We start from the raw sequence: 107,296 nt of genomic DNA on the forward strand, positions 1-107,296 counted from the left end.
TTAACAGACCTGAAAAAAGCTAATACATTAGAGAAACAAAAGATAAAGGATCTCATGAAGAACTGGAAGGATTTCCTCCCTTTTATATTCTGCAGTTCACTCACTTTGTTGCTATTGCAGATCAAGTGCAATGCATCAAAGATGAGCTTCTTGGAGGCCCTGTCTTTGTCATCTTCTTTCTCCTTTCTCACATAGGGGTACTAGTAAATCACAGTCCTAAGAGCAAAATAAGTTGCAGCTTTCCATATAGCACAGGCCCTTGCATGAAGAAAGCCATCCCATGGGCAGGTGAACATCTGCAGAACCCAGTTTGGTTATGTAGTACAATGTCAACATACAGCTCTAAGAGATGTCTGTAAGAGATGTTACACATCTCTGGGCTGCTGTCTGACAGCTGGTACCTAGGACGTCAGGCACTTGAGTGTTAAGGGATTCTCTTGCAGGATAGACTTCTGAAAGATAAAAAATGTCCCCTTATTCATGGCATCTATTTGTACAGGTGGAAGGGTAAGGAGTTATACAATATTCAGCAAAAATCAGTCCTTCGTTAGAGCCGGTGGATACTAGCAGTCTAGATAGTTTAGAACAACAGAAATAATGCAGCTGATGAAGGGTGTCAGTGCTGAACTTCGTTATGGAAGTGCTCCATCATAGTTAGCAGGGGACGGAACCCTGGCACCAGGCTCCCCATAGCCGGTAGGACGGCTCCCTCTGCTGCAGCCATGGCTGCTTCGCTTCTGTTACTGCCCTGTTCAGAAGGTAAAACAGGTGCTCCCAGGGAAGGAGAGCAGGCTCACCAGGGATGGTGAGCAGGTTCAGGGGAGGACATTTTGTCTTCCCTCTTACCCCACATCCCAGCTGTTGGCAGGGTCAAGCCAATGTGCAGTAATTACTCATACACAAGAGAATCTCAGTGACTCAGTGCACCAATCACAGTAGTTACTAAAAGACAGATAAATGTTTTCAGATACATACTGCCCAGATTTCTCAATTTCACTTTTTAAAATGGGTAAAATATGTGACATAAAGAAGTTTGGGATCTGAAACCTGTTCAAAAGAGAACAGAAGGAATTATGAGTGGAGTCTGGCCTTGGATTCCAGAGAAAGGAATCAAATTTCTGACCATAAGTGGATTGCTTCACATCTTCAGGATGGGTTAAGTATTCCCTTGGCAAATAGTATGAGGATAAATCCTCATGACTGTGAACTGTTCAGAAACACTGGTGAATGTGGTTTTGAGAAAAAGCCAGCCCACAGCAGCCCAATCTGGTGCCTCAGTAGTAAAACATTGATTTAAGTATTGACTTAGTCCATTAAAGAACCCAATACTAACCCCACTGTAGTTTTAACATGATCAGAGTTTGTGAGTATGTACTGAAAAATGTGCATGCAGAATTGCACAATTTACCTAATAAGCATCCTCATTAATTTTCACATTGGTTTTAGCCTATAATGTGAATACTCTTGGTCGGATGTATAGAAGGATTTAAAAACATAAGGCAGAGGAAATGTGTTCTGTCTGATTATTCCATTCTTTTAGTCATAGTGCCTTGTTATAACAAGCTGAAAAGGTTAACACTTAGTTTCACTGCAAAGTAAATGAACAGCTGAAAAAACCCACACTGATAATGATATTTCTGAAAAAAAGTTATATTTAGAAACATCACTGTTTCAATCAAAACATTTCAGCATCCAGAAAAGAAAACATTTCGTGTTTTTCTCTGCCTGGTCTTATCTGAAACACTTGGTTGAAAATAAAAAGAAAATGGAAACTGGAGTACAAAGATTCATATAATCATATGGTGGTAGATAAATGCTTTGGAATGTTTTAAGGCACTTCAAAAAGAAAAAAAGAAAAAAAACAGAGTCTGTACTTGCTGCAGCACAAATTCAAAAAACTTATTTTAGTTTTCCTGGCAAAGATGATCACTCTTCTTAAAATGTCTGAAGTTCTCTTTTAGAATAGTCCTTATCTAATGCTTCCTGGGTGTACCTCAGGCTCCAGAGAAGCCAGATCATCCTTGCCCTGCCACCCTACAGCACTGAGCTCACTTTTGATGCTGGGCCTGCAATAGGCCAGTAGTTATGAAGACTGGCGGCTGACCCAGGGGAGCCTCAGTCTGTGGGTCTGCTGGACAGTGTTGAGAGAGCAGAGCTTTTGAAAATAAGAGATGGAAAGACTTAGATGAAATTCTTTGACTTCAATTGTTTGTGGAGTGGGAGAGGTTTATGACAGAGACTGATAAAAGAGAAATAAACAAAAGCCATGTGGCTGCCTTGCTACATCTCTCTGCATCAGCAGAGGTTCTGTGGGGACTGAGAACTAAGCATGATGCCAGGTCCTTGTGCCAGTTCTGGAAGGAGCCAAAGACAGGCACACATGTAGAAGTGTACCTCATCTTTTAGTCCATGCAGATGAAAAGTATAGCATTTATCTCTTGCCTTTGCCAGAAGCATTTGCAAATAGTTCCAAATCAGTTTTGTAGGAAATGGCCTCTGAAATGCAGAGCTTAGAAGGAGGGAGTGTGAGGAGGGCAGCTGGTTCATCCCCTGGCATGAAAACACTTTGTTAGAGACCCCTACCTATACTTAACTTCCAAGAAAATGCTGCAGCAGTCCATCTCTCAAGCAGGTTCACAGGGCCCAGGGCAGAATATGCTGAGAGTGATGGGAAAAACACAGAGATCTCACCAGAGATTCTGTAATGTTATGGGAGTTTGTGAGAAGACAAAGATGGAAAAGATGGTTGCAATCCAGCTAATGAGGCCTTGGAAGGAACAGATTTGTTCTGTCAGGGCAAAGCTAGAGTAGGAAGAGGAGCAAAAGTCTGTTCCTTAAGTTTAGGAAAGACAGATAATGGGAAGGAGGGGAACATCTATACACGAGGGGAAGATAAAAGAGATAAGGAATAAGGACTCTGATTAGGAAGAAAGGGAATGAAGGATTCTGAGACTTTAAAGAGAGAGAAAAGAAAAGGTGGGATTCCTTGGGGGAAAAGGCTATGTAAAAGCCTCTAGGGAGAGGAATTGTGTGCACTGACAATTTACTCCAGTGTGATGATGTTGGAGCTGTGGGCTCCTTAAGTAGTAAGGAAAACGTTTAAGGGAGCAAATGGAATGGTAGAGAGCAGGTTAGAATAAAGATATGCTTTTGTAGACCTTACAACAAAGAAATGCGTAAGACTTGCACTAATTTTGCTAGCAGCTTTGACATGAATAGTGGTTAATGAAACCTTATTTTCTGCTTGAATGCAAGGAACAGGCTTGCTGTTGGGCTTGCAGAAGTTCACTTAGTGATGGTGGTGATTCATGGTAGCAGGACAGCGGTCTCTTGAGAGCAGTCATGAAATCTGAATTTGCTAACTGGAAATAATGATATTGTGGTGGAAGGCTCTCATCTTTTGCCAGAGGCTCTTAGCAGAAACTTATTCCAAACCATGTTTACCACAGATGTCTCCTCTCCTTTCTCTCACCAAGATCCTTTCCTGGCACATAACGATGAGAAGGATCATGTAGTCTGCCACTTCTCTTGTCCAAACAACAAAAATTCTGGAAATTCTGACTTTACCCAGAAGAGATTTGTAGGGGAAACATATGAACTGTGTTCACCTCAGTAGTGATTAAATGTCAATACTAGTTTATTTATGTGAAATCAGACTTACTGACAGCTAGACCCGTATTTGACCCTTTCCGGCCTCTGCTGGAGTCCATGAGAGTTGGACCTGAGCTTCTTGTTCCTGCAGAGTCTAGGGGGCTATGGAGACATTGTGACAGACTTTGGGGACAGATCTCAATTAGAGATTTGGAGGGCAGTACAGAAGGAATGTGAAATGGAATGACAGGCTTCTCTTCTCTACAACTTTTACAAGATGTTCTAGTGTTTTACTAGATTTACTTAGGCAGAGTCAAATCGATGCTGCTTTGAAATGGAAACTACTCGCACAATGTCGCACTTAGCCTGTTTTGATCAGCATTGAGACCTAGCAAGAGATTGCTGCCTCTGAAGTTCAAAGTGATTCAGAAAAGAACCTGAGAAATACTCCAAATGTTAAAAGTACCTCCTTTTGTGTCTCTGGCACTTATTAATGCCTGCCATGGAAAAGCCTGCAAGCCTTGTTCTGGCACTGCATGTCAGCAGTATCTTTAGAACAGTCCAGTTCTTAAAAAAAATCACATACTACTCTTATCTCCTTAGAAGTTATCCACATTGACTTAAAGTGGTTTGTTTCTATTGCATTGTTTTCTCCCACATCAAATGAGAAAAGAGATTGGACAAGAGTTTATACATAGGTTGCTCAGAAAATAATGCCTCTTATTTATTTCCATGGAAACTGCAGCAGATGCAAAGAGCCACCCACTGCCTCTCAGTGCTTGCATTCACTGTTTGGTCTCCATAAACATTCAGCAAGCATTGATGAATTTCAATAGGTGAAATTTTTTTGTCATGGAGGAATTTAGTGACACACCTTTGCTGCACAAACACTCCCATGTCACAAGCCATTGCATCAGACTCCCTCTGCTGCCATCTGTCACATGTCAACGAAATATAACAGAATGGTGGCACAAAGGTTTAACCTCTACTGCCATCCCACCAACATCCACCTGATGTTTGGATCAGTATAGTAAAACAGGAGGTATTATTTTCAGAGCAGCCCTCATATTTTATAGTCAAAAGAAGGAAATCGGCTTTGTTTAGTACTGAATTGCTTATGTTACCAGACACAGGTCTACCAGATCCTTCTTCTTGTGGAGTCCTGACTCTTATGTTGAGGCTATAGATTATTTTTGCTTAGTTTTGCTTCACTTCTCTTGCATGGAATTTCCTTACTGCTTGCAGAGCCCTCACACCACAGTATATTAGTAGCTTAGCTGATCCTTGAACATCCACTGTATTGTCATAGGTTAGTTTGATATAGCAAAGAAAACCAAAATTCCTGTTGATTTCCTTGATGTACCAAGCTGTCATTTGTAGAGATGCTGATTTCTACCAGCTCAGCTGTCTGCAGTGTATATGTCTAAGAAGTAGGTTGGACAACTCTAGCTTTTATTTTTAATGTCAGTATGTTTGTGAATCAAGGCTGTTAGCAAAGATGCTGCTGTATTTCTAGGACTGATTAAAACTGTATTTGTCTGAGAAATATTTTTTGACTCAGCTCTTTCAAAAAGATGCTGACTTCAGACAAGAATTCCACTCAAGTCCAGGAGCAACAGTGTCTCCACAGAAGTAGAGCATGTTCCAGTTGTTCTTCACTCTCCCTGTACAACAATCTGATCTGCTGGTACCCAACAGACTGCAGCCTTGACCCTCTCTCTTGTGTGTCAGTAGCTGTATTTGTCTTCTCACAAGTGCAGAAATAACAGAAAGATTTGTTTTTCTATCCTGCAATAAAACTGTTAATTCCCTGTTCTTTTCCTGTCTTATTGGAATGAAAAAGTGAAATCTAGAAAATTGCTATTGGAAATGGAAAAAAATAGTGATTAGGCTTCTAGAAATATTGTTTCAGCAATTGAACAACATTGCTTCACTTTGATCTTTTAAAATGCCTGGATTCTGTGCATAGAAAATACATTTCACATTAAACAATATTTCACATTAATAAAAAAAATTTGAAAAAAAGCCACAATTGCACAACCTTCCACCACACACACAAACACACTCATCCGTAGCATTCTTGTTTTCTAGTGAAGTTTGTTCAGAAACAAGCTTTAGAACATCATAGATACTTTGTCCTTAGGATTGGAAGAGAATACCAAGACTGATCAGAGTATATTTTCCTCCTCCTTTGTAAATTAGTCTCTTCTCTTCAGCTGTGCCTCTGGAGAATCACGCTGAAGGCTTTGCAAAGCATCCAGCAGAAAGCTGGGTGCTGGAGAGGGTGTGGTACCCTGCGGGGCTCAGAAAATAATCAGCTCATGTCCTGAAGCATGAAATTTGATTATCCTCTCTTTTTCAGACCACAGCACTGGGGTTACATCCAGCCATTTAAAAAACCTCTCTCAGTGCTTTGCCCTGTGGCCCCTGCAGCACTGAACACTGCTATCAGACCAGGCATTGCATACAGTAATCTCTCTTTACATTTATGTCAGAAGCCATTGAAATTCACTGACAGCCCTGGTTCATATCCCATGAAAAATAGTGAAAGGATTGCAGGATGAAAGGTTGTTTCTTCTTCTCTGTAACTCTGTACTATTATTATTATTATTATTATTATTATTATTATTATTATTATTATTATTATTATTATTATTATTATTATTATTATTATTTAGCTTGATGCTTTCTCCAGAACAAACAAACAAAGCCATGCTTTTCTAGTTTTTATCCTGTATGTGGACTGGATCTACCACATAGCAGTTTATGGGAACAAGTAAAATGGCATCTAATGCTTGGGAAAACAGCTATCAATTTCCTCTGAGTACAGATCAGTTCAATGATGTCCGTGCAGCTGTATAGCATTTGCCAACAGAGGACCTACCCAGGCCTTTGTACAAGGCAACATGAGATGATGATAACCATGCTGCTTTGGAAAAAATCCAAGAGAACTTCATGTAGGAGTAAATGAGCATCTGAGTGACATTAGCAGACATGTCCAATTCCCAGCTGGAGAAAAACATGTGTTAACCATAGCCTATAAAGAAATTCCAGATGCAAGTGCAACAGATCAGCACTTGCAAAACGAAGTGCGGAGGAAGGAGCACCTGAGTGGATGACTGTCTTCAATTTCATAAACCATTTGACAAGAATGGAAAGTGCTTTTGAACAGCAAAACAGCAACCACAAAGATTTCCACACAGATGTTAGTGAACTTTGCACTGTAAGAAGTGAATGGAAGCACTTGGAGATGTGGAGAAATGAAAAGCACAGGCTCTGTAAAAAGAAATATTTCTCCTTTTACTTTACCAGTGTGTACCTTACACATTGCTAAATCAGCAGCCGTTCTTCAGTATGATTGTCATCTATTGAAGGCATTAATGCAGCTCCATTCCTTTTCAGCATCTCACTATTAATGCTTTTGTTCTTTCATGTGATGTTAGATAATACTACTCTACAAATACCCATTGTACAAATAGAGAACCAAAACACTTGCAGACTGTGGTTAAATTTCCAAGCAGAATGCAGCTAAGACTCAGTGTTACAATGTGCAACTTTGACATCAAGTCATAACATGCAGTTGCAGCCTTGAATTAAGTGACTGAACTCCCTACACAATGCAAATCAAACTAGGTGTCTAAAAAATGCGTTCTCATGTCTTCTGCCAGATACTCACCACAGTAAAACAGACAGAAGTAAGGCTGAAACCCAGCTATGCAAAGGAAAGGAACAAGGCAGCACTGGCACAGTGGGCAGACAGCACCCACTGCTTCCTTGCTGTGATGTGCTGGGAGATTCCACCACGTGGGTTGGAGGATGCTGACAAGAACCCTGAGCACTCTGCTGCTGTTCAGGCCCTGTGCTGCACTGGGGTATCATTTTTAATCTCAGATTGTTTGTCTGTCTTAGAAAATGGGTCAGCCACAGAGACACTCCGGAATTTCTTCCTAATTTGCACTCTCATAGTTCACAGCCTATTGTTTCTGAATGTCTTTCTTGTCTTCCTCTGGTTTGGCTTTGTATTTTCATAATCCACCAGCGTGATATGAAAAATCATGCCTTTCATCTTTGGTATGTGCCATTAAAAAAAGTCAATATTACCTTGTCATTGTTCAGATAGTTTTTAACAAAGGGGATAAAAGCCCTGCTTATTGTGTCTCTGTCTTCTGCCCAGTGATCTAAAGCTATTATCATTTGTGTTCTCACTTAAAACTTCTTTGTACTTTTTCTTTATATGTTTCTGAGATAATTCTGAGATAGTGATTCTCTCTTCAGAAAAATCACATGAAGTTTCTTCTTTACAGTTTCATTGTGGGATCTGCAATCTTTATAGATTTTACAGGTTGTGTTTGTTTGAAGGTATGGATTATCTGCATAAAATTCCAATCTCTCTGCTTTGTTTTTCAACATATTTTGTTTGGCCTACTATGACCAAAGATGGGTTAAATGTCTCCTTGTGTTTAAAAAACAAAATTATTTTCAGTTTGTCCACTTGGTTGTTTGTTGCTTGCTTGTTTTTTACTTTTTTTTTTCCTATGTGTAGATTTCCAAAAACACCTTTCAGTACCAAGGAAGAGAAAGAAAAAATATTTTAAAATATATCAGCCCTTCATTTGTAAGCAGACTTGTGAAATCACTGTGCTGTTAAACCATTATAGATGTTGATCTCGGTATAATGCTCACGTTTGTATAGACAAAAGTATGGAACAACTTAATAAATACTGAGGAGATGTAGAACTGTTTTTAAATGTATCTGGATAGCAACAGCAGTGGAGTCGTGTTTCTCCCACCCACGATATCAAAGGGGCTGCTTTTGCCTCTGAAATAAAAGGAAATGATGCCAGAACAAAAGGACCTGAAAGAGAAGTCAGGTTCAGTTGGAAGTTTACAGTTGTTCTTATCAAATTACAAGTGAAGCAAGAAGCTAAGGAGGATGTAAGTCGAATTATATTCACAGTGTGTGCTGTAATGAGGCAGCTGGTATTGGCACACTGTTCTCTCATCCTTCACTCTCTTATGAGACACTAATTGTATTGCATGAAACACCATTGCCTGAAAAAAAGTCAGCCTCACAGTTCTGTTTCTGCAACACGGGATTCTGGAAGTGGCAGTGTGTTGAAGGAGTAAAAGCAGGCATCAGCAGCAGCATGTGTGGATCTCATGACAAAGAACAAGCTTGAATGTGATGTTGTTCAAGAATGTGATGTTCTTTCAGCAACAAATTTGCTGTAAAGAAAGTGCTTACCAGAATCTAAGCAGCACTCTGTAAATATCAGTGAAATCACTGGCCACCAGCTTGACTTTTTTGAGGTTTTATGGGGTTAGGTTACAAGCATGGAAAAATTCATTTGTTGAGTATGCAATAGATCTTTCTTGTTGTTCCTGGAACACAGCAGAAAAACATGCTGAGAACTGGAAGAACAGCTTAGCAATAAAAAGGTGAATACAACAGATAGTTCCCAGGCTATGAGCTCTCAGCCAATTAAATTCCTGCCTCATCCCATCTGGTCTGCAAGTAATTGGTGAATGTCTAGTTTGATTAAGAATTCAAAAACTGGAATCCACTTGCAGTCCAGATCATACAACTTGTATGACTCTGTGATTTATCTCCAGAAGACCTATTGTCACAAAATTGAAGCAGCAAACTCTCATTAGTATTTTGTATTAGTTTTGCTCCTGAAATTAAAGAGACAAGAATTTCCAGAGAAATGTTATCAGTATTAGAAATTATTATTTCCTCTAGCATGCTAAACAAGGCCATGCTGAGGTTTGCTCATGAGGTCCATTTAGATTTCATTCCCGTGGGGCACGCTGTCTTTAATCGATAACACATACTGACTTGATCCTGGACTTGAATGCATCAGTGGCAGAAGCCATTTGCTATGTGTAAGACAGAAGGGCTGAGCAAAGAAGCCTGGCATAGACATGTGAAAAATCAGTATTACTGACTAGAATTATGTTTATGAGTTAGTGGGCTGGAAAAGACTGATATTTCTCTGGGCACATCTCACAGGTATGTTTGCTGCAGATAACCCAGACTGCCACTGGCATGGCCAGTAAAAAAAAAAAAACCATCCTAACTCACTTCCTGAGCTTTTTCCCCAAAGTATTTGAATGTGCTTTCCATCAGTATATGTTGACATGACTTCTCTTTCCATCTGCTTTCAGGGGAAGACAGTGGAGTTCATGTGTTGGGTTTTTTCTTTTTTTTTTCTATATATAAACTTTCCAGTTCAAAACATTAGAAATTGTAACAACAGCATTCAGAATTATCATGTACTACGATTTATGCCTCTAGATTCCAGTGTTGTGGAGTAATATTTGCTATATGAACAGTACATGTTTCTGTAAATGAAAGCTTATTGTGTGTATCTAATGGTGAAGTATATTGTCCCTGATGCAAGATCCGTTAGTTCAAGAAACAAGGTGGGATAGAAGGGGTTGCTCTTAGGTCATTGAAAATTACAGGGTATAGAACCTAAGAGAAGCAGATTCCCTTGGCAGTCCTTGTAGGTCATCACAGATATCTGCTTATTTCTTGTGCAACCATTTTTTCATATAAAAACCACTGCTTTGGCAAGTGTATGAAATGAGATGTTTGGTGACACAATGACAATTGCAGTTGTGGGCGCTATCATCTGCCACCTACTAAACAGTAATTAATAAGATCTGCCCTGAACAATACCACTGGCTTGTCAAATGCTGGCATGTGCAACAAATTTTAAAGAGAAGAGACACTCCATCTGGGTCCCACCCATCCACACTCCCTCCTCCTCATATCCTCAGCCTACTTAGAAGCATTCTTTTTTCCATTTCTTTTCTTTTCTCCTTTTCTTCATAGCAAAGGTTCCTGTATATAAGAAGTGACCGTGAAGTATTTTCAGTCTGTGTTTTCAATAATACCATGGATTTCATTGGTGTGGTATAATTAAAATTCCAAATTTACAAAGAGTGGGGTTAATTTGTTTCTGTAGATGCTTTTCAGCTATGAGATTTCCCTGTGCTGCTGAAAGTCAGTGGTTGCTTCAGTTTATAAGTGTGGCTTTTACTGCTCAGCAATCACTTCTCTGTGTTTTGTCACATAATTTTGAACATTCATTTTACTGCAGTTCTTCAAGATATCTCCAACCAGAAATAGAGGGAAATGTTTGTTCTTTTTAATCTGAAAGAATCGTACTGAGAGTTGGTGCAAAATGTTCAGTGCAATGCACTATTTTTAAGTGGAAAGGTCTATTAAATAGCAGTCTCAATTTTGAGGTAACTGTTTTCCATCACTGCCCCAACAAGCACTCAGCCTTGCTGAAGTTCATACAACTGACATCTACCCATTGATTCATCCTATCCAGATCCCTCTTTAGAGAGGGTAAAATTTGTTCTCTTTTACTCCAGTGGCCAGGTTGAGCTTAAGCTGGGCTTTTGCCTTTCTAATTTTCTCTCCACATACCCTAGCATAACTTGCTCATCCCTTCTTCCCCTTTCACAGGGGGGTTGACATTCCTTTTCTCCTGGAGTCTCAGGTACTACCACGAGCCAGAGCACATAGTATGTAGAACCTGAGCTGCCTGCCTGTGCCATTCCCCTGGGGGAGCACACAGTGATGCTTTCCTGGGCAGAACGTAATAACTAACGTATGTCCTTAATGCTTGAGCCCATACTGAGAGTTAATGTAGCTCTAGGTTTGTTCCAAATCAAAATGTAGCCTTACTGTGTAGATATGCCCAAACACTTTGGAGAAGAAATGAATGTAGGCCATGTATCCATCTGCAAAGACAAAAGTGAGTCTGGCTGAAATTAAGTCTACATCTGCTCTTAATCATGCTGATATGTTTGTCTTTATTAATTTTATCAGCTATAATTTTATCAGATGAATCCCATGAAGTCGTAGGCGATATTTATAATGCCATGGTTGCTTTGTGGGATTTGGAAGCAGTTGGTGGTATGGATTTGGTGCCACTGACCCACTCCCGTGGAATAGAAGGCTGTAGAAGTGAATGAAGAGACTTTGTCTCTCCTCTTCCTGAAAAATAGGTTTAGATAGTAATTAACCATCCTGAATCTCGCCATTTTCAATTGAAGTAAAAAAGTGCAGAGCATGTATTATATACGTTCACACACATATATATGTATGAGTGCACATTTTCTGTTTGGGTAGAAGTAAATCATGACAAAATTATGGAAACTTGGCATCTTTCCTTATCCCAAGTCTGGCATCGTGCCCACTCTGTATATAGAAGGAGTAAAAAGCTTTTCAGTTTCTCCAATCCAATTCATTATGCAGTGGTTCACAAGTTGCCACATGTGTGCTCTTAAGAAGTCTCAGCACAGATGGAAATAGATCTTGTCACAAAATACAGGTATTTATCATTGGTGATGCTGAGCTTCCCACTTGGAGAGTGATCAGCTGTCTCAAAGGTAATTTACAAACTGATCAAAGCTGTGAAATGAGGCTGACTGGCTAATGCCTGCTTGTTCCTGCATGCCATTTGAAACAAACTGGAGCAAGACCATAGGAAGAATTTAGAATACTACAGGTAAGAAAGGCCTCCTATGCTGAGATCTGTGAATTCTCTTTTCACTAAAATGAGACTTTTTTACAATGATGCTTTGGATGTATATGGTGTATATAAATCCAGTATAGTAGGAGTGAAAAGGCCAGAACTTGACCTGCAGTTTAGTAATATAAAGAAAACTCTGACTCCTATATTTAAAAACATATGACCAGATGCTAATCAGAGTAGCCAATGACTGTATAAAATGTGGGAAATCCTTAGGAATGATTGTTTCTCATGATACGTAAAATTGTACTAATGGTACAAATGGGTGGAGTGACTTTTAGTTTTGCTTTTTGATCTGAACAGTGCTAAGGACTTGCAACTTTCTTGACTTCTCTAAGGTGCTAATGGAATACAGCAACATTGAAATACATTGCTTGAAATTCCGGGATAAGAGGTTTACAATATTTAACTCTGAAGACTTTTCTGTCAGGAAGAATAAGGAGTGGAGAGATTTAAGCCCTCACACAGAAGGACTGCACTGTCATTTAGTGTATTGACTGATATCAACACTGTTAGGAGGGGTATGCCAAATCACCTATGACCTAAGCCGTCTCCTCAAATGTGAGCTAAATGATAGCGGTTCTGTTGTTGTTGTTTTTGACTGATTGTTTTCCTGGTGGTTCTTAGAATTCAGGAGAAAGGGCAGTAGTTTTACTATAAGATTAAAAGATGATTAGGACCAGGGGTTTTTGTAATTGGATATGTCCTGTGAAAACATTTATTGAGTTAGATCCTTTACACTTTCATATCTTTATCTTAATTTTAGAAGGCAGGGTCTACATAGCACCCAAAAAAATGAAATGTCAGTCCAGATGGAACCAATTTTCTTTCCATTCGATAGTGCCATCACACAGCAATATACCTGCCAGTGTTTCACCCAAATGGATACAAATTCTGGGCTCTCCAGTTTACAAATGGATTCTGTGGCTCACCTTGGCCACTTGGAAAAACAGGGTTCAGATAGTCCTTTTTTTTTTTTAATAGCGCTTCTCTTTTGTGGCTGTCTCTATTGCCCTTCGTTCCAGCTGGAATCTGAAATGGAAGCACTGTGCTAATGCTCCCCAGGACAGGCTGGAGTTTTCCAGGCCAACCAGACGCTGGAAGTCCTAGAAATATTGCAAAGGAGACTATGAATCTGCCAGCTCTTTTTCATCTTGGTTGTCTGCAGCTGCAGAGGATGGACTCAGGTGGATTGGGCAATCCCAGCAGTCTCATCTTCACCCATCTTATCTGAACCTGTGAAGTCTGACCTAGACAGATACTTTCCCAATTTTTACCCTATCCTCTCCTCATAAGAGTAGACTGACATGCTGCAGCACACTTTAAGAGGCAAAGGCTAGGAGAAGATTGTCTCGCTGGAAGCAGATTATCACTTGAAGGGGAAGCAGTGGGCTGTGCATTCGTCTCTTGTATACTAAAAGTTTATTACACATTACCAACCTTTTTTTTTTTTTTAATGAATATCTTGTTTCTTTCTTGTGCCAGACTATACTGAGACTATACTGGGTAGACAGAACTCTTCCACTCATGGCCTTGCATACTTGTACAGAGGGGGCTAATGATAACTCTGCTATGGGAATTCAGGGCACATAAAGAGCTTTATTTTGCCCTTCTGTTCTAAGCAACTGGGTTGATCGGTATGCTGACTTCTGATATAAGCTTCATGCATAAAATCCTACTTGATTATTTCCTCCAGCATACTCTTGGATCTTATATTCAGCAGTGTGTCAGGTGTCCTGCACCTTTAAGCATGAAGCACAAGTCCTAGTAAAACATCTCCTTAAGAACACTTTGTACTGTACTCGCAAGCTTTCATTATTTACTCAAACTTCCATCCCATTGCGGTGGAATTTGTAGATGGTACTGCAAACCAGATTCCAATCTGACATCCCATGGGACAATCTAGAGTAAGTCCAGAGTCCTGGATTTATTCAAGTAAAATCAAGAGGGGAATCCATTGTGCTGTTCTGGGCTTTTGTAACCTTCTCTGGCAGCTGCTGCTGCCTCTGAGAAGAACAGAGTGCAACTGCTGATTTGCCAAAGAATCACAAGTGTAGGAGTGAGTGTCAGCAAACAGCCATGGATATCAGTAGCACTAAATTCTGTTATATATGTTAAGTGTACAACTTTGATTAGAAGGGAAAAAAGGAAAGCAAATGTCTCTTCATAACCCAGTTCTATCTGGGAACTGGAAAAAATTCTTTGCCAGCTCTCCTCCTCACTTTCCTCCCACTATTTATCCAAATATAATCCAAACTTACCAAGTGCCTCAGCTACTGAAATATGATGTTTCTTTTCTGGTTTCCATCTGGATCTGGAGGCAGAATTGCAATAATATCACAAAACAAGTCTCCTGCATCCTGCTTCTGATCACAGAGAGGAATCAAACCTGTCCCCTAGAAGGCCCTAGGTGTTCTCAAGATGAGCAAGCATCCTCCAGAGCTCTGGGAAGTACCATCATGCCAAGCCATCAGCTCCTTAGGATGCATGTTCTTTGTTACAGGCCTCATGCTAGCTTTTCCAACCAAATCCACGCAGAATGTGAAGGTTTACCAAACAGAATTGTGCCAGCTCATGTCAGCTTCTGTGAGAAGATACTGAAACATGTTGCCCAAAATGCTCGACTAAGGTGTGGAGGTGTTAACTATTCTCAGCTGTCTTTAAATTTACAGCTACCCCTGTATGTTGCTGTTAAAGTCACAGACAAAATATATTCATATATGAAGAAGAACACTTTTATGAAAACAGAAATGGTATTTCTGAAAACATCTGGAAATCAGTGTAAGTGTCATGGACTATGAAGATAAGAAGTATGAATATGTAATGACATTGGTTACATATGTTAGTTTAAGAGCATTCTTTGGGATTCTGAATACAGCAGCAAAATCCCTCCATCTATCTTCCCTTTCCCTGAAAAAGTGCCCTTATTAAGGGATTAAAGATGTTATTGTAGTACTATTCTTAATGTATACACTTTGCAGCCTCTCACATCTGTTTTTTGCACTATTAATATAATCATCGAGACCCTTATTCACATTTGTCTTGTAGATAATAGGACAGGATACCAAAATGTTCTTGGTCTGAAAGGAAATGACAGAGGGTTGGTCTAATTAAAGATTTCAAAGTCAGAGAAGAAAAATCCAGAATTCTGTGGTGTGGAAGATAAGCAGCGCTTCACCATTTTTACTGATACAGTTGCTAAGAAAGCCATGTGAACCTTACATCCCAAGGAATATGCCTCTGCTAGATCACCTCACTTCTGATGAATGGTGCTCAGCCACACTTCAAGAGAGAGAAAACTCTTTATTTCATCCATAGGCTTGTTCTTAGAGCAGAAGTCTTGTTCTTTCTTAGGCAATTACAGACTACATGAGAGTGAGTCAGATTTCTTGCTGACCTATCAGTTGTTCACCTTCCTTGTGTCAAAGAGATCAGATGACAGAGTAAAATGCAATATGAATACTCACTCTGTATTCTTTTGAGTGTGCATTTTCAGATATGCCTTCCCATAACATTTGTACTGCTAGTATTTAGAAGAACGAGGTTTGTAATAGTGACAGTCTTAGTGATCTGGATTGCTAGGTGGTACTTTGGTAACATTTCAAGAATTGGCATAGAAAGAGTATTATAGAAAATGTCACTTCAGAGACTTATATTGTTATAAATATTATATATTTATGAGACAACATATTTAAACTATTTCATATATCCGTTCAACCAAATACATGTACATGCTGCATTAGGCGAATGAATGCTAATTATTGAGTGAATAATTACTTATCAGATTGCAATAAAACTCTTTCACTGGAAATTCTGCAAGTAGTTTAATATGACATCTGTATGGCAGTTGTAAAACAACAGCTAAGTGAACAACGTGGAAAGATGTACAAGGTGAGAGTGGAACAATCAGGATCTGTGTGATAAACAGTAGTTTGAGAACGATGGCTGGTTTTGTGAGCAGTGTGAAAAGGCAATTTGATCACCAAAAATAAAATCTGAGCTGCTAGATTTAATGAGTGAGACTCACAGTCTGAAGAGGTGGCTGTAACAAACTTCGTGAACTGACACAGTAGGGTATTTAAAAACATCTGTAAGGACTTGTTAACTTTCTAACCATTGCCCAATGCTTTGTAGATATTTTCATGGAAGAGAGTTTAAAAGAGGCATTTGAAGAATTTGAAGGTCCCTACTTCTTCATGTGACTAATGTCACTAGCAAATAAGTTCTAAACAAAGGGCTGTCAAGGTGTGTGTTTAAATAAGAGTGAAGATGTGCCAAAATTAAAGATATGCAGAGTGCAGAATGTGATGGAGCTCCAGTCTGAAAGAGTCACTTATCTAGCCTGCTGGCCACTACTTCTCTCTTTCTTGGGCGTCTCTCAGCTTTAGAGGCTGAATTATTTTAGCAGGCAAGTGCTTTCTTCTATTGCAGACCCAAAAATTATCTTACAGACAGGCATGTGATGTGTCTACTAGAAGGTTCCATCCCACAGCAGTGTAAGTACTCTGACAAGATTGTACAATTTTGCATGACCAGAAGTCTCATATGCTGTGCAATGTTACTGACTGTGCTCATTTGGATGATGATGTCCTCTTCTCATCCCATGGACACAGTTACGTTCATTGGCCCTTCAAACCTTGTCTTCTAGTGCCTCCATGACTGGCTATAAACCATGTCTGCTTGGATGATTCCCATCTTTGCTTTGGAGCAGTTAGAACATAAATCTGGTTATGGCTTTTGCAAGTCTCTGGTACTGTATCAGTAGCTCAGTTTGGTTCCGGTCTTAGGGAGAGCTGGCAGTGTTATCCTAGAGAACTCTGACTTAGAAGTACAGAGGAAAGAACAGGAGCTGGCTACATCTGAAATTGTCAGTGGAATATCCCTTTTGAATTTATTCTGAATTTTTGCCTTCTTTAAACTTTTTCCACTGGCAGTGAACAGGATCAACTCACCCAGTTTGAATTCTGCTGAAATAGCAGAAGTTTGATAGTACAAATTGTCATCTGAAATCTGGGAAGAAAACTCTCTAACTTCGATGTGATGTTAGAAAGCAGCACTCCTTTATGCCTCACGATATGCACAGGGCAACGTGACAAGCAGCCGTGCCCTCTTAGAGTTCAGTTTCTACATCTGAGCAGTTAAGAGATGCATATGCAGTACACTGGTATACATATTCATTCTCTTTTAAGGATTCATAAATACATGCTACTGTTCCTTTTGGGGATGCTCAGTGGTATCTAGGGTGGTCGAGTGCCCACCCACTTCTTCCCCATTTTTCACCATCAGATTAATCAGTGAAGCTTTTGATCTACTTTCATCCACTTTTCCCAGTTTGGAAGATTTCCATTGCTTATTGGGCCATAGTGAGCCATCTTCTAAAAACAATTTATGTGGAACGCGAGGAAAATGTCCTTGCACATTTTGAGGCAAAAGATAAAAGTATTCTATTGTGACTCCAGTGCTTCTTGCAAGGCAAAATCACTGAGACAAAAAATAAAAGTATTCTATTATGTTCACAATGCAGAATTATTGAGGAGAGAAGACTATTTGCCCACTAAAGCTGAAATGAAAAGTTTTAGAATATCACTTATAGATTCCTTTTGCTAAACTAATATATTGGTTCTTAACTAATGTTAAATGCTAAACAAACCAACCTATATCAAAATGAAAGCAGATCTAGGGCACAGATATGTGATTTTCTGACACTGTGTTGCCTCTGAAAGTGAAATGGCATAGTGGCATGCTGTAAATTACCTTAAGGGCAGGATACTGAATGAGCCTATTTCAGGCAGAACTAGTTGTTGTCTCAAACTAGAACCTCTGCATTGCAGGGGCCTAGATGGAAGGGATCTAGAGTTGAAATCCCAGGACTGGATAAACAGTCCCCCTGTATGAGGTTCTGCAGCTATTATTCTACTTCTGTATGCTTCCTGTTATCCATTTGAAAGGCCTCTGGAGATGGTATGCCTATTGTAGAACATTATGTGACATTATGATTGTCATGAAAGTACAGTGGGTTTTTTATAGTTTTCACTGTGCCAAATGGTAGATTCAAAAGACCTGAATTCTGTATCTGACCTTTTTCCTGGCTTCCCAAGTGATTCTGATCAATTCTGGTCACTTTACTTTTCTCTTCTGCTTCCCCACCACTGAAGTAATGGAAGAAAATATGGAGTGTTATATTACTAGTAAAGAAGGTGATTTTTGTGTAGTCTTCTGTATCTAGACCGAAGATTAAGGTCCAGTCAGAGATGTGATTAGTCAGGTTTCACTACTTGGCTAAGTCTGTCCGTCATGCCCTCACAGACCTGAGACATCATTAAGGGGCAGGAGGCAGCTCCCTGACATTCTGTTACTATCTCATCATTTGAGAGACAGTAGCCTGCATGAATGGCCGTGATGAGCAGCACACCCCTGCTGCCTGTCACAGTCACATGTTAATCAAGGTACCGTAATTTATGAGAGCATTAATAAATACAAATCACTCTCCAGGGAGCTGCAATACATTATTTTATCTCTCGACAATAACAGGCTTTATTATCTTGCAGGGAGATGCTCCTGTCAGGGCAATCAAGGATGGCCATTTCTAATGAAGACAAATGATCTCCTTCAAAGGAGCGGCGAGCCTTGATTCTGCTTAATGGCTCACTAGTACGAAGCATGGATTTAATCACAGCTCCAGTTTCTGTCACACATGGGCCTTGAAGCCAGGTAATTGGAGGCAGGTGCTAAGTACAATTTAAATGAAATGTCTAGTTAATAAGGATAGTTTGAAACTAGTAACTTCTCCCCCTTTCCCATCCCTAGCCCTTTCAGGGACATGGGTGGAGCTAGCTGTGCTTAGGCTTAATTTCTCAGCACTGCCTTTCTCATTTCCAGTACTGTGCAGCTAATTTGAGTTCATTAGATGTCCCAGTTGGAGTGATCCTCTTTCAGATAAGACGGCCAATAGAGAGACTGTCGGTGTTCAGAATGCTTTATTTTGTGCTGGAAGAGGCAGCAGAGCTAAAATCTGGACAGAGAACATAGAATCATAGAGTGGTTTGGGTTGGAAGGGACCTTAAAGATCATCCAGTTCCAAACCCCATACTGTGGGCTGCCCGGGGCCCCATCCAATGTGGCCTTGAATGCCTCCAGGGATAGAGCATCCACAGCTTCTCTGGGCAACCTGTTCCAGTGCCTCACTATCCTCAAAAAATTTGATTTCACATCTTGTCTAAACCTCTCCTCTTTTGGTTTAAAACCATTTCCCCTTGTCCTATCACTGTCTGACCATGTAAAATATCACTCTCACTCCATTTTGAAATCTCCCATTGTTGTAAGAGCAGGCAACAAGCAGGACTGCCTCTTGACAGCAGGACCAGACTTACTAAACCTGAGTCATGATAGGTGCACCTAATTCTGAGAGCATGACGTAGCAGTGATATGTGAAATAGACTTCTTTCCATTAATATTCACTGTGGCAGAAACTTTCAAGTTTAGTTGCCCTCTAAGGAATCTTTTTTTAGAGAAGGATTAAAGTCATCCCTAGCTCAAATTGCTTATTGAACTACTAGAAAACAAGAATTCTTCCTGGGGGCCTCTGCTGCTTTGTCTTGATTTTGGGAATCCAAAGAGGTTTTGGCTTTTCAGATACATTTTGAAATTCATTGTTGATTTCTTTTTAAATTCTTTTCCCGTCCTCTATTTTTAATTGAAAAAAAAAATCAAAAGGCCAGCTGTGATTAACAAATGAGAAATAGGACAGTCTTGAGCAGACAATTGTATCAACAAAATGCTCAGAAGTAAAATACTTTTAGATTAGATGTTAGTGTTCAGTGGATCAGAGTCCTGCTACCCTTCTTCTGCTTTGTGGTTTGAATTCCTTTCAAAGGTAAGGCAAATTGCTCCAACAATGGAGAATTTCCCAGTAGTGACAAAACAACAGCCAGAATGTTCAGATGACCCTTCAAATTCACATCAACATCATGGTCATGGACCTGATTGCAATGCAAGTAGGTACAAAATTACTAAATCTACATTACTAAATCAAGCTAATTTAAATACTGCAAGCAGTGGAGACTCAGCAGCATGGGCTGTATCACAAACTTATCAAGACTGGCTGGTGAGTGAGCAAATTGAGTGTGTCAGCTGTGATCATGTCTGCAGAGGAGAGCAGCAGTGTTCTGTAAGTGGCAGAGGTTTATGCTTCCAAGGTAGCAATTCCCATAGTCACTTCCTATTCATGTGTGTATGTAGGGTTTGGCACGGACAGACATGACAAAAAGTGCCAGTGGGAAGGAGAGAAGGGAGATTTTATTCTGTACCAGGAGAGGGGTTACAGTGTCTATTTGGCCTTCTAAATGTTGGCAATTTCTGTGTACCTGTGTCAAAGCGAGATGTTTATGGCAGATAGAGAAATGTTTATTCTGTCAGAGATGAAGCATTGGAAATGCTCTGGTGCTGTCATTGATCAGCTGCAGTCAAACAGACATTTCCTGAAGAAGAGAGGAGTTTGTGATAACAGTAAAAATCATGTTTGGTGATGGAGGAAAAATAAAAGAGAAACCCCAGGCTGGGACCATGGTTTCTCTGTGCTCCTTGCAAAGCAGAACTAGGACAATTATAACTGGAGCTACTATTCATGGAGACATGATTGGTTTATGTGTGTTCAGTGTGCAGTTATCACCTATTTTAAACAGATACCCACAACTTATTGAAAACTCACACCTTAGCAGTGAGGAGATTCTGACTGTAGATTGGATGCTGGAGTTGGTAGGCCAGGAGGCAAATGTAATGCTGACTATTACAGTAGACAGGAGGCAAGACCAGGATGACCTGATGAGTCCCAGGGCTGGCAATTAAGTCCTACGTTCTGTCTGAATCACCCTGTGGTTGGTGTCAGCTTGCCTAGGCACCAAGGAGCAAGACCATTCTTCTGTGCACCTCTGGCTGATGTGAATGCTGCATGGAGCAATGTGCACATTGTTCCTGGTTGCTCTGGACAAACAGGCTTTGCTAATTTTATGGACAAGGAGCTCTTCGTTACAATATTATTTGGGAGCACTGATGCAATAGAAACTAGCAACTTTGCTTCCCCAGGAGCAACATTACAGAAATGAGGCTCTAGGCTGGACATTCACCTACACTGACCAGGATTCACTTTCCCAGCTCTCTGAGTTGTTCACCATGAGGCAAACTCATTTTGTCTCAGAGTGTATTTCAGTGTCTGTGAAAGGACAGGGATAATGCTACCAGCCTCTCAGGAGAGAAGTGATTTGAGGCACTCCATGAAATGTACTATATAGGCCCAAGCTGCCATCGTCAAGCCAGTCTCAACAATACCTCATGGAGTGCGTGCCTTTTGTGTCTGTTCTGAGGCTCTGGGGAACAATGCCTTTTCAGGACAATAGATGTCTGCAATTCATGGTGAATTTCCCTCTCTTCTCTCATTAAAATGCATTCATTTCCAGTACAGCCTCTTCATTCACAAACATACATCTTGGATATTTGTCAACTTCTATTCATCCTATTTAGTCTGCGCATCTAATCTCTTTGAGACTGAACATTTCCTCTGATGGCAGTCTTCAGAGTGCTATTCTGCCAACTGGGATGCATTGAGGAGAGCCTCTTGGCAAGCTGGCTCACTCTTGGGAGCACACTTATTTGAGTAGTGAGACCTCAGGCATTTGTGCTGTGCAAGAAACCACAGTACTCAGCGCTCAGTAAAACTTGGAAGTGAAGCACACAGTGACACAAACTTCCTTGTTGTGCATGTTATTACACTCCTGCCTGTTCTGCCAGCTATTTCAGGTAGAGGACAGAGAGAAAGTGGTGGTAGCATTCCCCAGTAGGAGGAGTAAAGATTGAATCCATTTGGATCAAATTACCCAACAGCAGTGAGAACATCTCAGCTTTGGCTCAGTATCAGTTCAGCAGTGCTTCAGCCACTGACACAAGTAAGGGTTCTGTCCTAAACTGCTTAGGTTAGTTGTTTTGCTCTGCTGTCTTTTACAGAGAAAAGCACTGTTTATAACTGGCAATTGGGCAGGAGGCTTCTGCTGCTCGAGCTCCAGAGATCTTTGAGAGCTTGGTGACATCTGGTGGGAACTGGAAGCATCACAAGCCTTACACTTCCATCTGTGTCAGTTCTCTCTGTAGTGTAAGCTCTGCAAGACAAGAATTCTCTCAGGCCTAGAACTATGAAAAAAACAACGAAATATAAGCCAAAGGAGATTTGGATTTGCAGTTTTACAGTGAAAATTCAATGGTAGACATTTTCAGGAGCTTTTGATGAAAAATTCTTTTTCTAGCAGAAAAAGTTAATTAATAACAAAAATGGGTTTTTCAAAATAAATATACAGTTTCCCTCAGATTCAGGTAATGTATCAATCAGTTCTAAAAATATTTCCACAAGAAACAGGTAAACCTCAGCCATGATAAATTTCTGTTGATTTGATTCGCAAGATCGGAAGAGTACAAAATCAAGTAACATAATGCTGTAATGAAGACAGAGAACACTGTATGGTTTAGATATCCAAGGGCTTGAAATCCTTGAAGAGAGTGATGGTAGAAATAGTGAAATTAATGTCAAATTCAAGCTAATTCTGGTAAGGAAAGTGGATATGTGTCTGTAGTTAGAATTAACTATCCTATTGGCTCTGCATACAGACGTACATGTGTTGGCTTTCTCATTTTTTTTCCCATAACTTTTTATTTCTGGAAAGATAAACACTATTACCTTTGCTCTCTCATTTTTCAAGTGCACCTTTTGGGTCTAGGTGTGCACAACATACTTGCAGCTTCACAAGGTGGACCAAGTGCTAACGAACAAAGATAAAATTTTCTTCCAGTATCTTTTACATGTTTGATAAAAGGAAAAGAGACTGAAATGTTACCAATCAATATCTTCTTTTCTCCATCCCTTTTTAGGACTTTCTAATGGGAAAGAATGGATGTAGAAGGAGGAAATCAGTAAAATGATGGTCAAAGTTTCTGGAAGTGGCCACGAAGGCTATGCTACTGTTCCAGCCACTACCATCCAGCATGTGGATGCAAAGGAGTTCCTAAAATTCAAAACTTCTGGAAAAATCCTGAACTGGGACCTTAAAGTCACTGGTAAGTTCGAAGAATTATGTACCATTGGTTGAGTCTATTTGCCATTTTATACTGCAGTGATAAGGAGTTAGTCTAGTGGACAAAGCAGCTTTTTCAGGGTGGAATCTGTCAAGTCCAAAGCAGATTTCCTCCTACCTATGTGGGGGAAAGCCTCACTCTAAGGCTTCAAGTTGTCTGCTTTCAGCTCAAATCTCTGCCTCCCTTTCCATTCCAGCTCATCTCTGTAGAGATGCTGTGACGTGTAATATCACTGCTGGTAACCTTATTAGCAAAGCCAATGGTCTGAAGACATTCATATGGGAGGCTGCTTGCCATTCACTGTATGAGCTATGGCTGTATTGTTTGTGACAGCACTAGGTGACCTAATTCACTCCAGTGGGCCCATCATGCACATCCTCACAGGGTGATTTTCCCCTCTGACAGGTCATTGTCAGCATCCTTCCCCCTAATGCTCTGTTAGTCCTAGCCTCACGTTCAAACAAACACACAACTGCACACAGGCAGGGCCTTTCCTGAGAGCTGGTCTGGTTAATGGGTATTTACATGGGCACAGTGAGCACACAGCATGAGCCTAAAGCTACTTGGATGGGCTTTAGGCCTTTAACATAACGAAGTGTTAACGGTATAGCACTGGCTAAGGAGTTTTGCTGATATCGAGGTGTTCATGGCACAGTTATGATTACTGTGATGAGCCTAAGGACCCTATCTTTGTAATGATTTTGAGACAACTTGAATAGAAGTGGTAGGGAACAGTAGCTTTTCCTTCCTGCCCAAGGCTGTAATATCTCTAGTTGGGCTAACAGGCTTTTGACTAATGCAGTCTCGGCCACGTGGAGATTGTGCAGCTGTGCCCTGGATTTTTCAAGGACTTTACAACAAACTAGAATTCACACTACACGATCAGAAATGGCAATGGGATGATGGCAGCAGGTGTGTGAATGTGTTGCTCTGTTAATCAAACAACTAAGACAAGAAAACTGTTGACAAAAGGGAAAGGTGGAAAGTTTTGTTCATGTTTGTGGGTAATGTGTTTACTTCCTGCTGGTGATACAGGCTTATTCTGTGTTCTTCTCAATACTTAAAGGAGATAATTGAGTTTCACCAGATACTTCTATTGAGCTCAAACCAGTATTATGTAAGTACCCAGGAGGGGTCCTTCACTAATTTAACCTGGCCTTTTAAGCTACTGACAAAGTCTGGCAGGAGAACATAACCCAGCAGCCGCCCACACTCAGCTAGGGATTTAAGTGAATGTTGATGAGATGGGGAGTAGGTGGTGAAGTCTTCATGAGATTGAAAATCTCAGCAGGAGCTGGCATGGACTGCTCTGGAAAGAGCTGTTGTTGCCCAAAGCAATGTTGCTCTGAACGAGTAAAGCATTTGTACTGAGCTGAGAGGTGTGGTCATCCCACTGCTGCTTGCAACCCAAGCTTTGTCTGAATTCTGACTACAGGCACAATTCTAGCTCTTTTGATCTAAAATTGCTGTCAAGTGAAAGGCATGATGCTCAGTCTGTGCTAAATGGTTCAAGTTAGGAGGTATTAATGGAATTTCTAGCTGTGAAATAACCATGTTGTTCCTACTTGTTGAAATGATACATTAGCAGAATCATACTCTTTCCAGGAGACACAGACATGTAATGGAAATTACTCAGTTGTATCAAATACCTGCTCCGTGTAATGAAGCATCACAAATTTCCTAATAACTGAGACAGATGTTTGCTATGTATGCTCTGACTCGCATACAGTAATGAAGGGAAATACACAGCTACTGAAGAATGCAAACATGAAGAATATTTTGTGCTGTGTATCAGCTTTTCCCTGAGTAATTCCTTGACATTGCAAGCATTACCCATGGCTCATATATGTCCTCTAAGATGGCAAAACAGTAGACAATGGAAACAAGGCATTATATTATTAAGGAACTTGACTTAAAACTAATTATAAATACAGTGAAAAGAGAAACCCTGGAGTTCTGAAAGAGTGTGTCTAGTGATATTCCAAGTAAAATAAAAAAGCTTTTTATTTCTCTTTTATCTCCTGAAAGTCAAAATTCCTCAAGAGTCATTCAATTATTTTAACTTAGGATTTGAACAAAAGTCAGAAAGCACTGGTTGTTTTTATGTTGAGTACACAAGTAAAAATTTTGCCCAGTTTCAGTGGAGAAAATAATTAGGATGGGAACAGAACTTCTCAGTGACAGACTGATGTTTTGTTCTTTCTTCTGAAGCTCTGGCTGTCTCCTTAACTGCTGTGACAGCATTATCAATACTCCTTTGATGTCTTTGTACTAAACTTGCAGTAAAATCTGGAGCCGACTGAGTGAAATTTGGGATTTCCTTGCAAATAATCAACAATTTTGGATTTGTTGTTTCACCTGACATTTCCAAGAGTGTGGGATCTAAGTTTCTGTCCGCTATTGGTATGCTTTCATGTGTAATGTTAGCTGTGGCAAGACTGCAGGCCAGGCATGCTTGTAGTCTTAAGTTCCTGCTTTATCAGCACTTCTGTGTGGACAGTAACAGTAGTTTCCATGCACTCATGGTGGGGATTTGCTTTGTGACTGCAACTGTTGCTATAGCTACATTTCCCCGATGTTCATTATTTCCAGTGTGTGTCCTTGTCACACATCCAAGGATGCTGGCATTAAACAAGCTCACAGCATGTCTTTTCTGCCCTGGAAACTATTGCTAGGTGCGCTGATTGACCAAGAGGTACTGCAGCGGGTGCTTTGCCAAGGCTAAATCTACTTCAGCCATGAAGGGAGTGATGAGAGAAGTAGTTAAGAGATCTTTTACAGCATTGTAGAGGGAAAGGAAAGCCTACAATCACAAGGGGCCCTTTCCAACTGAGCTGAACAGGAAGGAGGAGAAAGAATTGTCGTCTCTCAAGAGCAAGTGCAGGGAGGGGAGGGAGCATAGGCAACTTGCATTAGTTGCTAGATTGTGTAATGAGCTGGGTGCTGTACAGCTACTGTATAGTGCCCATTGTGTCACCGCCTGATTGGGGGTGTGCTGCTCCAGGGCAGTTTGGCTGGCTTCTGGGTTTTGTTTTTGAAGCTAAATAGCTGTAAAAATTAGAGCAGAATCTCAAAAAGCCCACTGTCCCTCAGGCATACATGTATATCTGGTACTGTGAAGAAAGGGGAATGAGTTTTGAGCAGCCACCTACTTCCTGCAGGAAGGAGCTACCTACAGAACTCTTGCGCAAGAAAAGACACCAAGCACTCAAGACTAGCTATGAAGTAGAGCTAATTGCTGACATACCATGAAGACTTATAGCTAAGAGGTACTCCAGCCTCTGCATATTCTATTAAACTCTGTTAAAACAGCAACTGTCTTACAGGAGGTGCCAAAACACTGCATCTCTTAATTTCAAAAGACATTTAACTGTTGGGTGGGATCTCATCCTCTCTTAGTCTGTACTGGCATATTAATACCACCAAGATGATTAAGAAATTGCAATGCCTGTCCTCAAGGCAGAAGCTGAGAGATCAGTGTTTGACTTTAGCCCAGAGATGGGCCAGGGAAACTTATCAATATGTAAAAATTCGCTCATGGAAGGGAGTAAAAAGATGAAACTAGACTCTTCTTAGTGGTATCTAGTGTCAGGACAAGATACAGTGGGCACAAGTATGGGAAATTCCATTTAAACATGAGGAAAACCCTTTTTCTGCTAACAATGATCAAATTCCAGAGCAGGTTATCCAGACAGGTCACAGAGTCTCCATCTTAAGAGATATTCAAACCTCATCTGGATACTTTCCTGAGCTGTAGATAGCACTGCTCTGAGCTGGGAGGTTCAGACTTGATGCTCTCCTGCGGTCCTCCTACCTTCAAATATTATGTAGTTTCGTGGTTCTTTGAATCTTGGTATTTGTTCCATGCTTTTGGGCCTGAAAAAGCCCAAATAAATTAGGGAGTTCTGTTATTCCCAGTGTTCAGTAAGTAATTGATTAAACCAAGAAAAATATTGTTTTCTTTCCTTTTTTGTTTTCTTTTCTTTTTTGTTATTCTTTCCAAAAAGAAAAAGATTCATGCAAAATTCTCACTGCACTTTCAGGTAAAGGCAAGGACATGCAAGTGGCATTATCACCGGTACCAACTGGGAGCTACCTAGTGGCTCCCTGTTACAATTGTTTGGCTAAATTTGTCATGTATCCAAGGAATATTCACAACACAACGCAGGCCTTGGGCTAAGCCATATGTGCAGCACAGCATAGTTTAAGTGGTTTGTAAATCATATGTGTCACTGTACAGTGATCAAGACCATTGCACTGGGGTTACTGTCTCTACCTCCAATCCTCATTCTGCAGATGAATTTGCAACATATTTAATAAAAGAAACAAGCTGACAGGCGTTATCTCACAGTAATTATACCCCAGCTCATTTAGATTCAGCTACTCATAATGTTTTGTAAAACCAGCTCCTGTAAAACTGCAGTAATACTTCCCATTACTCAAAATTTTCAGTAAATAAAAGTGCCTAATACCAAGAGCGCCCCTACTTTGAAGTCAAGAGCAGATTTACACCTTCCCTTCCCAGAGACTAATTCACTGTCACTATTTTAGGATCTATAAGACTTGCAGCAGAGTATGTACTATCCAGTATAGCTGTCAGTAGCATGCAGAACTTGCCTGGCCGGGCAGGAGGGAAAGCACTGTCTCCTGCACAGCCCCTCTTGGTGAAACCTGAATGGGTCTCAGTGAGAGCTGTCGGAGCGGCTCTGCTTCGGCGACATGGGGAACTGATGGCAATTAGCATTGTCGCAGTAGTGATTTACCCGTAGGTGGCAGTATTTCCTAGCTCTCCTTGTGCAATACTGGTGGTATTTGAGTTTTCTGTATTTTTGCTGTAACAGAAGATTTTGTTGTTGATTAAGGCCTTGAAGTCCAATCCTAAAGATAGTTAGAGAATAGTTGTTTGTTAGGATGTGTTTAAACTCCATATCAGTTCCTATGTTAAATGATATCACGTCAATGGGCTACAGAAGTATGATTCTGTTTTCTGATCTGGAGGAATGAGCTATCTCTCGTTACATATGAATATGTATCATTGAGTCTTGAACCACGTGAGAGTTTTTGCACGAGTAAAGAATGAAGTAATGGGAATCATCTCTGCTTATTATGGGGAAAATGGTGTAGGAATTGGTGGCTGCAGCCACAGTGATTTAGGGTAATCCTGGACAAATTGGTCAATCGCAGCTTTTTAGTGAAGGTTGCTCTCTCTGTTGCAAGGATACCTGAAGTGAATTTCTGCCTATTTTTCAGTCTTTGCTGTTCACAGTACAGGAAGGTGACTTTAATTGTTTTTACCAACCATAAATCAAAGCCCCATGTAGTTATTTGCTACCATTGCTACACTTGACTATAATAGTTGCTCCTAGTTTCTGAATGTTAAGATGTATGCAGCAATTTATAGCTATAGTTGGAAAAAGGCATTTATACATGCAGCAGTGCTATGGATTTAGATGACAGCAAACCCACAAAACTGAGTTATAGGCAGTGTGATATTCGCAGATGGAGGTGTGTTGTAAATCACAGCTGTACATCAAAAAGCCTTCCAGGGAATTATTAGGCAGAAACAACTCTCTTGTTTCTTATTTAGAAGAAATACGGATTATTGAATTAAAAGGGGATGGAAGTATGATATACTTTATTTCTTCTTGATAAATGCAGCTAATCATTAAAATCATCATTTCTTTGCTTTGCACTGTTAATCAGCATTTTTAAAAGCAGAAATAATGCTGAGGCTGTTTAATAGATTCTTTGCTGAGTCTGACTACAAATTTGCACTTAGTTTTACATACACTGAAGATTCTGTTCTTCCCCATGCTTGTAAGCATATATCTCAGAGAGGTGCAAGCTGGATCTGTGAGTGTATTGTGAGTTCAGCTGGCAATACGTGAGTACCTCTGTAGCACCATGAGTGATATTCAAGCACTGCTGCCATCAGATACCTATTTAATAACTCAAATATTTATCCTCCTTCAAAAACACATTTTTCATATGTCTGTTTATCTGAAATAACTTCATTTCAAATCCATTCTTTACACCCAACCTTAACTGGACAGCAGTTACCAAAGGCATCTTAAGGAAGAAAGACAAAGTTTTCTTAAGTTTCTCCATTATCCCCTGTGAGCTGCAATCTTAGAATTGTGTGTCATACACTGAATGGATGAATAAGAGTAAATAAGGGTGGTGAGGCTCTGGGGCAGCCTGATCTACGGGAGGTGTCCCTGCCCACGGTAGGAGATTGGATCTGGATGCTCTTTAAGGTCCTTTCTAACCCAAACCCTTCTATGACTCTATAGTAGATGCCAGTGTGTGTAAATAAAGACTTTCTCTAGGTACAAAAGCCTCTAGATAGAAATACTTTTTTGAAAGAAAAAGTATGCTCTCCCAGATTTCTCTAAGTAGAAAACAAATTTCAGTCTGAGTAAGGGTGCCATTACTGGAACTGTAACCATGATGGTTATGATGGTTAAAAGCACTGAAGGATAAGATAGGATATGGCCAAATGTCTCAGATGCCATGTTTTGATTTAACCCAGCTGGTAGCTAAGCATCACAGTCATTCACTCCCTCCCTCCCTCCTAGTGGGATTGTCACAGTTTTGTGTGTTTTGCTGTTTTGTTGATATTCCACATCATGGCATCATGTGGTGTGTTGGGAGTAGAGTTAATGCTCCAGCTGCGTGCTGGGTATACCTGACCAGGAATCGAACCCGGGCAGCGGCAGTGACAGCACCGACTCCCAAACCGCCACATGATGTCATGATGTGGAATATCAACAACACAACAAAAACCACAAAACCATGACGGGGATGGGGGAAGAGAATTAAAAAATATATATATAGAACTCAGCAGTTGAGATGGAACTATTTACCAAACAGAAAAGGAAGAGAAACATAAAGATAACAGTAATGATGATCATAGATATAAATACAAAAAAAGTGATGCACAAGCATTTACTAACCACTCACCAACCAATGCCCAGCTCGTCTCCACCAGTGGCTGTCTGTCCAGCCAGGTCCCCACCATTTTTCATGGATTTTTTTCGCATGATGTCAGATGTATGGAGTATACCTTTGATCAGTTTGAGTTAACTGTCCTGCTTCTGTCCTCTCCCAACTCCTTTTGCCACCTCAGCCCCCCCTCACTGGCAGTACAGGACAAGGAGCTGAGTAGCTGAAATGCCCTTTGCTCTGTATAGTGCTGCTCAGCAACAACTAAAATGTTGGTGTTTATCAACATTTTTTTCCTCCTAAAGACAAAATATAACATCATGCCAGACACTATGAAAGAAAAATCAACTCTGTCTCAGCTGAAAACAGTACAGGTCTGTATTCTCTGATTTAGGGGAAACTACAAAAGGGACTGTCGTGAGAAAATCTGCCTTTACAGGAAGTTTACACATAAACCCACATTAACAAGCTATTATTATTCCCATGGGCTCTTTCTGGTGCGTGGTTAATATTAAAATAGCTTTTTCATTAAGAAAAAATGAAACGCAATTCAGTGTTTTCAGAAATCTTTTAATCTCCCTGTAAAACAGGAAACACTTCTGATAAACAACTGCAAAGACGATGCACAAATTAGGAGGAACAAATTGTTCCACAAAGATGGTCTTCAAAATCCAGAACCTTTGTTCTAAACCACAGAAAATACACCCTTGCAAAAAGTATAGGAATATTTTTACTGAGAAGTTATTAAAATTGCTGTGGTACAGAAGTGAATTGTGCATTTATGTGCAGTGTTATCTTGCATAGAAGTAAAATCAAAATTAAAGGCCAAATAGCAAATGGAGGTAATGACGTTACGTAAAAATTTGGCTGATGATGCTTGACAAAATTGTGCAAATAGTCCTCTATATGCAACGTAATGAAAGTAAGTTCAGAATGTATGGAGCTTAGAAGGCTCAAATTCAAGTAATTCAAGACAAAATGTAAAATTCCGTTTATACTTATACCAATATAGGTCCAGTTTTAAATGCACTGACTTAAAGCTGCTCTGGATCTGTGTCAGTACATTTGAAATTAGCATCTGGTTCATGTCATAAATCCTATTTTTATCTTCTTCTGACTTCCAGCAGACCATCTGAGGGCAGAAAGCAAAAAATGGCCCTGGGCCTTAATTATAATTGTATAACAGTGGCTTTTTCTAAAAGTTATGCTTTTAATTTGTATTTAATGCCTCATTCTTTCCAAGCCATAAACTTCTCTTTCATAAGGAAAATAAACAGCTATTTTATTGTCTTATTTCTACTGCGGTTTTATATTCAAATGCATCTTAATGTTTTCTGAAATCAAGGAAGATTTGAAAATATGTACAATTCAGCTAAATAAAAGCTGTTATCATTTCCTACGTTTTGAAGTTACTCTCCCAATGCATATCTAATAACACCACTTTGATATGTTCCACCATCTAGATAACTGAATTAGAATTACTGCTGTAGTGACAGCTACAATCTGACAAAACTCAATATTATGATTTTGCTCAAATCCAGACTCACAATAACAAAAGTACTTTTTACAAGAGAAATGAACTGTACAGAAAATTATTTACTCTAATTCAGTGATTTGATTCAGCTCTTACAGGAACCAATGGATCTTCCCATACTTGGATTCAGATCCTAGTTAAGAATGACAAGATAATTCAGTGGAGTGAAATAACAATAGAAAGCATCAGTGGATGATGAAATGCATATGTGTGCCACAACACGCACACAGTCTGATTTAATATTGGATTCATTTTTATGTGGATGCAGAATGGAAGAATTCTGATTCTATCTACAGCTGTTCATATGGTTAGAAAATAAGAATATGCCATCCAATAATTAGAACTCTCTTGCTTTTAAGATAAATAGCTAAGGTTTAAAGGCTTCCTATGTTTCTGCCTATCTCTTGATTTAAGATGTGTAGAGATGGTGGTATGAATTCCTGTGCTGGAGTAATGACTGGAAATGGTTCTACATTGTTTAAGCAATCGAAGGTGAACAAGTTGAATCCTTCCACACAAAGCATATCTACTATACAAATACTGATTTGCAGTCCAGAAGCCAAGAATGCTGTACATAGGAGAAAACAAATATTCCACCAACTGCAGCAGAGTCTTAAATCTTTTTAGTTGCCCTGTGGACAGCTAACTCTAAAGTCTGCTTCCCCCTTGTCACAGTTCAAAAATATTTTCTGAACAGTTAATATGATATTACACAGAGCACACAAGTTGTCCATGACAACAGCAGTGATGCAGTTCTGGCTGGCTCCTTCTCCAAACCATGAACTGAGATTTAAATGACGTACCCAGGGCAAGTTAAGCGAGGTTCTTAAACGTCTTAGAAATCAGAGTAATCTATTAGAGCATGTAATATAACACTTGACATCCCTTTAGAGCAATAGCTGAATGGTCCCTGGTGTCCAAGTTACAGAGAAGAGTCACATTGCAGTCAGTAGGAATCCGCTGCTTGAAGGTTCTGAAGGACTTGCAGAACAAATTCATAACAGAATAAATACTGATCCTGCACACAGAGACATCAGTGTGAAACATCCAAATACATTCAACTATATACATACATACATACATACATATATATATAAAGTAGTATAGACTGGCTGTAGTGTTGTTTGTAACAGCAGCAACTTCGTAATGCAGATATATATATATACTTAAGATTATCCTCAGTCTTTTTTTTTCCATCACTCATAGAAGTTCAGGAACTCTTTTTTATTCAGTGCAGTAAGCATAAGGTTAAGTCTCACTGAGGTCAATGGAGGTTATCTACTGAGTTAATTTTAATCACGTGCTCAATCTAACGTATCTTGGAGCATGTGCTGAAATATTTGCCTCTAAGAAGAACTTATCCTAGTCTTGTCTTGTTTTTCATCCCACTTCTTGTTTGCTCTAAGTTAACTTCATTTTGTCTTTTCCTCTGTGAACTCTCTCTGGGGGTGTATATAGCTCAGCAGTAGAAAAGGCAATGATAGCTCAATTGCAATAATTCAACTAAAGACTGTGATTTTTCAGGGTAGAGTCTCACCTGTTTTGTTGGTGATTCCTCCTTTTATTTTTGCCAAAAGGAGAAAAAGAGTTCTGTCTGTGTACTATATTGATGATCTGTGAAATTCAAGTGCCTCAAACCGACACTAGAGGTTGCTTTTATGTTGTCTTTATTTTCCTTTCTTTCTTAATTTCAGTTTGTAAAGGATAGATCTTCCATGTTTAAATAAAGACACAGTTGCCTGGAAAGCCATTATTTTCTTCACAAGAGGGCTAAGGTTATGCTTTAAACTCCAGACTCATCCAAGCATAAGGATATGTACCACACACTGAAGCTTTTTGAAGTTGTATTCTAGTTCGAATACTGAGAACTTACCTTATTTTGGATCATACCAAACCGCTGCTCTCTCAAATCTCTCACTATGTGCTTGATGTCAAACTGTAAGAAGAAAACAGTTCTTATTATGTTAATGTTCAAACTATTAAAAAAAAAAGTAACATTCTATTATGAGAAATCTGGGGCTCAGTTCTCTTACAAATGATGTAATTTTGGTTATTATCTCTGTTTTTTTAAATAATAACATTGGGTTTATTCCATTTTGTGAGGATTAATTTCTACCTGGAATTAACTGTGTCCTAAGATACTTACACATCTTGTTGACATCCAGATCAGTAATATTTATATTTATTGTAATACTTAACAATAGTTATTTGGTACTTACACAGAGATCTTTTTCTATAAAGCTCAGAAGAATTTCAACACAAAGCAAAACTCCACTTCTTCCTATCCCAGAGCTGCAGTGAGCAACAACAGGTCCTCTCCTATGAGCTTTTCTCATATAACAAATAAATTTTACAAGCTGCTCAGACAGTTTGGTGGTACTGTGGTCTGGCCAAGTAGTAAACTGTAAATGACTTATAATTCTCCTCTCATCTGTCTAGAAAAAAAGGAGAACAAAAATGTGTATTAACTAAAAGATGAGTAATATAGCTATTTAAAAAACAGTAAAAAACAAACAAAGACACAAACATATATATATATATACATTTGGTCAAACATATATATATATGAAAATAATAATATTTTCTTTTTCCTTTTTTTTTTATGTCAAAAATACTAAATGAAAAAAATTATTTTTTTTCCATGCTAGTAAAAACATCTAACATCTATCGTAAAGACCCAAGTCCAACTAATAACTGTTCTTCAAAAATGATTAGTTATGCAACTGATGATAATAAAAATAAAAGAATCCAAACTTAAAGGACTGAAGCCTTCCATGGTCCCAGTTAGCATGACAATGGAGTTACACTGGCTGTAAGCTGAATGTAAAACCCTATCTAGAATTTTGCCAATAGAATAATTTGAATTAATGTCTGGATTTCTGGTGAAGTAAAGTGCTGATTTACTGCAATAATATGCAGTAATACAGTAAAAAAAATAATAAATGTAGCAAAAAATAAAAAATAGATTAAAACCAGGTAAGAGCTCAATTACGTAGAATGACCAATATTCCCATCATTTTTTGGACAGACCTTTAGCAGACGCTTTGCTATGTTTCACACAGTAACATAAGGTGAGGTTTTTCATCATATAAATACTTTTATTGACAAAAACAGATACCAAGTTAGTCTGGCACAATTATTTTTTTTAATTATTCCATCAATCTATTTGTCCTGGAGAATTTCAGTGAAGTTTTATATAATATGAAGGCAAGACTGATAGACTTGTCCCAGTTTCAGTGTTAGTACAAAAAGGTTTTACATTTGTTGTATCTTCAAAAATTTGCTGTTAGATTTGCAGTTTTCATGTCTTTTCATGAAAAAGATTATCATTCTTCCTAAATTTTATGATGAAAGCCAACTTCTTTCCATCCTTCTTTCTACCCACTGTTACAGAACATGAATGGCAGTCCTTATGATCCGATTTGATAAGAACAATAAACAATTCTGCAAAAAACACAACAACTCTGTGAGTATTAAAGGACTAATTGTTGGACACTCTTGTCCAAATGTTTATAATATTGGATCCACTCCTTGTGCAATAAGCAGTGAGGCAGTATTTCATTTACATTAATTTCCTGTTTTTCAGATATTCCTTAGAACATAGTGAACAGATGTTAGGGAAGAAACAAATAATGCCAGTATTTATTAATGTAAGATTTCTAAAAAATTTCTTCACATATGAAAATACTAATTATACTCAACTTACCTGCTTGTTGATCATTTCTATTATCCTAATTGTGAAGTATTCCAGAATCTGGTAACTGTCTAGCCTGAGATGGAAATTAGCCAGATCTATGGAGTCTTGTGGAGGTTCGGGCCAGTATCGATGACTTTTCACATTTCCTAGCTCCACTTCTTTTGTCATCATGGCAATCAGGTCTGATTCACTCTCCCAAACCATCTGCCAGAAATCAGCCATAGTAGAAGGCAGGGGCCCTTGAGTTATAATATAGAAGTGTTCCTCTTCTCCAACTTTCATTCTAATGTAACTTGCATTAATGTAGCCGTCGCTTTCTCCCAGAGGAACTCGTGTCTTGTCATCTGGACAGAAACAGAAATTTGCTATTGAGGCTGTAGATCTGAAATGGATCACATCTAGCATCTAGGAGAAGCTCAGCCTCCAGCAGTAAAGTATGCCTTTATTTTTTTGAACACATTTGGCTAGCTGCACTAACATTAATTGCTGCTATTCAGAATTCTGATTCAGATCAGAGCTGAGCAGCTGCAATATCTGGTTGGCTATTATGTTTTCAAGTATTTCTGAAATGAACTTGTATCTTTTCAAGAACTACATATCTCTGTGATTTTCACTGTGCTTTTCAGAATGTCACTGTGTCAAAAGCTGTAGATTTAAAATACTGCTAGTATAGTACAAATTACAGTTGTCCACAGAAATGTACTAGATCAGTATATGATAGAACAAAGGAAACACCTACCAGGCCAAGTCCTGCCTTGTGGAGTATGATAGTTAGAAAATTACTTCCTGTGCAATGTAGATAACCTTATGTGAATTTTACATGCTAGGAAAAATCTCTACAAATTTCATTATTACTAGAGTTTTCTGTGACAAAAGAATGTGGTAGGCTTTACCTCCTAATCTCAGTGTTACAGCTTTATCTTCTTATTGGTGTGCATACTTACATGGAAGAATATCTTGATATCTGTTTTTATCACTGTTTTCTGGTGCTTTGCCAGTTCTGCAGTCATCTATTGGTTTCAAATGTTCCAAAGCCTATGTCAAAGAGAAACAGTCACACCATGTTCATATCCTTTGTGAAGAACTTCTACTGATTTGTGACCCAAGACTGGTAGACAGACTTCAACACATTTTTCCTAAAACTTCCATGCACATTTCAAATTGCTTTGTAGTTTTTTCAGTATACAGAAATTTTCTGGAGATTTTAAATGAGATTTCCAATCCATATCCACAGCCCCTTTAATTATAGATCCCTTTTGTATACTGTTCTAAAATAGATGTTTAGAATATCCAATAAAGAATAAACTTTAGCACTCTTAGCAGATAATGAATCATAGAATCATAGAATCATAGGGGTTGGAAGGGACCTCAAGAGATCATCGAGTCCAACCCCCCTGCCAAAGCAAGTTCCCTCCACCAGGTGAATGTCAGTGAATAATTTTCAGTTCCACAGAAAATGATGGATACAGCAGACAACATCAATGATATTAAGTGGAAATCATAATCCTAAGAACTTCTTAGAAGATTTGGGGTTACACATTGTAGTGTAGCCAGGAAGCAAAAAGATGCAAATTAATTTCATTTACAGTTTTGAATTATTTTCACTTTTCTTTATTCTTCTACCTCTTTAGTAGGCCATTATATAGTGTAATATGCACTGAAATACATTCAATAGTTTTTTATGATCTTCATCAGTTACTACTGCTTTTTCTCAGATAAAAGATCCATCGACTTTGGTAACCAGTGTTTTTCCTGTTAGATCTTTCTGCTTTACAAGCAGATGCGTGACTTGGCTTATATCATGCTATGCCTACATCAGTAAAGGAACAGAATGAGTGGAAATTATACGTTTCCATGAGCTTTTGTTGCAAGTCAACAAATCCTATACACACGAGTCTATGTGATTTTTTTATACAGAAAGTAAGATATAAAAGCAAGTTGAAGAAACTGATAGCATTGTCATTACTATGGAAAACAGGTAGTAATCTATTTCACTGATGATGAGTATGTTCTTTAATGAAAATTCCAGTACTGCACTGAAGAACTATAAAATAATCTTTAAGAATTTGCTAATAACCTCCTATACTAAATACTCCATATACTGAAACAAGATACTTTATTTGCTTCCATAATTTTATATTTCTTCATAATTTATGTCACAGATGTAATTGTATGTTTTCATTATCTATTTATATTATTTTTATTTTATTTTCACTAACCCTGACCTCAAAAGCATTTTGTAACAGTGATTTCCACAAATCACTGAAGCACTGTGGAAAACATTTTCCTGTGTTTGGATTCCTTGCTTTAATCTGGAGCCTAAGAGTGTTCTTAGGCACCCATTTAGCAGAACTGACGGAGCAATAGGAAGAAGTAAATCTAAATTAAACTGATTTGTATTGTACTTCTATGTATTAATTATTTTTAATTCCACATGGACAAGGCCTTTGGACAGAAATAGTGTAATCAAGCCTGGCCTGTGTGGAAGGAGGGAGATGCAGATACAGCAACATCAGTCTAAAAGTGGAACAGAAGCCCTATCCTAGCTGGAACAATCCTCTGAGTAACTGGAGTCAATGAAGATATACAACTGAATCTCCCAAACATATTTTGAAGGCTTCTAAAAGTCACTTTCTTAGTTCTGCCAAAGATCTTAACAATTAATTACACTTTACCATAAATTCTTTCAAGACCTCTTGATTCTCAATCCGTGACTTAAGACCTTGAATAAAATGTCTGATGCCAGTCCTTGGACGTACTCCAGTTGGTGAGGATTTAAAGTTAATTAAATGAGTCAGTTCATCTTCAGAAACAAAGGTTCTGCCTACACATAATGAAAAACAAAAGATGTTTTTTAATGGTTATTGATCATAGCATAAAGTTTTGGATTTAAAAACTAGGAGACTGCAGAATTTGAATACACTTCAATGTTTATATTGTGGAAGTAAAATGTAAAATGGTATTTTTGGCTTACTTTACGGCAGAAAGAAGACTAAGTCAGTATCATGGATACAACCAGCACCATATTTCATGGAGTTTGGAAGCGTATACAACTATTTGAAGTTCCTTCTTTCTACAGTTTCTAAATACAATCTGTTATAAATAAATAATTCTTGCAGAATTATAAACTTTAACAGTAGTTTATATTGGCATAGGAAACTTTGGCCACATCTTCACAGGAAATCACGTTTCCAGGAGTTTCCTGAAAATTTGTTTTGCCACACCCCACTGGTACAATTCATTTTTCCTTCCTGAAATAAGAAAATCTCATCTTACTTCACACTCCAATAACAAGATGTGAAGTATCTGTGATGCACCAAAACCAAGAATCAGTTTTACTAACTAGCTCATCCTGAAGTATACACTCTGATACAAAACTTAGATTAAGGAGATAGATAAACATTAAATCTCCAGAAATATCACTATTCTACTATAGCAATTGAAAAAAGAGGCATATCAATAACTTCTGTTACTTCCACAGAATAAAAGCAGTAGTTACTCCAGTTAAAATAATAATAATAAAAAAATAGTTCAAAGTAGAGAAACTACAGAATTTGTCCTTACAAACAGAGGCTACTGTTGGTAATGAATAGCATGCCAGATGTTTTGATCTAACTTGATCTGTTCCTAAGCTTTGTTGTAGGCTTAAGACTGGAAGCAGCGTTCTCTTTTTTGTTGTTGTTGTAAGATGTCTTTACTAGCTTTAACAAATCCCTATTGAAAAATTGCTCTGTGTGCTCAGCTTTTGTCTTGTTTTACAACTGGCACCTTCCTTACCTGAGCTTCTAAGATACTTTCTGCTCTCTAACCCTCATAGATGCAAAGGTGATTCTGTTAACTTGTTCAGAGCACCTGTGAACATAAATCCCCCACTCTGGAGAGATTTATTTCTCATACAGCTCTCCTTATTTTGCCATTTATTCATCAGAGTTTGAATTTTGGGTCATTGCAGACTAGCAGTAGGAAATTACCTGCTTTTATTCACCCATAATTTGGCAGTTTGAGTCCAAGACTGACTCCCTATAGATTCTCACACTTACCTTTCCATCGCTATTGCACATATAACTAGGCTTCTATTGAAAACCCTTTTTGATCCCACTGTATATTTTCACTCCTGAATAAGGTGCCTCATTAAAGATCTTTAATAAGACTGTAAGTTGATTACTCACATGAGACCAAAGCATTTTAAAAAAAGCATATGTTAATGTAAAAATGTTGATTGCTGTGCTGTTTTTAAGTAATGAACATTTATTGTAATTAAGAGAAGTCCTAATGTTGACCATCTTCATATGGACATGGTGAAGATGTTATGCCTTTTTATGTATAAAAGGCAAAAATTGTGACCTAAGTCATCTGGCTTTCTAGAGAGAAAAAGGAAATTCTTAGCTTGTGTACATGGAAGTAGTGTTGATCTCACTGTAGTTTATGTGGAGTAGCTGGCTTATTACAGTAAAAAAAAAAAAAAAAAAGAAGAGCATTTCTGGTTACTTCTAAGTAGAATAGAAGTCCTATGGGACATACCACCATCTTCATTGTTCCAGTTGTCTGACTCAGACTGCTGACTCTCTCTTCTGCAGCCTTCATATCCTGTGTATTTCTGTGATCTGTGAAACAGCATTAGTTGGGTGGTTTCATGGAAATGGCTGAAGTTATGTTCACCTGGATCATGCAAATTTTTGTTTCTAATCTATTTTCAGTTTCTTTAATTTTCTTGAGCAACTATTTTCAAGAATTACAATGACTTCTGAAGAACATGATATTATTTTGTCTAGAGGAACAGATGATTTGTATAAAAAGCTGCCAGAAATCCTTTGAAAGCAAAGTTTGTTGCAGACATTTTTTCATTTGTGACCCATTACTTGAATTGTTAGGCAACCACAGATAAATAGACTTACCTCAAGGTTTCTAAAACATTTCTTAAAATACCCAGAGAATTTTAGAGCACTTAAATGTGTTGAGATGTCTACAGTCCAGAATACAGCAATAATATGCACAGAATGGGTTAAATATTCATGTAATGGCCAGCTCCAATCCCCTGTAAACTTGCCATTTAACTACTTGAGTAGGCTTAAGAATACCATAGCCTTCCATTGGATGGGGTAATGTATGATCGTAAAACAGTATATAATAAATAGGAAAAGGTACTGTTAAGAGGGAGAATACAATACTAATTTTAGTAGCAGCTTTGCAAGGATAGTAACCTTTTCAAGTAAGTGCTTGTTCAAGTTCGACAAAACTTCCACAAGCATAAAACAGGACTACCAGAAAATACTGGAAGTAGATTTAGATTAAAGGACAAGAGCCAGAAAGCTAGTCTGTTTGCAAAACAACCAGAAAACAGACAAATGTTACCCTTCTATGTGATGACTTTGTATTAGCTATAGATGCATTTGCACATCATGGACTTAGAGAAAGATAGTTTAATAATAATCAAACCTGATTACCTGGTATACCAAAAGATAATATTATACTAGCGATGAGATAATAGCAAGCAGCTCTGAGCCTGTATTTCCATGGACATTCTCACTTGCAGGTACTCTCAAAGATTCTTTCAAGAATTCTGTCCTTTAAAGATTGGCCAGCTAGTCTTCATACAAAACTTGAGGTTTTAGATGTAAATGCTTATTCATTTTTATATTTATGTGGGTTATAAATGATAATTTTTTTTTCATATATTCTGTATCTTTGTCATAAACAAAACTGCCCATATCTTGCCAAAGGTACATTATTCTTTGATTTCCCATTGGTTTGTACATTTGAGATAAAATTCTTCTCTTCCTGTACTGCATACCCACATATTTTCTTAGGAGTTACATCCTCAAATTCTCTTGATTCTAAAATGTCTGGAAGAAACCATCTGTATCAGTACAGCCTTAGGCTTATCTGCTTGAGCTGCAGTTACACCTAGAAACTTCTGCTGCATTTGTTCTAGTAGCTGTGTGAAAGCTGCTACGTGACTCTTACTGCAGATGGAGCTGCATTTCAATAGAACTGTGTTCAAATAATTTGGGACACAAGTAGATTTGTATGTCATATTTGGACAGCTCTGGAAACATACAAATAAATTATTAATGCTGTTTATTTTAGTAATTTTATTGCATTTTAGAGACTTACTCATCTGAAATGTTACTGATGATAGCCTGATAATCTTGTCCAGCCAATTGAACTCGCATAGGTGAACAGTGTGTACTTTCTGGACCCTGTAGTTATAAAATAAGAAATAGATGTGAAAAATCAGTACAAAAAAACATCAGTAAGTAAAAAAAAAAATCAAGAATATGTTTATGTAATATTTTTCTCATAACTGATAAATAGGTGTTCTTTACTGAAGAAGGAAATTGAAAATAGTTTCCAGTTTCAGGGAAAAAGTATATGTAACTTTGACTTACCATTGCAGTATCCATTCAAATTAATAAGCTACATCAGTTGTATTTGTGAGCTTCATAACATAGTGTTCAGAAGTCTCTACAATGCAGCCTGAGTAGCTAAACTTTGAAAATATGAAATTTCTGATTTCTGAAAGCTCAGTCAGAAGAGTTGTGAGTCACACTCTGCTCTTCACCTCCCAACTCTTGGCAGCAGGAAGCAGCACTGTTTCAGATGGAATTTCTGCTGGAATTTCTGGTATTAATTTCTTTTTTTTTTTAATCTGACACAACGAGGCCAGCTGTTAGAAGAAGCAGAGTGCATCTGCTCTACTGAGGAACCTCTCAACTAACAGAGATGGCAGACCCTTGATCAGCCTCCAGATGGAGTAGAAGCAATAGCAATTGTGGCTGTTTTTCAGGACTAGAGGATGATAACTAGGTCCTGCATTTAGACAATGATACAGGACATCTTTTTTCAGTATTTGGAAGTGGATCCTTCTGAGTTGCAGCACATGACAGCTAATTATTTAAATTTTAATTCGGAGTGGCATTTCTTCATCTTCTGTTCCTGTTTAACATTCTATTCAGAAACCACCCTGGCATTAAATGTAGTGTAAACTACTGAATGCCCTGCAGAATCTTAATAGAAGCTGCCACTTTTACCTTTTATTTATTTTTATGTTTTTACATTTATGCTTGTATTTCCCTATAAGAATTGGGGAATTCATGGCCTCATACTTAACTATGAATCAATTTACCCAGTTTTTTTCAACTACTGGAAATACTGATTAGAGAATGCTATATGGGTTTTTGTCTTTTTTTTTTTTTTTTCCCAAGGAAAAATATTTGTTGTTGTTTTGTTTTGTAGTTTGTCATTTTCAAAGCCTAGAACTTTGGAGTAGGTGACAGCTGTGTTCTGTATAGTTTCTATTCATGGGAAACCATTAAAGGCAAGCTGGAATGGGTTAAGAAGAGAGCTAGTGGAATGAACTCAGCAGAAAAGTTTAGCATACACTTATAGTTTGGCATTTGCAGACTAGAATTAACTACAAGCTTAAAACCAAAACTGTGCACTAATACATTGCTAACTGTCCAATAAGGCACCTGTAACCTTAGTAGTATCTCATACCTCTGTTTAGTATTATTTCTCTGGCATATTTCTTCATTATATCATACACTTGACCTTGTTTTCATAATACATTTCACCAATCTTTAACAATTTATTTCCAGCATCCATTCCAGCACTGTATTCAAAGCTTTCTCAAATTCCATTCAAGATTTTCTTAGCTTATTCAGTTCAAGGATTTTTCCCCATTTTTCTTTTTATACTTCAGTTAAATTGGTTGAGGCAAGATTTGGAAGGTTTTATTTCTCTGGAGGATTAAAAAAATGTCTATCACATTTTCTGGAGAGAGGTTTTATAGTTGTAAAACTCAAAAATGACAGATGCTGTAAAATTTGATGCAGATTGTCTTTGCAGGACTTATTAGGATTCAAAGCCAAAACCACATCTGAAGAAATTTGGCAGCCTTGGAGTTAATAGATATTGATGAATAACAAACTTTCAAAGTATATTTTTAAAATACTGGAAGAATGGAAAAATTAAATTATTTATTCCAATATTATAAAGTTCCAGAACTAGACTTGCTTATGCAACCTTCCTTCTCCACCTCTCATTTTACCATACATAGTATGCTTTTATCATATGCCTTTAGCTCACTGGAATCCTATGGTTTATTCCAGTATTAGAGGTGCTGGTGACTGCAGCACACTTGGTTCATATTAATCTTTTTCATTACCAAGGAGAGATTCTTGCCAGCACTGCATCAACCCATTTTGTTAACAAATGAGTACATTGCGTGAAAACTTCTACAAGCCCGATTCAAACTTCACCTTGCTGCACATCCAGTTGGATTCTTCTTTCAAAGTGAAAACAGATTGAGCTCCTAGGCTTCTCTCAACACTGTGGTCATCTGAATACCAGAAAAAGAAATTTAAATGCCTATAGTGTGAAAACACAGTTCCACTTCATCAGTACCACCCACACCAGAAGACTTTGGTTTTGGAAGAGGCGTTTGAGATATACTGCCCCAAACTAGCACAGAATATCCTTTTACTAGATGCTCTCATAGGGGTAAAAACTGCATAAATGCCATATACAACCTCTGAAGAAGACAGAATAACTCAGGTGGACAGAAGATACTGAAGTATATCCACTATCAGTAGGAGTTGTAAAGAAACTCAGTAGGAGTTGTAAAAAACATGCAACACAATTTATAACCCTCCCTAAATCAGCCCATTCCTTTACAGCACTAATAGACAGATGCCATATATCTACTATGATTATAATTCTTTCGTAACACTACTGTGTTTCACTGGTCCAGAGATAAGAGTTTAAACTTCACAGGAACAGTCTAATTCACAAATGTCATGTGAGACCTGAAGGCACATCCCCACAGCCAGTTCCTTGATTTTGAAGAACTGGAGAAAAGCCTGTTGCTACTGAAGAGAATGTGAATATTTCTGCAGCCATTAATGTGACTAAATCTTTAATCAGCCTTTTGACATCTGGATGACCTTCCCATTTTGGCATCATTTACCCTCAAAATCAAACTAGAACAGATATGGAACAGTAAACATCCTCCTTTCATGTCTGAGTTGAGCACAGTTCTGTCATCCTCGCATAAAGTCTTTGAGACACCAGTAGTACAATACTAGTAGGCTATTCAGTTCCAAAGTGCTGGGAAAGAAACAGGAAATTTTAAATAATACCCTCCCTTTATTTACTTCAGGTTCATCAATGTCACTGTGAATAACTATACCTTTTCCACTATCTTCTGACAGTCCCTGTCTGACTGTCCCATAGACCTTAGCTGCTCAGGACTCAAAGCACCTTCTCTCCAGCTACAATTCAACCACAGATTTGCATAAAACTGGCTAAAATCAGAACACACCAGAAACCATTATAAACATAAGCTAAGTCTGAACATGTCTGGGGGTCTTGGGCACCACTCCCTATGGTCCTTTATCTTTGAAAGCTTATCCAGAGCTCCAAGAACTTGTTTGTGTCTATGGCTATGGATCATGAGTAACAATAAAGTTTTTCAACTGTTTTGCCAATAGAAAAATTGAATTCAGACATCACATAATCCCACTTTTAATACATACCTAGTGGATTTAGCTGCTTACCAGTCTCTGTGTTTGTGTTTGGAGGGGAAGGTATATTGTTTCTCTGGTCGCTTGAGCAAGCCCAGTGTGAAGCTATGCTTCGGCAGACAGTGAGCTGAACAGTGCCTTGAGCCTTGCGCAGCAAATCTATAACTGTTTGGCGTGGTAGACCAGACACTACAGTCTCATTTACCTGAAAAATACCATGATAAGTAATTCTGGATTCCATTAACAAAAAGCTTTATTTAACACATATCCCAGCACTGAGCACATTTTATGTTTCTTCCCTGTAACTCATGAATCCTCTCACCGTACTGTATTAGTAACTTCCTTGATCTTCCTCTCTTTGAATCTTGATACCATGAGAGTGTACCACCAAAATGATGAAGAGCAAACCTTACCTTAAGTAAGATGTCGCCAACTTGAAGCCTCCCATCTATATCTGCAATGCTGTCTGGGCTGATGGCTTTTATTAGGATAGCCCTGCCATTTCTGCCACCAACCAGTGCAAATCCTAGGCTTCCATTTTCTGCTTTTTCCAATTCTATCTTAATAATGAAGTCCTGCAATACAAAATGACACAGTCTAAGGTGAAGTTTATACAGGGCTCTTTTTTCATATGCATTTTTAGTATGAAGGAATTCCACTGTTCTTTACAGTCCTTCCTGGCTGATGTAAATTGTGGGTTCTTGTCTTAGATGGGTACGTAGAGCTTCCACTGATTTATAGCACCTACATATATGTATTGAAATGAAAGCAGTGCACCCTTATTTCCACAAGCTCTTTTAATAATAGCTGGAGAGTAAAATGATCTCATAAAAGTAAGGAAACATGTACTTATGTAATCCTTTTATACATCAAATACATCACCTTCATTGACAAGCCAGTCACTTTTATCTCAAGTGTGACACCAACTCAGTATGTACTCCATTCTTTTATTGTTCTGTAATGAAAGTCTTAACCTTGCAGCCCCAGCATACCTCTCTGTTTGGCTTTAGCACTTCATTCACTTTTATAATCAGTGGCTTTTTTTAGGGTCAAGCATTATGTCAGAAAGAGCAGTAACCTAGAAATATTTATGATTTGCAGCATGACTGGTTCCAGTGGCGCATATATTGTCCTCAGAAATAATTTTAGTGAGTTGAACAGACAAGCTATCATGGATTAAATGGTGTGGAAGAAGCAGTAATGGAGATGACTTAATCAAAAGTTGGAAAATTGTTCCAATTTTTCTGCCAGGTTGGAGAACTAATTTTAACAAGAGACAGCCATTTCTTGTAAACTACAGCCAAGGGAAAATGAATTGATCTATTTTCATGAAATATCAGATCTAAAGTGGGCAATTCCAAGTAATATTACTTTCCACATATTTACACAAACAAAAGCAGTGTTTGCACTTTTAAGACTTTCAAAGCATTGTATGCTGAGCATGGAAATTGATTTTCCCCCCAAATAACATACCTATGTATTTTGGGGATTTATTATTTCAAAAATATCATTACTCTTACTAGGTATTGTAAATTCAAACCACTCCAATTTATGTCAACACTGCATAATATTCCAATGGTTTGGAGTAATTTTATCCAGTTTTCAATTTCAGAATTTCATACTGAAACATGAATCTCAGCTTTCAAAGAACGTTTTGACTTTGTTGTGGGAAATATTTCCTTATTACATTCACACTTATTTTTCCCAGAACCTTAACATTGTGACATTCTGTCTCTCTTTCCTTCACTATTTTCTTTCCAAGCTAGGGATTAATCTTGGAAGCTATTAAGAGTATCATGAAGACCTAATGGAGGGGCTACATCATGTGGATCTTGGTTTTATTACCAAGTTGTTAAGGCAGTGGTACTATACAGAAAACTATCAAGAGAAGGACCCAACCCCAGGAGGTGCTGTGCACACACAGGACAGTGCACACTGAGTCAGTCCAACACTTCACAGTATAATACTATGCTTTTCAGATTAATTCTGTTCACATTTTCAGAGAAACTGGGGATGAAGTAAATACATTAAATGCCACGACTGAAAAAAATAATCTCAGTCACTATAGTTCACTTTACTTGATGGAAAACCTCATGCTTGATAAAATTGTCCTTTACCTTACATTCTGGAGAACTGGGAATTGTTTGCTGAGCACCATTATTTGTTTCCTTCAAATGTTTCTCTGTGAAAAAGCAGAAGAGTTTTCAATGCTGAAATATAATCCTACAGTATAACACTCAATACGATAATAGATGGAGACATCATAGAACATTTCATTTTTGATGTTTAAAATTTCCTCTGGGCTTATGTACGTTGCTAGTTCTGTAATGCTCCTGAACTAAGCATTCTGCATATGATCCCTGTGAACCTTTTGCCTCCCAGAGAGCAGTTTCCAAAACAAGCTTTAGGCACTGCCTGTTACAGGGTCAGAGACACCAGCTGGAAAACAGATGATTTATGCACATTCTCTGAGACTCTGAGGGATACAGATTTGTTTACTGAGAATTAATCTTTCCCCAGCACTTTCAGTACCTCGTACTGGTATCTTTTAAAGAGAGGACTCAATGTTTCATAAACTCTATGAGAAAAGTCAAGTTCCTTACCGTGTTGACTTAGTAGATGCTGATCTTGGGAATTCAGGTTCTCGTTTGAGAGACAAGTATCGTCTTTCTCTGTCTCAGCAGGCAGCCCTAAAAGCATACATGGAGGTTTGTTCTGACAGACCTCCCACTCGGCTTCATGTATGCAACAGGATGTAAACTCTGTTCTTAGATCATGAAACAAAGCATCAGTATCCAAACCTGATGCTGTATGAGGCACCATGGGACAGTTATTCCTGCACGATTAAGTTTACTGAGTTGCACAGTGGTACAAATAATTGTTTCCTGAACTGCAGAGGCATTACATCTCATTCATTGCTATTTTTAAAATGATAACAAGAACTGGAGATCAGAGTGAGTCATTCCAGACATGTGGCAGTGCTCAGGCAGAGGATGAAGCAGGTTCTATCACTGTCTGCAGAGCTGTCTTTGCAAGAAGACAATGATTTGGCTTTGATTTCCACCTCTACTTTTGAGTTTTGTTTTATCATATATTGGTAAGCTTATTTGTCTTCCAGAAGTACTCTTAAGGTATGAATTAGAGAACACAATGTGTTTTGCCGTTTGTTTGCCTTTTTATGTTCTGTGTTGCATTTGCCATTTCAGTATGCATTTTTACAACTAAGAAAATATATCAAATGAAGGCTTCTCACAGAGATAGTAACAAACAGAATATCAAACAACAAATTACTGTATATTTTTGAAGTGCTTTACAAAAGTTAAGAATCCTTTTTTCAAAGAGACAGAGAACTGACCCAGTGTACAGCTAATAAATCTGTATCAGAGCTGGATTATAGCTGGAGTATTTCGAGAGATCTCCTGTAATCTACAGATCTTAGTAGAGAAATAAAGTAGAGTAATAACATAGTTTCCTGACAGGAATGCTCCTTCATTAATTAAAAAGACTGTGGTTCTGCCCATTTTTGTTATTGATATCAGTTTAAAAAGTTAGTCTAACATGGTTAAGATGCAGCATCATATTAAAGAGTAGCTCAATTACAGTAGAAAACGACAGCAGAATAGTTCTAAACAAACCAGAAGTTGAAATATAACCACATAACATTCCCATTAAATATCAGAAAATGAGTAAAAACGAACTGACTGAACAACATGCAAATATAGATGAAATTAAATAATTTTTTTAAAGAAAACTACACATTTTGTTTAGCTCTGTGAAGAGCTGTACATTTTTCTTCAGATCATTAACAGAAATATTGAATGCCAAGTTACAATCTATTAATAAATGTTTAATGCAATGAATCAATAAAAATTAATGACAAAATCAGAAGCAAATCTTGAGCTCAAATCTAAAAAACAGTAGTCATACTTACTATTTTCTTGCTCTATAGGAACCACTGGATTGCCGTTTCTGAAGGCAGAAAAGTGCAGTATGTGAGCTATTAAGAGCTGCATGTTTTTAGAGCACATATGAAAGCTATTTCTGAAAAATGCAGTTTTTAAATTACAGTTGTATTTCTAAGATTTTAATATTCGTATTGGTGCTTTTCTAAAAAGCATTTATATCAGTATAAATATGCACCATCTTTAACAGTAGTTAAACATTTTAATTAAATTGATCTAAGAAAGAAAGAATGTGTTATACTCTCTGTCCCAGTAAAAAAGCTGCTTCGGGGCTGGAGTTCACCTGCTAGCACAATGCAAGTGAATAAAACAATGATAAATGTTCGTTGTACGTCAAGATTGCTGTGACAGACAAACTATCACTAAATCCAATTATTTAACTTAGTAATGTACATATACATATTTTGGAGTTACTGTTTGACTGTTACTGTAAGAGCTTAAGAGGCTGTTTCGATATCAGTCCAGAGCTCTGTCAGACAGCAGAATTAAATAAACCTGAAGCCTGAAGAGGGGGAATTCTTAACTGCAGGTTCCTGAGCAGCCCTGGGAGGAACATTTTGTCATGTGCTGCAGAATAACTGCTAGATTTTCAGCATCTTTCTTAAATGTTTCACTACTGGAAGTAACTTAGAATTTCCCACCAGAGGCAGTTAGAGGATTCACATTTGTGTTTCAGCAATGAAGTTTGAAGAGCTGTGATGCATGTCATGTGAGTTTACCTACATTCACATCTTCCTGTGTTATCTATAACTATAAGGAGTTAAGATGTGGGTGCTGTGTACCAGATTACACCTTTGGACCTGTGAGGTACAGCATATTTCTTGTTTGTTCTTATTGTTTGACTTGCTGATAAAAAAAATAAAAGAAAAGAAAAACTTGCTTTAACATTAGGACTGAAATTGAGTATGCTCAGATTCCATCTGTCTGCTCAGATTTACCTTGTTGCTTTGATTTGGACATTCTGGGTGGCAGCTTCGCACACTCTCACTGCATCGTCCAGGCTGATGCCCTCAGTCCACAGCCCACAGATGTACAGAATCTGATCTCGTGGCTGCAGACTGCCTTCCACACTGGCAGGAGAGCCAGGCACTATCTCTAGCACATAAATACCTTGTAGCTTGCTTCCAGCTCCTCCTGTCAGCTTCAAGCCTAGAATAATGCAAATAATAAGAATTCTTTTGTGGCAGCTGTTGTCACCATTCTGTAAGGTCGGACTGTCAAGGCTAGCGATTTCCCCTGCTAGGGCCATTGCCATCACAGACTCCAATATGGTTATGTAGAAAATGGCAAAAATGGTGTTAAATAAGGCACTACAGTTCTTTATATACATACATCTATCATCGTCTACGCCCCTTAAAGCATGCATCATACATCACTCACAGAGCAGGGGAGGGCCTACCGCATCACATCCTGGTGTCCCAGCCACGCCTACTACAACAGGCAGCATTGAACTTCATTGTCAGTGAAGTGCAGCCTGATGGAATAGATGTGGGTCATTGAAAGATAGGCTGAACAAAGCACTAATATGCTATGAACAGCAATTTTGTCCCAATAAGACAGCAAGAGTGAAATGCACTTAGATGATTACAAAATATTAAAAAATTTAAAAGGTGTTGTCCATCTACATGCTTCAGCTATTCCCTGCTGCTTTGATTCGCCTATTTTCAAATATGAGTTGAATAAGACTCCCTCATTACCAGAGTACTTCAGTGCTTTGCAATGTCTTCTGTAATGTGTGCTATCATTCCCATTTTTTCAGCAGGGAATGAAAGCGTAGGACAGATAAGGAGATACCTAGCCAGTACAAAGCAGTATTGTGCAATGGTATTCCAGTAGTTTCCAAAGAAACCAGTTTCTGAGCTGGAAACAGGATGCTGTATCAGAGTAAAGATAACTATTTCCTGGGTCCACACTTTTATTTGTGTACAGTATGCTCAGCATTCTCCAGTAATAACAAGATATTCACACTGTGGGGATTTCTTTTATCACTTTCATTGCACAGTGTAGATAAAACTTCATGTCTTTGATGAATCAAGCATTTAAGCAGAGTTTTTTTTTGAATGCCAAACTGATGCCCTAACCATCCTTCTCAAGCTTATTTTTTTTTCAAATAGAACTTTAGGCTTATCAGTAGGTAGTAGACATTCATCATCTAACAACAGATTCTAGAAACTCTCTATGTTCCAATTACATAAAAATATGAGACTGAAGATCTGCCAGAAACTTGAGCTGATAGTGTGATCATACAGATATAGTTCCTCCAGCAGCTTAATTGGTCTAATAACAATTACTTGTTTCCCTTTTATGCTCCTATTGAGAAGTAAGTTCTCCAGCCCATGGCCATGTTGATGAAGGAGAGCATTACGGTGTCAAGGTCACTCAATATCATATTGCTCTAAGACCACAATTGCCTATGATTATCATACCACCACTATAACCGTTGTCTAAAATAATATGCATAGTATTTACTACACACCTAGCTGTCCATTGGCTCCTTTTGTGAGAGTGATTTCAGGAATGTCATCTGGCCTAACAGAGGGACATGGATCACTGCCAGCACGACCAACCACAAGGCGCAGATCAGGAGGGGAGCTCTGCAGTAAACTCAGGGCTTCATTGCATTGTAAAGATGTGACATCAATTCCATTAACCTAAACGACAAACCATTGAAGTAATAGTACAGATCTCATTGACCATCATCACACTTCTCTCTCCACCCCAAATATTGCATATGAACTTTAATTTTTCATTCTCGTATCACTGCTTTGCTGTGGCAAAATGCCTGTGAATGCAACAGTTGTAAAGTTACAATTGCAATAAGATTTGTTTTTGAACTTTTGTTTCCCTCAATGTACTGTTTCCATAACGTTTTTGTTTTTTTTTTTTGCCTTGAAACTTGAGGTCTTGTAGCAAAAAGCAAGGAAGGCAAATCTAATGAAATGAATTAGAGATGGACCTTAAAACAGGTTTTGTTCATACATTAGACAGGACGTAAATCCTGCATTTTTTGCATGTCCCCTTCTTAACAGATTAGTGCAGTTTGTATCACTTAATTAGGGAGACATTTAGCATCTCAGCTGTGCTGCACTGCTGCTAGATGATTCTTGGGTTTTGCCTGGTCATACAGTCTAGTCAGTCTGAAGTTTATTCTGCTAAAGTCAGCAGAATTACATTTATTATATGATTCATTTGCACTTGCATGCATAAATGTGATAAACTAGACCCTATAAAAGAAAAATTACTAAAGCTAAATGACATTGATGTGCAAATACTTCCTCCTCTGTTTAAATTCAAAGGATTACTGTACCATAATGATTCTGTCTCCCCTTCTCAGCCTTCCATCTGACAGGGCAGGCTCATGCAAGATTTCATCGACATAAAGACAGTTGTCCACTTTGTTAAGAACCACTGAGAATCCATAACCATTGTTTTCTGACCTTGTCAAAGTCACAAAGATCTCCATTTCCTATTAAAGCAAACACAAGACATGTTTGATGTAGGCTTTTCTGATGCTTCATTAATATCTTCCATTATGTTTTATACACAGACAGGAATCGGATGCTCAGATGGTATAAATAAGCAGCATACGTAAGGATTTCTCTGATCTGTCACTGCTATTGTTCCAGAATTAATTTTATTTCTTTATACCTTGTGGAGCTTCATGGTGATTGATTGACAAGGCCTAATAAGGCACAGAATGCCATCAGAAAATGAAATTTTGGCATTTTAAGTGTATAAAAAATGGCATGGAGTACTCAGAGCTGACAGGCGTTACAACAGAGTTCAGAGATTTCAGTTTCTGTTGCTATTGCTTTCCCACTAAAGGAAATGGCTAGACCTAAAGTGTTCTCAAATCAGTAGGAATTCAAAGGTCATTAGTTTCAGCTGGAATGCAAGATGTTCACCTTTTGGCAGGACTGATCCCCGTATTTTGAATAGTGATTAGTAAAGGAGTTGTAGTTTCTTACTGGGACATTACAGTGGTAGTGCTGTAACAAAGTGATTTTGCACATGAGTTTAAAACATGACGAGAATTACTGAATTGTTGATTCCATTAATTTAAGGATAGGTCTTAGGCCTCTATACACTGGGAATAATACTGCAGAATGGTGGTAAGTCAAAGAAATAATAAGAACAAGGAAGCCTTAATGGAAATGGTAAAGCGTTCTGGTGAGCTGGGATACAGGAGGGTCTGCTTTACTTGAAGATTTTGGACATCTCTGAGAAGTGAGAAAAGCCATACAGAAATAGCATAGGTAATGGGTTAAAACTACTGTTTTTAAGAATGCTATATTCTTAAAGCTGTCTCTTTCCCAATGTCATTGTCTACCTGTTAATAATCTGGTGCCAATTACATACCCTAGTGCAATCCTCTATTTCCTCCTTATCTTCTTCTAGCTCCTCCATGTCTTCCCATTCATTGTCACTGTTCTGTGTGTCTCTAGCAGGCAGGGATGATGAGAAAGGGCCACAGACACGTGGCTGTGGGGTCACCAAGGTTGTGGAGAGAGTCTCTGAACTTCCTCCTCGTGAAAGTGAGGTCACAGACGTTGAGCTGATGGTGAGATACTCTTCATCAATAGGGGTTAGAGAGAGAATTTCAGACATACAGTTTCTATTTGATAGGTCACCATCACTCTTAATAAACACAGGGCTGGAAAATAAAAAGATCATAGTGCTGGGATTTTCTTCCATATCCTTTATTAGCTGGCCTCTGAAAAATTTACTGGTTATACACAACCTGATTTTAACTAGCATACTAGTTATGGTATTAAATGGCTGTCTGGGTCTTTCAAGTATTACTATAAAATAAATAGGAAGTAATCAATTTTTAGCAAAACTAGTAGAAACATTTAAAAGCTTTCAGCCTGCAAAATCTTACTTTCTTTTTTAAGGCATTAGTTAGCACTTCATTTGTTTCTTTAAAAGAATAATTGGGAAATTCCTAGACCATTAATTCTTTCATCTGCCATAAACAATTACCTTATCTGATAAGTGGCATGCACACTCCAGCACTATTACAGATTTTATACGTGCATTTTTTGTCTCAAGGAATAGCTTTCAGCCACATTCTTAGCTGTTTTTATTCTTCAACTGCATGTCTGGTATGAAATCACAGAAGATACTCTGTGTTAAGTTTTTGTTTCAAAAGTTATCTGTAGTCAGAAGGAAAGTATAAAAAAGTAGAAAAACATGCTTTTTGGATGCATATAGCTAGTAACCTCTAGTGACACTTTTAAAACATTGTCTGAGACAAGAAAAACTGGCAGGTTCATGCAGTATGCTGTCTAGTCTGTTAGCTTGTACTCATGCAGGGAAGAAATGAGGTGCTCATCTTCAGTGGCACAGCAAAGCTGGCAGAAAACTGGCAGCTTATGAACTTCAATAGCTGAAGATGCTTACAATACTGGGAAATGAAACAGGTATAATTAAAATAAATGTTTGAGGATAACAGCAAATATAGTCAGCTCCTTTTTTCTGGTGACAGGAAATAAAGGATTAAGTTCAATGAACCTTGGTCAAGGAGAACGTCACAAAAACTGTCACATATCAGTGAAGTGCTAAGTGACCTTCAGAATATGAAAGGTGTTTGGCAGAGCTACACAAACTCAGGGCAATGAGCCAGCAGTGGCCTAATCACAGCACAGCTTCTAGCCCATCTCTGTGTCAGGGACAAATGCACACATCTTGGTCCTGCAGGCCCACATACAATGTGCACTGACATGCTAGACTCGGCCTTTGGAGTTTGGGTGACCCCAACTTGGACTTCCATGATAAAACCATGGAGTGAATTTCTTCAAAGTAGTTTTTTTTTGAAGGTTCTTTTTGTTGGCAATAGGAAGAGTGAAAGAAATATTCCATGTGATACCATGTGATAGAGTAGTAAACTTTTTAAAATTTCTATCAGAAGACTTCTATGTTTGCATGAAAAGTTTGAGCAGTCTGAAGAAAAGAAAGGGGAAATCCTTCATTAATGCCTGTTTCATTATATTAGCATATGCTTATGGAAGGATCACTTAAACTGAGATTATGTTTAAAATATTATTTGAGATACACATCTTAAACTGCTCTGTCTGCTTTTTGAAAATGCAAAAGCTGAAACTAAATGATGCTGAGAATATGCCAAACAAAAGCATTTATTTCAGAACTTCTTTCTTGGGAAGAATCCAAGGTATTTCTTTCAATTGATATTTTCCCACAAGAAACTCAGTTTTGATGAAACAGTATCTCTTGGCAGGTGTGTTTGCTACAGACATATTTTGGCTGGTTTTAATCTCGGCAGTAGAAAACCATTCAAGCAGATGCTTTGCTAATGAGTGTGAGTGAAATTTCTTCTCTCATTAGGGAAGAGCAAGAAGCACAAATAGGAGTTATGGTTACACAAGACTTGCAGTCACTTGGTACTGCAGCTTTGCATTGATGGGAATCTGTGATTCACTAGTTCTGAGCTTGCTAGATGTCAGAAGTTAAAAAAAAAAAACACAAAAGATTCAAATGAGTATTTGAAAAACAGAAATGAGTTTCTAGAGAAAATCATAAAAGCTAAAAGGTAGATGTTTATGCTAGGAATTTAACTTTTATTTCCACCAATCCAGTTTGTCCTGATAATTTATATTTTGCACTGAGAAAAATGGTTAAAGTGGAATGGATCATCTTCTGTATGCCAGTGTCTGGTATATCCAAAATAAGAGGAGGCTGAGGTCATTTGCACTGCATTTTATTGCTTAACTCCTCTGGCTCAGGGCTTCTATTTGCTTCTAAAGACAGGAAAATAACTTTTTTTTCTCCGTGATCACAGTCTGTCTTCAGAGTGCTTTAATTTTCTCTGGAAAAATTTGAAATTAAGAGATTACACAATAAGAAGTGTTTGGTGTCTACTTAAAGGAACTTTGAGAAAATTCAAAGATCATAGAGTGGTTTCTTTTTAAGTCGACAAGAGTGTTTCCACCGATTTCAAAATGCACCCAGCTTCAGCTGAACAGCATAAATGATTACACTAGTGCAGCTTTCAACTGTTTTGCAATGTGGATTTCTGCAGAATTCCAATGAGATGAAAGTAAACAGACAGAGCAGATTAGGATAGTCAGAACAAGATGGCAAAGCAAATTTTCAGTGAGCAGCAGTAACTAGAAGCAGCGAGTCCATTACTTAACTCTAAGCAATTCACTTCCAAACTTGTAAGAACCAAAGGAAAGGCTGTAGGGCAGATCTCAGCATTGCTTACTTTTCAGCACATCCGAGTTCACATGGTGAGTAGCAGTTCTGCTTCACCTCTTCCTCTAGGGAGTGGAACTCTTCAGAACTGGCAGCTTCTTGATGAAACTTCCAAAGATCCTTATAGGAACTTTCTCTTGGAGGCATAAGTCTCTGGATGGGATTCTCTTGAGACTCTGCTTCCTGTTCTTCGTAAGTTGAGCTCTCCTCTTCAGGAGGCTCACTGAAATCTGCTGCCAATGGAGAATCCAAACAGTCTTCAAGGTCTTGAGAGGTGCTACCTTCATCACTGGTAGATGGGTCCAAACTATTTCCTGCCTCTGGGCTTCCTAACATCTCTGCCATAAACGCCTTAACTGGAGATGGTGCTGGAGTCTATAAAAAAAAAAAACAAAAAAAAAAAAACAGAGAAAGTTTAGTATAATTTTTTTTTCTCTCTCTCATTTTGTCTCCTTTAAGAACCAAAGAAGTTGCAGAGGAATTATTAGAAAATGTCTTAGTATGAAAATACCAAATATTAGCTGGAATGAACAACAGAGGAAGGAACTCGTTCTCTATATAACTGTTTTGCCTTTTTGTTCACTTTCCATATTATTCAGGAGTACATAGGAAAGTACTACACAAGTCCCCTTTTCTCAATGAATTCTTTGCTAGGGGAGGACTCTTTTTATTTCATTTTTTACTGTGCTTGACTTTATGTCTATACTCACTTTAGTGTGCAGAAATGGATTCCTGATTGATTGCTGTACAGTGAATTAACGTAACTGGCCAAACCAACTAAATAGTATTCAAGGACGTTGCAAGAGAGCAAGAGGAACTAGTTTGTTTTCTGGGAATGATTTTGACAGTCATTTCTGTCTGTCCATGGACAACACTTAGAAGTCCTGCTGGGACAGTAACCAGAAATGGGCCATTCTGCATGGAGAAAGAATAGTGCAAATGCATATTCATGATAGGAGAGTACTTGTGCATGTGTCCATGAATAGTAGGAATAATAAAACTATCTTTATTCTATACTGCAGTTTCTCATGTTTTTTGTTTTTATGTTTGTTTTTGTTTTTATTTTTTTCCTGCTGATTCTGCTAGATATCAGCAAGAAGACAAATATAACCAGTAGAAAACGTAATTTCCTTTATTTTAGTTTGTTAAGAGGAAAAGCTCTGTTTTCCTCCCACTTTGCTGAGTAATTGTGCTATCTCAAAACAACAGATTACAACAGCTGCAGTTGAGAGTATCTGCAGCTTCTGGCTGGGGATCTAGTAGAACATTTTTAGAAAAAACATTTTTAGAAGATGTGATTGGGTATGTGCTTTGTCACTTCATTGATAGTACTGAAACTCCAAAGTTGTTGCACTGGGATAAACATATTTCAGATCTGTCAGATTTCTCTTTTGGTTGCAGTTGAACTCTACAGGTAGAGTTGCAGATGGGAAAACAAAGGAATGGACTGGGATATTGTGGAGGAAAGGCAAAGTTGCATTATTCAATTCTGGATAGAAAAGTAGGAGTGTTTTTCCAAGATTACAAAAGCAAGTTCACTGACAGAGTTTTGTCTTACCGGGGCACTCTGCTCAATTTCTGGAAGAACACCTTTTGGTGGTCTGCAGAGAAGTAGTGTGACTTCTGAAGGAGCTCCTCTCAACAAGTGCAGGACATCCTAATCAGGAAGAAGGAACATTAGATTTCTTATGGAATACAGTTTTTCCCAGTGCATAGTACGTCTTTTTACCAACAAATCAATTCACGTATAATCTTTTTTTTTTTTTTACCATTTAATTTCTTCATGTGAGTATAGAATTGCTCATTCCAGGCAAAAAAAAAAAAAAAAAATCCCTAGACTTATCTCACCTGGTAGAGATTAGAATCTAAGGCATGATATTTAGGATGATGTTATAAAACAAATGACAATAGGGAATAACATTTCTGTTATGCATAAGGATAGCAAAGATTCCAATTAACAACCAGTGTGTGTCTAAAACAGATATAGTGCATCAGTGGTGGAAAGCTAGAATTAAAATAACAAAAAATATTCTCTGTAACAACTGTGTTGCAAAGGGAATTCTCTATGAGAATTCTAGAGAAGGCTCCTGCATAGAAATCAGAATCATGATATGCAACTGTCGCCCTCTGGTGAGAGTTAAATTTAAAAGCAGTTTCATCTCATTGTCTTTATTAGCACGTTACCCACCAGGAGGCCCCGTGACATTAGTGCTTTATACCTGATACAAGAGTCCTTGAAGAGGTTCGCCATTCACAGCCAAAATGATGTCTCCAACTTCAATTTCTCCATTCTCTTCAGCTGGCTGCCCTGGAAACAGCCTCTTGATCCTGACAATAGCTCCCCCAAGATGTTCGTAGCCATCTTCTTCCATCTGAAGAACACTAAAGCCAAGTCCTCCAGAATTCTTTGTCAATTTAACTTCAAATGTATTATCTGTTCAAAGGACAGATAGGAAAAAGAGTGGGCTCAGTAGCATAGGTTCTTGTTAAGGAAACAGTATATATGATATTCTCCATAGTCCTTTTTCCTGTGTGCTGCGGAGGTATATCTTCTGATACTAATAACAAAGGTGGTCTTATTCTTACTTTAACTTGCATAAACCCTAGAATTCAGATGGGCAGACTGGCAAGAACTGGTTTCTGTTCCACCATGTGGTCACAGACTTTGTACCATCTGATATAAGCCCTCAAAAGAAGAAGCAGTTTATACCAAAAAAGTTCAAACCCTATCCTTTTCTGACATTCTGCAGATTTTGAGTAGGACTTAATATTCTGTAGCTGCCTGTTGTTAATTCAGGAGTTGCACAAACGTGCATAAGCTAAAAACAGAGCTGCTGTTCTTTCCAGGCAAGATTGAGAGACCAGCCATTTCCCAAAATTCATATCTCCATTTGAACTCCATTCTTCTGGGGACGATGTGGAGAATCAGCTGCCCCATGGTAAAGTATGGTGCAGATGTGGTGATTAAGGAACAACTTTACAATGAGAGAGGGCATTTATTTGTTGGATAAAGTCAATGAAAATGACCTCTGAATCTTTCTTCAAGAGCTGAAGTGATGGCAGTTCCCAGCCCTGGCTGTGGGGCAGTAGTTCACCCTAGCTTCACTGCTGACACAGAATCAGCAGGTGTGCTAACCATGCTGCCTTTGGGTAACAGCTGAGCAATGTCAGCACAGCTGCTTCCTGCTTGAGAGTGCTGTGAGTGTGTAGAAAGGAATGTTCCCTGACAGCCTCATCTCAGGAAGGCTGAGAGATACAGTACTTATGTCTATGATAAATTCAACTGCATGCATCAACTGTAAAACTGAGAACTTTCTTTTTTTTTTCAGAATTAATTTTGATAATGCTTCTAGTACTACACTTTGTTGTTTTGTTTGGTGTACAGTTTTCCTTCCAACTTATAGGAATATCCTAGAACAATTTTCATTCATTCCTTTCTTGCCCATCATAAATAGCCAGAGAAAGTCACCCTGAATTCCTTTTTTCCTCTCTCACCATCTGTCAAAAAGCTGTAGTCCTTGCTGCCATCTGTCAAGGATGTTGCCACAGAAACAACTGCACCTTGGTCCTCTTTTCTGTCATTAGTACTCAGGCGTGGTTCTGCTGCTTGATGGTGTCCCCTTTCTAGAACCAGCTTGGCAATCTGAAAAAGTAAAGAACAGTTTCCGTTTACATAGCACACTATAAGCCAAAGTTTCAGGGAGGTTTAAGAGTTTCACACTGGCCCAGCTTTGCTACTGTGCTTCATAGTAAGTACAGTTTATTTGACTGAAGAAATGCTTTCCTGTTACACAAACCTGGCCAGATTTCTTAAGGTTTTCCACAGCCTGCTTGTGTGTGAGGCCACAGAGGCTGATTCCATCCACTTCCAGCAGACGATCACCTGGGGGAAATAAGATAAACAGTGATGGCTACACTGATGATTCAGATTAGATGGAAATCTTAGGGCTACACATACTGCATGCTTACATGCTTCAAATAATATTATTTGCTTGAAAGCAATACTGCTTGTTGTATAGTATTCTGTAAGTAACACTGCAAACATACCAGGGTATTCTGTAAACTGATGCAGTAATAGTATCTGCTTATCACAACAGCAGTAAATGTTTGAGTCACTACCCTGAACTGGAGTGACAGGGAAGCAGTGCAACGTTGATATGAGACTCCAGGTTCCTCAGTGGAATATCCACATAAACTGCAGTGGTACACTGGGGAATGACGGACTGCATAAAATGTTTTGCAGTTGTGTGACCTTCAATGCTGAACATAGTTCATCATCCTGAAGCACGTATTACACACAAACACCTAATTTTGCAGCCCTGAGTTTCATTGGCAGACTTTTTACCTATCTTTATTTGTCCATCCTTATCTGCTGGTCCCCTGGGAATAATTGACTTCACATATATCCCACCATGAGGCACGCTAGTGTTAATTCCTCCCTGCAAAACATATGTCCACATGTTAGTGTGGAGTCTCCACATATTCTTTCCCTGATAAAAATTAAAAACAAAAACAAAAATAGACAAATAAACAACAAAAAAAAACCTTATATATACATGCAAAGCAACTTCTCCTGTGCTATTGTAAAGATCTGGTTGCATCTTTCAGTCAGCCTTTATGCTAGTTTCTAAACCATGCAATATGTATTCAGCAACTATTGGCCTTTCAGACAGTGTATAAAGCTTGGACTTGACCTTGTGCAGACACTCAAGAACATGCAGTACAGAGGAATTCCAAATTAACCTCAAAATCCTCTTCTGTCCTTCTACATCCACTTGTCAATTTCAGATGAAAAACGAGCCCTCCATTTCTAAGTTAGCAATGAATCTGTTGCTTCTAACTCCATCTCAATAAGGATTGTAGGCACCTCAGCCTGGAGGAGTAAGTTCAGTCTTGATAGCCAGAACAAGGAATTATTTTTTGCACACGGTACATACAGCTTTCACTGCTTCTTTTTTATGGTTCTCTAAATATATGGAGAACTTTATGTTTTTGTGCATTTGGAAATAAAATTGGTCAGGAATTTGTATTAAAAAAAACCCCATGGCTTATCTTAAGCCTGTACAACTCAGTGTTCATCACCCCAGCATGGAATGATTGTTCTTGGCCAGTCCTAACCCCTGCACGTGCCAAAGCCATACTGGGAGTGTGTCAAAAATTCAGTAGTGACTGTGGGTACCACTTGATCCTGCCCCTTGTCCTGAGTGATCTGCTTGTATGGACACAGCCTTTGAATCCCAGGAACCCCAGAGGAGAACCAGTCGAGACCTGGGGAATGCTCTGTGTCACCGCATTTTCAAGAGATTCTGGCTATATCCTTCCCTGACAAAACTCCACTTTCACTGGCATGTCTTGTTTTCAAATCAAGTAAGGCGGGAAAGGGCTTGTACCTCCATATGTTTTATGCTGGCACACACACAGATTCTGTGGGCAAGAACTGGGGAATGAGTTGAGCTGGTATTATATCCACTGTCAGTCAGACACTTTGGCTTGAAATGTGCCATGCTAGCAGTTCCTGTTACTGGCCTATATTCTACCTCGCTCGTAAATACACCTCGCTACATGTATCTTGTTCATGTTACAGCTTGAAGGACACATTTGAAAGAATAACAGTAACACTTGCAGTCACACTGATTCCGAAAGTCCCGTCTTCTTTAGCAAGCTCCACAGTGTAGGTTTCACTTGAGTCCCTTTCAGCTGGAGGTTGTAAGTGTGGAGAATCAGCCTCCTGTCTCAAAAATATAAACGCTAATGAGACTACTGTCTTACAAAAATAGATAGACAGACAGACAGACAGATAGGCAGATAGATAAAAAAAAATAAAGAAAAAATGAAGAAAGCTAAAGGGTTTCCAGAAGATACAAAGAGTTTGATCCTGCTGTCACTGTAAGCCTGGAGTGGTTGCATTTCTATCCCTGATATTATTTCAGGATTACACTATTGTTACTCAAAGTAAAATCTAAGTGTGCATAAAATGAGTATAGATAGGGAGGCTGTTTAAAAGAAGAAAATTAGACATACATTATTACTGTTTAGTGGCTGGAAGAGGGAGGACAATTTTAAGTAACATTTTATGGAGCAGTTTCTTTATTTTTTCATTCATCCTAAACATACCTATAATTTCAGCAATTCCAATGTAATTTAACAAGCAACATATTCCAATGTTTCCTCTTCAGTTTTTAATTTCTCAGTTACTTTCCATTCTTAATATGGCTGGCAAGCTGTTAAGACACACTCCATAACATTATTAAATAACATCACAATCTCAGTTACCTCCGCATCCAGGTTATCTGCTGAAAGAACTGGAATCTTGGGGCCCAATTTTGGTGCTAAACTCCAAGAAAGAGTCTTCTCAAGTTCATCCGTATTTACGGCTTGTTCTGTGGGGAGAGCTGCACGGCAGGCTTGAATCTTTTTTCTTCCACTGTCTACACAAGAGATCTCAGAGCCACTAGTGCTGTTTCCCCTTGAAATACTCTTTTCTTCATTTAATACTTCTTCATATATGTCTACAAAACCATACCAAAAAAAAAAAAAAAAAAAAAAAAAGACATCAGTGAATGTAAACAGTAAGTAAATGTGAAGATAAGTATTGTATTTCCACATAGGATGGTGAAATAACTTCCCAAATCAACTAGTTGGGAGATCAAATCCATAAAATGAGTCAGCCACTGTGAAATGGAGCACTACTGTTTTATGTGCAGAGAAATGTATTTGCTTCATCACTGCAGAGTACTATGACAATTATTCTGATTCAGAGATGGGCTGTAGAACAAATGCTGTCGTAGAAAGAAATGCCAGAATTCACTTGATATTTAGCAGTACAGAATACAGCCCACAATAGATCAGATTTTTTCATGCTGACTACATAACAGAGGTCTCATAATTCCCACTAAAATGATTTTCGCTGGTAACCTATAGCAATGAACTTGCACTGAGTGGCAAGAAACTGCTATTACACTCTAGTGCCTAATAAATACCAGTGTCTTGAGTCAATTGCTAGCATTCTAGAGCCAGCAAAGATGTTTGCCTTTATACCTTTGGGTTGAGAGATGATCAGCTCAACTTCATCAGGAGAATTTTGTATAATTTTAACTGCAGTATTGAATGAAACACCCTCAAGACTAATATTATTCACAGAGATGAGTCGTCCTCCTTAAAAAGAATAAAAACAAGACAGCGCACATCAGAAAAGAAAAAGAAGCCCAGAATAGTTAACTTCAAACCATGAAAGCATTTTAATTCTAATTAAAAACTAAGGACAATGACCTGGTTTGATATTTCCAGCTCTGTCTGCAGGTCCACCAGGGATAATTGAAGCGATAAATATACCGAGGTCTAATTTTCCTACATTTTCTCCTCCAATAATTACAAAACCTGCAAAATGAGATAGCATACCAATGTAGAGACATTAGCAGTATTAGAAAAGAGGAAACTTAGGAGCATAAAGAGGTCTTATTGCAATGGCATAAAGGGTTTTTTTTCTTTTTTTTTAGTAAATTTTGGAGTATGTCTTACCAAGGTCCTGATTTCAGAGAGCATTGAACTCATACTATAATTTAAGCATGCTATTGACTTCTGTAGCTGCTACTTAAGTATAATATCTCAGTTAGAATACATTCCTGGCTTGGGACTTCAAAGAATTCCAACTTTTTTCTTACAGGACTTACAAGCTATGTATATTACACCCACATAAGGAATATGGTATAAAAATAAACTAGAACATTGTTATCCACTGTGGTGTACAACCTCCTGATGTGGGTTGTGTAAATTTCTTATGAACATATAAGAGGCATCTAAGAAAATAAACTGATTTTCAAGTTGCTTAATTTCACTATTCTGGCTTAAAATATTCTGTCTATTGCAGAAAATACTCTTCTAACAGCTAGAATAATTGGATTGGAAATCATGGCATGCCACATGAACCCACACCATTTGGAAATCTGATGTTTAATTGTATTAATGGTCAGCTGTGAAGCCTATATGTTCTCTGAATTCATCACTTGGGAAAGGATACAGTTCGATAATGTGTTATTTAACAAAAATTTTATCCAAATAAGAATCCATAAGTCAAGAAATATCAGTGTGAAGTTTGCATATGAATTTTGGATGCGCACAGGCAATATGTGAAGGGTTCATAGAACAGCAGCTCCCTTGTTTCTCTCATTGTACTTTTAACATTTATTAATTAATCCTCTGGGAGAAGAAAGAAAGAAAGAAAGAAAGAAAGAAAGAAAGAAAGAAAGAAAGAAAGAAAGAAAGAAAGAAAGAAAGAAAGAAAGAAAGAAAGAAAGAAAGAAAGAAAGAAAGAAAGAAAGAAAGAAAGAAAGAAAGAAAGAAAGAAAGAAAGAAAGAAAGAAAGAAAGAAAGAAAGAAAGAAAGAAAGAAAGAAAGAAAGAAAAAGAAAAAGAAAAAGAAAGAAAAAGAAAAAGAAAAAGAAAAAGAAAAAGAAAAAGAAAAAGAAAAAGAAAAAGAAAAAGAAAGAAAAAGAAAAAGAAAAAGAAAAAGAAAAAGAAAAAGAAAAAGAAAAAGAAAAAGAAAAAGAAAAAGAAAAAGAAAAAGAAAAAGAAAAAGAAAAAGAAAAAGAAAAAGAAAAAGAAAAAGAAAAAGAAAAAAAAAAGAAAAAGAAAAAGAAAAAGAAAAAGAAAAAGAAAAAGAAAAAGAAAAAGAAAAAGAAAAAGAAAAAGAAAAAGAAAAAGAAAAAGAAAAAGAAAAAGAAAAAGAAAAAGAAGAAAAAGAAAAAGAAAAAAAGAGAAAGAAATGGTTGCCTTGATTTATGCACTTAGTTTTTTCAAGTCTCTGAAATGTTAAGTCCAAAAACTAGTAGTCCTATTCTATAATGAGAATAAATGAGGTGAAGATGATTACAACTTTGCTCAGGAGTTAGCAAGCATCGGAGTTGGCACCGGGACCTGACAGTCCAATTAGCAACTATAAAATTCATGCTCCTTACTTACCAAAACCATTTTTAGGGTCACGTTTTAGGCTGACACAAATGATTTCTCTTTCTAGACCACTTAGCAAAACTTCTTTTTGGATGGCTGGTGATCCAGGTGCTGCAGAAATAAAACAGCTAGAATAAATGCAGATGAGTGCAAGGAGACAGGAGATTCATGAAGCATGCAAAACTGGGACATCAAAAATTAAATACATTTTTGTTCTTGCTTTCAACATTACCATTACTTCTGAATCAATAGAATACAGGAAGAAAGTTCAAATTAGTTCAGAATTTGCATTCTTTAGAGAGAAAAAAAGTGTGTAGAACAAGGAAAGAGCAGCAGCTAAGTAAGATCTTCCTATAATATTCCATTTTGGAGAGTACATCTTTATCTGCAGCATTTTTGTTAAGATTAGGCTGCCAGAACCTCCAGGCATGTAGCACTCATTGAACACAAGGGATGTGTGGACAGAATATCTACTATGGACTCCTTTGGGAACTCTATCCTTAGGCCCCACGGAGTCTTTTTGGCAGTACAGTCAGCACTGAATGTGATGATGATTTCTGTAATCTTAAATGTAGTTAACAATGTGCAATTGTCACAGTGTGTTTAAAGTACAGTTCTAACTTTAAAATGGTCTGGACAAATAATCAGAGCTTTGTATTCCATACACCTGCTCTCTTGGTATATGTGTTATGGACAGCTGGCTTCTGTAAGAAAACTAGGTGCTCTGGATTTCTTATTACAGTTAGTTTTATCACACAGACAAAAGGGGAAGTCTTTTGTCTCATGCAATATTTGCTGAGTTGTGTATCTCAACTGCAAACTGAATGATGGCCTTCAAGAGTAGGGACATTGCCTCATGTGAAAGTGCTGAGTGCACTGAACTATTCCCTGAGGAGCCTTGGGCACTACTGATGGAATAATTTCATTATCAAAATCTTAACACTCATCCTGATGAAAGGAGGAGTGAAAAGAAAGAAAATAGCTTGTATTGCCAAGCCAATATTTACAGGGCAAGAAGTGCAAAAGGTTAATCTTTGATACATAAATAGAATCCAATTTTGTCTTCTACTATTGAAACCATGGATATGGAGAAGTACTGTCTCTATGATTATTATACTCACCACTGATTGTGTTCTGAGTTGAATGAATGGAGAGGTAGTCATAACTCCTTTGCTTTCCATTCAAATTGATGTGCATTTCTGACTGGGATAGCCCTGATGTGGATCTGCATTGCAGAAAATGAAGACTGTGTTATAATAACAAATCATCTGTGGTATTTACCACTGGTCATTGACAACAGCCTGTCAGAACCAAGTTAGGAATACATTTCTATAGCCTTTCAACCAGTATTCTGATTGCTTGGCCACATTTTGTTGTACAAAAGAGGTTGCTTATCCTTGCCATCGTTTACTTCCAAATAACAGCTGCCGTTAGACCACTCACATCATGACTGATATCCTCATGTTTTTCTCTGAGCTGAGTGTAGGCAGCAGGAAAACACAGCATAGCCTCAGTGTGATTCATTGGTCCTGCTGTCCATTCAGACAAAATTGTGTCTGAAAATTTTCCTGGTAGTTCATGTTCTTCTTGGCTCTGTTCTAATTCTCAGTATTCCAGAAGGCACTGGTATTCATCAAAGGCCTTGAAATTGTGTGCAGCTGTAGGAACCACCACCTACATTTGTGAGTGTACCACTGTAAATGAAAGGAGAGTTCTTATGCTGCTCTTTGTGATTTGTTCCTTTAGACATGGAGGAATTGGTTAAGTAAGGCATGTCCCATAACAGCTCCCACTGTGCGTTCAGTTCACCTACTGCAACTTCCAGAGAAGATACATTTATTAAAGATTTTGCTTTAATTACCATTCACAGAATCACAGTATTGTAGGGGCTGGAAGGGACCTCTAGAGATCTTTGAGTCCAATCCCCCTGCAAAGCAGGCTCCCTACAGCGGGCTGCAGTTAGGCATCCAGGTGGGTCTTGAGTATCTCCAGAGAAGAAGAATTCACACTCTCCCCGAGCAGCCTGTTTCAGTGCTCTGTCACCCTCATTTTAAAGAAGTTCCTTTGCATATTGGTGTGAAACTTAACTATGCTCAAGTTTATGGACATTTCCCCTTGTCCTGTTCCCACAAACTGCTGAGAAGAGGTTAGCCATGTCCCTTTGACTCCCACACATAAGGTATTTACAAACATTAATAAGATCACTTCTGAATCTTTTTTTCTCAAGGCTGAACAGGCCCAGGTCACCCAGCCTTTCCTCACAGGGAAGATTCTCCAGGCCCTTTATCATCTCTGTGGCACCCCACTGGATTCTCTCCAAAAGATCCCTGTCTTCTTTGTACCAGGGAGCCCAGAACTGGATACAGACACTTTCATCCATCTTCATATGCTAGTAAGTGCTCAACTTCTGAGTCTAGTACAAATTTAAATGCCAATCTTTCTCAAGGTCTTATCTGTTAGATAAGCATATCTCGGTGCCTGCATATACTTTTGTTGGCACAAAGGAGTCCCAGTCCTGATTTGGACTTTTGAATAAACACTGCAGAATAAAAGTCTTCACTGCATCTAATCACAGAGGTTTTCTGTGACATTGTACGTAACCGAGTATTCTTCCAAAATTTCAGTGGAAAGAGTAAACCTACCTGCCCAGATTGCTTTTGTCTCTTGTCCTGTTGTTAGTTTCCACACTGAGGTTATCACAGGACTTGCTCATCATCCCAGCAGTAAGATTTTCCAGGTTTGCCCCATACAGCACATTTTCTGAACGAGATAGTCTCTGAATCAGGGAAAGGTGTTCATGCTGAGCTGCATATGCAGAATTTGATTTGTCTATTTCCATAAATTTACATTCCTCTGAATCAGAAGGGAGATAGGGAAAGGAGGGAAAGATAAGTCCACTGACATTATGCTATCTTTTAAAGCTAAATGTTGCTTCCTTACTAACCTTTTGAACATGCCAGCAAAAAGATTGACATCACAGATATATTTGTTCTAGTATACTTGAGAATATCTAGGCCTTGGAGTGAGCGAATAAGAGTTTCCAATTCATTAATTTAATAGAAAGTATGCACTGTATGTAGATTTCATTTCTATGAATTATACTGTGTATAGACTTTGGCAGATAAAATGCACAGTCTTGCATAATTTAAATCTGAATATCTCTATAAATTGCATGCTGTTAAAGTTCTATGTATGGAGAATTTTCTATCAGCCAGAGATTGAATCAGCCAGTCTGATAGTTCCTCATCTTTCACAGGCCCACTGTGCCAAGTATGTATATCTGAAAAACAGGAGCACTATTAACACGTGTTCTCAGAAGATGAAAAAGGAGCCAAGGAGCTGGCTCTTCACTCTGAGAGATTTGCACAGGTGAAGTTCAATGAGAACCTGTCTTCATGGTAATGTTTGGTATCCCATTTTCCACCTGTGTATGACATCTGCTGCTTAATTTGGGATTTGCAGTTTACATGACTATCATCTCAAAAGATTTTATTTTTCTAAAACAAGGTAGCACTGGAGAAGGTACTCATTACTTAGAAGGAGAGAAGGACAGAAGGCAATTAGAGGCATGTCTGAAGGTAAAACAAGAACCAAGCTTGGTGTAGGCTCACACAAACAGAATCTTTCATTCTGTTTGTATGTGTCAGCTGACCCTCCACACCTTGTCCTAACAAACATTACCCTGAATGCAGCTTTCTAGAGTGCTGCTCTGCAGCACTAAAGCTGGGCTCCCTCATCCTCAGCAGCTTTGATCAGGCACATTCATGAAGGCAGCAGCAGGCCTTGCTGCCCATGGTATTAGTGCAGCCTGAGCGTTGCTATGGTGATTTCAAAGCAGGGGACAGTGAGCAAGTTTTGAAGAGATTGTGGCTTATGCATATGATCAGTGCAGGAAAAGGAAGAATTTCCCTTGTGTAGAAACAGACTACTAATCTCCTGCAGACTCCCCGCGGCAAAGGCAGCACTTGGAGCTGCTGTCTCTCACTGCCTTCATGGAGCCTTTTTTTCTGGGGCAGCAAGTGCACTGAGCCTCAGAAACAGTCACACAGTTGTGGAGTTTGGCTGGCTTCAGTGACTTGAGGAGCTTATAACCAGAACCTGAGTTACAGTTTTCTAAGCACTCATTTTGTTTTACTAGGAATGTAGTAATTTTCATTAAGAAATATTACTGCAAGCAAATGTGACTCACCAAATCTTAAGATATGCTAATTTACTTGCTACAAATCACAGTCCCACTGAATTACCTACAAAGATACAGGAGCCCAAGCAAAAAGAATGTGTCTTGGACCTAAATGTCATCCTTGCATCTTTTTTCATGATAACACATTTGTGCAGGTGGAATTTTGCTTTTTATGAAATAATTTTAATGGAAAAGAAGTAAGATATTAATCATCCTGCTATATCCTGTGGTACAAATTCATTGCCATCTTCTCTTGCCATGACTCATTGGGTCAAATCTTCAGTGTCTGTAAATGATCACGATTCTATTCAAGGTAGTGGATGAGTCCTCAGCTAGTGAAAACCCATTTAGATTCACTGAAGCTAAGAGTGATGCCTGTACGTCAGCCTAGGCTGTTATTTCTCATGTTATGTTCTCATTTTCCCATAACACTCCTTGTCCATCTCTGTAAAGCATGCTGAGGACTGCATGCAAAAAGTGTTGCATAACTGCCCTGAGTTGAGAAGAACTTTGTATTGAAAACGGAAAATCTGAAATCTAAGAAGGTAGTAGTCATATCTTCTACTGACATGGCAAAACCTAGTGGAAGAAAAGAGCAGCTAGCAACTGCAATCTAGTGGCTGTGATTATTGTACCATAGATTCAGTGGTTTTGTCCTGGAACTGACTATAGGTTTTATTCCCTGTTTTAAGCAGGATGTCCAGCTAACTAACTTCTTAAGCCTACTACAACAACCTCCAGCATATCTGGATGCCACTATTGCAATCCTTTATGGAACATTTTTTGGGTTACAATTAGGACAAGACTAATATGCATCCTCAAAATTCTAAGCAGGTTTCATGAAGGGTAATGTAATCATGCCTTTTGTAAAACTGAGGTTAGATACATAATTATCAGCAGAGTACCTCTCTCCACTCACATGCACAAACTAGATTTGACTTTCGGTGAAATAGAAGACATTATCTTGTATACAGCAAAGGGGAAACTGGAGAAAAATGAAGCTGATGTGGAGGTTCTGATTCTCAGATTAACTAAGTGTCTGTCTTTTCTTTGGAGTTCTTTTTTCCTGTGTAACTCTTAACATTGTTCTTTGGACTGTACAGTGAAAGTACACTTACTGCTCACCTGATGAAGTTTGCCGAAGTTGCCTGGAATTCATCTGCGCATTGAATTTGTGTTGGGCTGAGCACAGGTCCAGTAGATACTTACATGTCTTTGCTGTATCAGTAATGAATGTGTGTTTCTTGCCACTGAAGCTACTTTCAATCATGAATTTCTTTCTCTAAAGGAAAAAAAAGAACAAAGCTTGCTTCATCTAATGTATCAGTTATTATATTGAGGCACTGAAGGTTCATCTGCATAGTCTTGTTTGTTTGACTACATGCATTTCTGCCTTACTGCATCTCTTGTGGTTGCAGAAAATGCCCATTGTAAATTCAACTGTTGTGACTTCATAATTGCCCTATGTTGAAAGTCAAAAGCCTCTGGGACACTGGCTGCACCAGGAGCAGGTTGATAGGCTTGGCAAATTTGTCCCTAGAGATCTCAAACTGTTTAAACCAATTAAATATATTGGGAGATTTTTGATGAAGATTAGCACTGTGTGATGGTATATTGGCAGACCTCAGATAGAAGGTAGGAGTTATAATCTTGTCACCAGTACTGGTTTAACAGACATTGAATATAATAAGAGATAAGGATTGGTAAAAAGTGGCAGTCATGATCCAGTGACATAGACCTAGAAAGGAAACTGAAAGAAAAGAGAGAGAAGTAAAGATGAGAGAGGAGTGAATAAAGAATATGCTACAAGAGATTAGGCATCATTTCTGTAGTACTCAGCTTAATCAATTTTGTAGTAATTGGCTTTAGCTGTACCAAAAACAAACAAACAAAAAATGGCAACGATAACAAAAGCATAAACAAAACAAAGCCTCTCTAAGAAGTGGATATCCAGAGATCCACATCCAGGTCATGCCTTGATTTTAGATTGATTTCAAAAAGACTTGTATGTACAAAATTAGTCTAATTCTAGCACCAACTGGAAGAAAGTTGTCAAAGTGACAGACAGAAGTGGTGTAAAGTAGTAGAGCAGAGAATTTCACTTGGTTGCAACTCACATGAGCTGAAATTCTCTCTGTTTCACGCCACTGGAATCTTAAACTGGCAATTCTTGTTTGATTTTTGACCTCATATACAATGATGCCTTTGGCACAAATTCCCAAGATGATATCTCCTCCTGTTCCTTTCTTCTCTTGGGACACACGATAGAATAGCACTCCATATTCAGGAAGCTGCTGAGTTACCTAATAAAGAAAAAGTGCACTTAAGGCATGTTATTCAAAAAGAGGCATGAGGAAAAATGGTAGGAAGATGGGAAGGGAAATGGTTTTGAGTGCCTTTAGAGTATGGTCTTTGGCTCAGACAAGAAAGGCCTGGAAACCCTTCCAAAATTTTAATACCTACTTCCTCAAAGAATCATCACCTGACTTCGTTATGTCACAGAGCTACCACACGCATTCATTTTCCATGATAAAATTGAAATAACAGTTTCCCACATACCTCATTTTAAGAAGTAAGAGGATTATGTAACTTCCCGCAGAATAATCTAAACTTTACAATGGCATTGAGGTGCTCAGTATTACTGCTACTTAACATTTACATGTTATTTTTTAATAGATTAATACTGTTCAACTGCGGTGAAACTTTGTTTTCTATGTCTTCGTTTCCCAAGAAAACCAGAAACCATAAAGGACAGCGGATACGCTGATCTTAGTAAAACTACTGATACTTTAGTGCCAAGGCTATTCTGGCATTGTTACTGATAACAAATTCACCCAAGAACATACATACGTTTGTTCTTCATTGTTGTCATGTTTTAAAATCAGACATTAGATATTTCTTTTGCAATGAACTTAAAGCTACGAGGTTTGCTAAATTGTGTCTCAGAGTTACTCATATAAATACGGTTGTGACTTTTGAGGGAATTTTACTTCCCTAGAATCTCCTTCAATGCCAGACTTTTAACAGACCTTCAGTGGGCTTCTTTCTTGCACAACACTCATTGCTGGGAAAAATAAATGGGATTATTGTTCAGGGGACTGTGGAGCTAGCTGCTGCCCCTGCAGAAGCCTTCTAACAGCATGAAGATAATATTCCAAGGAACCACACCCAGCAATTCTAGATGTTTGCCTTTCTACCTCCTACATTTGGCTACAGAATGTTAAAACATGACAGACCCTTTCCAGAACTACAGAACATGAAGATGATTTTCTGGCCTCTTTTGCAATATGCAGATCAATATTAATTTATACTAATACCCCTTTTTTTCTGGAAGCACATGAAGAATTTCCAAATGTCTTTTCAACCACAAATAGAGATTTTCAGTGTCCAAAATAAAACGCTTTAAAAAGATCTATTTTCAGGAAGAATCCAGAGCACAATATTAAGGGCCTGAAAACTAGGACATCCATAATCACTATCCAAATCTTGGGTTTAATTTTTAATCCCTTTTATAGTTTGAATTTGTTGTTTCTTGCCATGGGCCCTGTCTTTCTCACTGTGTATGATGTGTTGGCTCCTTCTGCAGACTTATTCATTGAAACAAATACTAACAAAGCTGCTTTCCTTCATTGGATTTGCCATGCATGATGGGACTGTCATTAAGGCTTCAATCTATTTCTTCAATTCCACTGACAGTGTTAGATGATAAAAGAACATAATTAAACAGGAACTGAACTAAAATGATGCTATAAATAAAAGCATGTGGCACTGCAGCAAAATGGTTTCTGTTATTTATTCATTTTCTATTTCTTGATGTTTTCCATTTTATGGAAATCTGGGAAGTTTGGAGAAAAGAAGACATTAAGAAAAAAAATTAAATCCTGCATCATCCTAACACTCTTGATAAATAATTGTATGAGATAATACTTCAGCTAACTCCTTCCTCACTTCTGTGATTCACATATGCTTTTAAACAACCAGTCACTGCTTGTTTAGAAAATGTCTGAACATTTGCTATAGTTTCAGAAGTCAAGAGAGTGCTTATTCCCTTGCTTTGTAGTTATCTCTCTCTAATACGTTCAATAGTTGCATTCACAATCATCCAGAACCTAGACAATGTGTTCTTGCTGAAAACTTGCATCAACTCTTAAGGTGTTGAAAATATCCTGAAATGTGCATTAATTGTTTATAAACTATCAGTAAAAAGATGCCCAATACTTTAATGAAGCAGAAGTTGAGAATGCTGACAGTGTCTACAGCAGAATGAAATTTTGAGGTTTGTGCTGAATGTTCAAATTTGTTCACCGTATCTAAAGTCCATTGAATTAGACAACAGGAAAATAATAGACAACGGCAAATAAAGACTACAAACTAAATAGATAAATACTCTTTGGTTTGTGGCAAATTACCTTTAAAAATTCCAGTTCAGCTTCATCCTCAAATAGGGAGCGATTCATGCGATGCAATTTAGCAAGCTCTCGCTGTACGTATGCCAGGGTCATTTTCTCTATTCGACTTGCTGGAATGTAGTCTTCAACACGAAAATAACTCTTTCCATGCACCTTTAGGGGGAAAAAAATGAAAAGACAAAAGAGACGGGAGCCTGTCTTGACTTTTCTTATTTGATGCATTTCCATTTCCAGTGTGACCCATATGCTGAAGTCATCCTGCTGCCATTTCCTAAAAGAAGATAGGGAACAGCAGATAGTGTGTCCTGACAGGCAGTGTGTGTCCTGCACCTGTGCTCATCCAGATGCTCAAGGCATACACTATGCTGTGCAGAGGAGAGAAAAGGGGTGTGCATACAAGTAAGCCAGCTGTCTTACACTTACAGCTGACAGCTGTAGCTGTAAGGCCCAATGCCAGGCTGGATTGGACTGGATGGATCGGATAATTGAGAGCTACACTGATTTACATAACTGAAGATACCACAAAGAACAGAAATGATATTTTTCTGGAAACTTTGAAACTACGGACAAGTTCAGATTCTCTGAGCAACTTTCCTGTCTTTGCAGCTTGTGGATCTGAGCCTACGCACAAAATCTCTGTGAATTCTGGAGTGTTTATTTTTCTTTTCCATCTTTCTAATCCCTTTAAACCCCTCTGCAAATCCAAGCTGTGCCTATACTGCAATTTTTCTTCAGATTTTCTGGAGTTCCTTATTTACACTGCCAATTATGAAGGACCAAGAATCCTTCATCATTCTGCGATATTTACTGCCAAATTCACCTGGCTTACTACTACTTTGTAATCAGACAAGTTTTGTAATTCCTTAAGCTAGATCTGAAATGTGATTACTGAAGGACTTAGGTGAAATTATGCACTATTCACAATTCTTTTTTTTTACTCTACAACAAGAAGAAACTGCAAAGGCTGTTGACAGAGACCTCTGAGAAATATTTTATTATTTATCCACACCTCAGAAGCATAATTGCCAAGCTCTGCCTGCAAAGCCAAAGCACCAAGCTTCAGGGCAGTCTCATCATTGCAATATAACCGCTCCTCCAAAATATCTTTACGAAGCTGCAGGTAAAACTGGTGTCTTGTCAAGCTGTGCCTGGAACACAGAAGGGATTAAGAACACAAGATGAGCTTTGATCACTCAGACTCCCTGCCTCTGTTTTGCCAGCAGTCAGCAGAAACATGCACTTACTGGATAACATTAAAGTGGTTGACAAAGAATTTTATCCTTAGAAAGAGTGTGAAGTTGATGATGGAGGTTTTCTTCTTTGGTTGATCATTCCAGCCATCTGGGGCCACTTTGTAGAGCTTGGTCTCATCATCCAAAAAGAAAAACTCTTTACCTGAAATGAGAATTTGTAGTTCTGTGGTAAATCTGGAGACCAAAACAGCTTCAGTAGCTCAGAATTCTGCTGCCAGTGTTCAGAAAATCACTAGCAATAAAAAAATGGATCGTGGATATCAGTTGAGGTCTACTTCCCAGTGTCATGAGGTAGTCTATTGCTGCTTTGGCAGAGAATTTAGGATGACATTTAGCATGTAATTTAGGATTACAACTGTTGGATATGGATTGATATGGTATTTATGCAATCATTCAAGAATTTCCGAGGCTTGAATTCTGCTAACTATTCAGGTTCTTTACTCCAAATTACATCTGGGAGAATTGACAGTATGCCTTGCACAGTACAGAGCTTCCTGAAATTCTGATGGGGCACCATGGCTCAGCATTATTCTGGTGCATGGCTTGGACAAAGCCTTTTCTGCATGTGATTATCAGCTAGTGTCAGTATGGCTGTACTCATGCACAGTATAAAAGTAGACATGCTTTGCATCAGTGCTGTACGGTCTAAATTAACATACTTTACTTCTGCTTAAGCTTTATATCTGCTTTCATCTGAGGATCTTAAAGGATCTTACTAGAATTCATTAATAAGCAGACTACAAAGGCTCTGTCAGGAGAGACCTGGTATTGTAGTTAGCCATCTCAATACCTTTCAGGTAAGCCAAGCCAAAGTAGGAATGTTCCACCAAGCTTGCATATGCCACCACAGTGTTGAAAACGTCTCTTGCCTTGGACTTGATGTCACATTGCACCTCAAGGCACTGACCATTGAGTAGAATCACATTGAGATCCCTTTGGGACAAATAGGATTTTCCTTTCTTAGTCTAAGAATATATAACAAAGAGCAAAGAATAAGTACCAATTACAAGCAATGCAAACTCCACAGCACTGTATTTTTAAGAACCTAGTGTCCAGTTCCTATACAACTTGATGGGATTGGTCACGATTCAATTCTCTTCCCTGCCTCCACTATTCATAAAACAATATCCCAAACATATCCAATTAAAAACAAACCAGATAACAATGATAAACAAAGTAAAAATTAAAACAAACAAAGAAACAAAAAAGAATAACCAGGGAATCTTGACAAAACATCTTCTGCAATCATAAGGACTTATTCTAAATTTGAAGGTAATTCCAATTTTTTTTCTTTAATATTTACTGCTGTATGCCATCAGACTTTTGTTTTATCTTATGAAAGGTAAAGTGTATGCTTGCAAACTGGAGGAGACTAGTGAATTGTCACTAAATGTCATCTTGGTAATTTGTTGTATAATCTTAGTCTCAAAAGTGTTGTGGTAATATGAGCATTCTTAGCTGAGAAAGATGAATTCAACTATTTTCGTAACAGTTACTGTAACAGAGATAATTATGCAGCACTGATAATTAAGCAGCCTCCTTTCAAGTCTCAGTACTTGCAGAGGAACTCTAACTCTGTTTGAAAAGGTTACTGGGGTGGTACTCAGATGAAACTTTGAAAGAGTCCAACTCAGAGATCCTAAAATTAGCTCCAAATTCTTAATGTTCATACTTACCACAATTGATCCAGGCAGCTGTAAGGTCACTGGTGGTTCACTCGACAAAATAATAAATTCTGGACCTGAAAACTGTACAGGGACAATTTAGAAATGTAAAAAATGTCTCTTTAATATAATGAAGATGCCCAACAGTGGTACCAATGAAACCCATTTATGTTGATTGGCATGCTGCAACTAAATGACTTCAGAGTCTCACATGGTGCAAATGCTGATTTAAGACTTCCATCTGTTGGAGCTCTCTCCTGTGTATTTACTCTGAGGCCTAATTTTGCCTAGTCTGTGTGTTCAAGACATTTCACTGCCTTTAGTTCTGAATTGTTACAGCTGGATCATGACTAATCTGAACTCTGTCAATTTAGGAGGCTCAGCTCACGTGATGACTCAGTAGCTAATTTGTCATTAACAAATGACAATTGAATGAAAAGTTTCTCTTTAGTGATATTTACATTTTGAGATCAGCTTATACGTTTTTCATTAGTCACCTTTTCCTTCCTTTGGAACAAACATTTCTGTGATGTAGCAGCTGTGTAGTCCTTTGTAGACACAGAGAAGGTGGAGCCTAAACTCAGCAGGTTGTGTCTGCTGTTCTTGTGAGCTCCACCCGGGATTTCTTCTACAGCGCTGACTGACCTTCAAGGGAGATGTCATAATGAGAAAGATATCCAGCAGGCAGCAAAACAACACAGGCTTGTTTAAGGTACATCGATGACAGAATCTTATGATGACCAGGACAAGTTACAGTTACAAGTTGTTATGTTTTGTCATCATTACAGAAAACTAAATTATGAGATATAATATTAATGATGCAATTTATAAACAAACCAAAATTACTCTTTAATTCAGTAACAGTCCTTTCTTTTCTTCATTTGGTGAGCCAGATCTATCTGGCCTAAGTCTAGTGAAGGCAAGAGGCCCAGCAGTTAGCCCCATTAATTCCTAGGGATTTTTGGGAAATCTACAGAAGGAAGTCAGTATCTCATTTAATATTGTTTGGAAACAAAAAAGCTTCAGAAGTAGCATTTGTCATTACATTATTCAGAATTTTCCAGGAATGGGAATTAAATTATTTGAATACTAATTCATTAGAATATATAAACGTCTTAAGGAACTGAGGGAGTTTTCAGTTTAATTAAAAGATGTGTGAAATCAGATCAGAAAGCTGTCTTTGTACTATACTTTTAACCCATAAATCAGTAGTATTTTCTACATGAGCAGACAGATGTATGCCTAGAATAAGCTTACAGTGTAATTAATATAAACTTCCTAATCAAGAAAGAATCATAACACAGTACAGAATGAAAAGCGTCTGTGGTCATGAATTTTTGTTCATTTTATTTTTAAGAAATGCCAAAATCGCAAAGAAGTAAGGGTTTTGTTGTTGTTGTTGCTTTGTGGGTTTTTGTTTGTTTGTTTGTTTTATCCTTTTGTTGTGTATGTGATGGAGTTGCTTCAGAGGGCTACAGAGTTGCAAAAGCTTTTTAACAAATTTATTGGAGTAGTTTATATTTATCTGCCTACACATTTGTATCCAAGTGTCATTGTTTCAAGCAATTCAACCTCAGAAAGATAGTTTTACTATGAAATATCTCTAAAAATAACCTGAAGTGACTTTTGTAGGTATAAAAATGCTATTAGCTCACAACTGAAGAGATTGAGTTGTTTAGAATGACTTTATTTTCCTGTGACAAACACTTCATGTTATTAGTTCTGCAGAGTGACAGATGCCAGACTTGGCACCTGTGTCTTCTTTATTTATAGGCTGCACTCCTGCATAGACTGGTAAGCTTAAATTTAGGACTGTGAGATGTAAATTATGATGACTGGACTCTTTACAGAGTGTGATTATGTGAGTGAGCTTTATAGGCAGTAAACACAGCACTACGTTTCGTGTTGGCTGTCCAACATAGGAAACCAGCAGTTTCCAAACAAATTATGTCAACTCTGCTGTTACTGTATGTGAAAAGAGAGTCAGCGATCTTGCTGGAAATTCAATTTCAGGTGCTTACAACTAAAAGTGAGGATTACAGTTCCTGAAGTTTTATGGGAAACAGTTTGCTGGAAATTTGGAAATGAGTGATCATCTTTCAGCAGGGGAGGGGAACACTTTCTTATCAGCATGATTTTAGATTATGGATGTTAAGCTAATATGAAGATTGCTAGTCAGAAGTGTGGAAGTTGCTCTAAAAACACTCAAATATTTTACTAATATAATTGCCAGGTATGTGATGTATATATAGTATCAGTATATACATATATATATATCTGTGTGTGCAGTTAGAGTTACTCCTTTACAAAAGCTGCTGCTATAATGCATCCTGCTTGTTTCAGGTTTAGAGGTACAATGAGGTATCTCCCATAGATCAGATTATCATGGCTGGTTTACCAGGAAGTTCAAACTGTTTATTTGGGATACATTTAATTGGGAATTAATCTAAATCAAGTATTTCCTGTGGGCCCAAATTACTCATGACATGGTTAAAAGAAGAAACTCCTGATTAACTGGGTCAAGAACTCAATTTAAATGGGATGTCTGTAGGGATTATACAGTGCTTAACCAGGGGATTCTGGTCTCTGTGATGCCTAGAGGCTGATAGCACCTACATCTCTTCTCCATTTGTCAAGTCCTAATTGTAACTACACTGTGATAACACCTAGTCTAGAAAACTCTTACTTAGCAGTAGTGATGGTATACCTGGCTTTTGAAAAGGAGCTAGCATCAGCTGTACAGTCCTCTGCTGTCCTTGCCTATCTACAAGGCTACTGTTATATTTCCAAGGCTGAAATGAGTCTAATTCTCATGACAGAGCAGAGGTCTTTACTGTTTATGTCCCCAGGTTACTTGTAACTCTTCAATAAAGTGCTAGTGCAGGTCTGTAGGTAAGACTGACGCAAGTGAAGTAAATCTATTTGAGAACTGAGACAGAAATGAAAATGATCTACTCTACTATTAGTCACAAATATGCATGACATTGCATAAACACTCCAGAACACATCAGGCCTCTGCTAATGTGAGAGCAAGGCAAGGCAAAGATACAAAATCTGAAGGTAGACAAATAAGGACTCTGTAAAACGCCTTTCCAGTAGGAGCAGTGACTGTTCATACCTTCTTATCACTGCTTATCTGTGGAAATCTTGTCATTTTTCCTTTCCGCAGTGTCTGAGGTTTGCAGTAGGGGCAGCTGTGTAACAGTTGTGCACCTGTTTTGAGAGGCCAGTAACATCTGGCAGAACACAGTGGTGAAGTGAAAGTGGAGGAATTCTGCTTGTTTTGTATGGATTGTTCAGGGCCAGAGCTCGATTTCCTTAAAGTATTTGTACAATCTTGCTTAGGGCCAAACTGAGCTTAGGTGCACTTTATTTATGCATAAATAGTATCTGTTATTGCAACAGATTCAGTTGGTGATCCAGACATTTTCTAATACTGACATTGCCACATAAGCTCTCTACTTCATTTGGTAATAAAGCAGCCTCTGTCTTCACGATCAGAAGTTTTGATTACCTGTTTATGAAGAGCTTATAGCTGCTTTGTGTCCTTGATCCACTGAGGGTGGGGTCCCATGACCTGTGTGTCTGTGCAACTCTTCCTGAAAGGAATGAAGAAAGTGTCACTGTTGGAAGAAATTTTAGCAGCACTCTTGGGTTAATTAGAACAAGGAGAAGGTATAGACTGACCACTTTCCCTCTTATGGCCTTGCCTGGGCATGATAAATAACTATTTGATAAGGCTATGTGAATACTATACCAGCAATATCCTTCAGTTCTGGAGTCATTGTTACTTCCTCTTCATAACCCTTTAGGAGAATGTAATACAGAAGATAGGTGCATATGTACAATGCCTGTTGTTTCCACATGCTTCCAAGTAATTTGTGAAACAGCTTTTGCTCTTCAGAAATTACCTTTAGTATTCCTTCTTCTTCTATTTCAAGGTATAAAATTTGGGGGAAATAAGATATGAAACTTGTCTGCTTTAATCAGAGCATGATATAAAATCACTGAAATTAAAATCGTTTATACATAGTCCACTGGTCATTTGCTACATCAAGTATATTGTAAATGCTTTTACATCATACAAATCTAGTAAGAATGTAGCATAGTTTAAGTCATGAAAAAAATAAGATTTGTAAAATTTTTCACCTTCATTCATCTCTACTGTTAGATAAAGAATAAGCATTTATTTACCCCAGTAAATGAAAAATAAAAATTAGAAGTAGAACCAGAAATGGTTATGCAAGTGGTAATTTCACAAACAGTTTCAGTAGCACCAGAGCTGTTTGAAACCCACAAAGGAGTGGTAGTGTTAAACTGGTCTCCATTTGGATCATTTCACTGATCTGATTTAAAGAACTGTGTATCAAATTAACACATAGACAAAATGATAGAGCTGATAAGTTGAGCTAAAATTAGGACAGCTGTTCTTCCATGTAAAGTATCGGTAACTACAACCTACGACTTCACTCTGAATTCCAACATGAAAACGCAGCAATAAATTTCAGTGTACTGATCACCAACTGCAATTTAAAAACCTACAAAATCAAGTCACATTGCTAAAGCGTGCATATATTTTTTTAATGCTGCAGATGATATTAACAAAATATAAGATGTGAGATGAGTCTAATACCCAGGTCTAGTTACAAAAGTTAAGGCGGAGTCCCATGTTCTGAAGTGACATAAGTTTTCATGAGAAAGCCTGCAGTTATCCACTCACACTGCAGATTTTCATTTTTGTGTATATATATTGTGACAAGTGCTTAACATTTCCTTCAGTTTTCTCACTCTTAGCTGTTGTGGCCTTGGGACAAGTTCACTGCTTTCAGTGGCTGGGCTGCCATGCTTTAATCATAAATCCAACGTATCCCTGCTGTTTAGGGTTAACATGCAGGCTTCAGAGAAATTGATTCTGTAGATGATTAATTTGTTATATGTTAAACAAGCTTCTAAAGTCCAGCCTGCGTAGAGATACTGATCTCTCTTGATAATGATGTTCTACCAGATGGTAATGTTTCTTTTATCAGAAGTATGCATTTTTTTTAATACATTATCTCATGCAATAATGCCTCTGGAAAACAAGCACTCATATTTTGGTTTTGTTCCTTCATTTTTAGAGGTTTTTACAACATTCTGAGTATCAACATTTGCCACTGGTTCAGTGGAGACTGAGACATACATGAGTTTATTGGAATGAGCCTTTCCCAAGCTTATGATTAAAATAAAAAAAAGAAAAAGAAGAAAAAAAAAGAAAAGAACTTTCAAAACAGTCTCTTGAGCTTTCACCATGTGCTTCTAGGTGTGTGACTGACACGTATGAGACTCAGAAGGGCAGCCATGGTACCTTACAGGTTTTTATTTGCTTCTATATCAAATGCAGCACCTTTCACAGGAAGAGAGTATCAAAAGAAGCTGCATGAATACCCTCATCTTATGCTTCTTTGGGACAGAGGAGTGAGAGGCTGCTCTACATTTTTTTTTTCTCCGAGGATATATACTTTCTTTCTGTAGATTTTCTCCTGGTAGACTTCCAGTTATGCAGCATGCACCCAAGTTTTCTGCTCTGTTCTTGAAGGAAATTTATCCTTTGAGATCAGACTCTATGCCTTTCGTTTTTGTCTAGTAAATTTTAAACTTGTCAGCTCTGAAGGAGAATAGGTAATATGTTCCTACAAATTTCATGGTAGTCAGCAGCTGTATATCAGAAACCAAAATTAATGCTCCCCAGTGAGAAAAAGCAAGCAAAACTCAGCAGTTATCTGTTATTTATGGCATTAGTGAACTTAACAGTTGGTGTGCATACCTTGTTGCATGATAACTGATATTGTGGATGTTGGATTTATTGCCTTAGCAAAGAAATTTCTGGAATAAAAGACACACACATGCTACAGAGCACATCTGAATCCCTGCCACAGCAGGAGATAAGACTTTGGTTACTAATGGACCCTGACTGATTTCTACAATGTCTTCACTGAATGGATCCTCTGTTAAGCAGCTTCATTCATGATGTTACTGCCATAAAAGGGTTGAAAATACAGCTAACATTCTAACTTTCATGTCTCTAGACAAAGTAAATCAGGAGAGCAGCATAGCAACCTGGCATTTAGCATAATGAAAGCAACATGCAAAGCAGGAGATATACGATAGATTTAGGACAAAATGATAACAAAAGAAGAAGTGGTTCATTTTGTTGTTGTTGTTTGTCTGTTCTCTCTAGCTCTCAGTTTAAGTTCCTTTCTTTCTGAATGGGCTTGAGGAAACATTAATCCCCACCATTCAAGTGTAAGGTGTTTTTCATAGATTTAACTGATTTCAGTGCTGCCGTCTTGACACTGCCATCATATGTGTAAGTGGGGTAGCTGCATGGCTTCTCATCTGTTTCTAAACACCAGGTGGCAGAAACATGCTGTCAGGCTTTGTCTGTGATCTGCTGAACAGCTTCATCTGGCCAAGTGGCATAAAGCCACATAAAGCTTTATGCCATAAAGAGGTGACGGTGCTGCCTGGTAGGACACAGGTAAAAAGGAATCCAGTATTAAAGGTTCTTCCATGACACTTAGTCAAACATACCTCCCTAGGTATGTACCTGTCACCTGGCTGTACATAGGTGGTTTCACATTTCAGGGGACAAAAAGCGGAGTACATAGTTTAATAACCATAATCTTTCAGGAAAATCTTACCTCTTCTGTGTCCTCGGTTAGACAGTATCAAAGATGTACTTTCTGAAATGCTGTTAGTGTCACTGTAGTCCACAGATAGTTGTCTGTAATCTTCTGTTGACCGACTGTAATTCATTAATTTGGACCCTTTGTCTGGAAATGGAAAGGAAATATGGTGAATCATACACTTTAATTATAAATTATTGTATCTCTATGATAAATGACAGCACAAATAACATTTGGCTTGTCTAACTTTAACATAGCCCGTGATTGTCTGTCTTCTAACTCTTACTTCAGTTCCTTAAGGACTGAAGAAAGCCTGGTAACTTAATTCTACCTCTGGCCTTCCATAATCTTAATCTCTCTCAAAATAGTTATCACAGTTCTCAACCATTCCAAATAAAACATATCTAATATATTGATTCTATTCTGCATGCTTAACTGAAAGGTTGCAAAGTCAGATAACCATGAAAGATCTTTCTTATATTTGGAGGCCCAAAACTTTCAGCTATCAGCTACTCTTTCTGTGTGCTAGAAGGATGGTAACCAGGCACAATCCATTTTCAGAATTGGCTGCAAAAATTCCCATAATAGGCTGTCTGGAGAATACAAGACTGAGAAGGGACCTCATCAGTGTTTATAAATATCTTAAGTGTGGGAGTGAAATGGATGGGGCCAGGCTCTTTTCAATGGGTGCAACAATAGAACAAGGGATAATGGGCAAAAACTAGAACACAGGAAATTGCATATAAACTTGCAGAAAAACTTCTTTACTATGAGAGTGACAGTACTGGAACAGGCTGCCCAGAGATGCTGTGGAGTCTCCTTCCTTCTCTAGAGATATTCAAGACCTGTCTGGGAGCTTTCCTGTTCAAACTATGGTAGGGAGCCTGCTTTAGCACAGGGGTTGGACTCAAGGATCTTCAGAGTTCCCTTCCAACCCCTATGGTTCTATGATTCTTAGATTTAGGAGTAACCCTAAATATTGCTGTTGCATCCTAGCTGCATTGTCTCTTGACCTTTTCCAGAATCTCAAAAGCTGATCATTTTCAACTGAAATTAGAAAAATAATAATAATAAAATAAATGAAATGTTGTCTTGTAATGTTTGTCTCACACATTCTCAATGTAATTGACACACTGATTCATTAAGTCCTTTAAGCAAGTGTAAGCCATCTCTTGACTCACTAGAAAACAGAGAACTCATCCCAAACACATAATCATTGGATCCAAGAATTGAAGTCTAATGGGCAGCTGAAAATGGGGCCCTCCCTTTGTGCAGCAGCAGAGTTTTTGCCAGCTTAGGCAAGTATGAGCCTATAAGCTCAGATCCTGAATCACTATGATTTAAGGAGTGCATTGGCTGTATCTTTTCAGAAGAGAACTAGAAATAGAAATAAGAACTAGAAATAAAGAACTTATCTGAACCTGAAGTCCATGTTCAGTTACATTTGAAGAATTACTGAGGGATAATAAAAACTTGATTTTAATCAAATGAAATGTGAAATCACTGCATCTTGGCTTATATATATGGTAAGCAGTATTTGGCCTTCTGTCTTGAAATTACTCCAGCAATACATGTGTGAAATTACAAAGCATGTTTTGAATAAGGAAGTAGAACTAAAATATTAGAAAGAAACTACAAATCTTTGCTTGAACAATCAAATGGGAAGGATACATATATCCTCTTCAGTGCCCACAGGGTATCATCACAGAATCCCACTCTTTATCTTTGAAAATACACAGTAGTGTAGAAACTAAAGAAGCAGCGCTGAAAGCACTTTTGTTTTATGCGCAGTTCTTATGCAAACTGCTTTAAGAGTCAAATATGTGCAAGCTGATTTGTTATCATTGCTTCACAGCTCTCAGACTACTATTCTTTGATGAAATAAGGAACAAAAATCTTGCTGACTTGCCTCAGACTCTATTATTAAGTCATTTAAATGTAAAGCAATAAATGTTCTATTCAACACAACATATAATCACAGCAACATGAAATTAGACAATTCACCTAGCTTGGGAGAGTGTCAGAAAAAGCTGTTATCCGTATTAGGCATTTTAGATTAGAAGTTAAGTTTACCTTGGTGAAAATTCATCTGGGAAAACAGTGGTGAGGTGTCTGGTATTTTCTCATGTAGTCTCTTCCTTATCACATGACTTCTATAAAGCTGAGAAGCTGTACTGTCTTCAGTGGCTACTCGTTCTACCTGGAAAACAATGGTACTGCAAGTCAAAGTCACATGATATGTGGACTTCAGACACTCATTAGGAAGTGATCCTTGCCCTTTGCTGATTTGGGTTTTGTAAGCAACTTCATTTTCTTAGGCAGGCTTCAGAAAGCAGGACCAACCTTAGAGGGCTTCCTGCTTTTGTGCTAGATATGTTTAAGGGACACCCTTCGTTGCAGTGGGAAATAGAGTAATAGCACATGGGAAAACGTCCCCGCAGAACTCTAAGGAATATTTGCTGAAAGCAGAAGAAATATTTGCAATGCACTTCAGTTTCATTCAGCTTGCCAACAAAAATTCTTTGCAGATATTTTAGAGTTTGAAAAAGACTCGGGTACTCACTTATTTAAGGCTTCATATCCAGGCAAGGTTGTACTTTAAATGTTCACCACCAGCTAAGGAAGTTAAATGGTAATCTCAATATGGTATAGAAGTGTTTCCTTTGTATATCACAAAGGAAGTCTGAAGCCAAAGTGGTAATGGGAAAATCTATCTTGTGTAAAGTCCATTCATTGGTTAATATGAAGTTTCTGCAGAGGTTATTTTAGTTTTATTTATTAACCAAAGAAAAGAAGGTACTGAAAGTGCAAAAGCTTGATTTCTGTAGTTTCCTAAGAGTGTGGTGTGAGACATGATTTTGTTGCTTCAGTTGCTCATACACATACCTACTCAACTTCTTGCATAGAAGCCTAGAAACAAATCTCACTTTAACTCATACTAGCATATGTTGAAAAGGAGATCATTAAGTATGAGAATAGTACCTACCTCGCTGGCACTTCCCAGGACAAATTGGACCATTTTCTTTATGTAGGTATCTGCTGGTAAGGAAGAGGACTCCTTCTGATGTGCTTCACATGCTTCCAGAATTGATTCAGGAGAAAGTCTTTTATGTGGCAGATCTTCACATAGTGTTAGCAACAGACCGTGTAATTGGTCACTCAGCTGGAGGGACTGAGTCAACATGGAGGTACAGTTAAATCACACCTCACAGCGGTCTGAAATCCTGTCTAAACTGGGATCAAAAACTTCAGTAAGGCTTTCATCATGGGTGAGAAATGGGCACTAACTTCCTTTAGACTTGGGGACAATCTTGGTCAGGCAGTAAAACAGCACTAAATGGAGTCTCTAATGGAATTGTAGGGAACTGGTATATACAAGAGGGGTCATCAGTCTGACAGAAGCTTCCAGGTGACAGCCAGCAGCTCAGTCTGCTACATGTCTTTGCTAATTAGACACCATAAAGATTCATGCAAGCAGGAAGCTTGCATTAAGCACTAAATTAAAAAAGTTAAAGAGTTATACAAGGCAAAATTGTTGCCATAGAGACCACAAAGTGAAATTTTAAAGAGCAATTTAACTTACAGAGTCTTGCCCTTATAGCATTTATATCTTGTAAAAGCTAGTGCATTCTGAGACAAAAGCATGCAATCAAAGCATGGGTATAGAAATGAAGCAAAATGTGTGCTACAAATTTTTGAAAAGATTACGAGCAAGCAAGAGATGCAAAGATTCACTCAGCAATAGAATGTGCCCAGAAGTTTTTATGCCATCATCTCCTCTATTCTTTGAAAAAGCACATGTAGAGAACCAGAATAATGAGAAAATTATGTTTTTTCTTTCAGCCCTATATATTGTATTAGGAAATGTCTTATGATTGTCTTTGAATAAGTAATCTTAACATTTAAAAGAAAAAAAATTAATCTTAATAGAAACAATTCTGCTTTTCAAAAAGGAAAAATAAAACAAAGAAAAAGAAAGGAAAGATGAGAGGCCTAACTAAATTCTTTATCTGCGTGAATTGGTATTTTTGATAAAGTCTGGACTTTTACACAAGCATTCCAATTAGCCACATTCTTTTCAGTGCTCCAAAACAAAAAGTCACTTCCATGTTGTGCTTAGTCTTTGAACCTACCAAGAGCAAGACAGAATAAAATAAAACAAAAATCTTTATGCTACTGGCCTGATTTGGAGGAACCTGATAGTCTGCTGACCAATAGAGGGTCATTCCTAAAGAATACACCAACATCTGTCAAAACAGAAAGGGAAACACTTTATGAAATCTTTACATCTTTCTAACCGTAGCCTGATCTGTTTAATATGATCAGAGCCAATTTTCGACAGTAGATACCTGGTATGCTGCATTAAACCCCACGACCTTGTTTTCACAAGGTTCTCTCAAGATTTGTTTTGTATTATACCTCACCTTTGTTAGTCCAATGCGTTGGTTTTTATTCTGTCTGTGGAGTAATTCTGGTGCGCTGAAAGGAATAGCTTCTGTCTGAGATGCATTGTTTTGGAAGGACAAATTTCCTTCAGCAGAGAGTAGTACTGACCATGGACAAATTACACAGATAGCAGGGTCTGAAAAATGTTAAAGACAATAATGGAGTTCGCATGGAATTCAGTGAGCTCAGAACATCACATTTCTGGGGTCCCAGTGCACAGCTAAATCCATCACCAAGACTTCCTGGAGACATGCTCTGAAGTCAGTGTAGTCACATTCTTTAATGCCTAGCTGATTTTGTCACCTGGAGTTTAGTAATGGTTAAAAACCTGATTTCTGTCTTTCATAATTTCACATATAAAAACAATATATTGACTTAGATTTCTGAAGCCCAAGAAATCACAACCCACCTGCAGATTCTGGTTGAGATCTTGTCATATTTGGTAGATGCAAAGCACAAAATATGTCAGAAGAGTAGAATGCTTCTTCCAATACAAGATGAATACTTCGAAGGTTACATTTGCAGAAGAGCTGAAGTTAGGTTCCACTAAGTTACATGACCATGGTACAAATTTGTGTGGTGACATTTTTTAGTTCCATGTATTGCTTATAGTGCTTAAGTGCTATCACCTAGGAAGTGTTTGGTTAAGAGAGAATATCATTTCCAATTATCCTGAACTCAGGGGAATTTTTGTACCAGGATGCAAGCATGAAAACTAAATTAAAACCTGTCCTAGGTTCTACCAGCAATGTGAGCAGCCATGATAATTTGCATTAATCACATTCAGTCTTTCAGGCCGTATTTCATCTTTATTATTATATTTATATTTATTTTTTATTTTTTAGAAAATCAAAGGTCTTAGATTATCAGCTTGCCTTTTCCTTTGATTCTCTCCCATTTCTATAGTGTTGTACTCAAATATGACTAGCATCTGCTAGAAAATGTGACCGTTTTAGAAGCAGATAGCCAGCCTGATCTTCAATTAAGATTACCTGGTTTTGTGTAATGTTGGCCAGCCAAACAGTCATAATGTCTGCCTGACCAATCAGTGCTCAAACACACTGGAAATGCTGCTTGAGACAGTTGGTACTGACCGGTGCCAGGTCTAGCACATCAAGCACAGTGCAGCACAAATGTGGCAGTATTTCCCCTGAGAGGAGCCTGATTCCAGCAACAATACATCTGCGATTATGAGAAGTGGAGTGGGAGATATGGTTTAGTTAAATGGGCTGTTACTGTGCAAAGACAGTTCAATTTTGCTGCCTTCCAAGAAACTGGACCACTGGGAATTCAGCTTCAGCATGAGTCAAACTTGGTATCACTCTGGACCTGAGCTCTCTAAAGTCACGACTGGGCAGCCTTGCACCACATCTTTAAAGAGCTTGGCTTTACATCCCTGCTTCTTGTTTTGCTCTTCATCTTCTGATCATAATATCCTAAATTTAGTACAGCACAGAAAGCATATGCTGATTATTTCAATCCAATAGACATTCAACAAGTCTTTTTTTTCTTTTTTTTGAAATGAGATCTGCAGAGTGTATTGTTAGCTTAGTGTCTGACATGAAGTTAATAAGCTGTGATGGATCTGAGCTGGAATAATCCAGGTAGGTATCTCTGTGTTGCAATCCTCTTCATGTCCCTAGTGCCTGTATCACATGGCTACATTGCAGAATCACAGAATCATAGCAGTTGGAAGGGACCTCTGGAGACCATGGTACACTAGATATTTGAGAACTGATGATTCAGTCAGTCTGTTATAGTGGTCTCATCCATTAAAACTTGGTTGTTAATAAAAGTTCACCCCTCCAGCTACAGCTGAATTACATACTACTTGATTAAAAGTCTTCTACTGAACGATGGAGGAGCCATGTGGACTTACTCATTCTCCTCTCTCAGTACTTGAAGGACACGATTTTGGCTGGCGCTGCACTTTCTGCGTGTCTATGTTATTCAGAATTTAGGAAGGACAACTCTGTCCTGTTCCATCAACTATAGCTCTACTTTAGTTTATTGCTGATGTGTAATTTAGAAAAAAGAGACTAGGTGAAGACCTGCATATTGGCACAGCAGTTTGCATGCAAACCTAGCTGCACTGAAAGGTTTCTCACTTGTATTAAAAATATGCTACTGTTGTCATTAGTGCTTTTTGTCTCAAAAATAAACAAAACAAAACAACAAAAAAAACCAAACCAAACAAAACAAAACAACAAAAAAGTAATCATCAAAATACCAAAATAACTTAAGAAGGACTTTCTAACAGTAAGACTCCTTTCAGCTCACCTCTGTGAATGTCCTCCAGAAGCTGCAGTGTGGACAGGTACAAGAGCGCCCATATATCTTCTTCCTCCAAAGGGCTTCCTTTTGCCCACAGGACCTCGGCCAATGTTGCACAGGAGGTGCTCATGCCTGCTGCAATAGAGAGCAGATTTTGACCAGCTAGAGTAGACTGAAATGCTTGTAGCAAGCCATACTGATTACAGATAAGCCCTTCTCTCACAATAAGAAATCTTTTTTCAACCACTCTGCTTCTTTGTTCGCAAAAGGCAGGAACAGTTTATCTTCAACTGAGCGAGAGTAAATAAAGGAGACTAAGTGACTTCCTGTCATATTTCTCAGCCCTTTTACTCATCATTTTAAACTATTCACAACATTATGTGGGGCAAATCGTTTTGACTCAGGAAATCCTTTATGTTCTGTTCAGACTTTGTGAGTGGTTATCTGAATGGAAGAGCATTGATTTTGCTGTTTAATTGGGTGCTCTTGCCTATAAAAACACAACAGTGATAATCTAAGAGAAAAAGAATGACAAAGCAAAAAAGATGTACTATAACATGAAGGATTTATGAACACAATTCAGCAATTATTTTTCATTCATTGTTCAGCAGGTTGATCAGTCAAGGCTTGTAGACTTACTGGATTCATTGATTTAACGTTTTCTTAGTCTGACAGCTAAGACCTGGAACTTGCAGTTCATTCTTACCAGCATACATGCTTAATTTCAGTGAACCAAATTAAAAGGTAATTCCCTCTGCATGCTGCTGAATAGCAATTCAGTGGTTCTCAGGATACTGTCCCACTGAGGTGTATAAGAACTGGTGTAGTTTGGTAGAATGTTGGTTCTCACAATCTCCATGTTTTTTCTCAGCTGCAGTGAAGAATCATGTCATTTAGAGGGAAGCATCCTGCACTGAACTGTAATTTAATCTTACCTGTTGGAAGAGTGTTTTTCCAGACTCAGATAACTAGAAAATTCCTTGTGCCTTGAAATGTCAGGGCTTTTATTCCTCAGAATTTTTTACCAGACTAAATACTGTCAAAAAGGCTTTTGTTCTTCATAAAAGGGTTTGATATTTCCATTTCACCTGTTTCACATTTCACTAATGTACCAATCTAGGTAGAGCTGCTTACACATCTGTAAGGAAAACTTAATCCAGGGTTAAAGTTTGCTAACAGTTTTTGTAATTAATTCTGGTTTTGCTGTTATCCTGTAACAGTGATCTACACTGTATGCTGTATAAATAGAGGCTTAATGAGAAAAGCAGGAAGTGATCCATCTCTTATTTTGTGAGTTTACCATTCTCTATAGATCACCAAGTGAAGACACTGGAGCCCAGAATGCTACTGTTATGTATAGGATTGCAAATGCCACTGTGAAATGACTTCACTCAAAGCATGAAAACACATCTAATCCCCAACATTTCTTCACCCTCAGGACACAGCCCACTTACTGCTCCCATTAGCTCTCTGCCTGCAAGTGAACTTACTGCGTCTTATTGGCGATCTTTTTTCCTGTCTATCATTTATTATGCAGCATTCAAGGTGTCACTGTAAGAGCATTGCAATGTTCTGCAGGTTCTTGTTGTTGATTAATAGACTTCTTGGACTTTGCTTCATAGGGTCTTGTTCTGGTTCACTAGCTTCCAAACAAGGAAGCACAACACTGGAAGAACAATCCCTTGGTGCAGTCACTGTAGGATTATGGACCAACCTAGTGACATTTTAAACAGAACCAGAGTCCTAATTTTAGCCTGTGTGCCTTCAAGAGATAGTTAAGCTTCTTAAGAACCTAACCTTAATTAGAAGAGACAGACAAATCTTCTTAATCTAAGCCATCACCATCTCCCTTAATAATAAATTACTGTGATAGCATTTCACTTAACCCTGTGGTACTGGGACTCAGCAGACAATTCACATCCCCAGAGCTAGAGTCTGTATGGCTTCTCCATATGAGTAATCTGCCAGTCTATACTTGCTGCTTTTATTCCAGACTGTATTGGAAGAAGCAGCAGTGAATCCTCTATTTTAGATGCAAGTGCTTATACAAAGTCATTTCAGTGCTGATATTTCTAAGTAGCATAAATTACTCAAACAAGCAGTTTTCCGGAGTCCAAACATTACACCTTTATAGTGATAAAGTGAAAACAGCAGTTACATCGGAACTGCTGAAGTTTGGTAGTAAATGTTTTTTCTAAGGGTAGAAGTAGCATCTCAGACCACTACTAAATGTGAGTTAAATGAATTTTGATAGCAATGATGTGCAAATTTCTTTAAATACATATCTATAAATGATTAAGCTATATGGCTATGGAAATAAGTATCTCTTTAAAGTATAATAAATTACTGCTTTAACATGATGTAGAGTTAAGTGATGTGTTATGTTAAAAGCAAATTGGTGATTGATTTTTAAACACACTCAGAATGCCTTGTAATTGTGGGCTCTATTTTTAAATCCTGGTGTTCAAGAAGAGCATGATGTGATATTTCACAAAAATGTAACTGTGAATGGTTGGGGAAAAAAATATTTTGTCACCAACCTAGGCTGTGCATCTAAGAGTAAAAGTGATAAAAAGATAAGATTATCATTGTAGCCCTGTACATAATGATAGCATTTCAATTCAGTAAAAGCTGTGATCCAAAACCAGACAAATTAGGGGGTCATGAGGAAATAGGTTGCTAACCTTGCAAAAAGGAACTAGCTTGTTCACACTGGGGCTTGATTGTCACTTGGCTGTAACACTACATATCGAGAAGTGATGCTAGATCTCGTTGAGTCTGCAGGGAAAAATCAGAACAGCAGAATGCATTCACCCACTTTGGAATTTGGCCAGAATATAGAGGTTGGTGTTTTAGTGCTTGGGAAAAGTGACAAAGGGCTTTCATCATCTGCTTGTACTTGCCTGTGAGGTCAAAGACAAATCTTCCATTGAATTCCATGGAAGAAGGTAGAAGTATCATTAATAGCATCCAATTAGGCAAACTAACCTAAAACCATACCCCATTCTCATCTTTGCCACAAATATTCATTCATTATGTAGGCAGCCTCAAGTTAATAATTTTTCTCTGCAAAAAGTTAATCTATTCTTCTCACACAGAAATGAAAGCTGAGGCCACAAACACCCACCTATTTATGACATTTCATATTGTTTCAGACCATTTTGGCACATTTTGTTTTATCCTATGTTCATGCTTTCCTCCAAGCCATGACTGAAATTTATAGCCAATGAAAGAAATTGAATTGCTTATTAAAGATGATAAACTACAGCTTTGCATCTGAATGTAGTACTTAGTAACAGTCACACAAGAGTCATTTTATATGTGAGGGTCACTTAATGTGCAATTTGGCTTCATTATATTTGGCAGTCTTAGTAAAGTGTAAGTGAACAACTTAGCTTTTGTCAGCCTTCATCTTTGCTGTTGCTGCTTTGCTGACTGCATAAAGATGACAAAAGAGCAATTTCATTGAGGGAAAGGGGAGGAAGGAAACTGACTTTCTGTTGTCAAACACAGTTACGGTAATTAAACATCTGCGAGGGGAATGGCACATCTGGATTCCTGACTGAATGACAGCCCTTTGTTGTAGAAACCTATTAGCAAGACTTCACTGAGGAATTGGTTTGGCTGTGAAATTGTTTTCTGCAGAATCGAAGTATTAATCCATTACTTGGATGACAGTGAAAAATGAGATGAAAAAGAGATCACAGGACAAACCAGTGAATAAGGTGGTGAGGAAGGCGGAATCATGTTTAGGTTTTAGAAACATCAGATCATTTTTCTTTTTCTGGAGGACTTTTAAGGCATGAAGCAAGAACTCATGGAGGATCTGTAACAGACCTGAGTGGTTCCTGCTCAACCTCTAAGCCACTGAGAGTGTGAGGGGACACTTGGAGTGATGGACAAGTGGAACAGGGCTTAGGGACTCACCTCTTCCATTTGCAGCACAATATCCAGAAGTTGTCTGCACACGACAGTACCTACAACCTGGTGCAAACCTACTGTGCATGCAGACACCTTAAAGTTGGCTGGTTTTGCTTCATTTAAGTGCTACTCTGTGTGCAAGTATCTCAGTCTCCACCCATCACTTTCAAGGTCAGACTCAGAGGCCAGGAATTGTTTTTTCCTGCACGGTATTGAAGAACACATCAGTAAAACTACATACATGACTAGAAAAATCTAGTCTTTAGCCATTGAGCTACATCATTTTTCATAGCTTTCTCTCCCTTTCAGCTGTTGTTCTCCAACTCCTTTTCTATGTCTAGCAGTCCCTGCCTGCCTGTCTAAAATTACCTCCTATAAATAACTGAGTAAAACCAAGGGACACAAGCATACTTCTGTATAGCCCACGGTAAAACTTGTGTTGGTGGCAGCAAGATGAAGAGGGGAAAAAACTTTTTAGAAACTGAAACTTAAGCCAGAGAACCTTGGGTATATTCTGCAATACACTGAGTAATCTGTTTTCAAATTTAAGCTGACCAAATGCCAGGAAATATGGCAACTTGAAGTGACATTTTCCTCAGGTTTTAGAGGGCTAATAGACTGACTTCAAGGTCTGAAAAGGTTTGGCTGTTGTGTGTCTTAGGTTTTATATCTAAACCTCAGCTTTGGAACACTATCTCTCAACCCCTCCAGGCTGAGTCAGGGTCACTTCTTTCTTTATGCAACTCAGATGGTAGTATGGAGAGCATGAAGAGATATCTGCTATGATGTTGTCAGAGGCCCCACAGAGCTTGTTATTAAGACCACTGCCCTAGTGTGAAATCCTGATCCATTCAATTCTGTTGCAAACTCCTACCCGCAGCAGTGAGTCTAACCTTCTGTTCAATATTCTGTCTGCATATGGGAGAGGAGAAGATCTGTGTCAGCACTTCTAAAGTACCTACTAAGGGCACATTTCTACAAACTAAATTGTTTCAGTGTTTAGTACTTGAAATAAAAAGCTTGATTTTTAGGTATATCCCCAGTTTCAGTTATGCAAATACTATGAATTCTCTGGGACATCCAGGTGAGGGCTTTGAGCTAGATATAATCAGCATGTCTATCCTATCTCTTGATTTTCCTCTGTGATACTACCCTTCAAAGATTAATACCGTATGGTAATGCTTCTCTGAAGTGCCTTATGTTTAAGAGAAGCCCAGTGATGAATTTGTGTCTTTACATCTTCATGACATGAGAGTTCAGAAACTTCAAGGGCAATAGAAAATTATTTGAAGACCAGAAGTGATTTAAAACACAAATAACACAAATAATATTTGACTAAGGGCAAGACAAATACTTTTTAAATATCAGGTGTTCCAGGTACCCAGAGGAAAGCTTTTACAGCCTATCTTAGGACTTGCTGTTCAATAAATCAAACTTGGAATATTAAATTAGAAGGGGATTAAAATAGGCTCAATGTTAACATTTGGATGAAGCTATGGTTTTAAAATCATCAGTGGTAATTCCACTGTTGACATGCAGAATTTGTGAATGGTATCCCCGGAGTCCAATAGTCTGGTGATGTAGCATGATGAAGGCAGAGCAGTTTCTGTAGGCACAGCTGTGGGAGGAACAGCTGCAGCAAGCATCTACCCCACTGTCCTTGGACTGCCCCACTGTGCTGACACAGACCTGGGCCAAGGCCAGAACCACCCCTCTGCTCTCCATGGGAAGCAGCTTTGGAAAAATAGTTGCCTTGTCTTCTCTCACAGCCTTTTATGCATTTCAATAATACATTGTTATAACATGTGAATGTAGAAAATGTTCTTGACATGAGAAAATTATCCTAGTGTGTATACAGATTAAACGTTTGATGGACAGAATAATTTCTGGGTCAAGATGGGAAGGCAGAGCTCGCTTTTCTTAGTTGCACAAGACTGTTGCATGGAACGTATTTATTAAACTGGTTCTGGTTCTGCACAGAGGCCATGGAGGCAAGTTTGGAATCAGTAAAATAATTCTGCTCCACTTAAGAGTGCACTTGAGTGCTATTAAATGAGCAATTTTCACAAGGATCGTGATACTTTCTTCCACAAGGCTACCAGTTGTCTGTTTATATGGAAGTCCAAACCTCATAGTCTGTAGTGCTTTGAGAGGTGTTAGCCTCCAGGATGATGGGCGAGGTAATCAGTAGATGCCGAGGAGGCACTGAAAGCTGGGACCAAGCTGTCTGTCAGTAAGAATCCTAACCCAGTTTTGTTTTGTGACTGGTCCGTAACAATCCATAATGCTGCAATGTGCAGCTGGCTACTGAGGAATCAAGATCACTTCACATGTTACACTGACCACATAAAAAATGCTGGATGCTTTTGATAGTGCCTGACTCCATCTGCTGTGATGGTGGTAGCTCTGGCTGAATGCTTCAGGCTACATTCAGTGCTTGAACAGCAGTGCTCTTACAAGAGACAAATACTTATCAAAATAAAATATAAAAACAATTTATTAAGAAATGACAACCAAGTATAGAGCTATTATAGGCACTATTCATCTACAGTATTTAAAATGGAAAGCTCAAGTAAATTATGTAACAGAAAATATATTAGAATGCAGTTAAAATTGAACTAAGGGAATGTTTTTTGCTATCAACAAAATAATGACTTACTGATAATCATAGGGAAATACAGAAAAGCTGTACTGAAAATAAATGTAATATCTTAATCATAAATATACAAATATTTTAGATGGAAAAATGAAATAATTTAGGAATATTAGATGCTCTTACTGTGTACTTCTATATTTTCAATGTCTATCTTCAACTTGGACATTTTTGTGTACATAGTACATCATAGGACCATCGCAGTAACCCTTTAAAAATTTTTAAATAAATTCTTGAATCATGCTGTCATTAATAACAATCTGTTAACATATTTTTAACCTTCAAGTAAGCAGAACAACCAGGTAGAAAGCTATATAATTGACAATTACCCTGTTGGAGAACAGCTTAATTTATTTCAATGCTGCTTTCTATAAAATATGAATAAGTATTAGGTACATTAACATTTGAAAGATGCTGAAAAGAGTAAAGATCCAGTTTAAAATTAATTTCAATCATAAACTGATGTATTCACATATGTACCATATGCAAATTGTATACTCCAACTCGTTGTACAGTTCTTTTCATGGAATTCTGCATACCCCGAAGATGAATCCAATTAAGTATGAAATTCAACTCTCTGAAATACAGAGTTGAAACTTAACAGGTTTTTATTTTGAATAAACACTTAAAATAATGTTAAATGTTTCAGTTCAAATGAAGTAGAGAGGTGGAGCCAAATCTGTAAACACTGATAAATCAGAGGGAGTTGCCTTGTTGCAAATGCACAACTTCTCATTAGAAAGATTATGCCTCAGAAGTTTTGCGGTAGTGGTACAGCCTTCATTATATGATAGATTTTCACCTTCTAATGTCAGATTATTTTATTTCCTTTCTAGAAACATGCACTTTAACGAATAGGAGAATTAACCATACTATTAAAAAATATTCAGCAATCAAGGGGGATAAAATTCCACTTCTGAAGAAACCCAAATGTCATTGCTAGGAAATCTTCCCATGGTTTTAAGGAAGTTTCATCCTTGAAGGAGAGAGTTGAAATCTGGGTTCTGCAGAGTGTGCTTATGTGCCTACTCATAGTGAATTTCACAAGCTGAATGGTAAGGGTGTTAAAAAATATGTGTCAATGTTCACAGTGTTAGAAAATCTGGACAATGTTCTTCAAAGACATAGTGCCCCCAGAATGTTACTGGTGGCAAAGGAAAATGTAGAAAAATTCCATACCGAATCAGGCTTACAAAACTGAACTCTGATTTCCTCTTTTCTTTGGAGGGAACCTGCCTATGAATTTCTGAGAATATTATGCTGCCTGTAGTCAGTATGTAAATAGGTACTCATTCATTGGAAATGCATAATATCATCTCACCGGATATGTGCATTCAAAGGAAAGTGGTGTAATGTTTGATCTTGCTAAGCTTATACACCCTGTCACCTCCACCCTGGCTGACGTCAAACCCCAAGGATCTCACAGAATTTTGATCTTTGATAGAGAGCTACTGCCATTCCTATTTTTTTTTTTCATATACCTTTCTTCAGAACATTTTACAAGGGAGCATAATTAAATGGTGGCCTAGAACTGAATCTAGAGCTGTCTTATTGTAATGCTTTAAGGATTAAAGCTTCAAAGAGATGTTGTCTTCTGCTGCAGTGCCAGAAATAGTAGGACAGTAGAACTCAAACACCGTGGTAGAATTTCTCTTTCTTGTTTATTGGCTTACATCTCTTTTTAGGCATTATTCTCTGCAAAGAGGCAGCCTGGATCCATGAGTAGGAACTGGAAACAAAGAGTCAAGTGATGGGCTGATGCTGATGGTAAAAGGTACCAACCTCATACTGAAGAACCTGAGCCCACTTAGCTCTAACTATTTCACATGCCAAATTAAAAATCATGTCCCATGCACTACGATTTTAGCATACACTCCACAGGCCTTACAGAGACTCTCCAGAGCTTCTCTAGCAAGTTACTCCTAATGTAGTCAGTGCTATTATGGTTTGCCCATAGTTAACAGTAAGGCAGGTAACTGAGGCTAGCTTTGGGGTCCTGAAATTGTCACAGTTGTACACTTGTTTGTAAAGACAGCCAGAGCTTCTGAGCTTGCTGCGGCTGCTGACTGACTGACTGTCACCTGAGAAAAGCCTTCTTTCACCATGTTGCTGCAGATGGTGTGATTTTCTATCTATTCTTCAGATGTAAGTGTTAATTACATTTCTCCAGAATTTCCACCTAAAAAGTTCCAAATCAGTAATGCTTACAAAGAGTATGAAAAAGCTTCCATAAAATAAGGCTGCTTTTATGTTTGAAATTGCAAACTGTTAAGTAGGAACTTGCCTACAAGCTGCAAGAAACAGAGCACAAAGAAAACCAGTTTCCTAACCAAGACTCTTTAGTCCCAGGTTGCAACCACTTGAAACACATCTTTATGAGGCTTGGAGACCAGTGCTGTTTCTTTTGTTTGTTTGTTTTTTAAATAGCACTCTGTATAAATCCATTAATATATAGAATGTATTTTAACAGGTTTTTTTAGAGTCACATTAGTTGTGTTATACAAAAGAAGACATCCTTGCCAGAAAAGTAGAAACAATTTAGCTGCTTCTATACCTTTACCTTCAATAGAAAATAAAAATTGAGGAACTCTGTACTTTCATGAGTGAAATTCTGTCTGGGGTGAATGTCTCTAACTCCAGGAGGGACTGAATACTGGTATGCTGAAGCAAAATCTGACCAACCCGTCCATGTTGCCATATGGGCAGGCATCCCTCTACTTGGAACTAGCTAATAGCTTGAAAGAAATGATATTAATTTTATTATAAAATCAAACAGTGTCAATAGTAGATACTGCTCTACAAAGCAAGAAGATGAACGCTGTAATACTTATTAAATTGATAATGAGATTAAGTGAAATACGTAAGAACCTACCTGTACAGGTTGGACAGATGCTGCATCCAGAATAATCTTTAATCTTCTATATTTTTTCCTGATATCAATTGTTAGTTCTTCATAATTGTAAACTTCACGACAATCATATTCAGGAGTTGCTTGGACTTCTGTTTCTTGCTTTCTGTCCTGCTCTTTTTCTCTCCCTCTCTCTTTCTGCCTTTTGCTCTTTCCCTCTCTCTCTTTTTCTCTCTGCTGCTTTGTTTATATCTCGTAACCAAGTGCAGTATGTTCTGGCAAGTGGCTAAGCAAGTAAACAGTAAAGTTCCTTCTCATGCTTGCAAGCCCAGCCTAGCAGCACCTGGTCTGAAGTTGGAGGCAATGTCATGGCTGCTGAAGCCATTTACACTCTTTCCCTTTTTCTTTTTTTATTTTTATTTGATTTTTTTTTTTTTTTTTGCTGATAATTCACCTGCCAGGTAATAGAGTGAGCTTTGAGGAAGTGGCTCAGAATAAACTTCTGGGTCCGTCAACATACAAGAACTCAATTGGATTACCTGACGCACACGGGAGCATTAAAACTTAAGCCTTGTAGACTGATGTCACTTTCAGCCTCTGCCAATCCAGAGAGAAGGAATACACCAAAGCACAGACCGATGGGCTAAGGGGGGTGCATGTTTCTTTTGTGAACAGCAAAATCCTTCAGACTGAAGCAACAACATGGATAAGATTTTGATGTGTTTGTCTGACAGAAAAAAAAAATACTGAAAGAAGGGATTTTATTTTCCACTATTGCTTGAAAATTCTGGTTAATTATTTCGGAGTGCAGAGCTTGTGGGATACTACATGACAACTCTGTGCTAAGCATAAGAAAGTGGAGAAAATACCTTAGCAAAATGGAAGTTTAATATGACTTATTTAAAAAGCTCTTCAAATTGGTTGTTCCTCCATAATCCCACTTCTCTTTCTCTTGGAATTCTGCTTTATTATTTCAGTCTCCAAAACAGTTATCTTCTGGTATGAACTAAATAGAAATTCCTCTGACTCCAAAAAGTCTAACTTTGTTCACTCAATTTACTTCCAACTGTTAAAAAAGAGTAAGAAGAAATGATCAAAATATATATTACGCATTGCAATGGCAAATATCTACTCTTATTGTAACATCAATATTCTGAGAGAGCACACAGCATCTTACCTTTAAAAATGACACTCAGGAATTTGATGATGCAGCAGAAAATGTGGTAACACACAAAAGGCCAAAAGCTACATCAAACAAGAAAATATTCAGATCAGGAAAACATCAGAGCTAAAGTCATAATTACTCCAGATTCTCATACTGTCTGATTTAGCAGCTAACACTCAGTCATGTTATTTATGTCTTGTTCTTCCTTGGACTCTCATTATCTGCACTTCTGACTCTTGACCTTCAGAAGTGCTTTTCCAGGGAGTCTTTAGAGGTTCCTTCTCTTTCTCCTTCCAACATTGTATTTGCATTCCACAAAACTGCTTTTGTTTTTTTCTTTCTCCCTTTTTCAGTGTGATTTGAAAATGTGATTTCAGCTACTGTCTCAGTGCTATTGCCTCACAGATGTCTCCTCTTTAGATATCTCTCTTCATATTCAGCTGAAAACCTTATACAACCTCTGTGCCAGTCTTCATACAACTTGTTACGTTGGTTTAACATGGCCAAAATAGCCCTGATGCAGTCTAATTTCCTTACTTTTCACTTTTTTTTTTCCCTCTTTTTATCTTTCTTTTAGTCACTGTTATCCCAAGCACATATGCTGGGATTCATCTTGAGTTTGGTCGTCTTCTTCAGTCAACTCATCCATGGTATCTGGACTTTGACATGTACTTTTGCATTAAATTTTACAAGTTATATTCTTCTTTATCTATCTGTAAACAGCATATATTCAGGCTTTCATCACTTTATATTTTAATTTCTGCAAACCTCTCTCCTCAGACAGTGACAAATACGATATTGCCTAATCCAAAATGTTGCAGAAACCTCCATTTTTCTGAATTCTCACACTGGGCATATCACCCACCTTTTTGCATCCCTTCACTAGTTCTTTGTCTTTGTAGCAGTAAATATATATATATAAATCTGCCATATATCTGCAAGGAATTCAAGTAGAAATAAAACTAGATAGAAAATTCTCGTATCTGAGATGTTTTTAAACACAACATCTTGGAATCAGCAAACCAAAGTTACTGTTAAATTTTTGCAGCAGCACAGTAGAAAGTATTTCCTGCAATTCCTGCACTGGCACTGATATTACCCTTCTTTTTAAGCTTGAAATGGATCCAGATGCCAACAGGTCAGCTAAAGGCTATTGATGATAAAGAGAAACTGAGCATTGATGCACCTCAGAATGTATGCAGCCTGATCATCCAAGACAGTCATACTAGCAGGAAATATCAACACAGAAGTTTGTGGCTGTTCTTTCTCCAGGTAATGAATGGGAAAGAGACATGGAGTTATTTAGTAGGGTGCATTTATAGCCACCAAATTTGATTTAAGTGGACATGTGTATAATGCTGTTTGTGGAGTTAATAGGGCATGTGGCTTGTTGAAACATTTTTCTAGAAATAATGTGTTCTGTGAATATGCTCCCATTAAGTCAGGTAGAAATGTTGATTTCATTAACTAATCAAAGTGACAAAGTAATTTATACTCTGTTGCTTTAAGAAAACACTCTACTGCCATTCTTCTTGTGAAAACATGGTCCTGGTTCTGACCTATCAACACCAGTGCAAAACTGTGGTAGCTCTGTTGATGTGATCTATTGTATGGATTTGTGAAATCTAATTCTTAACCATAGTTCCTTCTTGATTCTAAATAGTCATTCAAATGAAGCATTTTAGAATAACATACACCTTGCACTGGTCTGAACTAAAGTGATATTTCAGGCTCACAAATCGAGAGAATATGAGAGCTTCATCTGAATCCATTCTGTTCACCTACTGTATTCTCTACTGTGCAGAGATGATGCTTTTGTGATAGTGGCAAAGTTTACGTAACTAGCTCACTATGAAAGAAGGTTAACAAGATGAGAGACCATTTATCCTAGTGAAGGAACTGCTGGATGGAGGCTTAGGATCTCCCCTTATGCTCTGTCCAGCTTTCTGAGACCTGGCAAGGGTTAGAATCCAATTATTCTCTGGCATTAATGCCTTTTCATCCCACAGAAGCTGAAGTGTGGGAAGCTCTTAAAGTTTACATAAAGGTGAGGATTATTATTTACTTCTCAGCTGATGATGGTACATGCAGGCTGCTAGTGCTACAATCACAGGTCAAACGTGGGGTTTCTATGAAAAAGTGAAGACTCACAGTGCTTCTGTTGAATTTGAACAGTTTTTATTTCAGAGTCCCATGGAGTGAACTATAAACTGTTTGAATGGTCAGAGCTAAATGGACATCACTCGAACCTTAAAAAAAAAACAACAGAGAATCTCTCTTTTTGTTTCAAGTCTGATCAAAGTCATACAGAAGAATCTAATTACTTCTGATATCAAATTTCCATGCATCATCCCTATATGCAGTAAATATACAACTTAAAGATTTGTTTCCATGTGGTTTCTAAGCAGATTGGAGTTGATCCAGTCATCTATATTTAGGTTAGCAAAGTAATATAGGGATGTGAGTCTATGCTCTTATTCTGGTCTTTGCAGTCAGGGTTGTTTCACTTCACTGTCTTAATGGTGCACCTGGTTGGATTTTTGTAGCCCTGATCTCAGCTGTGAAGGAAAATATAAGCCAATATATAATATGTATAGCTGAACACTGTTTCTCTCTGAGAAATAATTCCTAAGGTAATCTAAAAAGCACTGACCTGAGGGTGGTGTTTTGTTGCTGTTTGTTTGTTTATTTTTAATTTGTATTTGAAGAAGGCAGAAAGACAGCATAATTCATTTCTTACCTGCCTCTAGTGACACTGTTTTTTCTTAAGAGGAACAGTTGACAAAGGCTGCATGAGACCCATGGGAGTTTCTAAATCTTCAGAAAGATCTGTGAATGGGTAAGACCCACTTGAAACCTCATTTTTAAAACAATCTGTTTAATTTCCTTTTGATTATTTCACTGCTCTTGAGTTATGGTGTGAGGCAATAAGACATGATTGCATATGTAACTCATGTTTATAATACCTGATAGTGGCTCTCCTGATCCCGTAAGTAATTCAGTGATAGACAGTATTCCTATGAGATATCTTTTAAGACATCTTTCTAGGATACAAGAAGGAAAAGTGTGAAGCAAGTAGTTCAAGATATAAGGTACAAGCTGACATCCTTTAACAGTTAAATGTTCACAGACTGCAATGGAGTCACTCTCTAAATAAGAACTGTAAACTCATGCCATTAATCTGAGGGAAAAAGAAGATTAAAATTTCTTTATAGGTTTCTGGAATATGGCAATGGAATGCCATGTGTATGCATCATGTATAGTTTCATTTAAAATAGCCATTTGCTGCAGCAATTACACAGTTAGAAGGAAAACAATTTCTCTTCTCTCTCCTGGAAAAGAGATTCTATTTTTAGTTTGTTCTTGGCCACTGCAAAGAAGCCTGCATACATTCAGATATACATTTATATATCAGATTAACACTTTATTTGTGGAGTGAAAATATTTTTTTTCTACAACAGTTGAAGGGATCAAAATAATAAAAGCATATTTTTGGCTGTGACAGAGAGAATGTATTGCCAAAATCCAGCCCGGTGAACTCACCATCACCACTCTCACAATAATTCCAGTTGGCTGGACATGCTTCTCTGACTGTCCATACTTTGCTGCCAGCTTACTCGATGTGCCAGCTCCTTGAACGATGGCAACTCTGACAGAACTTTGCAGGATCAGAGAAGAAGGGGTTAACAGGGTTATTGACATTTCAGAGACCACAGTTAATAGGTTGGACAGACAGAAAGGTCACTTCTACTGAGCTAAGTACCCCATGATCACAGTCCCACATTCACAGTCATGTTTATAACCTGTCGCATGGTGCCCCATGGTGGCTGCTTTCCCTCTGTCATATTTGCCAAAGCCAGCAACTACTCTACTGGTCTTGATAACAACTTACAAAAAACCTTAATTCATGATTATTTGCTAATAGTTGTATTACATACATTTTGATTTACATGGTTTTAATGCCTGCTATACTTATCAACAATTAGAAGATGTGATTCTTGGTTCATTTTTAAATACTTTTTTAGTCTGCATTTCTTCGGTTTTGGTTAGTTTCTGGAAATTTCTTATTTCACTTTCTCATATGAAATGGGATTTTTATGCCAAAAGCAGCAGTAGAAAAATGCTTAAGCAAAGATATTACCAAACTATTTTATTTACTTCATGTAAGCATTTATGTTCTGGAATTTACTAAAATGTTTTGAAGTCCAGGCCTTGCCTCTGTGTTATCTCCCTTAGCAAACAATACTTATCAACCTGTTTTCATGAGAAGACATGGATGTTGATCCTGGCTGGAACTTATCAAGTGATAGTGTGGGAAAATTGGCCCCCTGGGTACCAACAGTTCCTGCTGATCTCTTGAAATCAGAATGAGATGAGGAGATGGTTTGTCTCGTTCATTTCCAGCAGATGGCTTTCACTGCTGCAAGATACCTAGGTGCCTATGTGATGATGATCTACGAATATTTTAAATAAAAAACCGATAGACCTACAGTGGCTGATTTGCACAGGTGGCTCAGGCTGAGAAGTTGATGAATTTCAACTTTTTGCAGTGCAATTTATTGAAAATTAGTTGTGAAGAAAAAAAACTTGAATGGACTATTCTTGCAAAAAAAAAAAGTCTTTAAATAGATAACTGAAATGATTTTGTAGGAAATCAATGCATGCAGTTCTTCGCCTGTTTATCTAAATGTTGCTATCTTGCTCATGCTCCACGTATGCCTAGAATATCTTTCTATTTCCAGCTTGTCTAAAATGACTGCAGGCATAATTAAATATTTACTTGCAAAACAGCTATTGTGCTTTAAGGAGTGGCTACATACTATCTGTTCACCACAGACCCACTCAGCTGAAGCCTATTGGGTTTCTGCATACATTGCACCAGTCCATTTCAGTGCGAAAATAAATCATACCTTACTGTTTAAATTCTGTGGGCAAAAATAACAGTTTTATGTAGTTTTGAAATGAATTTTATGCCACAGTGTCTAATTATTTTATATTTTTGTGTATGAAATTTGGGTCAGACACTGAGATCCATTGCTTTGACTCCAGAGATTTCAGCCCAAACTGTTTGTTTTGCAGTTTGTAAGTATCAGTGTGTTATAACAGTGTTTACTACCAAAGATGTGGTAATTGATAAGAACTTAATGAAAATACTTGATTGTCAAAACTACATCCTAATACAATTTAATGACTGCTGAATCTAAACGTTTTAATATGATGTTCATAAACATACCATGCCTATGTTTGGAGGTGAGAAAGATTGCAGTATTTTGACATAATTCAGATTTTTCTGGCACTCTTTTTCTATAAAAACATTTATTAGACACTCAGCAACTGCATAATTTAAAGCAGCAGTCCAAAGCCAAGACTAATGCTGCTTGGACAGCCAAACTGAGGAGTTAAAAAGTCACTTAGAAATACCTCTCTGTTAAGAAGTGCCAACTTTAAAGACTATAAAATCTTAATGAGATTTTGATTGTGCCCTGAAAAACAAATATGACAAATCTGAATCCTAACCAAGGCACCATTTTTTACCCTAAAGGGACCGATATCCTTCTTTACTTTCAAATTTTAATGTGGTTTTAGCCTGAGGTAGGATGATCAGGAGCAATAACTCTCCCCAAAAGACAAAGATTGACATCAGTGATCTGCAGGGCCACCGGCCTTGTTGCAAATACCCATAGGGGTTGAATACGATTCACCCCACCTGGTTCTTTCTGGTGGAGATCCTTTTGCCAACAGAAAGAATCACGTAAAGGTCCCATGACCCACATCAGCCAAAATCAGCAAGGTCAGCCTGTCTGCAGGTGAAGATGGGTATGATCTACCCAGACTAAATTGTGCTGCATTGTCTGGAAGGTTCATACTACTTCTGCCAAGCTGAGTTTCACCTTTGCCATGCGTAAATATGACAGGGAATGCAACGTCTGACCATGAGCTAACGTAATTCAACAAGAAGTGTCAAACCTAAAAGCCGGCTAAGTCAGTTCTCGGGCTGTCTCATGCAAATGATGGGTGGTGACATGGGAGAGGCTACCTTGGTAACAAACTTACAGCCTAGCTGGGAGACCTGGGGGCAGTCTGTGCAACAGTTTTATTTTGTTTTCCTATAAATCGTCATGCATAGGTCTGTAGGGAACTCTAAAGAAACTACTTCTAACTTAAGGGATTGAAATGGGGTCGCTTAAATTGAGAATGTTGAGGTCAGAGAGTGCAGATTTTTCCATTTAATGGGCATGTGTTTAGTATATTGTTGAAGTGAATCTTTTGTTAGCAGGTAAGACTGAAACATCCTGAAGCAGCATCTTTACTAGGTAGAAATCTATTCTTTCTAACAGTGATGTGGAAATATAATCTCACTGTGTTACTTCGAACCTTCAAAAATGTGGCATAAGCCATTCCAATGTTTGACAGTGAGTAGGATGTGAAATGTCCATTTTACTGTGCTCTGTGCCTAAGTGGCAGATTTTATGTATTTTTAAATACTGTTCAGAAGGTCTTTTTTAGTACTATGTAAGTGTACGTATGCAAAGGCTTGTTTCAGCCATACTGACATGGCCTCAAGGCACGGAGACTGTTAACAGGGATATTGCTGGAAGAAAAGGAGAAACAGGGGAGGGAAGGGAAAGGAAGGGAAGAATAACAAACAGAATATTGGAATACCAAAGCAGAGTACCCACGAGAGGTGCCAAGAGCCAAAGATGATAATGTATAACTCAAAATCTCACAGGTAAA

At 38.0% G+C, this 107,296-nt stretch overlaps 1 protein-coding gene across 1 annotated transcript; it reads right to left on the minus strand.

Moving 5' to 3' along the window:
- Positions 1 to 31,187: 31,187 nt before the first annotated feature.
- FRMPD2 (FERM and PDZ domain containing 2) lies at positions 31,188 to 99,875 on the minus strand. Its single transcript, XM_065746600.1, has 47 exons — positions 99,421 to 99,875; positions 89,981 to 90,109; positions 87,679 to 87,836; positions 87,388 to 87,501; positions 86,241 to 86,426; positions 85,328 to 85,454; positions 83,270 to 83,401; positions 80,104 to 80,188; positions 77,087 to 77,234; positions 76,602 to 76,673; positions 75,716 to 75,890; positions 74,917 to 75,067; positions 74,682 to 74,820; positions 73,673 to 73,825; positions 71,381 to 71,566; positions 70,389 to 70,545; positions 67,726 to 67,936; positions 66,205 to 66,308; positions 65,096 to 65,194; positions 63,408 to 63,515; positions 63,177 to 63,293; positions 62,412 to 62,647; positions 61,758 to 61,866; positions 60,484 to 60,573; positions 59,936 to 60,021; positions 59,634 to 59,781; positions 58,358 to 58,572; positions 57,697 to 57,795; positions 56,149 to 56,513; positions 53,283 to 53,478; positions 52,231 to 52,389; positions 51,400 to 51,574; positions 49,862 to 50,072; positions 48,893 to 48,930; positions 47,565 to 47,651; positions 47,079 to 47,143; positions 45,375 to 45,536; positions 44,995 to 45,166; positions 43,699 to 43,778; positions 41,552 to 41,637; positions 39,926 to 40,041; positions 38,113 to 38,261; positions 36,382 to 36,472; positions 35,447 to 35,781; positions 33,960 to 34,175; positions 33,614 to 33,676; positions 31,188 to 32,758 (listed from the first exon to the last, which is right to left on the minus strand). Exons 2-47 carry the CDS (start codon positions 90,102 to 90,104, stop codon positions 32,687 to 32,689), a joined length of 6,567 nt encoding a protein of 2,188 aa, XP_065602672.1. The 5' UTR covers positions 90,105 to 90,109; positions 99,421 to 99,875; the 3' UTR covers positions 31,188 to 32,686.
- Between the last annotated feature and the right edge of the window lie 7,421 nt (positions 99,876 to 107,296).

This window comes from Cyrtonyx montezumae, unplaced genomic scaffold, assembly GCF_038088225.1.
Source record: "Cyrtonyx montezumae isolate F1298 unplaced genomic scaffold, pur_monq_1.0 scaffold_4, whole genome shotgun sequence".
In the NCBI taxonomy this organism is placed as follows: Eukaryota; Metazoa; Chordata; class Aves; order Galliformes; family Odontophoridae; genus Cyrtonyx; species Cyrtonyx montezumae.

Excerpts from the sequence above, each read along its gene's own strand:
- FRMPD2 (XM_065746600.1), bottom strand. The coding sequence starts at position 90,104 with ATGAGCACCTCCTGTGCAACATTGGCCGAGGTCCTGTGGGCAAAAGGA. Across the intron at positions 76,674-77,086 it reads TGTTCCAAAGGAAGGAAAAG|TTTTCAGGTCCAGAATTTAT; the intron begins GTGACTAATGAA and ends GTCCCTGTACAG. Across the intron at positions 45,167-45,374 it reads TTGGCGACATCTTACTTAAG|GTAAATGAGACTGTAGTGTC; the intron begins GTAAGGTTTGCT and ends GGTATTTTTCAG.